This window comes from Lonchura striata, chromosome Z, assembly GCF_050655825.1.
Source record: "Lonchura striata isolate lonStrDom1 chromosome Z, ASM5065582v1, whole genome shotgun sequence".
Lineage (NCBI taxonomy): Eukaryota > Metazoa > Chordata > Aves > Passeriformes > Estrildidae > Lonchura > Lonchura striata.
In genome coordinates this window covers 29,525,779-29,658,554 of record NC_140740.1, presented here as the reverse complement: position 1 = coordinate 29,658,554, position 132,776 = coordinate 29,525,779, and the positions used below count along the sequence as shown (strand labels likewise).

At 54.8% G+C, this 132,776-nt stretch overlaps 13 protein-coding genes across 13 annotated transcripts; all 13 read right to left on the bottom strand.

Moving 5' to 3' along the window:
* Positions 1-2,038: 2,038 nt before the first annotated feature.
* On the bottom strand, positions 2,039-9,864 carry LOC144248226 (serine/threonine-protein kinase PAK 3-like). The gene is made up of 14 exons (XM_085568020.1): positions 9,819-9,864; positions 9,325-9,438; positions 8,257-8,445; positions 6,853-6,866; positions 6,744-6,761; positions 5,613-5,754; positions 5,206-5,269; positions 4,529-4,577; positions 4,251-4,363; positions 3,944-4,061; positions 3,098-3,197; positions 2,617-2,813; positions 2,383-2,520; positions 2,039-2,140 (listed from the first exon to the last, which is right to left on the bottom strand). Exons 1-14 carry the CDS (start codon positions 9,862-9,864, stop codon positions 2,039-2,041), a joined length of 1,404 nt encoding a protein of 467 aa, XP_085424146.1.
* Positions 9,865-11,280: 1,416 nt separating this feature from the next.
* LOC144248227 (serine/threonine-protein kinase PAK 3-like) lies at positions 11,281-20,139 on the bottom strand. The gene is made up of 14 exons (XM_085568019.1): positions 20,053-20,139; positions 18,567-18,621; positions 17,499-17,687; positions 16,095-16,108; positions 15,986-16,003; positions 14,855-14,996; positions 14,448-14,511; positions 13,771-13,819; positions 13,493-13,605; positions 13,186-13,303; positions 12,340-12,439; positions 11,859-12,055; positions 11,625-11,762; positions 11,281-11,382 (listed from the first exon to the last, which is right to left on the bottom strand). Exons 1-14 carry the CDS (start codon positions 20,137-20,139, stop codon positions 11,281-11,283), a joined length of 1,386 nt encoding a protein of 461 aa, XP_085424145.1.
* A 380-nt stretch (positions 20,140-20,519) lies between these two features.
* On the bottom strand, positions 20,520-28,345 carry LOC144248228 (serine/threonine-protein kinase PAK 3-like). The gene is made up of 14 exons (XM_085568018.1): positions 28,300-28,345; positions 27,806-27,919; positions 26,738-26,926; positions 25,334-25,347; positions 25,225-25,242; positions 24,094-24,235; positions 23,687-23,750; positions 23,010-23,058; positions 22,732-22,844; positions 22,425-22,542; positions 21,579-21,678; positions 21,098-21,294; positions 20,864-21,001; positions 20,520-20,621 (listed from the first exon to the last, which is right to left on the bottom strand). Exons 1-14 carry the CDS (start codon positions 28,343-28,345, stop codon positions 20,520-20,522), a joined length of 1,404 nt encoding a protein of 467 aa, XP_085424144.1.
* A 1,413-nt stretch (positions 28,346-29,758) lies between these two features.
* On the bottom strand, positions 29,759-37,584 carry LOC144248229 (serine/threonine-protein kinase PAK 3-like). The gene is made up of 14 exons (XM_085568017.1): positions 37,539-37,584; positions 37,045-37,158; positions 35,977-36,165; positions 34,573-34,586; positions 34,464-34,481; positions 33,333-33,474; positions 32,926-32,989; positions 32,249-32,297; positions 31,971-32,083; positions 31,664-31,781; positions 30,818-30,917; positions 30,337-30,533; positions 30,103-30,240; positions 29,759-29,860 (listed from the first exon to the last, which is right to left on the bottom strand). Exons 1-14 carry the CDS (start codon positions 37,582-37,584, stop codon positions 29,759-29,761), a joined length of 1,404 nt encoding a protein of 467 aa, XP_085424143.1.
* A 1,413-nt stretch (positions 37,585-38,997) lies between these two features.
* On the bottom strand, positions 38,998-46,805 carry LOC144248230 (serine/threonine-protein kinase PAK 3-like). Its single transcript, XM_085568016.1, has 14 exons — positions 46,760-46,805; positions 46,266-46,379; positions 45,198-45,386; positions 43,794-43,807; positions 43,685-43,702; positions 42,572-42,695; positions 42,165-42,228; positions 41,488-41,536; positions 41,210-41,322; positions 40,903-41,020; positions 40,057-40,156; positions 39,576-39,772; positions 39,342-39,479; positions 38,998-39,099 (listed from the first exon to the last, which is right to left on the bottom strand). Exons 1-14 carry the CDS (start codon positions 46,803-46,805, stop codon positions 38,998-39,000), a joined length of 1,386 nt encoding a protein of 461 aa, XP_085424142.1.
* A 1,413-nt stretch (positions 46,806-48,218) lies between these two features.
* LOC144248231 (serine/threonine-protein kinase PAK 3-like) lies at positions 48,219-56,044 on the bottom strand. The gene is made up of 14 exons (XM_085568015.1): positions 55,999-56,044; positions 55,505-55,618; positions 54,437-54,625; positions 53,033-53,046; positions 52,924-52,941; positions 51,793-51,934; positions 51,386-51,449; positions 50,709-50,757; positions 50,431-50,543; positions 50,124-50,241; positions 49,278-49,377; positions 48,797-48,993; positions 48,563-48,700; positions 48,219-48,320 (listed from the first exon to the last, which is right to left on the bottom strand). Exons 1-14 carry the CDS (start codon positions 56,042-56,044, stop codon positions 48,219-48,221), a joined length of 1,404 nt encoding a protein of 467 aa, XP_085424141.1.
* Positions 56,045-57,457: 1,413 nt separating this feature from the next.
* On the bottom strand, positions 57,458-65,265 carry LOC144248232 (serine/threonine-protein kinase PAK 3-like). Its single transcript, XM_085568014.1, has 14 exons — positions 65,220-65,265; positions 64,726-64,839; positions 63,658-63,846; positions 62,254-62,267; positions 62,145-62,162; positions 61,032-61,155; positions 60,625-60,688; positions 59,948-59,996; positions 59,670-59,782; positions 59,363-59,480; positions 58,517-58,616; positions 58,036-58,232; positions 57,802-57,939; positions 57,458-57,559 (listed from the first exon to the last, which is right to left on the bottom strand). Exons 1-14 carry the CDS (start codon positions 65,263-65,265, stop codon positions 57,458-57,460), a joined length of 1,386 nt encoding a protein of 461 aa, XP_085424140.1.
* Positions 65,266-66,678: 1,413 nt separating this feature from the next.
* LOC144248233 (serine/threonine-protein kinase PAK 3-like) lies at positions 66,679-74,503 on the bottom strand. The gene is made up of 14 exons (XM_085568013.1): positions 74,458-74,503; positions 73,965-74,078; positions 72,897-73,085; positions 71,493-71,506; positions 71,384-71,401; positions 70,253-70,394; positions 69,846-69,909; positions 69,169-69,217; positions 68,891-69,003; positions 68,584-68,701; positions 67,738-67,837; positions 67,257-67,453; positions 67,023-67,160; positions 66,679-66,780 (listed from the first exon to the last, which is right to left on the bottom strand). Exons 1-14 carry the CDS (start codon positions 74,501-74,503, stop codon positions 66,679-66,681), a joined length of 1,404 nt encoding a protein of 467 aa, XP_085424139.1.
* A 1,416-nt stretch (positions 74,504-75,919) lies between these two features.
* On the bottom strand, positions 75,920-83,725 carry LOC144248234 (serine/threonine-protein kinase PAK 3-like). The gene is made up of 14 exons (XM_085568012.1): positions 83,680-83,725; positions 83,187-83,300; positions 82,119-82,307; positions 81,167-81,204; positions 80,607-80,729; positions 79,494-79,617; positions 79,087-79,150; positions 78,410-78,458; positions 78,132-78,244; positions 77,825-77,942; positions 76,979-77,078; positions 76,498-76,694; positions 76,264-76,401; positions 75,920-76,021 (listed from the first exon to the last, which is right to left on the bottom strand). Exons 1-14 carry the CDS (start codon positions 83,723-83,725, stop codon positions 75,920-75,922), a joined length of 1,515 nt encoding a protein of 504 aa, XP_085424138.1.
* A 1,416-nt stretch (positions 83,726-85,141) lies between these two features.
* On the bottom strand, positions 85,142-92,967 carry LOC146763758 (serine/threonine-protein kinase PAK 3-like). Its single transcript, XM_085568011.1, has 14 exons — positions 92,922-92,967; positions 92,428-92,541; positions 91,360-91,548; positions 89,956-89,969; positions 89,847-89,864; positions 88,716-88,857; positions 88,309-88,372; positions 87,632-87,680; positions 87,354-87,466; positions 87,047-87,164; positions 86,201-86,300; positions 85,720-85,916; positions 85,486-85,623; positions 85,142-85,243 (listed from the first exon to the last, which is right to left on the bottom strand). The coding sequence occupies exons 1-14, from the start codon at positions 92,965-92,967 to the stop codon at positions 85,142-85,144; spliced, it is 1,404 nt and encodes a 467-aa protein (XP_085424137.1).
* Positions 92,968-94,383: 1,416 nt separating this feature from the next.
* On the bottom strand, positions 94,384-102,209 carry LOC146763757 (serine/threonine-protein kinase PAK 3-like). Its single transcript, XM_085568010.1, has 14 exons — positions 102,164-102,209; positions 101,670-101,783; positions 100,602-100,790; positions 99,198-99,211; positions 99,089-99,106; positions 97,958-98,099; positions 97,551-97,614; positions 96,874-96,922; positions 96,596-96,708; positions 96,289-96,406; positions 95,443-95,542; positions 94,962-95,158; positions 94,728-94,865; positions 94,384-94,485 (listed from the first exon to the last, which is right to left on the bottom strand). The coding sequence occupies exons 1-14, from the start codon at positions 102,207-102,209 to the stop codon at positions 94,384-94,386; spliced, it is 1,404 nt and encodes a 467-aa protein (XP_085424136.1).
* A 1,415-nt stretch (positions 102,210-103,624) lies between these two features.
* LOC146763756 (serine/threonine-protein kinase PAK 3-like) lies at positions 103,625-111,450 on the bottom strand. The gene is made up of 14 exons (XM_085568009.1): positions 111,405-111,450; positions 110,911-111,024; positions 109,843-110,031; positions 108,439-108,452; positions 108,330-108,347; positions 107,199-107,340; positions 106,792-106,855; positions 106,115-106,163; positions 105,837-105,949; positions 105,530-105,647; positions 104,684-104,783; positions 104,203-104,399; positions 103,969-104,106; positions 103,625-103,726 (listed from the first exon to the last, which is right to left on the bottom strand). The coding sequence occupies exons 1-14, from the start codon at positions 111,448-111,450 to the stop codon at positions 103,625-103,627; spliced, it is 1,404 nt and encodes a 467-aa protein (XP_085424135.1).
* Positions 111,451-112,865: 1,415 nt separating this feature from the next.
* Positions 112,866-120,691, bottom strand: LOC146763755 (serine/threonine-protein kinase PAK 3-like). The gene is made up of 14 exons (XM_085568008.1): positions 120,646-120,691; positions 120,152-120,265; positions 119,084-119,272; positions 117,680-117,693; positions 117,571-117,588; positions 116,440-116,581; positions 116,033-116,096; positions 115,356-115,404; positions 115,078-115,190; positions 114,771-114,888; positions 113,925-114,024; positions 113,444-113,640; positions 113,210-113,347; positions 112,866-112,967 (listed from the first exon to the last, which is right to left on the bottom strand). Exons 1-14 carry the CDS (start codon positions 120,689-120,691, stop codon positions 112,866-112,868), a joined length of 1,404 nt encoding a protein of 467 aa, XP_085424134.1.
* Between the last annotated feature and the right edge of the window lie 12,085 nt (positions 120,692-132,776).

Here is a 132,776-nt window from a genome sequence, read left to right as displayed (position 1 = left end):
CAATGAAAATGAGTTGTAGTCATTCCCCTCTCTGTTAAAATCTTCAGCTAGACCCAGGAGCCAGCTTGAAAGCGGAAAGGAATTACTGCGTGAGACGGCGGAAAAGTGCACGCAACTCCTCTGGAAATCAACTCGGTTCACCTGTAGAACAAGGATGCCAGACTTGCTTTCCTGGTGACTCCGCACCCGCAAGTCCTCTGCTGGTGGACAGCACAGTCCAGTCTTTCAAGGAGCTTTACCCTGGGCTCCTCACACTTCAGAAGCTGAGGGTGGCATTTCAAAATCAATGCAATTGATGCAAGGCCCAGCACTATCTTCAAATTCTCTTGCTGAAACACTGCAGTAGTTACCCAGAAGGATTGCCTCCATTGGAAAGCATCTCATTTTCCCCATTTCCAAGTCCGCTCACATCAACCAGCAAATTGTAGGGCTTTGGAGAAGGAGGAATGACACGGTAGCATGGAAAGCCCAGTGTAGGCCCTCAGGCCCCCTTGAGCAGGGCGCTTTGGTGCCCCAGAGGTTCAAGAGAGGGAAGCGTAAGGAAGACGTGCCCTTTCGACCCTCCTTTACTCCTCAGCACCAAGTGACCGCCAGGAAACGGGGGACAGCCAGGCCAGGTCCCTCATCCTGACCCAGCGTGAGGGGCAGCTGGCACGGAGGGACACAAGGGCACGGTGGGGAACATCTCAGCCAGGCAGGTGGGCGGTGTGGGGCAGCTGTCGGGGAAGGTGTGTGGGGCAGGCCAGGGCCACTCTGGCAAGGGGGAGAGCCTTGGGCCGCTCGGAAGCAGCGCAAAGCCGTGAACGGGAGAGCCTGTCCGCAGCGCACAGCTTGGAAGGCACTGACCAGCTTAGGCACAGCGTGACACGCAAGGGAACACTCCAGGGCTCTGGGGGGTTTAGAGGTTTTATTGCCAGTCATGCTGAAAGCAAGAGCTGGAACAGAGCATCTCCTGGTTACTTCACCATCTTCATCTTCCTCAATCTGTCCTCCAGGTGGCCTCCTCCAGGTGGCCAGTTCAGGCAGACAACTCGTGGGACATGCCTGCTCCAGATCTGCTCAATCCCACATTCTTCTTGGATAGCTCAATTCTTCTGATGACAATTCATTCATTTCTCCTTAAGGGATAATTCTGAGCTTCCCTACATCAACACTACTCTACTCTTTTCTAAACAATGCTTCATGACTGAAGCCTTCTATGGTCTCTAGTCCTAACTAAAGACAGCTAAGCTCAGAAAACCTCAAAACATTACATTTCCTATCTACAGCAGAGCTCCTCGTAAAACTCAGGGGATGGCTGAAGCTCTGCCTATGCACGATCCATCCCCGTTTCCCTCCCCTGAGCTGGCAGGGCACGAGGGCCTCCTCAGGCGCAGGCGTCTGCACGCCAGTTTTCCTGCACTTGCTTTCCCCACTTGCGGTAAGCAAAGCTGCTTACCTCAGCGTGATCTCTGGGCCTCTGCAAGGGACTGTCCAGCTTAGCTAGAGCATGGCAAGGAAGGGAGTCTTCCAACGCTCGGCCTATGTCAGAGTTTTATTGCCACTCTGGCTGAAACAAAGTGTCCCCTCACTACTTCTGCATCTTTATCATTCTGCCCGGCAGCTGGCCTGATCAGGCTGACAGCTTGTAGCGCCTGCACAGTGCACTTCTGCTGCATCACAGCTTTTCCTCTCACAGCTTAATTCTGATTATGACAATTCCTTCTTTTCTACTTAAAAGAGAGCTCAGAACTTACCTAAATTAACAAGACTATATTCTAAGCTAAACTATCCTCTACTATCTAAGCTATCTAGATTCTACAGTCCTTTGAATTCTCTGCCTGAATTTCCTTAATTTTTAAAAGTTAATCTTTTCATGAAAAAAAAACCCAACAACGGTTTAAGTTGAACCTAGCTAAACTAAGAAAATTCCGGAACCATTACATTTCCTATCTACAGCACAGCCCCTTATTAAAAAGTCAGGGGATGGCTGAATCTCTGCCCAAACACAACACATCCCCTTGCCCCTGCTCGGAGCTGGCACGGCACAAGGGCCTCCTCAGGCGCAAGCGTCTCCTCTCCAGTCTTCCAGCACTTGCTTGGCTGAGGTGACCAGAGCAGCCAGGCTGGAGGCTGGCTCGCCTGAGGTCACAAACGGATGCTGCCCGGAAGAAAAACCAAAAAGAAGGGAACCCCCGTTACTTTCCATGAGCACATCCTCACGGGCCCAAGCAGGACTCCTTGGCTGCCCAAAAGACACACCAAGAGGACCGAGGGCAGCACATTCCCCGTGGGCCTTCCTCTCCTGGAAGCTGCCTCACCCACGCAGCCCACACTCCTCTTGATCCCTGGATGCAGGTGTCCTCAGCTGGCAGGGCTTTTTGCCCCTTTGCTTTTTCTCACCTGCAGGAGTTCCTGGGCAGACCAGCGCCTGTCCTCGTCTGCCTGCAGGCAGCAGCGCAGAAAGTCGCGCAGGAGAGCCGAGTGGTGCCTGGGGTTCTGCAGTTTCGGGGGCCCGTTCGTTTCTATCAGTTCAAAAACCTACAACACATGGATGGAAGAGGGCACTCTAGCTGCTCCTTTCCTAGCCACAACAGCTCTCTCCACACAGAGCCCCCTTTCTAAGCTGCACCTTACCCTGACACGGGCCATCCTCTCATAAGGAGCTTCCCCTTCCACCATTTCCAGCCCCATGATCCCCAGGGACCAGATGTCCACTTTGGGGCCGTAGGCTTCTCCTCTCACCACTTCCGGGGCCATCCAGCTGGGAGTGCCCACTCTGGAGCTGCGCTTGCTGCGCTCAGGGCTGAGCTGAGCGCAGAGGCCAAAGTCAGCTGAGGAGAAAAACAAAGCCTGTCAAAGCCAGCCACCGCTGGCAAACCGGCCTAAAGGATGGCCCACTCCAAGCCTGCCAAGGCCATGCCCAGTCTAGCTGAAAAGGCAGCTGAGCTTGCCTTCCCTGTGGCTGGAGCCAGGGAAATAGGGCATTGGCCATTTCAGAAACACCCTCACGATTCACGCGCTGCCTGAGCAGCGCTTCTGGGGAAGTGGCAGTCACCAAAAAGCAGCCCCACAGCACACGCGGGGAAGGCTGCCCCTGAGCAGGGACGATACCCACCCAGCTTGACAGATCCGTCCATGCCCACGAGAACGTTGCCGCTTTTGATGTCCCTGTGGATGACTTGGCGGGAATGAAGGAAATGCAGTCCTTGCAGGCACTGAGAGAGAAAGGAGGGAAGGAAAGTTAACATTCAGCATCTGATTTAATCCCAGAAGAAAGAAAAGGGCTCCAAGAGGTTGACAGCTTTCTCAGGGAATTGTGAAGGAGGGAGCACTAGCACGGCGCTGTCAAGAGCAAGAGCTTGCTGCTTCAACACTCTTAGAAGTGCTTTGGATATTTCAAAGCGAAGGCATCTGAGCTTGCACGAGTCCATCCTGCCATTGGTACCAAGCACGTGACCTTTGGCTGGCAAGCAGCATGGCAACGATTTCATTGGAAGCCCTGTGGCAGCAGAGGAGGAAGCAGCACATTAGACCTGTTTCAGAATCCCTCGCCATCTGGGCTGCAATGCCGTGCTTTGAAGCTGAGGACATCTCCTTCGCCCTCGGCTTGAAATTCTGCCACCCGCATGCGGGCTTAGAATGTCAAGGAATGTCGGACAGACGGACAGGCTCCAGACAAACATTCAGAGGCAAAGCTGAGAGGAGCAAGCCAGGAAATGAAACAAGTGAGTGTGCACGAGCGCCAGAGGACGGACAGCATGGAAGAGTGCAAGAACAGAGCCTAAGGCGTGCGGGGACTCCAGCAGGCAGTTCCCTTCAGATTAATGCTCTTTCTTCTGCTCTGTGTCGTGAGAGCAGCGCCAAAAGAAAGCCGGGGCCAAGAAATCTCTGCTCTCCTTAACCACCAGCTGACAAGAACCATCCTGGGCAGGCCAGGGGAAGCACAAGCGGGACGCCTCACCTCCCGACAGACGGCGCCTATCTGTCCTTCCTCCAGGTACACTGCCCGGAGCACATCGAACAACGTGCCGCCGTCCATGAACTCCATCACCAGCCAGAGCTCCGCATCCACCAGGTAGCTGAAAGAAGGAAACCACGGCATGGAGAGAGAGGAATGGGCACGGCTCAGGCACCCGAGGGTCTGACCCAGGCTTTTGCAACTGCTCTCCAAGCTACACATGCCAGAAGAGATTACTGAAAGCCAGCTGCAAACTCCTCCCGTGCACATGCAGATGTCTAAAGCTACATAGACGTGAGAATACCCCAACCTGTCTAAGTAGCTGACAATATTGGGATTCCTGCTGTCCCTCATCACCAAGATTTCATTGACAGCCAGCTCCTCAGACATCTTCTCCTGAAGAGACATTATCTTGATGGCCACCTACAAAGACATTGGCCACCATTAACTTGAGAAGTCGCTCCCTGCACGAGACCTCAAGGAACACGGAGCGAGCGCTCGTGCCATGACACAGCGAGCTGTGCCAAACTGCCCTGTTGCCAGACAGCAGAGCTTAGGGAGAAACTGCCGCGGGTATGGACACTTTACCTGTTGTCCTGTGCTGGTGTCGAGGGCTTTATAAACAGCTCCAAAGCCCCTAGAAAGAAAAGGGCAGCAGAAAAAGCCCTTTATAGCCCTGGCAGTGAAAGCAAGCCTAGGCAGGAGATCTCCCTAGGCTGCCTGGACTCCTTAGAAAACGCCTGGCTGCGGCGTCTCTTCAGCCGGCAGCACGGCAGCCCACCAGCCCTCTGCCATGCCAGACAGGGAACACGGAGCTCCCTCATGGAGACCAAGGACCCGTGCAAATCTCCAAGGCACACGCCCACTTGGTTCCATTCCAGTGGAAGGGGGGCTCGATCTCTGTGTGGCTTTGCGCACACGTGTGCAAGTGGGCTTACATCTGGAGAAGACTAACTTGGAAAACACTGCCTTCAAGAACTGTCCTCAGACAGCTCTTGAGTGGCAAGGTGCCCTTGGAGGCCATACAGACACAGGGCCAGGAGATCTTCCAGGTCCTGCTCCTCACTGCTGCAAGCAAGGCGTCGCTTGCATCAAGTTGTCTTTGCTGATGCTTCCTGACTGCTCTGACTGAGCCGTCCTGAGAGGTGACAGGAGGCAAAGCCCGAGGCTGACCGCGTTTGGAACTGGCCTGACTTCACGCTGGATATTGCACAAGCTGAAGACCCGGCCCACGGTTTGTTCTATGGAGCAGACGTCACACTTACCCTCGTCCAAGTTCTTCAAATGCCCTGTATTTCTTCATTGGCTCGCCCAGACTCACAATGCTCCCTGAGAGAGACAAAAGCAGTGCCAGGAGCTCACTTTCAACCGGAGGCCTTGCTGCCCACACAATCCAAAATGCATGCCCACTGTCAGGAGCTTGAGAGCTCCCTGGGGCCAGTCACTCGCGACGTGCCACAAAAGGCAGCCCAGGCAGAGCCAAGCCAGGCCCAGGTGCCCCCAGAGGCAGCAGGAACACCCCGCGCGCTCCCTCGCTGCCTCAAAGCACAACAACAGCTTCTGCAGAGAGGCCTCAGCGCCTCTGAGACCGAGGAGGAACTTCTGGCGCAGCCTGCACCGAGACAGGCAGACAACGCACTGCTCTGGCAGACAAGAAACACGGCAGACGTACTCAGTGTCTTCAGGCCCTGCTCCTCTCTCATCTCGGGCTGCTGGGCTGGGCTGCTGGATGAAGTGCCGGCAGCTGGGGGACAGCTGGCCGCTGCAGGCGATGCCGGTCCAGCGGCACGTTGAATGGCAGAGCCTGTCTTGAGCTGGGACCAGAAAGGATTGCCCGTCAGAAGGGCGGCTGGCACAGACGCCCCGGAGAGCACACGGCAAAAGCAAGGCCTTCGGAAGATGCTGTCGGCCACCGCCAGGCCTCCTCAGCTGGGGGCTTTTGGACGTCCCCTTCCCAAAGGCAATGGGAAAACCACTAAGGCTACTTCGATACAGCCCCTCATGGCCACTTCCATGCTCCATCGTGCTGGCCTTTCTGCACGACGAGTGGAACTAGCCATTGATGGGCTTGCAAAGATCCACACAGAGATCAGAACAGGGCTCCAGAGCCTTGTTGCGGTTCTTCCTCCTCCTGTGTTTTCCTGGGCAATGAAATCACCCTGGAGCTGGCATGCAACTGTCTGAGCAGAAGCCCAGAGCGTGTCCCTTCTCTGATCCCTTTCACCGATTTCCCCTCTGTATTTCAGGCATTAGGGGGCGGCCCTTCGGGGCTGCATTCCAGCCCTGCTGAGCCCCACCCGCCCTTTACAATGCAGAGCCCTCTAGGATTCTCCTCACCAAACCCTGCTCTGACCATGTGCAAGTGAAGCGCAGTCTACATCATGCCTGAACCTAAGTAGTCCATGGAGTGTGGCTTGTCCCTTCCAGGGGCCAGTGTTTCCCAAATATCCTGCAAGGCTGTCAGCTGAGTCTTTGGACCGCTCTGTCCGCTGGCCACAGGCGGCCCGCATCGCCAGGGGGCACAAGGGGCTCATTTCTACGCTGGGAATAATTGAATGCTGCCTCTTGTCTGATGCCAAGAGGCATTCTCGAGCCCTCTCAGCATCCCAGCAAAGTGATGCTCAAGTGTCAAAGTTCAGGACCCATTGGCCAGGGCTCCCTGGCTTGGCTGAAGCAGCACTAGGTCATGGCAGGCACACAGCCCCCAGCATCTTCAGCCGCAAGCAACAAGGGCTGGGCTTGAAGGCCTGGCTTGAAGCTTGGCCCTGCATCCAAGGCAGTGCCAGGCTCAGATGCCACTTACTGGCTCTGCAAGTTCAGCCTGTGGAGGGACAGCAGCTGGAGGCTTGCTGCTGTTTTGCTCCTCTTCAGCCTCTCCCTCTGTAACAGTGCCAGCCAGACGAGGCGCTGACCCTGCGGCTGAGCCCTGCAGACAGACAGAAGTGAGAGAGACTGGGAACAGCCAACCCTTGCAGCAGCTCCTTTCTACTGCGCTGGGAAAGCACCCAGAATAAGGGCAAATCATAGACTTGGATACAAGTGGCATTCTGAGTCATGAAAGCCCTCGGAAGATGGCTGAATGAGGTGCTACTGCCTCTTGCTGTGCATTTGATCTTCCATGCTGGCTAGAAGCAGCAAGACACCTTGGAGCTGTCACATTTGCTTTTCACCTCTTGAAAGGCTCTTGATGGGAAAATAAGGAAGGAGCCAGTGCTCCCTTTGCTACTGCTGCTGCCACCAGGCAGCTGGCCTTTCCTTCAGCCTCCCACGCTGGCACTCTACACTCTACTGCAACAGGCCAAGCTCACAGCTTGCTGCACAGTTCTAACATGCCAGCAACGTCAGGGGTTCCTTTGCCACTCACCAAAGCACAGGCTTTTCTCCATCCACGTGTGAGGTGACCTGCAGGGAGCAAGGGAAAAGGAACCAGAGGCCCTTAGAAAAGTGCCTTTTGCTGGGGGCTCCCACAGCACAAGTCATTCCCAACGGAGAGCATTTCCCTTTCCCAACATGCCTCCAGGAGCAAGAGCCCTTTCCCACAGCAAGCGAGAGAACAAACAAGGACACTAGAGTAGGCGCTGTCTACGTTTGGGCCTCTTTTGCCAGGAAAGAAACAGAAACACGGCCAAGGAAATGCAACAGCTCAAGCAGTTTTTCCTCTTCTCTTCCCAGTATTTTATAGATCGTTTTTTTAATTGCATGCACAAGCCATTCCCATCAATTGCTGGAAGACAATACAACAGCAAAGCTTCCACAAAGGGCCCCTTTGCTGTGGCAGCTCTCCGCTGCAGCGGCCCCAGAACAGCTCCTGCCTTCAGCAGCAAACCCTAACTGGACTGGAGTTTGTGCTGCATCGCCAGGGGAATGGCTACCTTGGGGCAGCCTAGAAAGGGTCAAGGCACACAGCCAAGGCCTCTAAATGGCAGCATTTGGAGCAAAAGGGGCTTTCCTTCACTCCTGGAGAGAGCCACAGGGTTTTGAGAAGTACTTCTGAGCATCTCCCCTCAGAGTCTACAATTTCCAGGTTGTCTTGGTTGAAGCAGCAAGCTGAGGAAATGACACACTCCACTGCCACGCGCTGTCCCGGGGAGGGAAGGCAAGCGCTGCAGGCTGCAAATTACATTGCAAACGCTCTGCACCTACCACCCAGTACAGATACCCCCTTCTTAGCTGATGCTGCTGGCAGGAGATTTACCAAACTGGTGGCATCCTAACGGCAGTTTTGTTCCCTGATCAACTCGGTCACTACCGCGGCGAATGGAGCAGAGCGAAGCAAAAGCCAGGGGACGCCAGCCCCAGGATAAACCTTTACTTACGAGTCAGGTGGGTCAGGTAATATCCAGAATAAGCAACGGTAAAGATGGTGCAAACCGCGGCACAGACCTGCCCGAACATTTTGGCCGTGCTCTGCTGCTTCGCACACTGAATGCCACCCAAGGGGTAAAGCAAGACTCCTCTCGGGGTGCAGGCCGTCTGCTGAGAACTCCTTGGTCGCAGGGATCCTCCTGCAGGGAGCGAGCGGAAAAGCTGCTCTGGACAACCAGGCCTCGGGCTCACCGGGACATCGCTGTGCTGTGACGCGGCACTGTGACGTGGCACCGCTCCCTTGACCTCACAATAGCAGCTGCTCTGGGTTTGTTGTGCCCAGCAACCAAACCTTCTGTACAGATGACGCAAAAGAAAAGCCTGGGAAGTTCTGCTCAGTCGTGAAGCAGCAGAACATGTCCTTCCAGTCCATAAGCCAGAGCTCAAGGCGTCCCAGGGCAACTCGGAAGACACGGCGGCCCAGCCTGCACGCGAGAACAGAAAGCAAGTGTGCTTCTTCTCCCTGGCATCTTAGTTGGTTCTGAAAAGCCAGCTTCTTCCATGACATGTAGGGGGAAAAAGAAGCAAAGAAAATAAATTTCCAGGAGTATTGCAGCGTGCAGATGCTTCTTGAGCACACCGGTGCATGCTGATTTTTTCTCCCACTCTGTTTGCTGCACGGCCTCCCTTTTGTGGCAGGGAGATGCTGGCTTAACTCTTGACACAAAGCTCCTCTTGTCCTGCTTGCTCTTTCTCTGGCCACTGAAAGCCTCAGAACAACCACAGGAGTTCTGCAGTGGTTCCTGGGCTGCCACAGTTGTGTTGTGTTGGAGCTCTGGCAGCAGCCTGCAGCCCACTGCTCTGCAACGCCCTGCAGATGTCGAGCCCAAGGAAGGGCCCTTTGGAACAGGCCAAAGCCACAGTCTCACAGATGTTTGCCCAGGCTCCATGCTCCCTGTAAGATTCCTGGCGGACACTTGCACAGCCACATCCCAATGAAAATGAGTTGTAGTCATTCCCCTCTCTGTTAAAATCTTCAGCTAGACCCAGGAGCCAGCTTGAAAGCGGAAAGGAATTACTGCGTGAGACGGCGGAAAAGTGCACGCAACTCCTCTGGAAATCAACTCGGTTCACCTGTAGAACAAGGATGCCAGACTTGCTTTCCTGGTGACTCCGCACCCGCAAGTCCTCTGCTGGTGGACAGCACAGTCCAGTCTTTCAAGGAGCTTTACCCTGGGCTCCTCACACTTCAGAAGCTGAGGGTGGCATTTCAAAATCAATGCAATTGATGCAAGGCCCAGCACTATCTTCAAATTCTCTTGCTGAAACACTGCAGTAGTTACCCAGAAGGATTGCCTCCATTGGAAAGCATCTCATTTTCCCCATTTCCAAGTCCGCTCACATCAACCAGCAAATTGTAGGGCTTTGGAGAAGGAGGAATGACACGGTAGCATGGAAAGCCCAGTGTAGGCCCTCAGGCCCCCTTGAGCAGGGCGCTTTGGTGCCCCAGAGGTTCAAGAGAGGGAAGCGTAAGGAAGACGTGCCCTTTCGACCCTCCTTTACTCCTCAGCACCAAGTGACTGCCAGGAAACGGGGGACAGCCAGGCCAGGTCCCTCATCCTGACCCAGCGTGAGGGGCAGCTGGCACGGAGGGACACAAGGGCACGGTGGGGAACATCTCAGCCAGGCAGGTGGGGCGGTGTGGGGCAGCTGTCGGGGAAGGTGTGTGGGGCAGGCCAGGGCCACTCTGGCAAGGGGGAGAGCCTTGGGCCGCTCGGAAGCAGCGCAAAGCCGTGAACGGGAGAGCCTGTCCGCAGCGCACAGCTTGGAAGGCACTGACCAGCTTAGGCACAGCGTGACACGCAAGGGAACACTCCAGGGCTCTGGGGGGTTTAGAGGTTTTATTGCCAGTCATGCTGAAAGCAAGAGCTGGAACAGAGCATCTCCTGGTTACTTCACCATCTTCATCTTCCTCAATCTGTCCTCCAGGTGGCCTCCTCCAGGTGGCCAGTTCAGGCAGACAACTCGTGGGACATGCCTGCTCCAGATCTGCTCAATCCCACATTCTTCTTGGATAGCTCAATTCTTCTGATGACAATTCATTCATTTCTCCTTAGGGGATAATTCTGAGCTTCCCTACATCAACACTACTCTACTCTTTTCTAAACAATGCTTCATGACTGAAGCCTTCTATGGTCTCTAGTCCTAACTAAAGACAGCTAAGCTCAGAAAACCTCAAAACATTACATTTCCTATCTACAGCAGAGCTCCTCGTAAAACTCAGGGGATGGCTGAAGCTCTGCCTATGCACGATCCATCCCCGTTTCCCTCCCCTGAGCTGGCAGGGCACGAGGGCCTCCTCAGGCGCAGGCGTCTGCACGCCAGTTTTCCTGCGCTTGCTTTCCCCACTTGCGGTAAGCAAAGCTGCTTACCTCAGCGTGATCTCTGGGCCTCTGCAAGGGACTGTCCAGCTTAGCTAGAGCATGGCAAGGAAGGGAGTCTTCCAACGCTCGGCCTATGTCAGAGTTTTATTGCCACTCTGGCTGAAACAAAGTGTCCCCTCACTACTTCTGCATCTTTATCATTCTGCCCGGCAGCTGGCCTGATCAGGCTGACAGCTTGTAGCGCCTGCACAGTGCACTTCTGCTGCATCACAGCTTTTCCTCTCACAGCTTAATTCTGATTATGACAATTCCTTCTTTTCTACTTAAAAGAGAGCTCAGAACTTACCTAAATTAACAAGACTATATTCTAAGCTAAACTATCCTCTACTATCTAAGCTATCTAGATTCTACAGTCCTTTGAATTCTCTGCCTGAATTTCCTTAATTTTTAAAAGTTAATCTTTTCATGAAAAAAAAAAAACCCAACAACGGTTTAAGTTGAACCTAGCTAAACTAAGAAAATTCCGGAACCATTACATTTCCTATCTACAGCACAGCCCCTTATTAAAAAGTCAGGGGATGGCTGAATCTCTGCCCAAACACAACACATCCCCTTGCCCCTGCTCGGAGCTGGCACGGCACAAGGGCCTCCTCAGGCGCAAGCGTCTCCTCTCCAGTCTTCCAGCACTTGCTTGGCTGAGGTGACCAGAGCAGCCAGGCTGGAGGCTGGCTCGCCTGAGGTCACAAACGGATGCTGCCCGGAAGAAAAACCAAAAAGAAGGGAACCCCCGTTACTTTCCATGAGCACATCCTCACGGGCCCAAGCAGGACTCCTTGGCTGCCCAAAAGACACACCAAGAGGACCGAGGGCAGCACATTCCCCGTGGGCCTTCCTCTCCTGGAAGCTGCCTCACCCACGCAGCCCACACTCCTCTTGATCCCTGGATGCAGGTGTCCTCAGCTGGCAGGGCTTTTTGCCCCTTTGCTTTTTCTCACCTGCAGGAGTTCCTGGGCAGACCAGCGCCTGTCCTCGTCTGCCTGCAGGCAGCAGCGCAGAAAGTCGCGCAGGAGAGCCGAGTGGTGCCTGGGGTTCTGCAGTTTCGGGGGCCCGTTCGTTTCTATCAGTTCAAAAACCTACAACACATGGATGGAAGAGGGCACTCTAGCTGCTCCTTTCCTAGCCACAACAGCTCTCTCCACACAGAGCCCCCTTTCTAAGCTGCACCTTACCCTAACACGGGCCATCCTCTCATAAGGAGCTTCCCCTTCCACCATTTCCAGCCCCATGATCCCCAGGGACCAGATGTCCGCTTTGGGGCCGTAGGCTTCTCCTCTCACCACTTCCGGGGCCATCCAGCTGGGAGTGCCCACTCTGGAGCTGCGCTTGCTGCGCTCAGGGCTGAGCTGAGCGCAGAGGCCAAAGTCAGCTGAGGAGAAAAACAAAGCCTGTCAAAGCCAGCCACCGCTGGCAAACCGGCCTAAAGGATGGCCCACTCCAAGCCTGCCAAGGCCATGCCCAGTCTAGCTGAAAAGGCAGCTGAGCTTGCCTTCCCTGTGGCTGGAGCCAGGGAAATAGGGCATTGGCCATTTCAGAAACACCCTCACGATTCACGCGCGGGCTGAGCAGCGCTTCTGGGGAAGTGGCAGTCACCAAAAAGCAGCCCCACAGCACACGCGGGGAAGGCTGCCCCTGAGCAGGGACGATACCCACCCAGCTTGACAGATCCGTCCATGCCCACGAGAACGTTGCCGCTTTTGATGTCCCTGTGGATGACTTGGCGGGAATGAAGGAAATGCAGTCCTTGCAGGCACTGAGAGAGAAAGGAGGGAAGGAAAGTTAACATTCAGCATCTGATTTAATCCCAGAAGAAAGAAAAGGGCTCCAAGAGGTTGACAGCTTTCTCAGGGAATTGTGAAGGAGGGAGCACTAGCACGGCGCTGTCAAGAGCAAGAGCTTGCTGCTTCAACACTCTTAGAAGTGCTTTGGATATTTCAAAGCGAAGGCATCTGAGCTTGCACAAGTCCATCCTGCCATTGGTACCAAGCACGTGACCTTTGGCTGGCAAGCAGCATGGCAACGATTTCATTGGAAGCCCTGTGGCAGCAGAGGAGGAAGCAGCACATTAGACCTGTTTCAGAATCCCTCGCCATCTGGGCTGCAATGCCGTGCTTTGAAGCTGAGGACATCTCCTTCGCCCTCGGCTTGAAATTCTGCCACCCGCATGCGGGCTTAGAATGTCAAGGAATGTCGGACAGACGGACAGGCTCCAGACAAACATTCAGAGGCAAAGCTGAGAGGAGCAAGCCAGGAAATGAAACAAGTGAGTGTGCACGAGCGCCAGAGGACGGACAGCATGGAAGAGTGCAAGAACAGAGCCTAAGGCGTGCGGGGACTCCAGCAGGCAGTTCCCTTCAGATTAATGCTCTTTCTTCTGCTCTGTGTCGTGAGAGCAGCGCCAAAAGAAAGCCGGGGCCAAGAAATCTCTGCTCTCCTTAACCACCAGCTGACAAGAACCATCCTGGGCAGGCCAGGGGAAGCACAAGCGGGACGCCTCACCTCCCGACAGACGGCGCCTATCTGTCCTTCCTCCAGGTACACTGCCCGGAGCACATCGAACAACGTGCCGCCGTCCATGAACTCCATCACCAGCCAGAGCTCCGCATCCACCAGGTAGCTGAAAGAAGGAAACCACGGCATGGAGAGAGAGGAATGGGCACGGCTCAGGCACCCGAGGGCCTGACCCAGGCTTTTGCAACTGCTCTCCAAGCTACACATGCCAGAAGAGATTACTGAAAGCCAGCTGCAAACTCCTCCCGTGCACATGCAGATGTCTAAAGCTACATAGACGTGAGAATACCCCAACCTGTCTAAGTAGCTGACAATATTGGGATTCCTGCTGTCCCTCATCACCAGGATTTCATTGACAGCCAGCTCCTCAGACATCTTCTCCTGAAGAGACATTATCTTGATGGCCACCTACAAAGACATTGGCCACCATTAACTTGAGAAGTCGCTCCCTGCACGAGACCTCAAGGAACACGGAGCGAGCGCTCGTGCCATGACACAGCGAGCTGTGCCAAACTGCCCTGTTGCCAGACAGCAGAGCTTAGGGAGAAACTGCCGCGGGTATGGACACTTTACCTGTTGTCCTGTGCTGGTGTCGAGGGCTTTATAAACAGCTCCAAAGCCCCTAGAAAGAAAAGGGCAGCAGAAAAAGCCCTTTATAGCCCTGGCAGTGAAAGCAAGCCTAGGCAGGAGATCTCCCTAGGCTGCCTGGACTCCTTAGAAAACGCCTGGCTGCGGCGTCTCTTCAGCCGGCAGCACGGCAGCCCACCAGCCCTCTGCCATGCCAGACAGGGAACACGGAGCTCCCTCATGGAGACCAAGGACCCGTGCAAATCTCCAAGGCACACGCCCACTTGGTTCCATTCCAGTGGAAGGGGGGCTCGATCTCTGTGTGGCTTTGCGCACAGGTGTGCAAGTGGGCTTACATCTGGAGAAGACTAACTTGGAAAACACTGCCTTCAAGAACTGTCCTCAGACAGCTCTTGAGTGGCAAGGTGCCCTTGGAGGCCATACAGACACAGGGCCAGGAGATCTTCCAGGTCCTGCTCCTCACTGCTGCAAGCAAGGCGTCGCTTGCATCAAGTTGTCTTTGCTGATGCTTCCTGACTGCTCTGACTGAGCCGTCCTGAGAGGTGACAGGAGGCAAAGCCCGAGGCTGACCGCGTTTGGAACTGGCCTGACTTCACGCTGGATATTGCACAAGCTGAAGACCCGGCCCACGGTTTGTTCTATGGAGCAGACGTCACACTTACCCTCGTCCAAGTTCTTCAAATGCCCTGTATTTCTTCATTGGCTCGCCCAGACTCACAATGCTCCCTGAGAGAGACAAAAGCAGTGCCAGGAGCTCACTTTCAACCGGAGGCCTTGCTGCCCACACAATCCAAAATGCATGCCCACTGTCAGGAGCTTGAGAGCTCCCTGGGGCCAGTCACTCGCGACGTGCCACGAAAGGCAGCCCAGGCAGAGCCAAGCCAGGCCCAAGTGCCCCCAGAGGCAGCAGGAACACCCCGAGCGCTCCCTCGCTGCCTCAAAGCACAACAACAGCTTCTGCAGAGAGGCCTCAGCGCCTCTGAGACCGAGGAGGAACTTCTGGCGCAGCCTGCACCGAGACAGGCAGACAACGCACTGCTCTGGCAGACAAGAAACACGGCAGACGTACTCAGTGTCTTCAGGCCCTGCTCCTCTCTCATCTCGGGCTGCTGGGCTGGGCTGCTGGATGAAGTGCCGGCAGCTGGGGGACAGCTGGCTGCTGCAGGCGATGCCGGTCCAGCGGCACGTTGAATGGCAGAGCCTGTCTTGAGCTGGGACCAGAAAGGATTGCCCGTCAGAAGGGCGGCTGGCACAGACGCCCCGGAGAGCACACGGCAAAAGCAAGGCCTTCGGAAGATGCTGTCGGCCACCGCCAGGCCTCCTCAGCTGGGGGCTTTTGGACGTCCCCTTCCCAAAGGCAATGGGAAAACCACTAAGGCTACTTCGATACAGCCCCTCATGGCCACTTCCATGCTCCATCGTGCTGGCCTTTCTGCACGACGAGTGGAACTAGCCATTGATGGGCTTGCAAAGACCCGTACAGAGATCAGAGCAGGGCTCCAGAGCCTTGTTGCGGTTCTTCCTCCTCCTGTGTTTTCCTGGGCAATGAAATCACCCTGGAGCTGGCATGCAACTGTCTGAGCAGAAGCCCAGAGCGTGTCCCTTCTCTGATCCCTTTCACCGATTTCCCCTCTGTATTTCAGGCATTAGGGGGCGGCCCTTCGGGGCTGCATTCCAGCCCTGCTGAGCCCCACCCGCCCTTTACAATGCAGAGCCCTCTAGGATTCTCCTCACCAAACCCTGCTCTGACCATGTGCAAGTGAAGCGCAGTCTACATCATGCCTGAACCTAAGTAGTCCATGGAGTGTGGCTTGTCCCTTCCAGGGGCCAGTGTTTCCCAAATATCCTGCAAGGCTGTCAGCTGAGTCTTTGGACCGCTCTGTCCGCTGGCCACAGGCGGCCCGCATCGCCAGGGGGCACAAGGGGCTCATTTCTACGCTGGGAATAATTGAATGCTGCCTCTTGTCTGATGCCAAGAGGCATTCTCGAGCCCTCTCAGCATCCCAGCAAAGTGATGCTCAAGTGTCAAAGTTCAGGACCCATTGGCCAGGGCTCCCTGGCTTGGCTGAAGCAGCACTAGGTCATGGCAGGCACACAGCCCCCAGCATCTTCAGCCGCAAGCAACAAGGGCTGGGCTTGAAGGCCTGGCTTGAAGCTTGGCCCTGCATCCAAGGCAGTGCCAGGCTCAGATGCCACTTACTGGCTCTGCAAGTTCAGCCTGTGGAGGGACAGCAGCTGGAGGCTTGCTGCTGTTTTGCTCCTCTTCAGCCTCTCCATCTGTAACAGTGCCAGCCAGACGAGGCGCTGACCCTGCGGCTGAGCCCTGCAGACAGACAGAAGTGAGAGAGACTGGGAACAGCCAACCCTTGCAGCAGCTGCTTTCTACTGCGCTGGGAAAGCACCCAGAATAAGGGCAAATCATAGACTTGGATACAAGTGGCATTCTGAGTCATGAAAGCCCTCGGAAGATGGCTGAATGAGGTGCTACTGCCTCTTGCTGTGCATTTGATCTTCCATGCTGGCTAGAAGCAGCAAGACACCTTGGAGCTGTCACATTTGCTTTTCACCTCTTGAAAGGCTCTTGATGGGAAAATAAGGAAGGAGCCAGTGCTCCCTTTGCTACTGCTGCTGCCACCAGGCAGCTGGCCTTTCCTTCAGCCTCCCACGCTGGCACTCTACACTCTACTGCAACAGGCCAAGCTCACAGCTTGCTGCACAGTTCTAACATGCCAGCAACGTCAGGGGTTCCTTTGCCACTCACCAAAGCACAGGCTTTTCTCCATCCACGTGTGAGGTGACCTGCAGGGAGCAAGGGAAAAGGAACCAGAGGCCCTTAGAAAAGTGCCTTTTGCTGGGGGCTCCCACAGCACAAGTCATTCCCAACGGAGAGCATTTCCCTTTCCCAACATGCCTCCAGGAGCAAGAGCCCTTTCCCACAGCAAGCGAGAGAACAAACAAGGACACTAGAGTAGGCGCTGTCTACGTTTGGGCCTCTTTTGCCAGGAAAGAAACAGAAACACGGCCAAGGAAATGCAACAGCTCAAGCAGTTTTTCCTCTTCTCTTCCCAGTATTTTATAGATCGTTTTTTTAATTGCATGCACAAGCCATTCCCATCAATTGCTGGAAGACAATACAACAGCAAAGCTTCCACAAAGGGCCCCTTTGCTGTGGCAGCTCTCCGCTGCAGCGGCCCCAGAACAGCTCCTGCCTTCAGCAGCAAACTCTAACTGGACTGGAGTTTGTGCTGCATCGCCAGGGGAATGGCTACCTTGGCGCAGCCTAGAAAGGGTCAAGGCACACAGCCAAGGCCTCTAAATGGCAGCATTTGGAGCAAAAGGGGCTTTCCTTCACTCCTGGAGAGAGCCACAGGGTTTTGAGAAGTACTTCTGAGCATCTCCCCTCAGAATCTTCAATTTCCAGGTTGTCTTGGTTGAAGCAGCAAGCTGAGGAAATGACACACTCCACTGCCACGCGCTGTCCCAGGGAGGGAAGGCAAGCGCTGCAGGCTGCAAATTACATTGCAAACGCTCTGCACCTACCACCCAGTACAGATACCCCCTTCTTAGCTGATGCTGCTGGCAGGAGATTTACCAAACTGGTGGCATCCTAACGGCAGTTTTGTTCCCTGATCAACTCGGTCACTACCGCGGCGAATGGAGCAGAGCGAAGCAAAAGCCAGGGGACGCCAGCCCCAGGATAAACCTTTACTTACGAGTCAGGTGGGTCAGGTAATATCCAGAATAAGCAACGGTAAAGATGGTGCAAACCGCGGCACAGACCTGCCCGAACATTTTGGCCGTGCTCTGCTGCTTCGCACACTGAATGCCACCCAAGGGGTAAAGCAAGACTCCTCTCGGGGTGCAGGCCGTCTCCTGAGAACTCCTTGGTCGCAGGGATCCTCCTGCAGGGAGCGAGCGGAAAAGCTGCTCTGGACAACCAGGCCTCGGGCTCACCGGGACATCGCTGTGCTGTGACGCAGCACTGTGACGCGGCACCGCTCCCTTGACCTCACAATAGCAGCTGCTCTGGGTTTGTTGTGCCCAGCAACCGAACCTTCTGTACAGATGACGCAAAAGAAAAGCCTGGGAAGTTCTGCTCAGTCGTGAAGCAGCAGAACATGTCCTTCCAGTCCATAAGCCAGAGCTCAAGGCGTCCCAGGGCAACTCGGAAGACACGGCGGCCCAGCCTGCACGCGAGAACAGAAAGCAAGTGTGCTTCTTCTCCCTGGCATCTTAGTTGGTTCTGAAAAGCCAGCTTCTTCCATGACATGTAGGGGGAAAAAGAAGCAAAGAAAATAAATTTCCAGGAGTATTGCAGCGTGCAGATGCTTCTTGAGCACACCGGTGCATGCTGATTTTTTCTCCCACTCTGTTTGCTGCACGGCCTCCCTTTTGTGGCAGGGAGATGCTGGCTTAGCTCTTGACACAAAGCTCCTCTTGTCCTGCTTGCTCTTTCTCTGGCCACTGAAAGCCTCAGAACAACCACAGGAGCTCTGCAGTGGTTCCTGGGCTGCCACAGTTGTGTTGTGTTGGAGCTCTGGCAGCAGCCTGCAGCCCACTGCTCTGCAATGCCCTGCAGATGTCGAGCCCAAGGAAGGGCCCTTTGGAACAGGCCAAAGCCACAGTCTCACAGATGTTTGCCCAGGCTCCATGCTCCCTGTAAGATTCCTGGCGGACACTTGCACAGCCACATCCCAATGAAAATGAGTTGTAGTCATTCCCCTCTCTGTTAAAATCTTCAGCTAGACCCAGGAGCCAGCTTGAAAGCGGAAAGGAATTACTGCGTGAGACGGCGGAAAAGTGCACGCAACTCCTCTGGAAATCAACTCGGTTCACCTGTAGAACAAAGATGCCAGACTTGCTTTCCTGGTGACTCCGCACCCGCAAGTCCTCTGCTGGTGGACAGCACAGTCCAGTCTTTCTTGGAGCTTTACCCTGGGCTCCTCACACTTCAGAAGCTGAGGGTGGCATTTCAAAATCAATGCAATTGATGCAAGGCCCAGCACTATCTTCAAATTCTCTTGCTGAAACACTGCAGTAGTTACCCAGAAGGATTGCCTCCATTGGAAAGCATCTCATTTTCCCCATTTCCAAGTCCGCTCACATCAACCAGCAAATTGTAGGGCTTTGGAGAAGGAGGAATGACACGGTAGCATGGAAAGCCCAGTGTAGGCCCTCAGGCCCCCTTGAGCAGGGCGCTTTGGTGCCCCAGAGGTTCAAGAGAGGGAAGCGTAAGGAAGACGTGCCCTTTCGACCCTCCTTTACTCCTCAGCACCAAGTGACTGCCAGGAAACGGGGGACAGCCAGGCCAGGTCCCTCATCCTGACCCAGCGTGAGGGGCAGCTGGCACGGAGGGACACAAGGGCACGGTGGGGAACATCTCAGCCAGGCAGGTGGGGCGGTGTGGGGCAGCTGTCGGGGAAGGTGTGTGGGGCAGGCCAGGGCCACTCTGGCAAGGGGGAGAGCCTTGGGCCGCTCGGAAGCAGCGCAAAGCCGTGAACGGGAGAGCCCGTCCGCAGCGCACAGCTTGGAAGGCACTGACCAGCTTAGGCACAGCGTGACACGCAAGGGAACACTCCAGGGCTCTGGGGGGTTTAGAGGTTTTATTGCCAGTCATGCTGAAAGCAAGAGCTGGAACAGAGCATCTCCTGGTTACTTCACCATCTTCATCTTCCTCAATCTGTCCTCCAGGTGGCCTCCTCCAGGTGACCAGTTCAGGCAGACAACTCGTGGGACATGCCTGCTCCAGATCTGCTCAATCCCACATTCTTCTTGGATAGCTCAATTCTTCTGATGACAATTCATTCATTTCTCCTTAAGGGATAATTCTGAGCTTCCCTACATCAACACTACTCTACTCTTTTCTAAACAATGCTTCATGACTGAAGCCTTCTATGGTCTCTAGTCCTAACTAAAGACAGCTAAGCTCAGAAAACCTCAAAACATTACATTTCCTATCTACAGCAGAGCTCCTCGTAAAACTCAGGGGATGGCTGAAGCTCTGCCTATGCACGATCCATCCCTGTTTCCCTCCCCTGAGCTGGCAGGGCACGAGGGCCTCCTCAGGCGCAGGCGTCTGCACGCCAGTTTTCCTGCGCTTGCTTTCCCCACTTGCGGTAAGCAAAGCTGCTTACCTCAGCGTGATCTCTGGGCCTCTGCAAGGGACTGTCCAGCTTAGCTAGAGCATGGCAAGGAAGGGAGTCTTCCAACGCTCGGCCTATGTCAGAGTTTTATTGCCACTCTGGCTGAAACAAAGTGTCCCCTCACTACTTCTGCATCTTTATCATTCTGCCCGGCAGCTGGCCTGATCAGGCTGACAGCTTGTAGCGCCTGCACAGTGCACTTCTGCTGCATCACAGCTTTTCCTCTCACAGCTTAATTCTGATTATGACAATTCCTTCTTTTCTACTTAAAAGAGAGCTCAGAACTTACCTAAATTAACAAGACTATATTCTAAGCTAAACTATCCTCTACTATCTAAGCTATCTAGATTCTACAGTCCTTTGAATTCTCTGCCTGAATTTCCTTAATTTTTAAAAGTTAATCTTTTCATGAAAAAAAAAACCAACAACGGTTTAAGTTGAACCTAGCTAAACTAAGAAAATTCCGGAACCATTACATTTCCTATCTACAGCACAGCCCCTTATTAAAAAGTCAGGGGATGGCTGAATCTCTGCCCAAACACAACACATCCCCTTGCCCCTGCTCGGAGCTGGCACGGCACAAGGGCCTCCTCAGGCGCAAGCGTCTCCTCTCCAGTCTTCCAGCACTTGCTTGGCTGAGGTGACCAGAGCAGCCAGGCTGGAGGCTGGCTCGCCTGAGGTCACAAACGGATGCTGCCCGGAAGAAAAACCAAAAAGAAGGGAACCCCCGTTACTTTCCATGAGCACATCCTCACGGGCCCAAGCAGGACTCCTTGGCTGCCCAAAAGACACACCAAGAGGACCGAGGGCAGCACATTCCCCGTGGGCCTTCCTCTCCTGGAAGCTGCCTCACCCACGCAGCCCACACTCCTCTTGATCCCTGGATGCAGGTGTCCTCAGCTGGCAGGGCTTTTTGCCCCTTTGCTTTTTCTCACCTGCAGGAGTTCCTGGGCAGACCAGCGCCTGTCCTCGTCTGCCTGCAGGCAGCAGCGCAGAAAGTCGCGCAGGAGAGCCGAGTGGTGCCTGGGGTTCTGCAGTTTTGGGGGCCCGTTCATTTCTATCAGTTCAAAAACCTACAACACATGGATGGAAGAGGGCACTCTAGCTGCTCCTTTCCTAGCCACAACAGCTCTCTCCACACAGAGCCCCCTTTCTAAGCTGCACCTTACCCTGACACGGGCCATCCTCTCATAAGGAGCTTCCCCTTCCACCATTTCCAGCCCCATGATCCCCAGGGACCAGATGTCCACTTTGGGGCCGTAGGCTTCTCCTCTCACCACTTCCGGGGCCATCCAGCTGGGAGTGCCCACTCTGGAGCTGCGCTTGCTGCGCTCAGGGCTGAGCTGAGCGCAGAGGCCAAAGTCAGCTGAGGAGAAAAACAAAGCCTGTCAAAGCCAGCCACCGCTGGCAAACCAGCCTAAAGGATGGCCCACTCCAAGCCTGCCAAGGCCATGCCCAGTCTAGCTGAAAAGGCAGCTGAGCTTGCCTTCCCTGTGGCTGGAGCCAGGGAAATATGGCATTGGCCATTTCAGAAACACCCTCACGATTCACGCGCTGGCTGAGCAGCGCTTCTGGGGAAGTGGCAGTCACCAAAAAGCAGCCCCACAGCACACGCGGGGAAGGCTGCCCCTGAGCAGGGACGATACCCACCCAGCTTGACAGATCCGTCCATGCCCACGAGAACGTTGCCGCTTTTGATGTCCCTGTGGATGACTTGGCGGGAATGAAGGAAATGCAGTCCTTGCAGGCACTGAGAGAGAAAGGAGGGAAGGAAAGTTAACATTCAGCATCTGATTTAATCCCAGAAGAAAGAAAAGGACTCCAAGAGGTTGACAGCTTTCTCAGGGAATTGTGAAGGAGGGAGCACTAGCACGGCGCTGTCAAGAGCAAGAGCTTGCTGCTTCAACACTCTTAGAAGTGCTTTGGATATTTCAAAGCGAAGGCATCTGAGCTTGCACGAGTCCATCCTGCCATTGGTACCAAGCACGTGACCTTCGGCTGGCAAGCAGCAGGGCAACGATTTCATTGGAAGCCCTGTGGCAGCAGAGGAGGAAGCAGCACATTAGACCTGTTTCAGAATCCCTCGCCATCTGGGCTGCAATGCCGTGCTTTGAAGCTGAGGACATCTCCTTCGCCCTCGGCTTGAAATTCTGCCACCCGCATGCGGGCTTAGAATGTCAAGGAATGTCGGACAGACGGACAGGCTCCAGACAAACATTCAGAGGCAAAGCTGAGAGGAGCAAGCCAGGAAATGAAACAAGTGAGTGTGCACGAGCGCCAGAGGACGGACAGCATGGAAGAGTGCAAGAACAGAGCCTAAGGCGTGCGGGGACTCCAGCAGGCAGTTCCCTTCAGATTAATGCTCTTTCTTCTGCTCTGTGTCGTGAGAGCAGCGCCAAAAGAAAGCCGGGGCCAAGAAATCTCTGCTCTCCTTAACCACCAGCTGACAAGAACCATCCTGGGCAGGCCAGGGGAAGCACAAGCGGGACGCCTCACCTCCCGACAGACGGCGCCTATCTGTCCTTCCTCCAGGTACACTGCCCGGAGCACATCGAACAACGTGCCGCCGTCCATGAACTCCATCACCAGCCAGAGCTCCGCATCCACCAGGTAGCTGAAAGAAGGAAACCACGGCATGGAGAGAGAGGAATGGGCACGGCTCAGGCACTCGAGGGCCTGACCCAGGCTTTTGCAACTGCTCTCCAAGCTACACATGCCAGAAGAGATTACTGAAAGCCAGCTGCAAACTCCTCCCGTGCACATGCAGATGTCTAAAGCTACATAGACGTGAGAATACCCCAACCTGTCTAAGTAGCTGACAATATTGGGATTCCTGCTGTCCCTCATCACCAAGATTTCATTGACAGCCAGCTCCTCAGACATCTTCTCCTGAAGAGACATTATCTTGATGGCCACCTACAAAGACATTGGCCACCATTAACTTGAGAAGTCGCTCCCTGCACGAGACCTCAAGGAACACGGAGCGAGCGCTCGTGCCATGACACAGTGAGCTGTGCCAAACTGCCCTGTTGCCAGACAGCAGAGCTTAGGGAGAAACTGCCGCGGGTATGGACACTTTACCTGTTGTCCTGTGCTGGTGTCGAGGGCTTTATAAACAGCTCCAAAGCCCCTAGAAAGAAAAGGGCAGCAGAAAAAGCCCTTTATAGCCCTGGCAGTGAAAGCAAGCCTAGGCAGGAGATCTCCCTAGGCTGCCTGGACTCCTTAGAAAACGCCTGGCTGCGGCGTCTCTTCAGCCGGCAGCACGGCAGCCCACCAGCCCTCTGCCATGCCAGACAGGGAACACGGAGCTCCCTCATGGAGACCAAGGACCCGTGCAAATCTCCAAGGCACACGCCCACTTGGTTCCATTCCAGTGGAAGGGGGGCTCGATCTCTGTGTGGCTTTGCGCACAGGTGTGCAAGTGGGCTTACATCTGGAGAAGACTAACTTGGAAAACACTGCCTTCAAGAACTGTCCTCAGACAGCTCTTGAGTGGCAAGGTGCCCTTGGAGGCCATACAGACACAGGGCCAGGAGATCTTCCAGGTCCTGCTCCTCACTGCTGCAAGCAAGGCGTCGCTTGCATCAAGTTGTCTTTGCTGATGCTTCCTGACTGCTCTGACTGAGCTGTCCTGAGAGGTGACAGGAGGCAAAGCCCGAGGCTGACCACGTTTGGAACTGGCCTGACTTCACGCTGGATATTGCACAAGCTGAAGACCCGGCCCACGGTTTGTTCTATGGAGCAGACGTCACACTTACCCTCGTCCAAGTTCTTCAAATGCCCTGTATTTCTTCATTGGCTCGCCCAGACTCACAATGCTCCCTGAGAGAGACAAAAGCAGTGCCAGGAGCTCACTTTCAACCGGAGGCCTTGCTGCCCACACAATCCAAAATGCATGCCCACTGTCAGGAGCTTGAGAGCTCCCTGGGGCCAGTCACTCGCGACGTGCCACAAAAGGCAGCCCAGGCAGAGCCAAGCCAGGCCCAGGTGCCCCCAGAGGCAGCAGGAACACCCCGCGCGCTCCCTCGCTGCCTCAAAGCACAACAACAGCTTCTGCAGAGAGGCCTCAGCGCCTCTGAGACCGAGGAGGAACTTCTGGCGCAGCCTGCACCGAGACAGGCAGACAACGCACTGCTCTGGCAGACAAGAAACACGGCAGACGTACTCAGTGTCTTCAGGCCCTGCTCCTCTCTCATCTCGGGCTGCTGGGCTGGGCTGCTGGATGAAGTGCCGGCAGCTGGGGGACAGCTGGCCGCTGCAGGCGATGCCGGTCCAGCGGCACGTTGAATGGCAGAGCCTGTCTTGAGCTGGGACCAGAAAGGATTGCCCGTCAGAAGGGCGGCTGGCACAGACGCCCCGGAGAGCACACGGCAAAAGCAAGGCCTTCGGAAGATGCTATCGGCCACCGCCAGGCCTCCTCAGCTGGGGGCTTTTGGACGTCCCCTTCCCAAAGGCAATGGGAAAACCACTAAGGCTACTTCGATACAGCCCCTCATGGCCACTTCCATGCTCCATCGTGCTGGCCTTTCTGCACGACGAGTGGAACTAGCCATTGATGGGCTTGCAAAGATCCGCACAGAGATCAGAACAGGGCTCCAGAGCCTTGTTGCGGTTCTTCCTCCTCCTGTGTTTTCCTGGGCAATGAAATCACCCTGGAGCTGGCATGCAACTGTCTGAGCAGAAGCCCAGAGCGTGTCCCTTCTCTGATCCCTTTCACCAATTTCCCCTCTGTATTTCAGGCATTAGGGGGCGGCCCTACGGGGCTGCATTCCAGCCCTGCTGAGCCCCACCCGCCCTTTACAATGCAGAGCCCTCTAGGATTCTCCTCACCAAACCCTGCTCTGACCATGTGCAAGTGAAGCGCAGTCTACATCATGCCTGAACCTAAGTAGTCCATGGAGTGTGGCTTGTCCCTTCCAGGGGCCAGTGTTTCCCAAATATCCTGCAAGGCTGTCAGCTGAGTCTTTGGACCGCTCTGTCCGCTGGCCACAGGCGGCCCGCATCGCCAGGGGGCACAAGGGGCTCATTTCTACGCTGGGAATAATTGAATGCTGCCTCTTGTCTGATGCCAAGAGGCATTCTCGAGCCCTCTCAGCATCCCAGCAAAGTGATGCTCAAGTGTCAAAGTTCAGGACCCATTGGCCAGGGCTCCCTGGCTTGGCTGAAGCAGCACTAGGTCATGGCAGGCACACAGCCCCCAGCATCTTCAGCCGCAAGCAACAAGGGCTGGGCTTGAAGGCCTGGCTTGAAGCTTGGCCCTGCATCCAAGGCAGTGCCAGGCTCAGATGCCACTTACTGGCTCTGCAAGTTCAGCCTGTGGAGGGACAGCAGCTGGAGGCTTGCTGCTGTTTTGCTCCTCTTCAGCCTCTCCATCTGTAACAGTGCCAGCCAGACGAGGCGCTGACCCTGCGGCTGAGCCCTGCAGACAGACAGAAGTGAGAGAGACTGGGAACAGCCAACCCTTGCAGCAGCTGCTTTCTACTGCGCTGGGAAAGCACCCAGAATAAGGGCAAATCATAGACTTGGATACAAGTGGCATTCTGAGTCATGAAAGCCCTCGGAAGATGGCTGAATGAGGTGCTACTGCCTCTTGCTGTGCATTTGATCTTCCATGCTGGCTAGAAGCAGCAAGACACCTTGGAGCTGTCACATTTGCTTTTCACCTCTTGAAAGGCTCTTGATGGGAAAATAAGGAAGGAGCCAGTGCTCCCTTTGCTACTGCTGCTGCCACCAGGCAGCTGGCCTTTCCTTCAGCCTCCCACGCTGGCACTCTACACTCTACTGCAACAGGCCAAGCTCACAGCTTGCTGCACAGTTCTAACATGCCAGCAACGTCAGGGGTTCCTTTGCCACTCACCAAAGCACAGGCTTTTCTCCATCCACGTGTGAGGTGACCTGCAGGGAGCAAGGGAAAAGGAACCAGAGGCCCTTAGAAAAGTGCCTTTTGCTGGGGCCTCCCACAGCACAAGTCATTCCCAACGGAGAGCATTTCCCTTTCCCAACATGCCTCCAGGAGCAAGAGCCCTTTCCCACAGCAAGCGAGAGAACAAACAAGGACACTAGAGTAGGTGCTGTCTACGTTTGGGCCTCTTTTGCCAGGAAAGAAACAGAAACACGGCCAAGGAAATGCAACAGCTCAAGCAGTTTTTCCTCTTCTCTTCCCAGTATTTTATAGATCGTTTTTTTAATTGCATGCACAAGCCATTCCCATCAATTGCTGGAAGACAATACAACAGCAAAGCTTCCACAAAGGGCCCCTTTGCTGTGGCAGCTCTCCGCTGCAGCGGCCCCAGAACAGCTCCTGCCTTCAGCAGCAAACCCTAACTGGACTGGAGTTTGTGCTGCATCGCCAGGGGAATGGCTACCTTGGCGCAGCCTAGAAAGGGTCAAGGCACACAGCCAAGGCCTCTAAATGGCAGCATTTGGAGCAAAAGGGGCTTTCCTTCACTCCTGGAGAGAGCCACAGGGTTTTGAGAAGTACTTCTGAGCATCTCCCCTCAGAGTCTACAATTTCCAGGTTGTCTTGGTTGAAGCAGCAAGCTGAGGAAATGACACACTCCACTGCCACGCGCTGTCCCGGGGAGGGAAGGCAAGCGCTGCAGGCTGCAAATTACATTGCAAACGCTCTGCACCTACCACCCAGTACAGATACCCCCTTCTTAGCTGATGCTGCTGGCAGGAGATTTACCAAACTGGTGGCATCCTAACGGCAGTTTTGTTCCCTGATCAACTCGGTCACTACCGCGGCGAATGGAGCAGAGCGAAGCAAAAGCCAGGGGACGCCAGCCCCAGGATAAACCTTTACTTACGAGTCAGGTGGGTCAGGTAATATCCAGAATAAGCAACGGTAAAGATGGTGCAAACCGCGGCACAGACCTGCCCGAACATTTTGGCCGTGCTCTGCTGCTTCGCACACTGAATGCCACCCAAGGGGTAAAGCAAGACTCCTCTCGGGGTGCAGGCCGTCTGCTGAGAACTCCTTGGTCGCAGGGGTCCTCCTGCAGAGAGCGAGCGGAAAAGCTGCTCTGGACAACCAGGCCTCGGGCTCACCGGGACATCGCTGTGCTGTGACGCGGCACTGTGACGTGGCACCGCTCCCTTGACCTCACAATAGCAGCTGCTCTGGGTTTGTTGTGCCCAGCAACCAAACCTTCTGTACAGATGACGCAAAAGAAAAGCCTGGGAAGTTCTGCTCAGTCGTGAAGCAGCAGAACATGTCCTTCCAGTCCATAAGCCAGAGCTCAAGGCGTCCCAGGGCAACTCGGAAGACACGGCGGCCCAGCCTGCACGCGAGAACAGAAAGCAAGTGTGCTTCTTCTCCCTGGCATCTTAGTTGGTTCTGAAAAGCCAGCTTCTTCCATGACATGTAGGGGGAAAAAGAAGCAAAGAAAATAAATTTCCAGGAGTATTGCAGCGTGCAGATGCTTCTTGAGCACACCGGTGCATGCTGATTTTTTCTCCCACTCTGTTTGCTGCACGGCCTCCCTTTTGTGGCAGGGAGATGCTGGCTTAGCTCTTGACACAAAGCTCCTCTTGTCCTGCTTGCTCTTTCTCTGGCCACTGAAAGCCTCAGAACAACCACAGGAGCTCTGCAGTGGTTCCTGGGCTGCCACAGTTGTGTTGTGTTGGAGCTCTGGCAGCAGCCTGCAGCCCACTGCTCTGCAACGCCCTGCAGATGTCGAGCCCAAGGAAGGGCCCTTTGGAACAGGCCAAAGCCGCAGTCTCACAGATGTTTGCCCAGGCTCCATGCTCCCTGTAAGATTCCTGGCGGACACTTGCACAGCCACATCCCAATGAAAATGAGTTGTAGTCATTCCCCTCTCTGTTAAAATCTTCAGCTAGACCCAGGAGCCAGCTTGAAAGCAGAAAGGAATTACTGCGTGAGACGGCGGAAAAGTGCACGCAACTCCTCTGGAAATCAACTCGGTTCACCTGTAGAACAAAGATGCCAGACTTGCTTTCCTGGTGACTCCGCACCCGCAAGTCCTCTGCTGGTGGACAGCACAGTCCAGTCTTTCATGGAGCTTTACCCTGGGCTCCTCACACTTCAGAAGCTGAGGGTGGCATTTCAAAATCAATGCAATTGATGCAAGGCCCAGCACTATCTTCAAATTCTCTTGCTGAAACACTGCAGTAGTTACCCAGAAGGATTGCCTCCATTGGAAAGCATCTCATTTTCCCCATTTCCAAGTCCGCTCACATCAACCAGCAAATTGTAGGGCTTTGGAGAAGGAAGAATGACACGGTAGCATGGAAAGCCCAGTGTAGGCCCTCAGGCCCCCTTGAGCAGGGCGCTTTGGTGCCCCAGAGGTTCAAGAGAGGGAAGCGTAAGGAAGACGTGCCCTTTCGACCCTCCTTTACTCCTCAGCACCAAGTGACCGCCAGGAAACGGGGGACAGCCAGGCCAGGTCCCTCATCCTGACCCAGCGTGAGGGGCAGCTGGCACGGAGGGACACAAGGGCACGGTGGGGAACATCTCAGCCAGGCAGGTGGGGCGGTGTGGGGCAGCTGTCGGGGAAGGTGTGTGGGGCAGGCCAGGGCCACTCTGGCAAGGGGGAGAGCCTTGGGCCGCTCGGAAGCAGCGCAAAGCCGTGAACGGGAGAGCCCGTCCGCAGCGCACAGCTTGGAAGGCACTGACCAGCTTAGGCACAGCGTGACACGCAAGGGAACACTCCAGGGCTCTGGGGGGTTTAGAGGTTTTATTGCCAGTCATGCTGAAAGCAAGAGCTGGAACAGAGCATCTCCTGGTTACTTCACCATCTTCATCTTCCTCAATCTGTCCTCCAGGTGGCCTCCTCCAGGTGACCAGTTCAGGCAGACAACTCGTGGGACATGCCTGCTCCAGATCTGCTCAATCCCACATTCTTCTTGGATAGCTCAATTCTTCTGATGACAATTCATTCATTTCTCCTTAAGGGATAATTCTGAGCTTCCCTACATCAACACTACTCTACTCTTTTCTAAACAATGCTTCATGAATGAAGCCTTCTATGGTCTCTAGTCCTAACTAAAGACAGCTAAGCTCAGAAAACCTCAAAACATTACATTTCCTATCTACAGCAGAGCTCCTCGTAAAACTCAGGGGATGGCTGAAGCTCTGCCTATGCACGATCCATCCCCGTTTCCCTCCCCTGAGCTGGCAGGGCACGAGGGCCTCCTCAGGCGCAGGCGTCTGCACGCCAGTTTTCCTGCACTTGCTTTCCCCACTTGCAGTAAGCAAAGCTGCTTACCTCAGCGTGATCTCTGGGCCTCTGCAAGGGACTGTCCAGCTTAGCTAGAGCATGGCAAGGAAGGGAGTCTTCCAAAGCTCGGCCTATGTCAGAGTTTCATTGCCACTCTGGCTGAAACAAAGTGTCCCCTCACTACTTCTGCATCTTTATCATTCTGCCCGGCAGCTGGCCTGATCAGGCTGACAGCTTGTAGCGCCTGCACAGTGCACTTCTGCTGCATCACAGCTTTTCCTCTCACAGCTTAATTCTGATTATGACAATTCCTTCTTTTCTACTTAAAAGAGAGCTCAGAACTTACCTAAATTAACAAGACTATATTCTAAGCTAAACTATCCTCTACTATCTAAGCTATCTAGATTCTACAGTCCTTTGAATTCTCTGCCTGAATTTCCTTAATTTTTAAAAGTTAATCTTTTCGTGAAAAAAAAACCCAACAACGTTTTAAGTTGAGCCTAGCTAAACTAAGAAAATTCTGGAATCATTACATTTCCTATCTACAGCACAGCCCCTTATTAAAAAGTCAGGGGATGGCTGAATCTCTGCCCAAACACAACACATCCCCTTGCCCCTGCTCGGAGCTGGCACGGCACAAGGGCCTCCTCAGGCGCAAGCGTCTCCTCTCCAGTCTTCCAGCACTTGCTTGGCTGAGGTGACCAGAGCAGCCAGGCTGGAGGCTGGCTCGCCTGAGGTCACAAACGGATGCTGCCCGGAAGAAAAACCAAAAAGAAGGGAACCCCCGTTACTTTCCATGAGCACATCCTCACGGGCCCAAGCAGGACTCCTTGGCTGCCCAAAAGACACACCAAGAGGACTGAGGGCAGCACATTCCCCGTGGGCCTTCCTCTCCTGGAAGCTGCCTCACCCACGCAGCCCACACTCCTCTTGATCCCTGGATGCAGGTGTCCTCAGCTGGCAGGGCTTTTTGCCCCTTTGCTTTTTCTCACCTGCAGGAGTTCCTGGGCAGACCAGCGCCTGTCCTCGTCTGCCTGCAGGCAGCAGCGCAGAAAGTCGCGCAGGAGAGCCGAGTGGTGCCTGGGGTTCTGCAGTTTCGGGGGCCCGTTCGTTTCTATCAGTTCAAAAACCTACAACACATGGATGGAAGAGGGCACTCTAGCTGCTCCTTTCCTAGCCACAACAGCTCTCTCCACACAGAGCCCCCTTTCTAAGCTGCACCTTACCCTGACACGGGCCATCCTCTCATAAGGAGCTTCCCCTTCCACCATTTCCAGCCCCATGATCCCCAGGGACCAGATGTCCACTTTGGGGCCGTAGGCTTCTCCTCTCACCACTTCCGGGGCCATCCAGCTGGGAGTGCCCACTCTGGAGCTGCGCTTGCTGCGCTCAGGGCTGAGCTGAGCGCAGAGGCCAAAGTCAGCTGAGGAGAAAAACAAAGCCTGTCAAAGCCAGCCACCGCTGGCAAACCGGCCTAAAGGATGGCCCACTCCAAGCCTGCCAAGGCCATGCCCAGTCTAGCTGAAAAGGCAGCTGAGCTTGCCTTCCCTGTGGCTGGAGCCAGGGAAATAGGGCATTGGCCATTTCAGAAACACCCTCACGATTCACGCGCGGGCTGAGCAGCGCTTCTGGGGAAGTGGCAGTCACCAAAAAGCAGCCCCACAGCACACGCGGGGAAGGCTGCCCCTGAGCAGGGACGATACCCACCCAGCTTGACAGATCCGTCCATGCCCACGAGAACGTTGCCGCTTTTGATGTCCCTGTGGATGACTTGGCGGGAATGAAGGAAATGCAGTCCTTGCAGGCACTGAGAGAGAAAGGAGGGAAGGAAAGTTAACATTCAGCATCTGATTTAATCCCAGAAGAAAGAAAAGGGCTCCAAGAGGTTGACAGCTTTCTCAGGGAATTGTGAAGGAGGGAGCACTAGCACGGCGCTGTCAAGAGCAAGAGCTTGCTGCTTCAACACTCTTAGAAGTGCTTTGGATATTTCAAAGCGAAGGCATCTGAGCTTGCACGAGTCCATCCTGCCATTGGTACCAAGCACGTGACCTTTGGCTGGCAAGCAGCATGGCAACGATTTCATTGGAAGCCCTGTGGCAGCAGAGGAGGAAGCAGCACATTAGACCTGTTTCAGAATCCCTCGCCATCTGGGCTGCAATGCCGTGCTTTGAAGCTGAGGACATCTCCTTCGCCCTCGGCTTGAAATTCTGCCACCCGCATGCGGGCTTAGAATGTCAAGGAATGTCGGACAGACGGACAGGCTCCAGACAAACATTCAGAGGCAAAGCTGAGAGGAGCAAGCCAGGAAATGAAACAAGTGAGTGTGCACGAGCGCCAGAGGACGGACAGCATGGAAGAGTGCAAGAACAGAGCCTAAGGCGTGCGGGGACTCCAGCAGGCAGTTCCCTTCAGATTAATGCTCTTTCTTCTGCTCTGTGTCGTGAGAGCAGCGCCAAAAGAAAGCCGGGGCCAAGAAATCTCTGCTCTCCTTAACCACCAGCTGACAAGAACCATCCTGGGCAGGCCAGGGGAAGCACAAGCGGGACGCCTCACCTCCCGACAGACGGCGCCTATCTGTCCTTCCTCCAGGTACACTGCCCGGAGCACATCGAACAACGTGCCGCCGTCCATGAACTCCATCACCAGCCAGAGCTCCGCATCCACCAGGTAGCTGAAAGAAGGAAACCACGGCACGGAGAGAGAGGAATGGGCACGGCTCAGGCACCCGAGGGCCTGACCCAGGCTTTTGCAACTGCTCTCCAAGCTACACATGCCAGAAGAGATTACTGAAAGCCAGCTGCAAACTCCTCCCGTGCACATGCAGATGTCTAAAGCTACATAGACGTGAGAATACCCCAACCTGTCTAAGTAGCTGACAATATTGGGATTCCTGCTGTCCCTCATCACCAAGATTTCATTGACAGCCAGCTCCTCAGACATCTTCTCCTGAAGAGACATTATCTTGATGGCCACCTACAAAGACATTGGCCACCATTAACTTGAGAAGTCGCTCCCTGCACGAGACCTCAAGGAACACGGAGCGAGCGCTCGTGCCATGACACAGTGAGCTGTGCCAAACTGCCCTGTTGCCAGACAGCAGAGCTTAGGGAGAAACTGCCGCGGGTATGGACACTTTACCTGTTGTCCTGTGCTGGTGTCGAGGGCTTTATAAACAGCTCCAAAGCCCCTAGAAAGAAAAGGGCAGCAGAAAAAGCCCTTTATAGCCCTGGCAGTGAAAGCAAGCCTAGGCAGGAGATCTCCCTAGGCTGCCTGGACTCCTTAGAAAACGCCTGGCTGCGGCGTCTCTTCAGCCGGCAGCACGGCAGCCCACCAGCCCTCTGCCATGCCGGACAGGGAACACGGAGCTCCCTCATGGAGACCAAGGACCCGTGCAAATCTCCAAGGCACACGCCCACTTGGTTCCATTCCAGTGGAAGGGGGGCTCGATCTCTGTGTGGCTTTGCGCACAGGTGTGCAAGTGGGCTTACATCTGGAGAAGACTAACTTGGAAAACACTGCCTTCAAGAACTGTCCTCAGACAGCTCTTGAGTGGCAAGGTGCCCTTGGAGGCCATACAGACACAGGGCCAGGAGATCTTCCAGGTCCTGCTCCTCACTGCTGCAAGCAAGGCGTCGCTTGCATCAAGTTGTCTTTGCTGATGCTTCCTGACTGCTCTGACTGAGCCGTCCTGAGAGGTGACAGGAGGCAAAGCCCGAGGCTGACCGCGTTTGGAACTGGCCTGACTTCACGCTGGATATTGCACAAGCTGAAGACCCGGCCCACGGTTTGTTCTATGGAGCAGACGTCACACTTACCCTCGTCCAAGTTCTTCAAATGCCCTGTATTTCTTCATTGGCTCGCCCAGACTCACAATGCTCCCTGAGAGAGACAAAAGCAGTGCCAGGAGCTCACTTTCAACCGGAGGCCTTGCTGCCCACACAATCCAAAATGCATGCCCACTGTCAGGAGCTTGAGAGCTCCCTGGGGCCAGTCACTCGCGACGTGCCACGAAAGGCAGCCCAGGCAGAGCCAAGCCAGGCCCAGGTGCCCCCAGAGGCAGCAGGAACACCCCGAGAGCTCCCTCGCTGCCTCAAAGCACAACAACACCTTCTGCAGAGAGGCCTCAGCGCCTCTGAGACCGAGGAGGAACTTCTGGCGCAGCCTGCACCGAGACAGGCAGACAACGCACTGCTCTGGCAGACAAGAAACACGGCAGACGTACTCAGTGTCTTCAGGCCCTGCTCCTCTCTCATCTCGGGCTGCTGGGCTGGGCTGCTGGATGAAGTGCCGGCAGCTGGGGGACAGCTGGCTGCTGCAGGCGATGCCGGTCCAGCGGCACGTTGAATGGCAGAGCCTGTCTTGAGCTGGGACCAGAAAGGATTGCCCGTCAGAAGGGCGGCTGGCACAGACGCCCCGGAGAGCACACGGCAAAAGCAAGGCCTTCGGAAGATGCTGTCGGCCACCGCCAGGCCTCCTCAGCTGGGGGCTTTTGGACGTCCCCTTCCCAAAGGCAATGGGAAAACCACTAAGGCTACTTCGATACAGCCCCTCATGGCCACTTCCATGCTCCATCGTGCTGGCCTTTCTGCACGACGAGTGGAACTAGCCATTGATGGGCTTGCAAAGATCCACACAGAGATCAGAGCAGGGCTCCAGAGCCTTGTTGCGGTTCTTCCTCCTCCTGTGTTTTCCTGGGCAATGAAATCACCCTGGAGCTGGCATGCAACTGTCTGAGCAGAAGCCCAGAGCGTGTCCCTTCTCTGATCCCTTTCACCGATTTCCCCTCTGTATTTCAGGCATTAGGGGGCGGCCCTTCGGGGCTGCATTCCAGCCCTGCTGAGCCCCACCCGCCCTTTACAATGCAGAGCCCTCTAGGATTCTCCTCACCAAACCCTGCTCTGACCATGTGCAAGTGAAGCGCAGTCTACATCATGCCTGAACCTAAGTAGTCCATGGAGTGTGGCTTGTCCCTTCCAGGGGCCAGTGTTTCCCAAATATCCTGCAAGGCTGTCAGCTGAGTCTTTGGATCGCTCTGTCCGCTGGCCACAGGCGGCCCGCATCGCCAGGGGGCACAAGGGGCTCATTTCTACGCTGGGAATAATTGAATGCTGCCTCTTGTCTGATGCCAAGAGGCATTCTCGAGCCCTCTCAGCATCCCAGCAAAGTGATGCTCAAGTGTCAAAGTTCAGGACCCACTGGCCAGGGCTCCCTGGCTTGGCTGAAGCAGCACTAGGTCATGGCAGGCACACAGCCCCCAGCATCTTCAGCCGCAAGCAACAAGGGCTGGGCTTGAAGGCCTGGCTTGAAGCTTGGCCCTGCATCCAAGGCAGTGCCAGGCTCAGATGCCACTTACTGGCTCTGCAAGTTCAGCCTGTGGAGGGACAGCAGCTGGAGGCTTGCTGCTGTTTTGCTCCTCTTCAGCCTCTCCATCTGTAACAGTGCCAGCCAGACGAGGCGCTGACCCTGCGGCTGAGCCCTGCAGACAGACAGAAGTGAGAGAGACTGGGAACAGCCAACCCTTGCAGCAGCTGCTTTCTACTGCGCTGGGAAAGCACCCAGAATAAGGGCAAATCATAGACTTGGATACAAGTGGCATTCTGAGTCATGAAAGCCCTCGGAAGATGGCTGAATGAGGTGCTACTGCCTCTTGCTGTGCATTTGATCTTCCATGCTGGCTAGAAGCAGCAAGACACCTTGGAGCTGTCACATTTGCTTTTCACCTCTTGAAAGGCTCTTGATGGGAAAATAAGGAAGGAGCCAGTGCTCCCTTTGCTACTGCTGCTGCCACCAGGCAGCTGGCCTTTCCTTCAGCCTCCCACGCTGGCACTCTACACTCTACTGCAACAGGCCAAGCTCACAGCTTGCTGCACAGTTCTAACATGCCAGCAACGTCAGGGGTTCCTTTGCCACTCACCAAAGCACAGGCTTTTCTCCATCCACGTGTGAGGTGACCTGCAGGGAGCAAGGGAAAAGGAACCAGAGGCCCTTAGAAAAGTGCCTTTTGCTGGGGGCTCCCACAGCACAAGTCATTCCCAACGGAGAGCATTTCCCTTTCCCAACATGCCTCCAGGAGCAAGAGCCCTTTCCCACAGCAAGCGAGAGAACAAACAAGGACACTAGAGTAGGCGCTGTCTACGTTTGGGCCTCTTTTGCCAGGAAAGAAACAGAAACACGGCCAAGGAAATGCAACAGCTCAAGCAGTTTTTCCTCTTCTCTTCCCAGTATTTTATAGATTGTTTTTTTAATTGCATGCACAAGCCATTCCCATCAATTGCTGGAAGACAATACAACAGCAAAGCTTCCACAAAGGGCCCCTTTGCTGTGGCAGCTCTCCGCTGCAGCGGCCCCAGAACAGCTCCTGCCTTCAGCAGCAAACCCTAACTGGACTGGAGTTTGTGCTGCATCGCCAGGGGAATGGCTACCTTGGCGCAGCCTAGAAAGGGTCAAGGCACACAGCCAAGGCCTCTAAATGGCAGCATTTGGAGCAAAAGGGGCTTTCCTTCACTCCTGGAGAGAGCCACAGGGTTTTGAGAAGTACTTCTGAGCATCTCCCCTCAGAGTCTACAATTTCCAGGTTGTCTTGGTTGAAGCAGCAAGCTGAGGAAATGACACACTCCACTGCCACGCGCTGTCCCGGGGAGGGAAGGCAAGCGCTGCAGGCTGCAAATTACATTGCAAACGCTCTGCACCTACCACCCAGTACAGATACCCCCTTCTTAGCTGATGCTGCTGGCAGGAGATTTACCAAACTGGTGGCATCCTAACGGCAGTTTTGTTCCCTGATCAACTCGGTCACTACCGCGGCGAATGGAGCAGAGCGAAGCAAAAGCCAGGGGACGCCAGCCCCAGGATAAACCTTTACTTACGAGTCAGGTGGGTCAGGTAATATCCAGAATAAGCAACGGTAAAGATGGTGCAAACCGCGGCACAGACCTGCCCGAACATTTTGGCCGTGCTCTGCTGCTTCGCACACTGAATGCCACCCAAGGGGTAAAGCAAGACTCCTCTCGGGGTGTAGGCCGTCTGCTGAGAACTCCTTGGTCGCAGGGATCCTCCTGCAGGGAGCGAGCGGAAAAGCTGCTCTGGACAACCAGGCCTCGGGCTCACCGGGACATCGCTGTGCTGTGACGCGGCACTGTGACGTGGCACCGCTCCCTTGACCTTACAATAGCAGCTGCTCTGGGTTTGTTGTGCCCAGCAACCAAACCTTCTGTACAGATGACGCAAAAGAAAAGCCTGGGAAGTTCTGCTCAGTCGTGAAGCAGCAGAACATGTCCTTCCAGTCTATAAGCCAGAGCTCAAGGCGTCCCAGGGCAACTCGGAAGACACGGCGGCCCAGCCTGCACGCAAGAACAGAAAGCAAGTGTGCTTCTTCTCCCTGGCATCTTAGTTGGTTCTGAAAAGCCAGCTTCTTCCATGACATGTAGGGGGAAAAAGAAGCAAAGAAAATAAATTTCCAGGAGTATTGCAGTGTGCAGATGCTTCTTGAGCACACCGGTGCATGCTGATTTTTTCTCCCACTCTGTTTGCTGCACGGCCTCCCTTTTGTGGCAGGGAGATGCTGGCTTAGCTCTTGACACAAAGCTCCTCTTGTCCTGCTTGCTCTTTCTCTGGCCACTGAAAGCCTCAGAACAACCACAGGAGCTCTGCAGTGGTTCCTGGGCTGCCACAGTTGTGTTGTGTTGGAGCTCTGGCAGCAGCCTGCAGCCCACTGCTCTGCAACGCCCTGCAGATGTCGAGCCCAAGGAAGGGCCCTTTGGAACAGGCCAAAGCCACAGTCTCACAGATGTTTGCCCAGGCTCCATGCTCCCTGTAAGATTCCTGGCGGACACTTGCACAGCCACATCCCAATGAAAATGAGTTGTAGTCATTCCCCTCTCTGTTAAAATCTTCAGCTAGACCCAGGAGCCAGCTTGAAAGCAGAAAGGAATTACTGCGTGAGACGGCGGAAAAGTGCACGCAACTCCTCTGGAAATCAACTCGGTTCACCTGTAGAACAAGGATGCCAGACTTGCTTTCCTGGTGACTCCGCACCCGCAAGTCCTCTGCTGGTGGACAGCACAGTCCAGTCTTTCAAGGAGCTTTACCCTGGGCTCCTCACACTTCAGAAGCTGAGGGTGGCATTTCAAAATCAATGCAATTGATGCAAGGCCCAGCACTATCTTCAAATTCTCTTGCTGAAACACTGCAGTAGTTACCCAGAAGGATTGCCTCCATTGGAAAGCATCTCATTTTCCCCATTTCCAAGTCCGCTCACATCAACCAGCAAATTGTAGGGCTTTGGAGAAGGAGGAATGACACGGTAGCATGGAAAGCCCAGTGTAGGCCCTCAGGCCCCCTTGAGCAGGGCGCTTTGGTGCCCCAGAGGTTCAAGAGAGGGAAGCGTAAGGAAGACGTGCCCTTTCGACCCTCCTTTACTCCTCAGCACCAAGTGACCGCCAGGAAACGGGGGACAGCCAGGCCAGGTCCCTCATCCTGACCCAGCGTGAGGGGCAGCTGGCACGGAGGGACACAAGGGCACGGTGGGGAACATCTCAGCCAGGCAGGTGGGGCGGTGTGGGGCAGCTGTCGGGGAAGGTGTGTGGGGCAGGCCAGGGCCACTCTGGCAAGGGGGAGAGCCTTGGGCCTCTCGGAAGCAGCGCAAAGCCGTGAACGGGAGAGCCCGTCCGCAGCGCACAGCTTGGAAGGCACTGACCAGCTTAGGCACAGCGTGACACGCAAGGGAACACTCCAGGGCTCTGGGGGGTTTAGAGGTTTTATTGCCAGTCATGCTGAAAGCAAGAGCTGGAACAGAGCATCTCCTGGTTACTTCACCATCTTCATCTTCCTCAATCTGTCCTCCAGGTGGCCTCCTCCAGGTGGCCAGTTCAGGCAGACAACTCGTGGGACATGCCTGCTCCAGATCTGCTCAATCCCACATTCTTCTTGGATAGCTCAATTCTTCTGATGACAATTCATTCATTTCTCCTTAAGGGATAATTCTGAGCTTCCCTACATCAACACTACTCTACTCTTTTCTAAACAATGCTTCATGAATGAAGCCTTCTATGGTCTCTAGTCCTAACTAAAGACAGCTAAGCTCAGAAAACCTCAAAACATTACATTTCCTATCTACAGCAGAGCTCCTCGTAAAACTCAGGGGATGGCTGAAGCTCTGCCTATGCACGATCCATCCCCGTTTCCCTCCCCTGAGCTGGCAGGGCACGAGGGCCTCCTCAGGCGCAGGCGTCTGCACGCCAGTTTTCCTGCACTTGCTTTCCCCACTTGCGGTAAGCAAAGCTGCTTACCTCAGCGTGATCTCTGGGCCTCTGCAAGAGACTGTCCAGCTTAGCTAGAGCATGGCAAGGAAGGGAGTCTTCCAACGCTCGGCCTATGTCAGAGTTTTATTGCCACTCTGGCTGAAACAAAGTGTCCCCTCACTACTTCTGCATCTTTATCATTCTGCCCGGCAGCTGGCCTGATCAGGCTGACAGCTTGTAGCGCCTGCACAGTGCACTTCTGCTGCATCACAGCTTTTCCTCTCACAGCTTAATTCTGATTATGACAATTCCTTCTTTTCTACTTAAAAGAGAGCTCAGAACTTACCTAAATTAACAAGACTATATTCTAAGCTAAACTATCCTCTACTATCTAAGCTATCTAGATTCTACAGTCCTTTGAATTCTCTGCCTGAATTTCCTTAATTTTTAAAAGTTAATCTTTTCATGAAAAAAAAACCCAACAACGGTTTAAGTTGAACCTAGCTAAACTAAGAAAATTTCGGAACCATTACATTTCCTATCTACAGCACAGCCCCTTATTAAAAAGTCAGGGGATGGCTGAATCTCTGCCCAAACACAACACATCCCCTTGCCCCTGCTCAGAGCTGGCACGGCACAAAGGCCTCCTCAGGCGCAAGCGTCTCCTCTCCAGTCTTCCAGCACTTGCTTGGCTGAGGTGACCAGAGCAGCCAGGCTGGAGGCTGGCTCGCCTGAGGTCACAAACGGATGCTGCCCGGAAGAAAAACCAAAAAGAAGGGAACCCCCGTTACTTTCCATGAGCACATCCTCACGGGCCCAAGCAGGACTCCTTGGCTGCCCAAAAGACACACCAAGAGGACCGAGGGCAGCACATTCCCCGTGGGCCTTCCTCTCCTGGAAGCTGCCTCACCCACGCAGCCCACACTCCTCTTGATCCCTGGATGCAGGTGTCCTCAGCTGGCAGGGCTTTTTGCCCCTTTGCTTTTTCTCACCTGCAGGAGTTCCTGGGCAGACCAGCGCCTGTCCTGGTCTGCCTGCAGGCAGCAGCGCAGAAAGTCGCGCAGGAGAGCCGAGTGGTGCCTGGGGTTCTGCAGTTTCGGGGGCCCGTTCGTTTCTATCAGTTCAAAAACCTACAACACATGGATGGAAGAGGGCACTCTAGCTGCTCCTTTCCTAGCCACAACAGCTCTCTCCACACAGAGCCCCCTTTCTAAGCTGCACCTTACCCTGACACGGGCCATCCTCTCATAAGGAGCTTCCCCTTCCACCATTTCCAGCCCCATGATCCCCAGGGACCAGATGTCCACTTTGGGGCCGTAGGCTTCTCCTCTCACCACTTCCGGGGCCATCCAGCTGGGAGTGCCCACTCTGGAGCTGCGCTTGCTGCGCTCAGGGCTGAGCTGAGCGCAGAGGCCAAAGTCAGCTCAGGTGAAAAACAAAGCCTGTCAAAGCCAGCCACCGCTGGCAAACCGGCCTAAAGGATGGCCCACTCCAAGCCTGCCAAGGCCATGCCCAGTCTAGCTGAAAAGGCAGCTGAGCTTGCCTTCCCTGTGGCTGGAGCCAGGGAAATAGGGCATTGGCCATTTCAGAAACACCCTCACGATTCACGCGCTGGCTGAGCAGCGCTTCTGGGGAAGTGGCAGTCACCAAAAAGCAGCCCCACAGCACACGCGGGGAAGGCTGCCCCTGAGCAGGGACGATACCCACCCAGCTTGACAGATCCGTCCATGCCCACGAGAACGTTGCCGCTTTTGATGTCCCTGTGGATGACTTGGCGGGAATGAAGGAAATGCAGTCCTTGCAGGCACTGAGAGAGAAAGGAGGGAAGGAAAGTTAACATTCAGCATCTGATTTAATCCCAGAAGAAAGAAAAGGGCTCCAAGAGGTTGACAGCTTTCTCAGGGAATTGTGAAGGAGGGAGCACTAGCACGGCGCTGTCAAGAGCAAGAGCTTGCTGCTTCAACACTCTTAGAAGTGCTTTGGATATTTCAAAGCGAAGGCATCTGAGCTTGCACGAGTCCATCCTGCCATTGGTACCAAGCACGTGACCTTTGGCTGGCAAGCAGCATGGCAACGATTTCATTGGAAGCCCTGTGGCAGCAGAGGAGGAAGCAGCACATTAGACCTGTTTCAGAATCCCTCGCCATCTGGGCTGCAATGCCGTGCTTTGAAGCTGAGGACATCTCCTTCGCCCTCGGCTTGAAATTCTGCCACCCGCATGCGGGCTTAGAATGTCAAGGAATGTCGGACAGACGGACAGGCTCCAGACAAACATTCAGAGGCAAAGCTGAGAGGAGCAAGCCAGGAAATGAAACAAGTGAGTGTGCACGAGCGCCAGAGGACGGACAGCATGGAAGAGTGCAAGAACAGAGCCTAAGGCGTGCGGGGACTCCAGCAGGCAGTTCCCTTCAGATTAATGCTCTTTCTTCTGCTCTGTGTCGTGAGAGCAGCGCCAAAAGAAAGCCGGGGCCAAGAAATCTCTGCTCTCCTTAACCACCAGCTGACAAGAACCATCCTGGGCAGGCCAGGGGAAGCACAAGCGGGACGCCTCACCTCCCGACAGACGGCGCCAATCTGTCCTTCCTCCAGGTACACTGCCCGGAGCACATCGAACAACGTGCCGCCGTCCATGAACTCCATCACCAGCCAGAGCTCCGCATCCACCAGGTAGCTGAAAGAAGGAAACCACGGCATGGAGAGAGAGGAATGGGCACGGCTCAGGCACCCGAGGGCCTGACCCAGGCTTTTGCAACTGCTCTCCAAGCTACACATGCCAGAAGAGATTACTGAAAGCCAGCTGCAAACTCCTCCCGTGCACATGCAGATGTCTAAAGCTACATAGACGTGAGAATACCCCAACCTGTCTAAGTAGCTGACAATATTGGGATTCCTGCTGTCCCTCATCACCAAGATTTCATTGACAGCCAGCTCCTCAGACATCTTCTCCTGAAGAGACATTATCTTGATGGCCACCTACAAAGACATTGGCGACCATTAACTTGAGAAGTCGCTCCCTGCACGAGACCTCAAGGAACACAGAGCGAGCGCTCGTGCCATGACACAGTGAGCTGTGCCAAACTGCCCTGGTGCCAGACAGCAGAGCTTAGGGAGAAACTGCCGTGGGTATGGACACTTTACCTGTTGTCCTGTGCTGGTGTCGAGGGCTTTATAAACAGCTCCAAAGCCCCTAGAAAGAAAAGGGCAGCAGAAAAAGCCCTTTATAGCCCTGGCAGTGAAAGCAAGCCTAGGCAGGAGATCTCCCTAGGCTGCCTGGACTCCTTAGAAAACGCCTGGCTGCGGCGTCTCTTCAGCCGGCAGCACGGCAGCCCACCAGCCCTCTGCCATGCCGGACAGGGAACACGGAGCTCCCTCATGGAGACCAAGGACCCGTGCAAATCTCCAAGGCACACGCCCACTTGGTTCCATTCCAGTGGAAGGGGGGCTCGATCTCTGTGTGGCTTTGCGCACAGGTGTGCAAGTGGGCTTACATCTGGAGAAGACTAACTTGGAAAACACTGCCTTCAAGAACTGTCCTCAGACAGCTCTTGAGTGGCAAGGTGCCCTTGGAGGCCATACAGACACAGGGCCAGGAGATCTTCCAGGTCCTGCTCCTCACTGCTGCAAGCAAGGCGTCGCTTGCATCAAGTTGTCTTTGCTGATGCTTCCTGACTGCTCTGACTGAGCCGTCCTGAGAGGTGACAGGAGGCAAAGCCCGAGGCTGACCGCGTTTGGAACTGGCCTGACTTCACGCTGGATATTGCACAAGCTGAAGACCCGGCCCACGGTTTGTTCTATGGAGCAGACGTCACACTTACCCTCGTCCAAGTTCTTCAAATGCCCTGTATTTCTTCATTGGCTCGCCCAGACTCACAATGCTCCCTGAGAGAGACAAAAGCAGTGCCAGGAGCTCACTTTCAACCGGAGGCCTTGCTGCCCACACAATCCAAAATGCATGCCCACTGTCAGGAGCTTGAGAGCTCCCTGGGGCCAGTCACTCGCGACGTGCCACAAAAGGCAGCCCAGGCAGAGCCAAGCCAGGCTCAGCTGTCCCCAGAGGCAGCAGGAACACCCCGAGTGCTCCCTCGCTGCCTCAAAGCACAACAACAGCTTCTGCAGAGAGGCCTCAGCGCCTCTGAGACCGAGGAGGAACTTCTGGCGCAGCCTGCACCGAGACAGGCAGACAACGCACTGCTCTGGCAGACAAGAAACACGGCAGACGTACTCAGTGTCTTCAGGCCCTGCTCCTCTCTCATCTCGGGCTGCTGGGCTGGGCTGCTGGATGAAGTGCCGGCTGCTGCAGGCGATGCCGGTCCAGCGGCACGTTGAATGGCAGAGCCTGTCTTGAGCTGGGACCAGAAAGGATTGCCCGTCAGAAGGGCGGCTGGCACAGACGCCCCGGAGAGCACACGGCAAAAGCAAGGCCTTCGGAAGATGCTGTCGGCCACCGCCAGGCCTCCTCAGCTGGGGGCTTTTGGACGTCCCCTTCCCAAAGGCAATGGGAAAACCACTAAGGCTACTTCGATACAGCCCCTCATGGCCACTTCCATGCTCCATCGTGCTGGCCTTTCTGCACGACGAGTGGAACTAGCCATTGATGGGCTTGCAAAGATCCACACAGAGATCAGAGCAGGGCTCCAGAGCCTTGTTGCGGTTCTTCCTCCTCCTGTGTTTTCCTGGGCAATGAAATCACCCTGGAGCTGGCATGCAACTGTCTGAGCAGAAGCCCAGAGCGTGTCCCTTCTCTGATCCCTTTCACCGATTTCCCCTCTGTATTTCAGGCATTAGGGGGCGGCCCTTCGGGGCTGCATTCCAGCCCTGCTGAGCCCCACCCGCCCTTTACAATGCAGAGCCCTCTAGGATTCTCCTCACCAAACCCTGCTCTGACCATGTGCAAGTGAAGCACAGTCTACATCATGCCTGAACCTAAGTAGTCCATGGAGTGTGGCTTGTCCCTTCCAGGGGCCAGTGTTTCCCAAATATCCTGCAAGGCTGTCAGCTGAGTCTTTGGACCGCTCTGTCCGCTGGCCACAGGCGGCCCGCATCGCCAGGGGGCACAAGGGGCTCATTTCTACGCTGGGAATAATTGAATGCTGCCTCTTGTCTGATGCCAAGAGGCATTCTCGAGCCCTCTCAGCATCCCAGCAAAGTGATGCTCAAGTGTCAAAGTTCAGGACCCACTGGCCAGGGCTCCCTGGCTTGGCTGAAGCAGCACTAGGTCATGGCAGGCACACAGCCCCCAGCATCTTCAGCCGCAAGCAACAAGGGCTGGGCTTGAAGGCCTGGCTTGAAGCTTGGCCCTGCATCCAAGGCAGTGCCAGGCTCAGATGCCACTTACTGGCTCTGCAAGTTCAGCCTGTGGAGGGACAGCAGCTGGAGGCTTGCTGCTGTTTTGCTCCTCTTCAGCCTCTCCATCTGTAACAGTGCCAGCCAGACGAGGCGCTGACCCTGCGGCTGAGCCCTGCAGACAGACAGAAGTGAGAGAGACTGGGAACAGCCAACCCTTGCAGCAGCTGCTTTCTACTGCGCTGGGAAAGCACCCAGAATAAGGGCAAATCATAGACTTGGATACAAGTGGCATTCTGAGTCATGAAAGCCCTCGGAAGATGGCTGAATGAGGTGCTACTGCCTCTTGCTGTGCATTTGATCTTCCATGCTGGCTAGAAGCAGCAAGACACCTTGGAGCTGTCACATTTGCTTTTCACCTCTTGAAAGGCTCTTGATGGGAAAATAAGGAAGGAGCCAGTGCTCCCTTTGCTACTGCTGCTGCCACCAGGCAGCTGGCCTTTCCTTCAGCCTCCCACGCTGGCACTCTACACTCTACTGCAACAGGCCAAGCTCACAGCTTGCTGCACAGTTCTAACATGCCAGCAACGTCAGGGGTTCCTTTGCCACTCACCAAAGCACAGGCTTTTCTCCATCCACGTGTGAGGTGACCTGCAGGGAGCAAGGGAAAAGGAACCAGAGGCCCTTAGAAAAGTGCCTTTTGCTGGGGGCTCCCACAGCACAAGTCATTCCCAACGGAGAGCATTTCCCTTTCCCAACATGCCTCCAGGAGCAAGAGCCCTTTCCCACAGCAAGCGAGAGAACAAACAAGGACACTAGAGTAGGCGCTGTCTACGTTTGGGCCTCTTTTGCCAGGAAAGAAACAGAAACACGGCCAAGGAAATGCAACAGCTCAAGCAGTTTTTCCTCTTCTCTTCCCAGTATTTTATAGATCGTTTTTTTAATTGCATGCACAAGCCATTCCCATCAATTGCTGGAAGACAATACAACAGCAAAGCTTCCACAAAGGGCCCCTTTGCTGTGGCAGCTCTCCGCTGCAGCGGCCCCAGAACAGCTCCTGCCTTCAGCAGCAAACCCTAACTGGACTGGAGTTTGTGCTGCATCGCCAGGGGAATGGCTACCTTGGCGCAGCCTAGAAAGGGTCAAGGCACACAGCCAAGGCCTCTAAATGGCAGCATTTGGAGCAAAAGGGGCTTTCCTTCACTCCTGGAGAGAGCCACAGGGTTTTGAGAAGTACTTCTGAGCATCTCCCCTCAGAGTCTATAATTTCCAGGTTGTCTTGGTTGAAGCAGCAAGCTGAGGAAATGACACACTCCACTGCCACGCGCTGTCCCGGGGAGGGAAGGCAAGCGCTGCAGGCTGCAAATTACATTGCAAACGCTCTGCACCTACCACCCAGTACAGATACCCCCTTCTTAGCTGATGCTGCTGGCAGGAGATTTACCAAACTGGTGGCATCCTAACGGCAGTTTTGTTCCCTGATCAACTCGGTCACTACCGCGGCGAATGGAGCAGAGCGAAGCAAAAGCCAGGGGACGCCAGCCCCAGGATAAACCTTTACTTACGAGTCAGGTGGGTCAGGTAATATCCAGAATAAGCAACGGTAAAGATGGTGCAAACCGCGGCACAGACCTGCCCGAACATTTTGGCCGTGCTCTGCTGCTTCGCACACTGAATGCCACCCAAGGGGTAAAGCAAGACTCCTCTCGGGGTGCAGGCCGTCTGCTGAGAACTCCTTGGTCGCAGGGATCCTCCTGCAGGGAGCGAGCGGAAAAGCTGCTCTGGACAACCAGGCCTCGGGCTCACCGGGACATCGCTGTGCTGTGACGCGGCACTGTGACGTGGCACCGCTCCCTTGACCTCACAATAGCAGCTGCTCTGGGTTTGTTGTGCCCAGCAACCAAACCTTCTGTACAGATGACGCAAAAGAAAAGCCTGGGAAGTTCTGCTCAGTCGTGAAGCAGCAGAACATGTCCTTCCAGTCTATAAGCCAGAGCTCAAGGCGTCCCAGGGCAACTCGGAAGACACGGCGGCCCAGCCTGCACGCAAGAACAGAAAGCAAGTGTGCTTCTTCTCCCTGGCATCTTAGTTGGTTCTGAAAAGCCAGCTTCTTCCATGACATGTAGGGGGAAAAAGAAGCAAAGAAAATAAATTTCCAGGAGTATTGCAGTGTGCAGATGCTTCTTGAGCACACCGGTGCATGCTGATTTTTTCTCCCACTCTGTTTGCTGCACGGCCTCCCTTTTGTGGCAGGGAGATGCTGGCTTAGCTCTTGACACAAAGCTCCTCTTGTCCTGCTTGCTCTTTCTCTGGCCACTGAAAGCCTCAGAACAACCACAGGAGCTCTGCAGTGGTTCCTGGGCTGCCACAGTTGTGTTGTGTTGGAGCTCTGGCAGCAGCCTGCAGCCCACTGCTCTGCAATGCCCTGCAGATGTTGAGCCCAAGGAAGGGCCCTTTGGAACAGGCCAAAGCCACAGTCTCACAGATGTTTGCCCAGGCTCCATGCTCCCTGTAAGATTCCTGGCGGACACTTGCACAGCCACATCCCAATGAAAATGAGTTGTAGTCATTCCCCTCTCTGTTAAAATCTTCAGCTAGACCCAGGAGCCAGCTTGAAAGCAGAAAGGAATTACTGCGTGAGACGGCGGAAAAGTGCACGCAACTCCTCTGGAAATCAACTCGGTTCACCTGTAGAACAAGGATGCCAGACTTGCTTTCCTGGTGACTCCGCACCCGCAAGTCCTCTGCTGGTGGACAGCACAGTCCAGTCTTTCATGGAGCTTTACCCTGGGCTCCTCACACTTCAGAAGCTGAGGGTGGCATTTCAAAATCAATGCAATTGATGCAAGGCCCAGCACTATCTTCAAATTCTCTTGCTGAAACACTGCAGTAGTTACCCAGAAGGATTGCCTCCATTGGAAAGCATCTCATTTTCCCCATTTCCAAGTCTGCTCACATCAACCAGCAAATTGTAGGGCTTTGGAGAAGGAGGAATGACACGGTAGCATGGAAAGCCCAGTGTAGGCCCTCAGGCCCCCTTGAGCAGGGCGCTTTGGTGCCCCAGAGGTTCAAGAGAGGGAAGCGTAAGGAAGACGTGCCCTTTCGACCCTCCTTTACTCCTCAGCACCAAGTGACCGCCAGGAAACGGGGGACAGCCAGGCCAGGTCCCTCATCCTAACCCAGCGTGAGGGGCAGCTGGCACGGAGGGACACAAGGGCACGGTGGGGAACATCTCAGCCAGGCAGGTGGGGCGGTGTGGGGCAGCTGTCGGGGAAGGTGTGTGGGGCAGGCCAGGGCCACTCTGGCAAGGGGGAGAGCCTTGGGCCGCTCGGAAGCAGTGCAAAGCCGTGAACGGGAGAGCCCGTCCGCAGCGCACAGCTTGGAAGGCACTGACCAGCTTAGGCACAGCGTGACACGCAAGGGAACACTCCAGGGCTCTGGGGGGTTTAGAGGTTTTATTGCCAGTCATGCTGAAAGCAAGAGCTGGAACAGAGCATCTCCTGGTTACTTCACCATCTTCATCTTCCTCAATCTGTCCTCCAGGTGGCCTCCTCCAGGTGGCCAGTTCAGGCAGACAACTCGTGGGACATGCCTGCTCCAGATCTGCTCAATCCCACATTCTTCTTGGATAGCTCAATTCTTCTGATGACAATTCATTCATTTCTCCTTAAGGGATAATTCTGAGCTTCCCTACATCAACACTACTCTACTCTTTTCTAAACAATGCTTCATGAATGAAGCCTTCTATGGTCTCTAGTCCTAACTAAAGACAGCTAAGCTCAGAAAACCTCAAAACATTACATTTCCTATCTACAGCAGAGCTCCTCGTAAAACTCAGGGGATGGCTGAAGCTCTGCCTATGCACGATCCATCCCCGTTTCCCTCCCCTGAGCTGGCAGGGCACGAGGGCCTCCTCAGGCGCAGGCGTCTGCACGCCAGTTTTCCTGCACTTGCTTTCCCCACTTGCGGTAAGCAAAGCTGCTTACCTCAGCGTGATCTCTGGGCCTCTGCAAGGGACTGTCCAGCTTAGCTAGAGCATGGCAAGGAAGGGAGTCTTCCAACGCTCGGCCTATGTCAGAGTTTTATTGCCACTCTGGCTGAAACAAAGTGTCCCCTCACTACTTCTGCATCTTTATCATTCTGCCCGGCAGCTGGCCTGATCAGGCTGACAGCTTGTAGCGCCTGCACAGTGCACTTCTGCTGCATCACAGCTTTTCCTCTCACAGCTTAATTCTGATTATGACAATTCCTTCTTTTCTACTTAAAAGAGAGCTCAGAACTTACCTAAATTAACAAGACTATATTCTAAGCTAAACTATCCTCTACTATCTAAGCTATCTAGATTCTACAGTCCTTTGAATTCTCTGCCTGAATTTCCTTAATTTTTAAAAGTTAATCTTTTCATGAAAAAAAAACCCAACAACGGTTTAAGTTGAACCTAGCTAAACTAAGAAAATTCCGGAACCATTACATTTCCTATCTACAGCACAGCCCCTTATTAAAAAGTCAGGGGATGGCTGAATCTCTGCCCAAACACAACACATCCCCTTGCCCCTGCTCGGAGCTGGCACGGCACAAGGGCCTCCTCAGGCGCAAGCGTCTCCTCTCCAGTCTTCCAGCACTTGCTTGGCTGAGGTGACCAGAGCAGCCAGGCTGGAGGCTGGCTCGCCTGAGGTCACAAACGGATGCTGCCCGGAAGAAAAACCAAAAAGAAGGGAACCCCCGTTACTTTCCATGAGCACATCCTCACGGGCCCAAGCAGGACTCCTTGGCTGCCCAAAAGACACACCAAGAGGACCGAGGGCAGCACATTCCCCGTGGGCCTTCCTCTCCTGGAAGCTGCCTCACCCACGCAGCCCACACTCCTCTTGATCCCTGGATGCAGGTGTCCTCAGCTGGCAGGGCTTTTTGCCCCTTTGCTTTTTCTCACCTGCAGGAGTTCCTGGGCAGACCAGCGCCTGTCCTGGTCTGCCTGCAGGCAGCAGCGCAGAAAGTCGCGCAGGAGAGCCGAGTGGTGCCTGGGGTTCTGCAGTTTCGGGGGCCCGTTCGTTTCTATCAGTTCAAAAACCTACAACACATGGATGGAAGAGGGCACTCTAGCTGCTCCTTTCCTAGCCACAACAGCTCTCTCCACACAGAGCCCCCTTTCTAAGCTGCACCTTACCCTGACACGGGCCATCCTCTCATAAGGAGCTTCCCCTTCCACCATTTCCAGCCCCATGATCCCCAGGGACCAGATGTCCACTTTGGGGCCGTAGGCTTCTCCTCTCACCACTTCCGGGGCCATCCAGCTGGGAGTGCCCACTCTGGAGCTGCGCTTGCTGCGCTCAGGGCTGAGCTGAGCGCAGAGGCCAAAGTCAGCTGAGGAGAAAAACAAAGCCTGTCAAAGCCAGCCACCGCTGGCAAACCGGCCTAAAGGATGGCCCACTCCAAGCCTGCCAAGGCCATGCCCAGTCTAGCTGAAAAGGCAGCTGAGCTTGCCTTCCCTGTGGCTGGAGCCAGGGAAATAGGGCATTGGCCATTTCAGAAACACCCTCACGATTCACGCGCGGGCTGAGCAGCGCTTCTGGGGAAGTGGCAGTCACCAAAAAGCAGCCCCACAGCACACGCGGGGAAGGCTGCCCCTGAGCAGGGACGATACCCACCCAGCTTGACAGATCCGTCCATGCCCACGAGAACGTTGCCGCTTTTGATGTCCCTGTGGATGACTTGGCGGGAATGAAGGAAATGCAGTCCTTGCAGGCACTGAGAGAGAAAGGAGGGAAGGAAAGTTAACATTCAGCATCTGATTTAATCCCAGAAGAAAGAAAAGGGCTCCAAGAGGTTGACAGCTTTCTCAGGGAATTGTGAAGGAGGGAGCACTAGCACGGCGCTGTCAAGAGCAAGAGCTTGCTGCTTCAACACTCTTAGAAGTGCTTTGGATATTTCAAAGCGAAGGCATCTGAGCTTGCACGAGTCCATTCTGCCATTGGTACCAAGCACGTGACCTTTGGCTGGCAAGCAGCATGGCAACGATTTCATTGGAAGCCCTGTGGCAGCAGAGGAGGAAGCAGCACATTAGACCTGTTTCAGAATCCCTCGCCATCTGGGCTGCAATGCCGTGCTTTGAAGCTGAGGACATCTCCTTCGCCCTCGGCTTGAAATTCTGCCACCCGCATGCGGGCTTAGAATGTCAAGGAATGTCGGACAGACGGACAGGCTCCAGACAAACATTCAGAGGCAAAGCTGAGAGGAGCAAGCCAGGAAATGAAACAAGTGAGTGTGCACGAGCGCCAGAGGACGGACAGCATGGAAGAGTGCAAGAACAGAGCCTAAGGCGTGCGGGGACTCCAGCAGGCAGTTCCCTTCAGATTAATGCTCTTTCTTCTGCTCTGTGTCGTGAGAGCAGCGCCAAAAGAAAGCCGGGGCCAAGAAATCTCTGCTCTCCTTAACCACCAGCTGACAAGAACCATCCTGGGCAGGCCAGGGGAAGCACAAGCGGGACGCCTCACCTCCCGACAGACGGCGCCTATCTGTCCTTCCTCCAGGTACACTGCCCGGAGCACATCGAACAACGTGCCGCCGTCCATGAACTCCATCACCAGCCAGAGCTCCGCATCCACCAGGTAGCTGAAAGAAGGAAACCACGGCATGGAGAGAGAGGAATGGGCACGGCTCAGGCACCCGAGGGCCTGACCCAGGCTTTTGCAACTGCTCTCCAAGCTACACATGCCAGAAGAGATTACTGAAAGCCAGCTGCAAACTCCTCCCGTGCACATGCAGATGTCTAAAGCTACATAGACGTGAGAATACCCCAACCTGTCTAAGTAGCTGACAATATTGGGATTCCTGCTGTCCCTCATCACCAAGATTTCATTGACAGCCAGCTCCTCAGACATCTTCTCCTGAAGAGACATTATCTTGATGGCCACCTACAAAGACATTGGCCACCATTAACTTGAGAAGTCGCTCCCTGCACGAGACCTCAAGGAACACGGAGCGAGCGCTCGTGCCATGACACAGTGAGCTGTGCCAAACTGCCCTGTTGCCAGACAGCAGAGCTTAGGGAGAAACTGCCGCGGGTATGGACACTTTACCTGTTGTCCTGTGCTGGTGTCGAGGGCTTTATAAACAGCTCCAAAGCCCCTAGAAAGAAAAGGGCAGCAGAAAAAGCCCTTTATAGCCCTGGCAGTGAAAGCAAGCCTAGGCAGGAGATCTCCCTAGGCTGCCTGGACTCCTTAGAAAACGCCTGGCTGCGGCGTCTCTTCAGCCGGCAGCACGGCAGCCCACCAGCCCTCTGCCATGCCGGACAGGGAACACGGAGCTCCCTCATGGAGACCAAGGACCCGTGCAAATCTCCAAGGCACACGCCCACTTGGTTCCATTCCAGTGGAAGGGGGGCTCGATCTCTGTGTGGCTTTGCGCACAGGTGTGCAAGTGGGCTTACATCTGGAGAAGACTAACTTGGAAAACACTGCCTTCAAGAACTGTCCTCAGACAGCTCTTGAGTGGCAAGGTGCCCTTGGAGGCCATACAGACACAGGGCCAGGAGATCTTCCAGGTCCTGCTCCTCACTGCTGCAAGCAAGGCGTCGCTTGCATCAAGTTGTCTTTGCTGATGCTTCCTGACTGCTCTGACTGAGCCGTCCTGAGAGGTGACAGGAGGCAAAGCCCGAGGCTGACCGCGTTTGGAACTGGCCTGACTTCACGCTGGATATTGCACAAGCTGAAGACCCGGCCCACGGTTTGTTCTATGGAGCAGACGTCACACTTACCCTCGTCCAAGTTCTTCAAATGCCCTGTATTTCTTCATTGGCTCGCCCAGACTCACAATGCTCCCTGAGAGAGACAAAAGCAGTGCCAGGAGCTCACTTTCAACCGGAGGCCTTGCTGCCCACACAATCCAAAATGCATGCCCACTGTCAGGAGCTTGAGAGCTCCCTGGGGCCAGTCACTCGCGACGTGCCACGAAAGGCAGCCCAGGCAGAGCCAAGCCAGGCCCAGGTGCCCCCAGAGGCAGCAGGAACACCCCGAGAGCTCCCTCGCTGCCTCAAAGCACAACAACACCTTCTGCAGAGAGGCCTCAGCGCCTCTGAGACCGAGGAGGAACTTCTGGCGCAGCCTGCACCGAGACAGGCAGACAACGCACTGCTCTGGCAGACAAGAAACACGGCAGACGTACTCAGTGTCTTCAGGCCCTGCTCCTCTCTCATCTCGGGCTGCTGGGCTGGGCTGCTGGATGAAGTGCCGGCAGCTGGGGGACAGCTGGCTGCTGCAGGCGATGCCGGTCCAGCGGCACGTTGAATGGCAGAGCCTGTCTTGAGCTGGGACCAGAAAGGATTGCCCGTCAGAAGGGCGGCTGGCACAGACGCCCCGGAGAGCACACGGCAAAAGCAAGGCCTTCGGAAGATGCTGTCGGCCACCGCCAGGCCTCCTCAGCTGGGGGCTTTTGGACGTCCCCTTCCCAAAGGCAATGGGAAAACCACTAAGGCTACTTCGATACAGCCCCTCATGGCCACTTCCATGCTCCATCGTGCTGGCCTTTCTGCACGACGAGTGGAACTAGCCATTGATGGGCTTGCAAAGATCCACACAGAGATCAGAGCAGGGCTCCAGAGCCTTGTTGCGGTTCTTCCTCCTCCTGTGTTTTCCTGGGCAATGAAATCACCCTGGAGCTGGCATGCAACTGTCTGAGCAGAAGCCCAGAGCGTGTCCCTTCTCTGATCCCTTTCACCGATTTCCCCTCTGTATTTCAGGCATTAGGGGGCGGCCCTTCGGGGCTGCATTCCAGCCCTGCTGAGCCCCACCCGCCCTTTACAATGCAGAGCCCTCTAGGATTCTCCTCACCAAACCCTGCTCTGACCATGTGCAAGTGAAGCGCAGTCTACATCATGCCTGAACCTAAGTAGTCCATGGAGTGTGGCTTGTCCCTTCCAGGGGCCAGTGTTTCCCAAATATCCTGCAAGGCTGTCAGCTGAGTCTTTGGATCGCTCTGTCCGCTGGCCACAGGCGGCCCGCATCGCCAGGGGGCACAAGGGGCTCATTTCTACGCTGGGAATAATTGAATGCTGCCTCTTGTCTGATGCCAAGAGGCATTCTCGAGCCCTCTCAGCATCCCAGCAAAGTGATGCTCAAGTGTCAAAGTTCAGGACCCACTGGCCAGGGCTCCCTGGCTTGGCTGAAGCAGCACTAGGTCATGGCAGGCACACAGCCCCCAGCATCTTCAGCCGCAAGCAACAAGGGCTGGGCTTGAAGGCCTGGCTTGAAGCTTGGCCCTGCATCCAAGGCAGTGCCAGGCTCAGATGCCACTTACTGGCTCTGCAAGTTCAGCCTGTGGAGGGACAGCAGCTGGAGGCTTGCTGCTGTTTTGCTCCTCTTCAGCCTCTCCATCTGTAACAGTGCCAGCCAGACGAGGCGCTGACCCTGCGGCTGAGCCCTGCAGACAGACAGAAGTGAGAGAGACTGGGAACAGCCAACCCTTGCAGCAGCTGCTTTCTACTGCGCTGGGAAAGCACCCAGAATAAGGGCAAATCATAGACTTGGATACAAGTGGCATTCTGAGTCATGAAAGCCCTCGGAAGATGGCTGAATGAGGTGCTACTGCCTCTTGCTGTGCATTTGATCTTCCATGCTGGCTAGAAGCAGCAAGACACCTTGGAGCTGTCACATTTGCTTTTCACCTCTTGAAAGGCTCTTGATGGGAAAATAAGGAAGGAGCCAGTGCTCCCTTTGCTACTGCTGCTGCCACCAGGCAGCTGGCCTTTCCTTCAGCCTCCCACGCTGGCACTCTACACTCTACTGCAACAGGCCAAGCTCACAGCTTGCTGCACAGTTCTAACATGCCAGCAACGTCAGGGGTTCCTTTGCCACTCACCAAAGCACAGGCTTTTCTCCATCCACGTGTGAGGTGACCTGCAGGGAGCAAGGGAAAAGGAACCAGAGGCCCTTAGAAAAGTGCCTTTTGCTGGGGGCTCCCACAGCACAAGTCATTCCCAACGGAGAGCATTTCCCTTTCCCAACATGCCTCCAGGAGCAAGAGCCCTTTCCCACAGCAAGCGAGAGAACAAACAAGGACACTAGAGTAGGCGCTGTCTACGTTTGGGCCTCTTTTGCCAGGAAAGAAACAGAAACACGGCCAAGGAAATGCAACAGCTCAAGCAGTTTTTCCTCTTCTCTTCCCAGTATTTTATAGATTGTTTTTTTAATTGCATGCACAAGCCATTCCCATCAATTGCTGGAAGACAATACAACAGCAAAGCTTCCACAAAGGGCCCCTTTGCTGTGGCAGCTCTCCGCTGCAGCGGCCCCAGAACAGCTCCTGCCTTCAGCAGCAAACCCTAACTGGACTGGAGTTTGTGCTGCATCGCCAGGGGAATGGCTACCTTGGCGCAGCCTAGAAAGGGTCAAGGCACACAGCCAAGGCCTCTAAATGGCAGCATTTGGAGCAAAAGGGGCTTTCCTTCACTCCTGGAGAGAGCCACAGGGTTTTGAGAAGTACTTCTGAGCATCTCCCCTCAGAGTCTACAATTTCCAGGTTGTCTTGGTTGAAGCAGCAAGCTGAGGAAATGACACACTCCACTGCCACGCGCTGTCCCGGGGAGGGAAGGCAAGCGCTGCAGGCTGCAAATTACATTGCAAACGCTCTGCACCTACCACCCAGTACAGATACCCCCTTCTTAGCTGATGCTGCTGGCAGGAGATTTACCAAACTGGTGGCATCCTAACGGCAGTTTTGTTCCCTGATCAACTCGGTCACTACCGCGGCGAATGGAGCAGAGCGAAGCAAAAGCCAGGGGACGCCAGCCCCAGGATAAACCTTTACTTACGAGTCAGGTGGGTCAGGTAATATCCAGAATAAGCAACGGTAAAGATGGTGCAAACCGCGGCACAGACCTGCCCGAACATTTTGGCCGTGCTCTGCTGCTTCGCACACTGAATGCCACCCAAGGGGTAAAGCAAGACTCCTCTCGGGGTGTAGGCCGTCTGCTGAGAACTCCTTGGTCGCAGGGATCCTCCTGCAGGGAGCGAGCGGAAAAGCTGCTCTGGACAACCAGGCCTCGGGCTCACCGGGACATCGCTGTGCTGTGACGCGGCACTGTGACGTGGCACCGCTCCCTTGACCTTACAATAGCAGCTGCTCTGGGTTTGTTGTGCCCAGCAACCAAACCTTCTGTACAGATGACGCAAAAGAAAAGCCTGGGAAGTTCTGCTCAGTCGTGAAGCAGCAGAACATGTCCTTCCAGTCTATAAGCCAGAGCTCAAGGCGTCCCAGGGCAACTCGGAAGACACGGCGGCCCAGCCTGCACGCAAGAACAGAAAGCAAGTGTGCTTCTTCTCCCTGGCATCTTAGTTGGTTCTGAAAAGCCAGCTTCTTCCATGACATGTAGGGGGAAAAAGAAGCAAAGAAAATAAATTTCCAGGAGTATTGCAGTGTGCAGATGCTTCTTGAGCACACCGGTGCATGCTGATTTTTTCTCCCACTCTGTTTGCTGCACGGCCTCCCTTTTGTGGCAGGGAGATGCTGGCTTAGCTCTTGACACAAAGCTCCTCTTGTCCTGCTTGCTCTTTCTCTGGCCACTGAAAGCCTCAGAACAACCACAGGAGCTCTGCAGTGGTTCCTGGGCTGCCACAGTTGTGTTGTGTTGGAGCTCTGGCAGCAGCCTGCAGCCCACTGCTCTGCAACTCCCTGCAGATGTCGAGCCCAAGGAAGGGCCCTTTGGAACAGGCCAAAGCCACAGTCTCACAGATGTTTGCCCAGGCTCCATGCTCCCTGTAAGATTCCTGGCGGACACTTGCACAGCCACATCCCAATGAAAATGAGTTGTAGTCATTCCCCTCTCTGTTAAAATCTTCAGCTAGACCCAGGAGCCAGCTTGAAAGCAGAAAGGAATTACTGCGTGAGACGGCGGAAAAGTGCACGCAACTCCTCTGGAAATCAACTCGGTTCACCTGTAGAACAAGGATGCCAGACTTGCTTTCCTGGTGACTCCGCACCCGCAAGTCCTCTGCTGGTGGACAGCACAGTCCAGTCTTTCAAGGAGCTTTACCCTGGGCTCCTCACACTTCAGAAGCTGAGGGTGGCATTTCAAAATCAATGCAATTGATGCAAGGCCCAGCACTATCTTCAAATTCTCTTGCTGAAACACTGCAGTAGTTACCCAGAAGGATTGCCTCCATTGGAAAGCATCTCATTTTCCCCATTTCCAAGTCCGCTCACATCAACCAGCAAATTGTAGGGCTTTGGAGAAGGAGGAATGACACGGTAGCATGGAAAGCCCAGTGTAGGCCCTCAGGCCCCCTTGAGCAGGGCGCTTTGGTGCCCCAGAGGTTCAAGAGAGGGAAGCGTAAGGAAGACGTGCCCTTTCGACCCTCCTTTACTCCTCAGCACCAAGTGACCGCCAGGAAACGGGGGACAGCCAGGCCAGGTCCCTCATCCTGACCCAGCGTGAGGGGCAGCTGGCACGGAGGGACACAAGGGCACGGTGGGGAACATCTCAGCCAGGCAGGTGGGGCGGTGTGGGGCAGCTGTCGGGGAAGGTGTGTGGGGCAGGCCAGGGCCACTCTGGCAAGGGGGAGAGCCTTGGGCCTCTCGGAAGCAGCGCAAAGCCGTGAACGGGAGAGCCCGTCCGCAGCGCACAGCTTGGAAGGCACTGACCAGCTTAGGCACAGCGTGACACGCAAGGGAACACTCCAGGGCTCTGGGGGGTTTAGAGGTTTTATTGCCAGTCATGCTGAAAGCAAGAGCTGGAACAGAGCATCTCCTGGTTACTTCACCATCTTCATCTTCCTCAATCTGTCCTCCAGGTGGCCTCCTCCAGGTGGCCAGTTCAGGCAGACAACTCGTGGGACATGCCTGCTCCAGATCTGCTCAATCCCACATTCTTCTTGGATAGCTCAATTCTTCTGATGACAATTCATTCATTTCTCCTTAAGGGATAATTCTGAGCTTCCCTACATCAACACTACTCTACTCTTTTCTAAACAATGCTTCATGAATGAAGCCTTCTATGGTCTCTAGTCCTAACTAAAGACAGCTAAGCTCAGAAAACCTCAAAACATTACATTTCCTATCTACAGCAGAGCTCCTCGTAAAACTCAGGGGATGGCTGAAGCTCTGCCTATGCACGATCCATCCCCGTTTCCCTCCCCTGAGCTGGCAGGGCACGAGGGCCTCCTCAGGCGCAGGCGTCTGCACGCCAGTTTTCCTGCACTTGCTTTCCCCACTTGCGGTAAGCAAAGCTGCTTACCTCAGCGTGATCTCTGGGCCTCTGCAAGAGACTGTCCAGCTTAGCTAGAGCATGGCAAGGAAGGGAGTCTTCCAACGCTCGGCCTATGTCAGAGTTTTATTGCCACTCTGGCTGAAACAAAGTGTCCCCTCACTACTTCTGCATCTTTATCATTCTGCCCGGCAGCTGGCCTGATCAGGCTGACAGCTTGTAGCGCCTGCACAGTGCACTTCTGCTGCATCACAGCTTTTCCTCTCACAGCTTAATTCTGATTATGACAATTCCTTCTTTTCTACTTAAAAGAGAGCTCAGAACTTACCTAAATTAACAAGACTATATTCTAAGCTAAACTATCCTCTACTATCTAAGCTATCTAGATTCTACAGTCCTTTGAATTCTCTGCCTGAATTTCCTTAATTTTTAAAAGTTAATCTTTTCATGAAAAAAAAACCCAACAACGGTTTAAGTTGAACCTAGCTAAACTAAGAAAATTCCGGAACCATTACATTTCCTATCTACAGCACAGCCCCTTATTAAAAAGTCAGGGGATGGCTGAATCTCTGCCCAAACACAACACATCCCCTTGCCCCTGCTCAGAGCTGGCACGGCACAAAGGCCTCCTCAGGCGCAAGCGTCTCCTCTCCAGTCTTCCAGCACTTGCTTGGCTGAGGTGACCAGAGCAGCCAGGCTGGAGGCTGGCTCGCCTGAGGTCACAAACGGATGCTGCCCGGAAGAAAAACCAAAAAGAAGGGAACCCCCGTTACTTTCCATGAGCACATCCTCACGGGCCCAAGCAGGACTCCTTGGCTGCCCAAAAGACACACCAAGAGGACCGAGGGCAGCACATTCCCCGTGGGCCTTCCTCTCCTGGAAGCTGCCTCACCCACGCAGCCCACACTCCTCTTGATCCCTGGATGCAGGTGTCCTCAGCTGGCAGGGCTTTTTGCCCCTTTGCTTTTTCTCACCTGCAGGAGTTCCTGGGCAGACCAGCGCCTGTCCTGGTCTGCCTGCAGGCAGCAGCGCAGAAAGTCGCGCAGGAGAGCCGAGTGGTGCCTGGGGTTCTGCAGTTTCGGGGGCCCGTTCGTTTCTATCAGTTCAAAAACCTACAACACATGGATGGAAGAGGGCACTCTAGCTGCTCCTTTCCTAGCCACAACAGCTCTCTCCACACAGAGCCCCCTTTCTAAGCTGCACCTTACCCTGACACGGGCCATCCTCTCATAAGGAGCTTCCCCTTCCACCATTTCCAGCCCCATGATCCCCAGGGACCAGATGTCCACTTTGGGGCCGTAGGCTTCTCCTCTCACCACTTCCGGGGCCATCCAGCTGGGAGTGCCCACTCTGGAGCTGCGCTTGCTGCGCTCAGGGCTGAGCTGAGCGCAGAGGCCAAAGTCAGCTCAGGTGAAAAACAAAGCCTGTCAAAGCCAGCCACCGCTGGCAAACCGGCCTAAAGGATGGCCCACTCCAAGCCTGCCAAGGCCATGCCCAGTCTAGCTGAAAAGGCAGCTGAGCTTGCCTTCCCTGTGGCTGGAGCCAGGGAAATAGGGCATTGGCCATTTCAGAAACACCCTCACGATTCACGCGCTGGCTGAGCAGCGCTTCTGGGGAAGTGGCAGTCACCAAAAAGCAGCCCCACAGCACACGCGGGGAAGGCTGCCCCTGAGCAGGGACGATACCCACCCAGCTTGACAGATCCGTCCATGCCCACGAGAACGTTGCCGCTTTTGATGTCCCTGTGGATGACTTGGCGGGAATGAAGGAAATGCAGTCCTTGCAGGCACTGAGAGAGAAAGGAGGGAAGGAAAGTTAACATTCAGCATCTGATTTAATCCCAGAAGAAAGAAAAGGGCTCCAAGAGGTTGACAGCTTTCTCAGGGAATTGTGAAGGAGGGAGCACTAGCACGGCGCTGTCAAGAGCAAGAGCTTGCTGCTTCAACACTCTTAGAAGTGCTTTGGATATTTCAAAGCGAAGGCATCTGAGCTTGCACGAGTCCATCCTGCCATTGGTACCAAGCACGTGACCTTTGGCTGGCAAGCAGCATGGCAACGATTTCATTGGAAGCCCTGTGGCAGCAGAGGAGGAAGCAGCACATTAGACCTGTTTCAGAATCCCTCGCCATCTGGGCTGCAATGCCGTGCTTTGAAGCTGAGGACATCTCCTTCGCCCTCGGCTTGAAATTCTGCCACCCGCATGCGGGCTTAGAATGTCAAGGAATGTCGGACAGACGGACAGGCTCCAGACAAACATTCAGAGGCAAAGCTGAGAGGAGCAAGCCAGGAAATGAAACAAGTGAGTGTGCACGAGCGCCAGAGGACGGACAGCATGGAAGAGTGCAAGAACAGAGCCTAAGGCGTGCGGGGACTCCAGCAGGCAGTTCCCTTCAGATTAATGCTCTTTCTTCTGCTCTGTGTCGTGAGAGCAGCGCCAAAAGAAAGCCGGGGCCAAGAAATCTCTGCTCTCCTTAACCACCAGCTGACAAGAACCATCCTGGGCAGGCCAGGGGAAGCACAAGCGGGACGCCTCACCTCCCGACAGACGGCGCCAATCTGTCCTTCCTCCAGGTACACTGCCCGGAGCACATCGAACAACGTGCCGCCGTCCATGAACTCCATCACCAGCCAGAGCTCCGCATCCACCAGGTAGCTGAAAGAAGGAAACCACGGCATGGAGAGAGAGGAATGGGCACGGCTCAGGCACCCGAGGGCCTGACCCAGGCTTTTGCAACTGCTCTCCAAGCTACACATGCCAGAAGAGATTACTGAAAGCCAGCTGCAAACTCCTCCCGTGCACATGCAGATGTCTAAAGCTACATAGACGTGAGAATACCCCAACCTGTCTAAGTAGCTGACAATATTGGGATTCCTGCTGTCCCTCATCACCAAGATTTCATTGACAGCCAGCTCCTCAGACATCTTCTCCTGAAGAGACATTATCTTGATGGCCACCTACAAAGACATTGGCGACCATTAACTTGAGAAGTCGCTCCCTGCACGAGACCTCAAGGAACACAGAGCGAGCGCTCGTGCCATGACACAGTGAGCTGTGCCAAACTGCCCTGGTGCCAGACAGCAGAGCTTAGGGAGAAACTGCCGTGGGTATGGACACTTTACCTGTTGTCCTGTGCTGGTGTCGAGGGCTTTATAAACAGCTCCAAAGCCCCTAGAAAGAAAAGGGCAGCAGAAAAAGCCCTTTATAGCCCTGGCAGTGAAAGCAAGCCTAGGCAGGAGATCTCCCTAGGCTGCCTGGACTCCTTAGAAAACGCCTGGCTGCGGCGTCTCTTCAGCCGGCAGCACGGCAGCCCACCAGCCCTCTGCCATGCCGGACAGGGAACACGGAGCTCCCTCATGGAGACCAAGGACCCGTGCAAATCTCCAAGGCACACGCCCACTTGGTTCCATTCCAGTGGAAGGGGGGCTCGATCTCTGTGTGGCTTTGCGCACAGGTGTGCAAGTGGGCTTACATCTGGAGAAGACTAACTTGGAAAACACTGCCTTCAAGAACTGTCCTCAGACAGCTCTTGAGTGGCAAGGTGCCCTTGGAGGCCATACAGACACAGGGCCAGGAGATCTTCCAGGTCCTGCTCCTCACTGCTGCAAGCAAGGCGTCGCTTGCATCAAGTTGTCTTTGCTGATGCTTCCTGACTGCTCTGACTGAGCCGTCCTGAGAGGTGACAGGAGGCAAAGCCCGAGGCTGACCGCGTTTGGAACTGGCCTGACTTCACGCTGGATATTGCACAAGCTGAAGACCCGGCCCACGGTTTGTTCTATGGAGCAGACGTCACACTTACCCTCGTCCAAGTTCTTCAAATGCCCTGTATTTCTTCATTGGCTCGCCCAGACTCACAATGCTCCCTGAGAGAGACAAAAGCAGTGCCAGGAGCTCACTTTCAACCGGAGGCCTTGCTGCCCACACAATCCAAAATGCATGCCCACTGTCAGGAGCTTGAGAGCTCCCTGGGGCCAGTCACTCGCGACGTGCCACAAAAGGCAGCCCAGGCAGAGCCAAGCCAGGCTCAGCTGTCCCCAGAGGCAGCAGGAACACCCCGAGTGCTCCCTCGCTGCCTCAAAGCACAACAACAGCTTCTGCAGAGAGGCCTCAGCGCCTCTGAGACCGAGGAGGAACTTCTGGCGCAGCCTGCACCGAGACAGGCAGACAACGCACTGCTCTGGCAGACAAGAAACACGGCAGACGTACTCAGTGTCTTCAGGCCCTGCTCCTCTCTCATCTCGGGCTGCTGGGCTGGGCTGCTGGATGAAGTGCCGGCTGCTGCAGGCGATGCCGGTCCAGCGGCACGTTGAATGGCAGAGCCTGTCTTGAGCTGGGACCAGAAAGGATTGCCCGTCAGAAGGGCGGCTGGCACAGACGCCCCGGAGAGCACACGGCAAAAGCAAGGCCTTCGGAAGATGCTGTCGGCCACCGCCAGGCCTCCTCAGCTGGGGGCTTTTGGACGTCCCCTTCCCAAAGGCAATGGGAAAACCACTAAGGCTACTTCGATACAGCCCCTCATGGCCACTTCCATGCTCCATCGTGCTGGCCTTTCTGCACGACGAGTGGAACTAGCCATTGATGGGCTTGCAAAGATCCACACAGAGATCAGAGCAGGGCTCCAGAGCCTTGTTGCGGTTCTTCCTCCTCCTGTGTTTTCCTGGGCAATGAAATCACCCTGGAGCTGGCATGCAACTGTCTGAGCAGAAGCCCAGAGCGTGTCCCTTCTCTGATCCCTTTCACCGATTTCCCCTCTGTATTTCAGGCATTAGGGGGCGGCCCTTCGGGGCTGCATTCCAGCCCTGCTGAGCCCCACCCGCCCTTTACAATGCAGAGCCCTCTAGGATTCTCCTCACCAAACCCTGCTCTGACCATGTGCAAGTGAAGCACAGTCTACATCATGCCTGAACCTAAGTAGTCCATGGAGTGTGGCTTGTCCCTTCCAGGGGCCAGTGTTTCCCAAATATCCTGCAAGGCTGTCAGCTGAGTCTTTGGACCGCTCTGTCCGCTGGCCACAGGCGGCCCGCATCGCCAGGGGGCACAAGGGGCTCATTTCTACGCTGGGAATAATTGAATGCTGCCTCTTGTCTGATGCCAAGAGGCATTCTCGAGCCCTCTCAGCATCCCAGCAAAGTGATGCTCAAGTGTCAAAGTTCAGGACCCACTGGCCAGGGCTCCCTGGCTTGGCTGAAGCAGCACTAGGTCATGGCAGGCACACAGCCCCCAGCATCTTCAGCCGCAAGCAACAAGGGCTGGGCTTGAAGGCCTGGCTTGAAGCTTGGCCCTGCATCCAAGGCAGTGCCAGGCTCAGATGCCACTTACTGGCTCTGCAAGTTCAGCCTGTGGAGGGACAGCAGCTGGAGGCTTGCTGCTGTTTTGCTCCTCTTCAGCCTCTCCATCTGTAACAGTGCCAGCCAGACGAGGCGCTGACCCTGCGGCTGAGCCCTGCAGACAGACAGAAGTGAGAGAGACTGGGAACAGCCAACCCTTGCAGCAGCTGCTTTCTACTGCGCTGGGAAAGCACCCAGAATAAGGGCAAATCATAGACTTGGATACAAGTGGCATTCTGAGTCATGAAAGCCCTCGGAAGATGGCTGAATGAGGTGCTACTGCCTCTTGCTGTGCATTTGATCTTCCATGCTGGCTAGAAGCAGCAAGACACCTTGGAGCTGTCACATTTGCTTTTCACCTCTTGAAAGGCTCTTGATGGGAAAATAAGGAAGGAGCCAGTGCTCCCTTTGCTACTGCTGCTGCCACCAGGCAGCTGGCCTTTCCTTCAGCCTCCCACGCTGGCACTCTACACTCTACTGCAACAGGCCAAGCTCACAGCTTGCTGCACAGTTCTAACATGCCAGCAACGTCAGGGGTTCCTTTGCCACTCACCAAAGCACAGGCTTTTCTCCATCCACGTGTGAGGTGACCTGCAGGGAGCAAGGGAAAAGGAACCAGAGGCCCTTAGAAAAGTGCCTTTTGCTGGGGGCTCCCACAGCACAAGTCATTCCCAACGGAGAGCATTTCCCTTTCCCAACATGCCTCCAGGAGCAAGAGCCCTTTCCCACAGCAAGCGAGAGAACAAACAAGGACACTAGAGTAGGCGCTGTCTACGTTTGGGCCTCTTTTGCCAGGAAAGAAACAGAAACACGGCCAAGGAAATGCAACAGCTCAAGCAGTTTTTCCTCTTCTCTTCCCAGTATTTTATAGATCGTTTTTTTAATTGCATGCACAAGCCATTCCCATCAATTGCTGGAAGACAATACAACAGCAAAGCTTCCACAAAGGGCCCCTTTGCTGTGGCAGCTCTCCGCTGCAGCGGCCCCAGAACAGCTCCTGCCTTCAGCAGCAAACCCTAACTGGACTGGAGTTTGTGCTGCATCGCCAGGGGAATGGCTACCTTGGCGCAGCCTAGAAAGGGTCAAGGCACACAGCCAAGGCCTCTAAATGGCAGCATTTGGAGCAAAAGGGGCTTTCCTTCACTCCTGGAGAGAGCCACAGGGTTTTGAGAAGTACTTCTGAGCATCTCCCCTCAGAGTCTATAATTTCCAGGTTGTCTTGGTTGAAGCAGCAAGCTGAGGAAATGACACACTCCACTGCCACGCGCTGTCCCGGGGAGGGAAGGCAAGCGCTGCAGGCTGCAAATTACATTGCAAACGCTCTGCACCTACCACCCAGTACAGATACCCCCTTCTTAGCTGATGCTGCTGGCAGGAGATTTACCAAACTGGTGGCATCCTAACGGCAGTTTTGTTCCCTGATCAACTCGGTCACTACCGCGGCGAATGGAGCAGAGCGAAGCAAAAGCCAGGGGACGCCAGCCCCAGGATAAACCTTTACTTACGAGTCAGGTGGGTCAGGTAATATCCAGAATAAGCAACGGTAAAGATGGTGCAAACCGCGGCACAGACCTGCCCGAACATTTTGGCCGTGCTCTGCTGCTTCGCACACTGAATGCCACCCAAGGGGTAAAGCAAGACTCCTCTCGGGGTGCAGGCCGTCTGCTGAGAACTCCTTGGTCGCAGGGATCCTCCTGCAGGGAGCGAGCGGAAAAGCTGCTCTGGACAACCAGGCCTCGGGCTCACCGGGACATCGCTGTGCTGTGACGCGGCACTGTGACGTGGCACCGCTCCCTTGACCTCACAATAGCAGCTGCTCTGGGTTTGTTGTGCCCAGCAACCAAACCTTCTGTACAGATGACGCAAAAGAAAAGCCTGGGAAGTTCTGCTCAGTCGTGAAGCAGCAGAACATGTCCTTCCAGTCTATAAGCCAGAGCTCAAGGCGTCCCAGGGCAACTCGGAAGACACGGCGGCCCAGCCTGCACGCAAGAACAGAAAGCAAGTGTGCTTCTTCTCCCTGGCATCTTAGTTGGTTCTGAAAAGCCAGCTTCTTCCATGACATGTAGGGGGAAAAAGAAGCAAAGAAAATAAATTTCCAGGAGTATTGCAGTGTGCAGATGCTTCTTGAGCACACCGGTGCATGCTGATTTTTTCTCCCACTCTGTTTGCTGCACGGCCTCCCTTTTGTGGCAGGGAGATGCTGGCTTAGCTCTTGACACAAAGCTCCTCTTGTCCTGCTTGCTCTTTCTCTGGCCACTGAAAGCCTCAGAACAACCACAGGAGCTCTGCAGTGGTTCCTGGGCTGCCACAGTTGTGTTGTGTTGGAGCTCTGGCAGCAGCCTGCAGCCCACTGCTCTGCAATGCCCTGCAGATGTTGAGCCCAAGGAAGGGCCCTTTGGAACAGGCCAAAGCCACAGTCTCACAGATGTTTGCCCAGGCTCCATGCTCCCTGTAAGATTCCTGGCGGACACTTGCACAGCCACATCCCAATGAAAATGAGTTGTAGTCATTCCCCTCTCTGTTAAAATCTTCAGCTAGACCCAGGAGCCAGCTTGAAAGCAGAAAGGAATTACTGCGTGAGACGGCGGAAAAGTGCACGCAACTCCTCTGGAAATCAACTCGGTTCACCTGTAGAACAAGGATGCCAGACTTGCTTTCCTGGTGACTCCGCACCCGCAAGTCCTCTGCTGGTGGACAGCACAGTCCAGTCTTTCATGGAGCTTTACCCTGGGCTCCTCACACTTCAGAAGCTGAGGGTGGCATTTCAAAATCAATGCAATTGATGCAAGGCCCAGCACTATCTTCAAATTCTCTTGCTGAAACACTGCAGTAGTTACCCAGAAGGATTGCCTCCATTGGAAAGCATCTCATTTTCCCCATTTCCAAGTCTGCTCACATCAACCAGCAAATTGTAGGGCTTTGGAGAAGGAGGAATGACACGGTAGCATGGAAAGCCCAGTGTAGGCCCTCAGGCCCCCTTGAGCAGGGCGCTTTGGTGCCCCAGAGGTTCAAGAGAGGGAAGCGTAAGGAAGACGTGCCCTTTCGACCCTCCTTTACTCCTCAGCACCAAGTGACCGCCAGGAAACGGGGGACAGCCAGGCCAGGTCCCTCATCCTAACCCAGCGTGAGGGGCAGCTGGCACGGAGGGACACAAGGGCACGGTGGGGAACATCTCAGCCAGGCAGGTGGGGCGGTGTGGGGCAGCTGTCGGGGAAGGTGTGTGGGGCAGGCCAGGGCCACTCTGGCAAGGGGGAGAGCCTTGGGCCGCTCGGAAGCAGTGCAAAGCCGTGAACGGGAGAGCCCGTCCGCAGCGCACAGCTTGGAAGGCACTGACCAGCTTAGGCACAGCGTGACACGCAAGGGAACACTCCAGGGCTCTGGGGGGTTTAGAGGTTTTATTGCCAGTCATGCTGAAAGCAAGAGCTGGAACAGAGCATCTCCTGGTTACTTCACCATCTTCATCTTCCTCAATCTGTCCTCCAGGTGGCCTCCTCCAGGTGGCCAGTTCAGGCAGACAACTCGTGGGACATGCCTGCTCCAGATCTGCTCAATCCCACATTCTTCTTGGATAGCTCAATTCTTCTGATGACAATTCATTCATTTCTCCTTAAGGGATAATTCTGAGCTTCCCTACATCAACACTACTCTACTCTTTTCTAAACAATGCTTCATGAATGAAGCCTTCTATGGTCTCTAGTCCTAACTAAAGACAGCTAAGCTCAGAAAACCTCAAAACATTACATTTCCTATCTACAGCAGAGCTCCTCGTAAAACTCAGGGGATGGCTGAAGCTCTGCCTATGCACGATCCATCCCCGTTTCCCTCCCCTGAGCTGGCAGGGCACGAGGGCCTCCTCAGGCGCAGGCGTCTGCACGCCAGTTTTCCTGCACTTGCTTTCCCCACTTGCGGTAAGCAAAGCTGCTTACCTCAGCGTGATCTCTGGGCCTCTGCAAGGGACTGTCCAGCTTAGCTAGAGCATGGCAAGGAAGGGAGTCTTCCAACGCTCGGCCTATGTCAGAGTTTTATTGCCACTCTGGCTGAAACAAAGTGTCCCCTCACTACTTCTGCATCTTTATCATTCTGCCCGGCAGCTGGCCTGATCAGGCTGACAGCTTGTAGCGCCTGCACAGTGCACTTCTGCTGCATCACAGCTTTTCCTCTCACAGCTTAATTCTGATTATGACAATTCCTTCTTTTCTACTTAAAAGAGAGCTCAGAACTTACCTAAATTAACAAGACTATATTCTAAGCTAAACTATCCTCTACTATCTAAGCTATCTAGATTCTACAGTCCTTTGAATTCTCTGCCTGAATTTCCTTAATTTTTAAAAGTTAATCTTTTCATGAAAAAAAAACCCAACAACGGTTTAAGTTGAACCTAGCTAAACTAAGAAAATTCCGGAACCATTACATTTCCTATCTACAGCACAGCCCCTTATTAAAAAGTCAGGGGATGGCTGAATCTCTGCCCAAACACAACACATCCCCTTGCCCCTGCTCGGAGCTGGCACGGCACAAGGGCCTCCTCAGGCGCAAGCGTCTCCTCTCCAGTCTTCCAGCACTTGCTTGGCTGAGGTGACCAGAGCAGCCAGGCTGGAGGCTGGCTCGCCTGAGGTCACAAACGGATGCTGCCCGGAAGAAAAACCAAAAAGAAGGGAACCCCCGTTACTTTCCATGAGCACATCCTCACGGGCCCAAGCAGGACTCCTTGGCTGCCCAAAAGACACACCAAGAGGACCGAGGGCAGCACATTCCCCGTGGGCCTTCCTCTCCTGGAAGCTGCCTCACCCACGCAGCCCACACTCCTCTTGATCCCTGGATGCAGGTGTCCTCAGCTGGCAGGGCTTTTTGCCCCTTTGCTTTTTCTCACCTGCAGGAGTTCCTGGGCAGACCAGCGCCTGTCCTGGTCTGCCTGCAGGCAGCAGCGCAGAAAGTCGCGCAGGAGAGCCGAGTGGTGCCTGGGGTTCTGCAGTTTCGGGGGCCCGTTCGTTTCTATCAGTTCAAAAACCTACAACACATGGATGGAAGAGGGCACTCTAGCTGCTCCTTTCCTAGCCACAACAGCTCTCTCCACACAGAGCCCCCTTTCTAAGCTGCACCTTACCCTGACACGGGCCATCCTCTCATAAGGAGCTTCCCCTTCCACCATTTCCAGCCCCATGATCCCCAGGGACCAGATGTCCACTTTGGGGCCGTAGGCTTCTCCTCTCACCACTTCCGGGGCCATCCAGCTGGGAGTGCCCACTCTGGAGCTGCGCTTGCTGCGCTCAGGGCTGAGCTGAGCGCAGAGGCCAAAGTCAGCTGAGGAGAAAAACAAAGCCTGTCAAAGCCAGCCACCGCTGGCAAACCGGCCTAAAGGATGGCCCACTCCAAGCCTGCCAAGGCCATGCCCAGTCTAGCTGAAAAGGCAGCTGAGCTTGCCTTCCCTGTGGCTGGAGCCAGGGAAATAGGGCATTGGCCATTTCAGAAACACCCTCACGATTCACGCGCGGGCTGAGCAGCGCTTCTGGGGAAGTGGCAGTCACCAAAAAGCAGCCCCACAGCACACGCGGGGAAGGCTGCCCCTGAGCAGGGACGATACCCACCCAGCTTGACAGATCCGTCCATGCCCACGAGAACGTTGCCGCTTTTGATGTCCCTGTGGATGACTTGGCGGGAATGAAGGAAATGCAGTCCTTGCAGGCACTGAGAGAGAAAGGAGGGAAGGAAAGTTAACATTCAGCATCTGATTTAATCCCAGAAGAAAGAAAAGGGCTCCAAGAGGTTGACAGCTTTCTCAGGGAATTGTGAAGGAGGGAGCACTAGCACGGCGCTGTCAAGAGCAAGAGCTTGCTGCTTCAACACTCTTAGAAGTGCTTTGGATATTTCAAAGCGAAGGCATCTGAGCTTGCACGAGTCCATTCTGCCATTGGTACCAAGCACGTGACCTTTGGCTGGCAAGCAGCATGGCAACGATTTCATTGGAAGCCCTGTGGCAGCAGAGGAGGAAGCAGCACATTAGACCTGTTTCAGAATCCCTCGCCATCTGGGCTGCAATGCCGTGCTTTGAAGCTGAGGACATCTCCTTCGCCCTCGGCTTGAAATTCTGCCACCCGCATGCGGGCTTAGAATGTCAAGGAATGTCGGACAGACGGACAGGCTCCAGACAAACATTCAGAGGCAAAGCTGAGAGGAGCAAGCCAGGAAATGAAACAAGTGAGTGTGCACGAGCGCCAGAGGACGGACAGCATGGAAGAGTGCAAGAACAGAGCCTAAGGCGTGCGGGGACTCCAGCAGGCAGTTCCCTTCAGATTAATGCTCTTTCTTCTGCTCTGTGTCGTGAGAGCAGCGCCAAAAGAAAGCCGGGGCCAAGAAATCTCTGCTCTCCTTAACCACCAGCTGACAAGAACCATCCTGGGCAGGCCAGGGGAAGCACAAGCGGGACGCCTCACCTCCCGACAGACGGCGCCTATCTGTCCTTCCTCCAGGTACACTGCCCGGAGCACATCGAACAACGTGCCGCCGTCCATGAACTCCATCACCAGCCAGAGCTCCGCATCCACCAGGTAGCTGAAAGAAGGAAACCACGGCATGGAGAGAGAGGAATGGGCACGGCTCAGGCACCCGAGGGCCTGACCCAGGCTTTTGCAACTGCTCTCCAAGCTACACATGCCAGAAGAGATTACTGAAAGCCAGCTGCAAACTCCTCCCGTGCACATGCAGATGTCTAAAGCTACATAGACGTGAGAATACCCCAACCTGTCTAAGTAGCTGACAATATTGGGATTCCTGCTGTCCCTCATCACCAAGATTTCATTGACAGCCAGCTCCTCAGACATCTTCTCCTGAAGAGACATTATCTTGATGGCCACCTACAAAGACATTGGCCACCATTAACTTGAGAAGTCGCTCCCTGCACGAGACCTCAAGGAACACGGAGCGAGCGCTCGTGCCATGACACAGTGAGCTGTGCCAAACTGCCCTGTTGCCAGACAGCAGAGCTTAGGGAGAAACTGCCGCGGGTATGGACACTTTACCTGTTGTCCTGTGCTGGTGTCGAGGGCTTTATAAACAGCTCCAAAGCCCCTAGAAAGAAAAGGGCAGCAGAAAAAGCCCTTTATAGCCCTGGCAGTGAAAGCAAGCCTAGGCAGGAGATCTCCCTAGGCTGCCTGGACTCCTTAGAAAACGCCTGGCTGCGGCGTCTCTTCAGCCGGCAGCACGGCAGCCCACCAGCCCTCTGCCATGCCGGACAGGGAACACGGAGCTCCCTCATGGAGACCAAGGACCCGTGCAAATCTCCAAGGCACACGCCCACTTGGTTCCATTCCAGTGGAAGGGGGGCTCGATCTCTGTGTGGCTTTGCGCACAGGTGTGCAAGTGGGCTTACATCTGGAGAAGACTAACTTGGAAAACACTGCCTTCAAGAACTGTCCTCAGACAGCTCTTGAGTGGCAAGGTGCCCTTGGAGGCCATACAGACACAGGGCCAGGAGATCTTCCAGGTCCTGCTCCTCACTGCTGCAAGCAAGGCGTCGCTTGCATCAAGTTGTCTTTGCTGATGCTTCCTGACTGCTCTGACTGAGCCGTCCTGAGAGGTGACAGGAGGCAAAGCCCGAGGCTGACCGCGTTTGGAACTGGCCTGACTTCACGCTGGATATTGCACAAGCTGAAGACCCGGCCCACGGTTTGTTCTATGGAGCAGACGTCACACTTACCCTCGTCCAAGTTCTTCAAATGCCCTGTATTTCTTCATTGGCTCGCCCAGACTCACAATGCTCCCTGAGAGAGACAAAAGCAGTGCCAGGAGCTCACTTTCAACCGGAGGCCTTGCTGCCCACACAATCCAAAATGCATGCCCACTGTCAGGAGCTTGAGAGCTCCCTGGGGCCAGTCACTCGCGACGTGCCACGAAAGGCAGCCCAGGCAGAGCCAAGCCAGGCCCAGGTGCCCCCAGAGGCAGCAGGAACACCCCGAGAGCTCCCTCGCTGCCTCAAAGCACAACAACACCTTCTGCAGAGAGGCCTCAGCGCCTCTGAGACCGAGGAGGAACTTCTGGCGCAGCCTGCACCGAGACAGGCAGACAACGCACTGCTCTGGCAGACAAGAAACACGGCAGACGTACTCAGTGTCTTCAGGCCCTGCTCCTCTCTCATCTCGGGCTGCTGGGCTGGGCTGCTGGATGAAGTGCCGGCAGCTGGGGGACAGCTGGCTGCTGCAGGCGATGCCGGTCCAGCGGCACGTTGAATGGCAGAGCCTGTCTTGAGCTGGGACCAGAAAGGATTGCCCGTCAGAAGGGCGGCTGGCACAGACGCCCCGGAGAGCACACGGCAAAAGCAAGGCCTTCGGAAGATGCTGTCGGCCACCGCCAGGCCTCCTCAGCTGGGGGCTTTTGGACGTCCCCTTCCCAAAGGCAATGGGAAAACCACTAAGGCTACTTCGATACAGCCCCTCATGGCCACTTCCATGCTCCATCGTGCTGGCCTTTCTGCACGACGAGTGGAACTAGCCATTGATGGGCTTGCAAAGATCCACACAGAGATCAGAGCAGGGCTCCAGAGCCTTGTTGCGGTTCTTCCTCCTCCTGTGTTTTCCTGGGCAATGAAATCACCCTGGAGCTGGCATGCAACTGTCTGAGCAGAAGCCCAGAGCGTGTCCCTTCTCTGATCCCTTTCACCGATTTCCCCTCTGTATTTCAGGCATTAGGGGGCGGCCCTTCGGGGCTGCATTCCAGCCCTGCTGAGCCCCACCCGCCCTTTACAATGCAGAGCCCTCTAGGATTCTCCTCACCAAACCCTGCTCTGACCATGTGCAAGTGAAGCGCAGTCTACATCATGCCTGAACCTAAGTAGTCCATGGAGTGTGGCTTGTCCCTTCCAGGGGCCAGTGTTTCCCAAATATCCTGCAAGGCTGTCAGCTGAGTCTTTGGACCGCTCTGTCCGCTGGCCACAGGCGGCCCGCATCGCCAGGGGGCACAAGGGGCTCATTTCTACGCTGGGAATAATTGAATGCTGCCTCTTGTCTGATGCCAAGAGGCATTCTCGAGCCCTCTCAGCATCCCAGCAAAGTGATGCTCAAGTGTCAAAGTTCAGGACCCACTGGCCAGGGCTCCCTGGCTTGGCTGAAGCAGCACTAGGTCATGGCAGGCACACAGCCCCCAGCATCTTCAGCCGCAAGCAACAAGGGCTGGGCTTGAAGGCCTGGCTTGAAGCTTGGCCCTGCATCCAAGGCAGTGCCAGGCTCAGATGCCACTTACTGGCTCTGCAAGTTCAGCCTGTGGAGGGACAGCAGCTGGAGGCTTGCTGCTGTTTTGCTCCTCTTCAGCCTCTCCATCTGTAACAGTGCCAGCCAGACGAGGCGCTGACCCTGCGGCTGAGCCCTGCAGACAGACAGAAGTGAGAGAGACTGGGAACAGCCAACCCTTGCAGCAGCTGCTTTCTACTGCGCTGGGAAAGCACCCAGAATAAGGGCAAATCATAGACTTGGATACAAGTGGCATTCTGAGTCATGAAAGCCCTCGGAAGATGGCTGAATGAGGTGCTACTGCCTCTTGCTGTGCATTTGATCTTCCATGCTGGCTAGAAGCAGCAAGACACCTTGGAGCTGTCACATTTGCTTTTCACCTCTTGAAAGGCTCTTGATGGGAAAATAAGGAAGGAGCCAGTGCTCCCTTTGCTACTGCTGCTGCCACCAGGCAGCTGGCCTTTCCTTCAGCCTCCCACGCTGGCACTCTACACTCTACTGCAACAGGCCAAGCTCACAGCTTGCTGCACAGTTCTAACATGCCAGCAACGTCAGGGGTTCCTTTGCCACTCACCAAAGCACAGGCTTTTCTCCATCCACGTGTGAGGTGACCTGCAGGGAGCAAGGGAAAAGGAACCAGAGGCCCTTAGAAAAGTGCCTTTTGCTGGGGGCTCCCACAGCACAAGTCATTCCCAACGGAGAGCATTTCCCTTTCCCAACATGCCTCCAGGAGCAAGAGCCCTTTCCCACAGCAAGCGAGAGAACAAACAAGGACACTAGAGTAGGCGCTGTCTACGTTTGGGCCTCTTTTGCCAGGAAAGAAACAGAAACACGGCCAAGGAAATGCAACAGCTCAAGCAGTTTTTCCTCTTCTCTTCCCAGTATTTTATAGATCGTTTTTTTAATTGCATGCACAAGCCATTCCCATCAATTGCTGGAAGACAATACAACAGCAAAGCTTCCACAAAGGGCCCCTTTGCTGTGGCAGCTCTCCGCTGCAGCGGCCCCAGAACAGCTCCTGCCTTCAGCAGCAAACCCTAACTGGACTGGAGTTTGTGCTGCATCGCCAGGGGAATGGCTACCTTGGCGCAGCCTAGAAAGGGTCAAGGCACACAGCCAAGGCCTCTAAATGGCAGCATTTGGAGCAAAAGGGGCTTTCCTTCACTCCTGGAGAGAGCCACAGGGTTTTGAGAAGTACTTCTGAGCATCTCCCCTCAGAGTCTATAATTTCCAGGTTGTCTTGGTTGAAGCAGCAAGCTGAGGAAATGACACACTCCACTGCCACGCGCTGTCCCGGGGAGGGAAGGCAAGCGCTGCAGGCTGCAAATTACATTGCAAACGCTCTGCACCTACCACCCAGTACAGATACCCCCTTCTTAGCTGATGCTGCTGGCAGGAGATTTACCAAACTGGTGGCATCCTAACGGCAGTTTTGTTCCCTGATCAACTCGGTCACTACCGCGGCGAATGGAGCAGAGCGAAGCAAAAGCCAGGGGACGCCAGCCCCAGGATAAACCTTTACTTACGAGTCAGGTGGGTCAGGTAATATCCAGAATAAGCAACGGTAAAGATGGTGCAAACCGCGGCACAGACCTGCCCGAACATTTTGGCCGTGCTCTGCTGCTTCGCACACTGAATGCCACCCAAGGGGTAAAGCAAGACTCCTCTCGGGGTGCAGGCCGTCTGCTGAGAACTCCTTGGTCGCAGGGATCCTCCTGCAGGGAGCGAGCGGAAAAGCTGCTCTGGACAACAGGCCTCGGGCTCACCGGGACATCGCTGTGCTGTGACGCGGCACTGTGACGTGGCACCGCTCCCTTGACCTCACAATAGCAGCTGCTCTGGGTTTGTTGTGCCCAGCAACCAAACCTTCTGTACAGATGACGCAAAAGAAAAGCCTGGGAAGTTCTGCTCAGTCGTGAAGCAGCAGAACATGTCCTTCCAGTCCATAAGCCAGAGCTCAAGGCGTCCCAGGGCAACTCAGAAGACACGGCAGCCCAGCCTGCACGCGAGAACAGAAAGCAAGTGTGCTTCTTCTCCCTGGCATCTTAGTTGGTTCTGAAAAGCCAGCTTCTTCCATGACATGTAGGGGGAAAAAGAAGCAAAGAAAATAAATTTCCAGGAGTATTGCAGTGTGCAGATGCTTCTTGAGCACACCGGTGCATGCTGATTTTTTTCTCCCACTCTGTTTGCTGCACGGCCTCCCTTTTGTGGCAGGGAGATGCTGGCTTAGCTCTTGACACAAAGCTCCTCTTGTCCTGCTTGCTCTTTCTCTGGCCACTGAAAGCCTCAGAACAACCACAGGAGCTCTGCAGTGGTTCCTGGGCTGCCACAGTTGTGTTGTGTTGGAGCTCTGGCAGCAGCCTGCAGCCCACTGCTCTGCAATGCCCTGCAGATGTTGAGCCCAAGGAAGGGCCCTTTGGAACAGGCCAAAGCCACAGTCTCACAGATGTTTGCCCAGGCTCCATGCTCCCTGTAAGATTCCTGGCGGACACTTGCACAGCCACATCCCAATGAAAATGAGTTGTAGTCATTCCCCTCTCTGTTAAAATCTTCAGCTAGACCCAGGAGCCAGCTTGAAAGCAGAAAGGAATTACTGCGTGAGACGGCGGAAAAGTGCACGCAACTCCTCTGGAAATCAACTCGGTTCACCTGTAGAACAAGGATGCCAGACTTGCTTTCCTGGTGACTCCGCACCCGCAAGTCCTCTGCTGGTGGACAGCACAGTCCAGTCTTTCAAGGAGCTTTACCCTGGGCTCCTCACACTTCAGAAGCTGAGGGTGGCATTTCAAAATCAATGCAATTGATGCAAGGCCCAGCACTATCTTCAAATTCTCTTGCTGAAACACTGCAGTAGTTACCCAGAAGGATTGCCTCCATTGGAAAGCATCTCATTTTCCCCATTTCCAAGTCCGCTCACATCAACCAGCAAATTGTAGGGCTTTGGAGAAGGAGGAATGACACGGTAGCATGGAAAGCCCAGTGTAGGCCCTCAGGCCCCCTTGAGCAGGGCGCTTTGTTCCCCAGAGGTTCAAGAGAGGGAAGCGTAAGGAAGACGTGCCCTTTCGACCCTCCTTTACTCCTCAGCACCAAGTGACCGCCAGGAAACGGGGGACAGCCAGGCCAGGTCCCTCATCCTAACCCAGCGTGAGGGGCAGCTGGCACGGAGGGACACAAGGGCACGGTGGGGAACATCTCAGCCAGGCAGGTGGGGCGGTGTGGGGCAGCTGTCGGGGAAGGTGTGTGGGGCAGGCCAGGGCCACTCTGGCAAGGGGGAGAGCCTTGGGCCGCTCGGAAGCAGCGCAAAGCCGTGAACGGGAGAGCCCGTCCGCAGCGCACAGCTTGGAAGGCACTGACCAGCTTAGGCACAGCGTGACACGCAAGGGAACACTCCAGGGCTCTGGGGGGTTTAGAGGTTTTATTGCCAGTCATGCTGAAAGCAAGAGCTGGAACAGAGCATCTCCTGGTTACTTCACCATCTTCATCTTCCTCAATCTGTCCTCCAGGTGGCCTCCTCCAGGTGGCCAGTTCAGGCAGACAACTCGTGGGACATGCCTGCTCCAGATCTGCTCAATCCCACATTCTTCTTGGATAGCTCAATTCTTCTGATGACAATTCATTCATTTCTCCTTAAGGGATAATTCTGAGCTTCCCTACATCAACACTACTCTACTCTTTTCTAAACAATGCTTCATGAATGAAGCCTTCTATGGTCTCTAGTCCTAACTAAAGACAGCTAAGCTCAGAAAACCTCAAAACATTACATTTCCTATCTACAGCAGAGCTCCTCGTAAAACTCAGGGGATGGCTGAAGCTCTGCCTATGCACGATCCATCCCCGTTTCCCTCCCCTGAGCTGGCAGGGCACGAGGGCCTCCTCAGGCGCAGGCGTCTGCACGCCAGTTTTCCTGCACTTGCTTTCCCCACTTGCGGTAAGCAAAGCTGCTTACCTCAGCGTGATCTCTGGGCCTCTGCAAGGGACTGTCCAGCTTAGCTAGAGCATGGCAAGGAAGGGAGTCTTCCAACGCTCGGCCTATGTCAGAGTTTTATTGCCACTCTGGCTGAAACAAAGTGTCCCCTCACTACTTCTGCATCTTTATCATTCTGCCCGGCAGCTGGCCTGATCAGGCTGACAGCTTGTAGCGCCTGCACAGTGCACTTCTGCTGCATCACAGCTTTTCCTCTCACAGCTTAATTCTGATTATGACAATTCCTTCTTTTCTACTTAAAAGAGAGCTCAGAACTTACCTAAATTAACAAGACTATATTCTAAGCTAAACTATCCTCTACTATCTAAGCTATCTAGATTCTACAGTCCTTTGAATTCTCTGCCTGAATTTCCTTAATTTTTAAAAGTTAATCTTTTCATGAAAAAAAAAAAACCCAACAACGGTTTAAGTTGAACCTAGCTAAACTAAGAAAATTCCGGAACCATTACATTTCCTATCTACAGCACAGCCTCTTATTAAAAAGTCAGGGGATGGCTGAATCTCTGCCCAAACACAACACATCCCCTTGCCCCTGCTCGGAGCTGGCACGGCACAAGGGCCTCCTCAGGCGCAAGCGTCTCCTCTCCAGTCTTCCAGCACTTGCTTGGCTGAGGTGACCAGAGCAGCCAGGCTGGAGGCTGGCTCGCCTGAGGTCACAAACGGATGCTGCCCGGAAGAAAAACCAAAAAGAAGGGAACCCCCGTTACTTTCCATGAGCACATCCTCACGGGCCCAAGCAGGTCTCCTTGGCTGCCCAAAAGACACACCAAGAGGACCGAGGGCAGCACATTCCCCGTGGGCCTTCCTCTCCTGGAAGCTGCCTCACCCACGCAGCCCACACTCCTCTTGATCCCTGGATGCAGGTGTCCTCAGCTGGCAGGGCTTTTTGCCCCTTTGCTTTTTCTCACCTGCAGGAGTTCCTGGGCAGACCAGCGCCTGTCCTGGTCTGCCTGCAGGCAGCAGCGCAGAAAGTCGCGCAGGAGAGCCGAGTGGTGCCTGGGGTTCTGCAGTTTCGGGGGCCCGTTCGTTTCTATCAGTTCAAAAACCTACAACACATGGATGGAAGAGGGCACTCTAGCTGCTCCTTTCCTAGCCACAACAGCTCTCTCCACACAGAGCCCCCTTTCTAAGCTGCACCTTACCCTGACACGGGCCATCCTCTCATAAGGAGCTTCCCCTTCCACCATTTCCAGCCCCATGATCCCCAGGGACCAGATGTCCACTTTGGGGCCGTAGGCTTCTCCTCTCACCACTTCCGGGGCCATCCAGCTGGGAGTGCCCACTCTGGAGCTGCGCTTGCTGCGCTCAGGGCTGAGCTGAGCGCAGAGGCCAAAGTCAGCTGAGGAGAAAAACAAAGCCTGTCAAAGCCAGCCACCGCTGGCAAACCGGCCTAAAGGATGGCCCACTCCAAGCCTGCCAAGGCCATGCCCAGTCTAGCTGAAAAGGCAGCTGAGCTTGCCTTCCCTGTGGCTGGAGCCAGGGAAATAGGGCATTGGCCATTTCAGAAACACCCTCACGATTCACGCGCTGGCTGAGCAGCGCTTCTGGGGAAGTGGCAGTCACCAAAAAGCAGCCCCACAGCACACGCGGGGAAGGCTGCCCCTGAGCAGGGACGATACCCACCCAGCTTGACAGATCCGTCCATGCCCACGAGAACGTTGCCGCTTTTGATGTCCCTGTGGATGACTTGGCGGGAATGAAGGAAATGCAGTCCTTGCAGGCACTGAGAGAGAAAGGAGGGAAGGAAAGTTAACATTCAGCATCTGATTTAATCCCAGAAGAAAGAAAAGGGCTCCAAGAGGTTGACAGCTTTCTCAGGGAATTGTGAAGGAGGGAGCACTAGCACGGCGCTGTCAAGAGCAAGAGCTTGCTGCTTCAACACTCTTAGAAGTGCTTTGGATATTTCAAAGCGAAGGCATCTGAGCTTGCACGAGTCCATTCTGCCATTGGTACCAAGCACGTGACCTTTGGCTGGCAAGCAGCATGGCAACGATTTCATTGGAAGCCCTGTGGCAGCAGAGGAGGAAGCAGCACATTAGACCTGTTTCAGAATCCCTCGCCATCTGGGCTGCAATGCCGTGCTTTGAAGCTGAGGACATCTCCTTCGCCCTCGGCTTGAAATTCTGCCACCCGCATGCGGGCTTAGAATGTCAAGGAATGTCGGACAGACGGACAGGCTCCAGACAAACATTCAGAGGCAAAGCTGAGAGGAGCAAGCCAGGAAATGAAACAAGTGAGTGTGCACGAGCGCCAGAGGACGGACAGCATGGAAGAGTGCAAGAACAGAGCCTAAGGCGTGCGGGGACTCCAGCAGGCAGTTCCCTTCAGATTAATGCTCTTTCTTCTGCTCTGTGTCGTGAGAGCAGCGCCAAAAGAAAGCCGGGGCCAAGAAATCTCTGCTCTCCTTAACCACCAGCTGACAAGAACCATCCTGGGCAGGCCAGGGGAAGCACAAGCGGGACGCCTCACCTCCCGACAGACGGCGCCTATCTGTCCTTCCTCCAGGTACACTGCCCGGAGCACATCGAACAACGTGCCGCCGTCCATGAACTCCATCACCAGCCAGAGCTCCGCATCCACCAGGTAGCTGAAAGAAGGAAACCACGGCATGGAGAGAGAGGAATGGGCACGGCTCAGGCACCCGAGGGCCTGACCCAGGCTTTTGCAACTGCTCTCCAAGCTACACATGCCAGAAGAGATTACTGAAAGCCAGCTGCAAACTCCTCCCGTGCACATGCAGATGTCTAAAGCTACATAGACGTGAGAATACCCCAACCTGTCTAAGTAGCTGACAATATTGGGATTCCTGCTGTCCCTCATCACCAAGATTTCATTGACAGCCAGCTCCTCAGACATCTTCTCCTGAAGAGACATTATCTTGATGGCCACCTACAAAGACATTGGCCACCATTAACTTGAGAAGTCGCTCCCTGCACGAGACCTCAAGGAACACGGAGCGAGCGCTCGTGCCATGACACAGTGAGCTGTGCCAAACTGCCCTGTTGCCAGACAGCAGAGCTTAGGGAGAAACTGCCGTGGGTATGGACACTTTACCTGTTGTCCTGTGCTGGTGTCGAGGGCTTTATAAACAGCTCCAAAGCCCCTAGAAAGAAAAGGGCAGCAGAAAAAGCCCTTTATAGCCCTGGCAGTGAAAGCAAGCCTAGGCAGGAGATCTCCCTAGGCTGCCTGGACTCCTTAGAAAACGCCTGGCTGCGGCGTCTCTTCAGCCGGCAGCACGGCAGCCCACCAGCCCTCTGCCATGCCGGACAGGGAACACGGAGCTCCCTCATGGAGACCAAGGACCCGTGCAAATCTCCAAGGCACACGCCCACTTGGTTCCATTCCAGTGGAAGGGGGGCTCGATCTCTGTGTGGCTTTGCGCACAGGTGTGCAAGTGGGCTTACATCTGGAGAAGACTAACTTGGAAAACACTGCCTTCAAGAACTGTCCTCAGACAGCTCTTGAGTGGCAAGGTGCCCTTGGAGGCCATACAGACACAGGGCCAGGAGATCTTCCAGGTCCTGCTCCTCACTGCTGCAAGCAAGGCGTCGCTTGCATCAAGTTGTCTTTGCTGATGCTTCCTGACTGCTCTGACTGAGCCGTCCTGAGAGGTGACAGGAGGCAAAGCCCGAGGCTGACCGCGTTTGGAACTGGCCTGACTTCACGCTGGATATTGCACAAGCTGAAGACCCGGCCCACGGTTTGTTCTATGGAGCAGACGTCACACTTACCCTCGTCCAAGTTCTTCAAATGCCCTGTATTTCTTCATTGGCTCGCCCAGACTCACAATGCTCCCTGAGAGAGACAAAAGCAGTGCCAGGAGCTCACTTTCAACCGGAGGCCTTGCTGCCCACACAATCCAAAATGCATGCCCACTGTCAGGAGCTTGAGAGCTCCCTGGGGCCAGTCACTCGCGACGTGCCACAAAAGGCAGCCCAGGCAGAGCCAAGCCAGGCTCAGCTGTCCCCAGAGGCAGCAGGAACACCCCGAGCGCTCCCTCGCTGCCTCAAAGCACAACAACAGCTTCTGCAGAGAGGCCTCAGCGCCTCTGAGACCGAGGAGGAACTTCTGGCGCAGCCTGCACCGAGACAGGCAGACAACGCACTGCTCTGGCAGACAAGAAACACGGCAGACGTACTCAGTGTCTTCAGGCCCTGCTCCTCTCTCATCTCGGGCTGCTGGGCTGGGCTGCTGGATGAAGTGCCGGCTGCTGCAGGCGATGCCGGTCCAGCGGCACGTTGAATGGCAGAGCCTGTCTTGAGCTGGGACCAGAAAGGATTGCCCGTCAGAAGGGCGGCTGGCACAGACGCCCCGGAGAGCACACGGCAAAAGCAAGGCCTTCGGAAGATGCTGTCGGCCACCGCCAGGCCTCCTCAGCTGGGGGCTTTTGGACGTCCCCTTCCCAAAGGCAATGGGAAAACCACTAAGGCTACTTCGATACAGCCCCTCATGGCCACTTCCATGCTCCATCGTGCTGGCCTTTCTGCACGACGAGTGGAACTAGCCATTGATGGGCTTGCAAAGATCCACACAGAGATCAGAGCAGGGCTCCAGAGCCTTGTTGCGGTTCTTCCTCCTCCTGTGTTTTCCTGGGCAATGAAATCACCCTGGAGCTGGCATGCAACTGTCTGAGCAGAAGCCCAGAGCGTGTCCCTTCTCTGATCCCTTTCACCGATTTCCCCTCTGTATTTCAGGCATTAGGGGGCGGCCCTTCGGGGCTGCATTCCAGCCCTGCTGAGCCCCACCCGCCCTTTACAATGCAGAGCCCTCTAGGATTCTCCTCACCAAACCCTGCTCTGACCATGTGCAAGTGAAGCGCAGTCTACATCATGCCTGAACCTAAGTAGTCCATGGAGTGTGGCTTGTCCCTTCCAGGGGCCAGTGTTTCCCAAATATCCTGCAAGGCTGTCAGCTGAGTCTTTGGACCGCTCTGTCCGCTGGCCACAGGCGGCCCGCATCGCCAGAGGGCACAAGGGGCTCATTTCTACGCTGGGAATAATTGAATGCTGCCTCTTGTCTGATGCCAAGAGGCATTCTCGAGCCCTCTCAGCATCCCAGCAAAGTGATGCTCAAGTGTCAAAGTTCAGGACCCATTGGCCAGGGCTCCCTGGCTTGGCTGAAGCAGCACTAGGTCATGGCAGGCACACAGCCCCCAGCATCTTCAGCCGCAAGCAACAAGGGCTGGGCTTGAAGGCCTGGCTTGAAGCTTGGCCCTGCATCCAAGGCAGTGCCAGGCTCAGATGCCACTTACTGGCTCTGCAAGTTCAGCCTGTGGAGGGACAGCAGCTGGAGGCTTGATGCTGTTTTGCTCCTCTTCAGCCTCTCCATCTGTAACAGTGCCAGCCAGACGAGGCGCTGACCCTGCGGCTGAGCCCTGCAGACAGACAGAAGTGAGAGAGACTGGGAACAGCCAACCCTTGCAGCAGCTGCTTTCTACTGCGCTGGGAAAGCACCAGAATAAGGGCAAATCATAGACTTGGATACAAGTGGCATTCTGAGTCATGAAAGCCCTCGGAAGATGGCTGAATGAGGTGCTACTGCCTCTTGCTGTGCATTTGATCTTCCATGCTGGCTAGAAGCAGCAAGACACCTTGGAGCTGTCACATTTGCTTTTCACCTCTTGAAAGGCTCTTGATGGGAAAATAAGGAAGGAGCCAGTGCTCCCTTTGCTACTGCTGCTGCCACCAGGCAGCTGGCCTTTCCTTCAGCCTCCCACGCTGGCACTCTACACTCTACTGCAACAGGCCAAGCTCACAGCTTGCTGCACAGTTCTAACATGCCAGCAACGTCAGGGGTTCCTTTGCCACTCACCAAAGCACAGGCTTTTCTCCATCCACGTGTGAGGTGACCTGCAGGGAGCAAGGGAAAAGGAACCAGAGGCCCTTAGAAAAGTGCCTTTTGCTGGGGGCTCCCACAGCACAAGTCATTCCCAACGGAGAGCATTTCCCTTTCCCAACATGCCTCCAGGAGCAAGAGCCCTTTCCCACAGCAAGCGAGAGAACAAACAAGGACACTAGAGTAGGCGCTGTCTACGTTTGGGCCTCTTTTGCCAGGAAAGAAACAGAAACACGGCCAAGGAAATGCAACAGCTCAAGCAGTTTTTCCTCTTCTCTTCCCAGTATTTTATAGATCGTTTTTTTAATTGCATGCACAAGCCATTCCCATCAATTGCTGGAAGACAATACAACAGCAAAGCTTCCACAAAGGGCCCCTTTGCTGTGGCAGCTCTCCGCTGCAGCGGCCCCAGAACAGCTCCTGCCTTCAGCAGCAAACCCTAACTGGACTGGAGTTTGTGCTGCATCGCCAGGGGAATGGCTACCTTGGCGCAGCCTAGAAAGGGTCAAGGCACACAGCCAAGGCCTCTAAATGGCAGCATTTGGAGCAAAAGGGGCTTTCCTTCACTCCTGGAGAGAGCCACAGGGTTTTGAGAAGTACTTCTGAGCATCTCCCCTCAGAGTCTATAATTTCCAGGTTGTCTTGGTTGAAGCAGCAAGCTGAGGAAATGACACACTCCACTGCCACGCGCTGTCCCGGGGAGGGAAGGCAAGCGCTGCAGGCTGCAAATTACATTGCAAACGCTCTGCACCTACCACCCAGTACAGATACCCCCTTCTTAGCTGATGCTGCTGGCAGGAGATTTACCAAACTGGTGGCATCCTAACGGCAGTTTTGTTCCCTGATCAACTCGGTCACTACCGCGGCGAATGGAGCAGAGCGAAGCAAAAGCCAGGGGACGCCAGCCCCAGGATAAACCTTTACTTACGAGTCAGGTGGGTCAGGTAATATCCAGAATAAGCAACGGTAAAGATGGTGCAAACCGCGGCACAGACCTGCCCGAACATTTTGGCCGTGCTCTGCTGCTTCGCACATTGAATGCCACCCAAGGGGTAAAGCAAGACTCCTCTCGGGGTGCAGGCCGTCTGCTGAGAACTCCTTGGTCGCAGGGATCCTCCTGCAGGGAGCGAGCGGAAAAGCTGCTCTGGACAACAGGCCTCGGGCTCACCGGGACATCGCTGTGCTGTGACGCGGCACTGTGACGTGGCACCGCTCCCTTGACCTCACAATAGCAGCTGCTCTGGGTTTGTTGTGCCCAGCAACCAAACCTTCTGTACAGATGACGCAAAAGAAAAGCCTGGGAAGTTCTGCTCAGTCGTGAAGCAGCAGAACATGTCCTTCCAGTCCATAAGCCAGAGCTCAAGGCGTCCCAGGGCAACTCAGAAGACACGGCAGCCCAGCCTGCACGCGAGAACAGAAAGCAAGTGTGCTTCTTCTCCCTGGCATCTTAGTTGGTTCTGAAAAGCCAGCTTCTTCCATGACATGTAGGGGGAAAAAGAAGCAAAGAAAATAAATTTCCAGGAGTATTGCAGTGTGCAGATGCTTCTTGAGCACACCGGTGCATGCTGATTTTTTTCTCCCACTCTGTTTGCTGCACGGCCTCCCTTTTGTGGCAGGGAGATGCTGGCTTAGCTCTTGACACAAAGCTCCTCTTGTCCTGCTTGCTCTTTCTCTGGCCACTGAAAGCCTCAGAACAACCACAGGAGCTCTGCAGTGGTTCCTGGGCTGCCACAGTTGTGTTGTGTTGGAGCTCTGGCAGCAGCCTGCAGCCCACTGCTCTGCAATGCCCTGCAGATGTTGAGCCCAAGGAAGGGCCCTTTGGAACAGGCCAAAGCCACAGTCTCACAGATGTTTGCCCAGGCTCCATGCTCCCTGTAAGATTCCTGGCGGACACTTGCACAGCCACATCCCAATGAAAATGAGTTGTAGTCATTCCCCTCTCTGTTAAAATCTTCAGCTAGACCCAGGAGCCAGCTTGAAAGCAGAAAGGAATTACTGCGTGAGACGGCGGAAAAGTGCACGCAACTCCTCTGGAAATCAACTCGGTTCACCTGTAGAACAAGGATGCCAGACTTGCTTTCCTGGTGACTCCGCACCCGCAAGTCCTCTGCTGGTGGACAGCACAGTCCAGTCTTTCAAGGAGCTTTACCCTGGGCTCCTCACACTTCAGAAGCTGAGGGTGGCATTTCAAAATCAATGCAATTGATGCAAGGCCCAGCACTATCTTCAAATTCTCTTGCTGAAACACTGCAGTAGTTACCCAGAAGGATTGCCTCCATTGGAAAGCATCTCATTTTCCCCATTTCCAAGTCCGCTCACATCAACCAGCAAATTGTAGGGCTTTGGAGAAGGAGGAATGACACGGTAGCATGGAAAGCCCAGTGTAGGCCCTCAGGCCCCCTTGAGCAGGGCGCTTTGTTCCCCAGAGGTTCAAGAGAGGGAAGCGTAAGGAAGACGTGCCCTTTCGACCCTCCTTTACTCCTCAGCACCAAGTGACCGCCAGGAAACGGGGGACAGCCAGGCCAGGTCCCTCATCCTAACCCAGCGTGAGGGGCAGCTGGCACGGAGGGACACAAGGGCACGGTGGGGAACATCTCAGCCAGGCAGGTGGGGCGGTGTGGGGCAGCTGTCGGGGAAGGTGTGTGGGGCAGGCCAGGGCCACTCTGGCAAGGGGGAGAGCCTTGGGCCGCTCGGAAGCAGCGCAAAGCCGTGAACGGGAGAGCCCGTCCGCAGCGCACAGCTTGGAAGGCACTGACCAGCTTAGGCACAGCGTGACACGCAAGGGAACACTCCAGGGCTCTGGGGGGTTTAGAGGTTTTATTGCCAGTCATGCTGAAAGCAAGAGCTGGAACAGAGCATCTCCTGGTTACTTCACCATCTTCATCTTCCTCAATCTGTCCTCCAGGTGGCCTCCTCCAGGTGGCCAGTTCAGGCAGACAACTCGTGGGACATGCCTGCTCCAGATCTGCTCAATCCCACATTCTTCTTGGATAGCTCAATTCTTCTGATGACAATTCATTCATTTCTCCTTAAGGGATAATTCTGAGCTTCCCTACATCAACACTACTCTACTCTTTTCTAAACAATGCTTCATGAATGAAGCCTTCTATGGTCTCTAGTCCTAACTAAAGACAGCTAAGCTCAGAAAACCTCAAAACATTACATTTCCTATCTACAGCAGAGCTCCTCGTAAAACTCAGGGGATGGCTGAAGCTCTGCCTATGCACGATCCATCCCCGTTTCCCTCCCCTGAGCTGGCAGGGCACGAGGGCCTCCTCAGGCGCAGGCGTCTGCACGCCAGTTTTCCTGCACTTGCTTTCCCCACTTGCGGTAAGCAAAGCTGCTTACCTCAGCGTGATCTCTGGGCCTCTGCAAGGGACTGTCCAGCTTAGCTAGAGCATGGCAAGGAAGGGAGTCTTCCAACGCTCGGCCTATGTCAGAGTTTTATTGCCACTCTGGCTGAAACAAAGTGTCCCCTCACTACTTCTGCATCTTTATCATTCTGCCCGGCAGCTGGCCTGATCAGGCTGACAGCTTGTAGCGCCTGCACAGTGCACTTCTGCTGCATCACAGCTTTTCCTCTCACAGCTTAATTCTGATTATGACAATTCCTTCTTTTCTACTTAAAAGAGAGCTCAGAACTTACCTAAATTAACAAGACTATATTCTAAGCTAAACTATCCTCTACTATCTAAGCTATCTAGATTCTACAGTCCTTTGAATTCTCTGCCTGAATTTCCTTAATTTTTAAAAGTTAATCTTTTCATGAAAAAAAAAAAACCCAACAACGGTTTAAGTTGAACCTAGCTAAACTAAGAAAATTCCGGAACCATTACATTTCCTATCTACAGCACAGCCTCTTATTAAAAAGTCAGGGGATGGCTGAATCTCTGCCCAAACACAACACATCCCCTTGCCCCTGCTCGGAGCTGGCACGGCACAAGGGCCTCCTCAGGCGCAAGCGTCTCCTCTCCAGTCTTCCAGCACTTGCTTGGCTGAGGTGACCAGAGCAGCCAGGCTGGAGGCTGGCTCGCCTGAGGTCACAAACGGATGCTGCCCGGAAGAAAAACCAAAAAGAAGGGAACCCCCGTTACTTTCCATGAGCACATCCTCACGGGCCCAAGCAGGACTCCTTGGCTGCCCAAAAGACACACCAAGAGGACCGAGGGCAGCACATTCCCCGTGGGCCTTCCTCTCCTGGAAGCTGCCTCACCCACGCAGCCCACACTCCTCTTGATCCCTGGATGCAGGTGTCCTCAGCTGGCAGGGCTTTTTGCCCCTTTGCTTTTTCTCACCTGCAGGAGTTCCTGGGCAGACCAGCGCCTGTCCTCGTCTGCCTGCAGGCAGCAGCGCAGAAAGTCGCGCAGGAGAGCCGAGTGGTGCCTGGGGTTCTGCAGTTTCGGGGGCCCGTTCGTTTCTATCAGTTCAAAAACCTACAACACATGGATGGAAGAGGGCACTCTAGCTGCTCCTTTCCTAGCCACAACAGCTCTCTCCACACAGAGGCCCCTTTCTAAGCTGCACCTTACCCTGACATGGGCCATCCTCTCATAAGGAGCTTCCCCTTCCACCATTTCCAGCCCCATGATCCCCAGGGACCAGATGTCCGCTTTGGGGCCGTAGGCTTCTCCTCTCACCACTTCCGGGGCCATCCAGCTGGGAGTGCCCACTCTGGAGCTGCGCTTGCTGCGCTCAGGGCTGAGCTGAGCGCAGAGGCCAAAGTCAGCTGAGGAGAAAAACAAAGCCTGTCAAAGCCAGCCACCGCTGGCAAACCGGCCTAAAGGATGGCCCACTCCAAGCCTGCCAAGGCCATGCCCAGTCTAGCTGAAAAGGCAGCTGAGCTTGCCTTCCCTGTGGCTGGAGCCAGGGAAATAGGGCATTGGCCATTTCAGAAACACCCTCACGATTCACGCGCTGGCTGAGCAGCGCTTCTGGGGAAGTGGCAGTCACCAAAAAGCAGCCCCACAGCACACGCGGGGAAGGCTGCCCCTGAGCAGGGACGATACCCACCCAGCTTGACAGATCCGTCCATGCCCACGAGAACGTTGCCGCTTTTGATGTCCCTGTGGATGACTTGGCGGGAATGAAGGAAATGCAGTCCTTGCAGGCACTGAGAGAGAAAGGAGGGAAGGAAAGTTAACATTCAGCATCTGATTTAATCCCAGAAGAAAGAAAAGGGCTCCAAGAGGTTGACAGCTTTCTCAGGGAATTGTGAAGGAGGGAGCACTAGCACGGCGCTGTCAAGAGCAAGAGCTTGCTGCTTCAACACTCTTAGAAGTGCTTTGGATATTTCAAAGCGAAGGCATCTGAGCTTGCACGAGTCCATCCTGCCATTGGTACCAAGCACGTGACCTTTGGCTGGCAAGCAGCATGGCAACGATTTCATTGGAAGCCCTGTGGCAGCAGAGGAGGAAGCAGCACATTAGACCTGTTTCAGAATCCCTCGCCATCTGGGCTGCAATGCCGTGCTTTGAAGCTGAGGACATCTCCTTCGCCCTCGGCTTGAAATTCTGCCACCCGCATGCGGGCTTAGAATGTCAAGGAATGTCGGACAGACGGACAGGCTCCAGACAAACATTCAGAGGCAAAGCTGAGAGGAGCAAGCCAGGAAATGAAACAAGTGAGTGTGCACGAGCGCCAGAGGACGGACAGCATGGAAGAGTGCAAGAACAGAGCCTAAGGCGTGCGGGAACTCCAGCAGGCAGTTCCCTTCAGATTAATGCTCTTTCTTCTGCTCTGTGTCGTGAGAGCAGCGCCAAAAGAAAGCCGGGGCCAAGAAATCTCTGCTCTCCTTAACCACCAGCTGACAAGAACCATCCTGGGCAGGCCAGGGGAAGCACAAGCGGGACGCCTCACCTCCCGACAGACGGCGCCTATCTGTCCTTCCTCCAGGTACACTGCCCGGAGCACATCGAACAACGTGCCGCCGTCCATGAACTCCATCACCAGCCAGAGCTCCGCATCCACCAGGTAGCTGAAAGAAGGAAACCACGGCATGGAGAGAGAGGAATGGGCACGGCTCAGGCACCCGAGGGCCTGACCCAGGCTTTTGCAACTGCTCTCCAAGCTACACATGCCAGAAGAGATTACTGAAAGCCAGCTGCAAACTCCTCCCGTGCACATGCAGATGTCTAAAGCTACATAGACGTGAGAATACCCCAACCTGTCTAAGTAGCTGACAATATTGGGATTCCTGCTGTCCCTCATCACCAGGATTTCATTGACAGCCAGCTCCTCAGACATCTTCTCCTGAAGAGACATTATCTTGATGGCCACCTACAAAGACATTGGCCACCATTAACTTGAGAAGTCGCTCCCTGCACGAGACCTCAAGGAACACGGAGCGAGCGCTCGTGCCATGACACAGTGAGCTGTGCCAAACTGCCCTGTTGCCAGACAGCAGAGCTTAGGGAGAAACTGCCGTGGGTATGGACACTTTACCTGTTGTCCTGTGCTGGTGTCGAGGGCTTTATAAACAGCTCCAAAGCCCCTAGAAAGAAAAGGGCAGCAGAAAAAGCCCTTTATAGCCCTGGCAGTGAAAGCAAGCCTAGGCAGGAGATCTCCCTAGGCTGCCTGGACTCCTTAGAAAACGCCTGGCTGCGGCGTCTCTTCAGCCGGCAGCACGGCAGCCCACCAGCCCTCTGCCATGCCGGACAGGGAACACGGCGCTCCCTCATGGAGACCAAGGACCCGTGCAAATCTCCAAGGCACACGCCCACTTGGTTCCATTCCAGTGGAAGGGGGGCTCGATCTCTGTGTGGCTTTGCGCACAGGTGTGCAAGTGGGCTTACATCTGGAGAAGACTAACTTGGAAAACACTGCCTTCAAGAACTGTCCTCAGACAGCTCTTGAGTGGCAAGGTGCCCTTGGAGGCCATACAGACACAGGGCCAGGAGATCTTCCAGGTCCTGCTCCTCACTGCTGCAAGCAAGGCGTCGCTTGCATCAAGTTGTCTTTGCTGATGCTTCCTGACTGCTCTGACTGAGCCGTCCTGAGAGGTGACAGGAGGCAAAGCCCGAGGCTGACCGCGTTTGGAACTGGCCTGACTTCACGCTGGATATTGCACAAGCTGAAGACCCGGCCCACGGTTTGTTCTATGGAGCAGACGTCACACTTACCCTCGTCCAAGTTCTTCAAATGCCCTGTATTTCTTCATTGGCTCGCCCAGACTCACAATGCTCCCTGAGAGAGACAAAAGCAGTGCCAGGAGCTCACTTTCAACCGGAGGCCTTGCTGCCCACACAATCCAAAATGCATGCCCACTGTCAGGAGCTTGAGAGCTCCCTGGGGCCAGTCACTCGCGACGTGCCACAAAAGGCAGCCCAGGCAGAGCCAAGCCAGGCTCAGCTGTCCCCAGAGGCAGCAGGAACACCCCGAGCGCTCCCTCGCTGCCTCAAAGCACAACAACAGCTTCTGCAGAGAGGCCTCAGCGCCTCTGAGACCGAGGAGGAACTTCTGGCGCAGCCTGCACCGAGACACGCAGACAACGCACTGCTCTGGCAGACAAGAAACACGGCAGACGTACTCAGTGTCTTCAGGCCCTGCTCCTCTCTCATCTCGGGCTGCTGGGCTGGGCTGCTGGATGAAGTGCCGGCAGTTGGGGGACAGCTGGCCGCTGCAGGCGATGCCGGTCCAGCGGCACGTTGAATGGCAGAGCCTGTCTTGAGCTGGGACCAGAAAGGATTGCCCGTCAGAAGGGCGGCTGGCACAGACGCCCCGGAGAGCACACGGCAAAAGCAAGGCCTTCGGAAGATGCTGTCGGCCACCGCCAGGCCTCCTCAGCTGGGGGCTTTTGGACGTCCCCTTCCCAAAGGCAATGGGAAAACCACTAAGGCTACTTCGATACAGCCCCTCATGGCCACTTCCATGCTCCATCGTGCTGGCCTTTCTGCACGACGAGTGGAACTAGCCATTGATGGGCTTGCAAAGATCCGCACAGAGATCAGAGCAGGGCTCCAGAGCCTTGTTGCGGTTCTTCCTCCTCCTGTGTTTTCCTGGGCAATGAAATCACCCTGGAGCTGGCATGCAACTGTCTGAGCAGAAGCCCAGAGCGTGTCCCTTCTCTGATCCCTTTCACCAATTTCCCCTCTGTATTTCAGGCATTAGGGGGCGGCCCTTCGGGGCTGCATTCCAGCCCTGCTGAGCCCCACCCGCCCTTTACAATGCAGAGCCCTCTAGGATTCTCCTCACCAAACCCTGCTCTGACCATGTGCAAGTGAAGCGCAGTCTACATCATGCCTGAACCTAAGTAGTCCATGGAGTGTTGCTTGTCCCTTCCAGGGGCCAGTGTTTCCCAAATATCCTGCAAGGCTGTCAGCTGAGTCTTTGGACCGCTCTGTCTGCTGGCCACAGGCGGCCCGCATCGCCAGGGGGCACAAGGGGCTCATTTCTACGCTGGGAATAATTGAATGCTGCCTCTTGTCTGATGCCAAGAGGCATTCTCGAGCCCTCTCAGCATCCCAGCAAAGTGATGCTCAAGTGTCAAAGTTCAGGACCCACTGGCCAGGGCTCCCTGGCTTGGCTGAAGCAGCACTAGGTCATGGCAGGCACACAGCCCCCAGCATCTTCAGCTGCAAGCAACAAGGGCTGGGCTTGAAGGCCTGGCTTGAAGCTTGGCCCTGCATCCAAGGCAGTGCCAGGCTCAGATGCCACTTACTGGCTCTGCAAGTTCAGCCTGTGGAGGGACAGCAGCTGGAGGCTTGCTGCTGTTTTGCTCCTCTTCAGCCTCTCCCTCTGTAACAGTGCCAGCCAGACGAGGCGCTGACCCTGCGGCTGAGCCCTGCAGACAGACAGAAGTGAGAGAGACTGGGAACAGCCAACCCTTGCAGCAGCTGCTTTCTACTGCGCTGGGAAAGCACCCAGAATAAGGGCAAATCATAGACTTGGATACAAGTGGCATTCTGAGTCATGAAAGCCCTCGGAAGATGGCTGAATGAGGTGCTACTGCCTCTTGCTGTGCATTTGATCTTCCATGCTGGCTAGAAGCAGCAAGACACCTTGGAGCTGTCACATTTGCTTTTCACCTCTTGAAAGGCTCTTGATGGGAAAATAAGGAAGGAGCCAGCGCTCCCTTTGCTACTGCTGCTGCCACCAGGCAGCTGGCCTTTCCTTCAGCCTCCCACGCTGGCACTCTACACTCTACTGCAACAGGCCAAGCTCACAGCTTGCTGCACAGTTCTAACACACCAGCAACGTCAGGGGTTCCTTTGCCACTCACCAAAGCACAGGCTTTTCTCCATCCACGTGTGAGGTGACCTGCAGGGAGCAAGGGAAAAGGAACCAGAGGCCCTTAGAAAAGTGCCTTTTGCTGGGGGCTCCCACAGCACAAGTCATTCCCAACGGAGAGCATTTCCCTTTCCTAACATGCCTCCAGGAGCAAGAGCCCTTTCCCACAGCAAGCGAGAGAACAAACAAGGACACTAGAGTAGGCGCTGTCTACGTTTGGGCCTCTTTTGCCAGGAAAGAAACAGAAACACGGCCAAGGAAATGCAACAGCTCAAGCAGTTTTTCCTCTTCTCTTCCCAGTATTTTATAGATCGTTTTTTTAATTGCATGCACAAGCCATTCCCATCAATTGCTGGAAGACAATACAACAGCAAAGCTTCCACAAAGGGCCCCTTTGCTGTGGCAGCTCTCCGCTGCAGCGGCCCCAGAACAGCTCCTGCCTTCAGCAGCAAACCCTAACTGGACTGGAGTTTGTGCTGCATCGCCAGGGGAATGGCTACCTTGGGGCAGCCTAGAAAGGGTCAAGGCACACAGCCAAGGCCTCTAAATGGCAGCATTTGGAGCAAAAGGGGCTTTCCTTCACTCCTGGAGAGAGCCACAGGGTTTTGAGAAGTACTTCTGAGCATCTCCCCTCAGAGTCTACAATTTCCAGGTTGTCTTGGTTGAAGCAGCAAGCTGAGGAAATGACACACTCCACTGCCACGCGCTGTCCCGGGGAGGGAAGGCAAGCGCTGCAGGCTGCAAATTACATTGCAAACGCTCTGCACCTACCACCCAGTACAGATACCCCCTTCTTAGCTGATGCTGCTGGCAGGAGATTTACCAAACTGGTGGCATCCTAACGGCAGTTTTGTTCCCTGATCAACTCGGTCACTACCGCGGCGAATGGAGCAGAGCGAAGCAAAAGCCAGGGGACGCCAGCCCCAGGATAAACCTTTACTTACGAGTCAGGTGGGTCAGGTAATATCCAGAATAAGCAACGGTAAAGATGGTGCAAACCGCGGCACAGACCTGCCCGAACATTTTGGCCGTGCTCTGCTGCTTCGCACACTGAATGCCACCCAAGGGGTAAAGCAAGACTCCTCTCGGGGTGCAGGCCGTCTGCTGAGAACTCCTTGGTCGCAGGGATCCTCCTGCAGGGAGCGAGCGGAAAAGCTGCTCTGGACAACCAGGCCTCGGGCTCACCGGGACATCGCTGTGCTGTGACGCGGCACTGTGACGTGGCACCGCTCCCTTGACCTCACAATAGCAGCTGCTCTGGGTTTGTTGTGCCCAGCAACCAAACCTTCTGTACAGATGACGCAAAAGAAAAGCCTGGGAAGTTCTGCTCAGTCGTGAAGCAGCAGAACATGTCCTTCCAGTCCATAAGCCAGAGCTCAAGGCGTCCCAGGGCAACTCGGAAGACACGGCGGCCCAGCCTGCACGCGAGAACAGAAAGCAAGTGTGCTTCTTCTCCCTGGCATCTTAGTTGGTTCTGAAAAGCCAGCTTCTTCCATGACATGTAGGGGGAAAAAGAAGCAAAGAAAATAAATTTCCAGGAGTATTGCAGCGTGCAGATGCTTCTTGAGCACACCGGTGCATGCTGATTTTTTCTCCCACTCTGTTTGCTGCACGGCCTCCCTTTTGTGGCAGGGAGATGCTGGCTTAGCTCTTGACACAAAGCTCCTCTTGTCCTGCTTGCTCTTTCTCTGGCCACTGAAAGCCTCAGAACAACCACAGGAGCTCTGCAGTGGTTCCTGGGCTGCCACAGTTGTGTTGTGTTGGAGCTCTGGCAGCAGCCTGCAGCCCACTGCTCTGCAATGCCCTGCAGATGTCGAGCCCAAGGAAGGGCCCTTTGGAACAGGCCAAAGCCGCAGTCTCACAGATGTTTGCCCAGGCTCCATGCTCCCTGTAAGATTCCTGGCGGACACTTGCACAGCCACATCCCAATGAAAATGAGTTGTAGTCATTCCCCTCTCTGTTAAAATCTTCAGCTAGACCCAGGAGCCAGCTTGAAAGCAGAAAGGAATTACTGCGTGAGACGGCGGAAAAGTGCACGCAACTCCTCTGGAAATCAACTCGGTTCACCTGTAGAACAAGGATGCCAGACTTGCTTTCCTGGTGACTCCGCACCCGCAAGTCCTCTGCTGGTGGACAGCACAGTCCAGTCTTTCAAGGAGCTTTACCCTGGGCTCCTCACACTTCAGAAGCTGAGGGTGGCATTTCAAAATCAATGCAATTGATGCAAGGCCCAGCACTATCTTCAAATTCTCTTGCTGAAACACTGCAGTAGTTACCCAGAAGGATTGCCTCCATTGGAAAGCATCTCATTTTCCCCATTTCCAAGTCCGCTCACATCAACCAGCAAATTGTAGGGCTTTGGAGAAGGAGGAATGACACGGTAGCATGGAAAGCCCAGTGTAGGCCCTCAGGCCCCCTTGAGCAGGGCGCTTTGGTGCCCCAGAGGTTCAAGAGAGGGAAGCGTAAGGAAGACGTGCCCTTTCGACCCTCCTTTACTCCTCAGCACCAAGTGACCGCCAGGAAACGGGGGACAGCCAGGCCAGGTCCCTCATCCTGACCCAGCGTGAGGGGCAGCTGGCACGGAGGGACACAAGGGCACGGTGGGGAACATCTCAGCCAGGCAGGTGGGGCGGTGTGGGGCAGCTGTCGGGGAAGGTGTGTGGGGCAGGCCAGGGCCACTCTGGCAAGGGGGAGAGCCTTGGGCCGCTCGGAAGCAGCGCAAAGCCGTGAACGGGAGAGCCCGTCCGCAGCGCACAGCTTGGAAGGCACTGACCAGCTTAGGCACAGCGTGACACGCAAGGGAACACTCCAGGGCTCTGGGGGGTTTAGAGGTTTTATTGCCAGTCATGCTGAAAGCAAGAGCTGGAACAGAGCATCTCCTGGTTACTTCACCATCTTCATCTTCCTCAATCTGTCCTCCAGGTGGCCTCCTCCAGGTGGCCAGTTCAGGCAGACAACTCGTGGGACATGCCTGCTCCAGATCTGCTCAATCCCACATTCTTCTTGGATAGCTCAATTCTTCTGATGACAATTCATTCATTTCTCCTTAAGGGATAATTCTGAGCTTCCCTACATCAACACTACTCTACTCTTTTCTAAACAATGCTTCATGAATGAAGCCTTCTATGGTCTCTAGTCCTAACTAAAGACAGCTAAGCTCAGAAAACCTCAAAACATTACATTTCCTATCTACAGCAGAGCTCCTCGTAAAACTCAGGGGATGGCTGAAGCTCTGCCTATGCACGATCCATCCCCGTTTCCCTCCCCTGAGCTGGCAGGGCACGAGGGCCTCCTCAGGCGCAGGCGTCTGCACGCCAGTTTTCCTGCACTTGCTTTCCCCACTTGCGGTAAGCAAAGCTGCTTACCTCAGCGTGATCTCTGGGCCTCTGCAAGGGACTGTCCAGCTTAGCTAGAGCATGGCAAGGAAGGGAGTCTTCCAACGCTCGGCCTATGTCAGAGTTTTATTGCCACTCTGGCTGAAACAAAGTGTCCCCTCACTACTTCTGCATCTTTATCATTCTGCCCGGCAGCTGGCCTGATCAGGCTGACAGCTTGTAGCGCCTGCACAGTGCACTTCTGCTGCATCACAGCTTTTCCTCTCACAGCTTAATTCTGATTATGACAATTCCTTCTTTTCTACTTAAAAGAGAGCTCAGAACTTACCTAAATTAACAAGACTATATTCTAAGCTAAACTATCCTCTACTATCTAAGCTATCTAGATTCTACAGTCCTTTGAATTCTCTGCCTGAATTTCCTTAATTTTTAAAAGTTAATCTTTTCATGAAAAAAAAAAAACCCAACAACGGTTTAAGTTGAACCTAGCTAAACTAAGAAAATTCCGGAACCATTACATTTCCTATCTACAGCACAGCCCCTTATTAAAAAGTCAGGGGATGGCTGAATCTCTGCCCAAACACAACACATCCCCTTGCCCCTGCTCGGAGCTGGCACGGCACAAGGGCCTCCTCAGGCGCAAGCGTCTCCTCTCCAGTCTTCCAGCACTTGCTTGGCTGAGGTGACCAGAGCAGCCAGGCTGGAGGCTGGCTCGCCTGAGGTCACAAACGGATGCTGCCCGGAAGAAAAACCAAAAAGAAGGGAACCCCCGTTACTTTCCATGAGCACATCCTCACGGGCCCAAGCAGGACTCCTTGGCTGCCCAAAAGACACACCAAGAGGACCGAGGGCAGCACATTCCCCGTGGGCCTTCCTCTCCTGGAAGCTGCCTCACCCACGCAGCCCACACTCCTCTTGATCCCTGGATGCAGGTGTCCTCAGCTGGCAGGGCTTTTTGCCCCTTTGCTTTTTCTCACCTGCAGGAGTTCCTGGGCAGACCAGCGCCTGTCCTCGTCTGCCTGCAGGCAGCAGCGCAGAAAGTCGCGCAGGAGAGCCGAGTGGTGCCTGGGGTTCTGCAGTTTCGGGGGCCCGTTCATTTCTATCAGTTCAAAAACCTACAACACATGGATGGAAGAGGGCACTCTAGCTGCTCCTTTCCTAGCCACAACAGCTCTCTCCACACAGAGCCCCCTTTCTAAGCTGCACCTTACCCTGACACGGGCCATCCTCTCATAAGGAGCTTCCCCTTCCACCATTTCCAGCCCCATGATCCCCAGGGACCAGATGTCCACTTTGGGGCCGTAGGCTTCTCCTCTCACCACTTCCGGGGCCATCCAGCTGGGAGTGCCCACTCTGGAGCTGCGCTTGCTGCGCTCAGGGCTGAGCTGAGCGCAGAGGCCAAAGTCAGCTGAGGAGAAAAACAAAGCCTGTCAAAGCCAGCCACCGCTGGCAAACCGGCCTAAAGGATGGCCCACTCCAAGCCTGCCAAGGCCATGCCCAGTCTAGCTGAAAAGGCAGCTGAGCTTGCCTTCCCTGTGGCTGGAGCCAGGGAAATAGGGCATTGGCCATTTCAGAAACACCCTCACGATTCACGCGCTGCCTGAGCAGCGCTTCTGGGGAAGTGGCAGTCACCAAAAAGCAGCCCCACAGCACACGCGGGGAAGGCTGCCCCTGAGCAGGGACGATACCCACCCAGCTTGACAGATCCGTCCATGCCCACGAGAACGTTGCCGCTTTTGATGTCCCTGTGGATGACTTGGCGGGAATGAAGGAAATGCAGTCCTTGCAGGCACTGAGAGAGAAAGGAGGGAAGGAAAGTTAACATTCAGCATCTGATTTAATCCCAGAAGAAAGAAAAGGGCTCCAAGAGGTTGACAGCTTTCTCAGGGAATTGTGAAGGAGGGAGCACTAGCACGGCGCTGTCAAGAGCAAGAGCTTGCTGCTTCAACACTCTTAGAAGTGCTTTGGATATTTCAAAGCGAAGGCATCTGAGCTTGCACGAGTCCATCCTGCCATTGGTACCAAGCACGTGACCTTTGGCTGGCAAGCAGCATGGCAACGATTTCATTGGAAGCCCTGTGGCAGCAGAGGAGGAAGCAGCACATTAGACCTGTTTCAGAATCCCTCGCCATCTGGGCTGCAATGCCGTGCTTTCAAGCTGAGGACATCTCCTTCGCCCTCGGCTTGAAATTCTGCCACCCGCATGCGGGCTTAGAATGTCAAGGAATGTCGGACAGACGGACAGGCTCCAGACAAACATTCAGAGGCAAAGCTGAGAGGAGCAAGCCAGGAAATGAAACAAGTGAGTGTGCACGAGCGCCAGAGGACGGACAGCATGGAAGAGTGCAAGAACAGAGCCTAAGGCGTGCGGGAACTCCAGCAGGCAGTTCCCTTCAGATTAATGCTCTTTCTTCTGCTCTGTGTCGTGAGAGCAGCGCCAAAAGAAAGCCGGGGCCAAGAAATCTCTGCTCTCCTTAACCACCAGCTGACAAGAACCATCCTGGGCAGGCCAGGGGAAGCACAAGCGGGACGCCTCACCTCCCGACAGACGGCGCCTATCTGTCCTTCCTCCAGGTACACTGCCCGGAGCACATCGAACAACGTGCCGCCGTCCATGAACTCCATCACCAGCCAGAGCTCCGCATCCACCAGGTAGCTGAAAGAAGGAAACCACGGCATGGAGAGAGAGGAATGGGCACGGCTCAGGCACCCGAGGGCCTGACCCAGGCTTTTGCAACTGCTCTCCAAGCTACACATGCCAGAAGAGATTACTGAAAGCCAGCTGCAAACTCCTCCCGTGCACATGCAGATGTCTAAAGCTACATAGACGTGAGAATACCCCAACCTGTCTAAGTAGCTGACAATATTGGGATTCCTGCTGTCCCTCATCACCAAGATTTCATTGACAGCCAGCTCCTCAGACATCTTCTCCTGAAGAGACATTATCTTGATGGCCACCTACAAAGACATTGGCGACCATTAACTTGAGAAGTCGCTCCCTGCACGAGACCTCAAGGAACACGGAGCGAGCGCTCGTGCCATGACACAGTGAGCTGTGCCAAACTGCCCTGTTGCCAGACAGCAGAGCTTAGGGAGAAACTGCCGCGGGTATGGACACTTTACCTGTTGTCCTGTGCTGGTGTCGAGGGCTTTATAAACAGCTCCAAAGCCCCTAGAAAGAAAAGGGCAGCAGAAAAAGCCCTTTATAGCCCTGGCAGTGAAAGCAAGCCTAGGCAGGAGATCTCCCTAGGCTGCCTGGACTCCTTAGAAAACGCCTGGCTGCGGCGTCTCTTCAGCCGGCAGCACGGCAGCCCACCAGCCCTCTGCCATGCCGGACAGGGAACACGGAGCTCCCTCATGGAGACCAAGGACCCGTGCAAATCTCCAAGGCACACGCCCACTTGGTTCCATTCCAGTGGAAGGGGGGCTCGATCTCTGTGTGGCTTTGCGCACACGTGTGCAAGTGGGCTTACATCTGGAGAAGACTAACTTGGAAAACACTGCCTTCAAGAACTGTCCTCAGACAGCTCTTGAGTGGCAAGGTGCCCTTGGAGGCCATACAGACACAGGGCCAGGAGATCTTCCAGGTCCTGCTCCTCACTGCTGCAAGCAAGGCGTCGCTTGCATCAAGTTGTCTTTGCTGATGCTTCCTGACTGCTCTGACTGAGCCGTCCTGAGAGGTGACAGGAGGCAAAGCCCGAGGCTGACCGCGTTTGGAACTGGCCTGACTTCACGCTGGATATTGCACAAGCTGAAGACCCGGCCCACGGTTTGTTCTATGGAGCAGACGTCACACTTACCCTCGTCCAAGTTCTTCAAATGCCCTGTATTTCTTCATTGGCTCGCCCAGACTCACAATGCTCCCTGAGAGAGACAAAAGCAGTGCCAGGAGCTCACTTTCAACCGGAGGCCTTGCTGCCCACACAATCCAAAATGCATGCCCACTGTCAGGAGCTTGAGAGCTCCCTGGGGCCAGTCACTCGCGACGTGCCACAAAAGGCAGCCCAGGCAGAGCCAAGCCAGGCTCAGCTGTCCCCAGAGGCAGCAGGAACACCCCGAGCGCTCCCTCGCTGCCTCAAAGCACAACAACAGCTTCTGCAGAGAGGCCTCAGCGCCTCTGAGACCGAGGAGGAACTTCTGGCGCAGCCTGCACCGAGACAGGCAGACAACGCACTGCTCTGGCAGACAAGAAACACAGCAGACGTACTCAGTGTCTTCAGGCCCTGCTCCTCTCTCATCTCGGGCTGCTGGGCTGGGCTGCTGGATGAAGTGCCGGCAGCTGGGGGACAGCTGGCCGCTGCAGGCGATGCCGGTCCAGCGGCACGTTGAATGGCAGAGCCTGTCTTGAGCTGGGACCAGAAAGGATTGCCCGTCAGAAGGGCGGCTGGCACAGACGCCCCGGAGAGCACACGGCAAAAGCAAGGCCTTCGGAAGATGCTGTCGGCCACCGCCAGGCCTCCTCAGCTGGGGGCTTTTGGACGTCCCCTTCCCAAAGGCAATGGGAAAACCACTAAGGCTACTTCGATACAGCCCCTCATGGCCACTTCCATGCTCCATCGTGCTGGCCTTTCTGCACGACGAGTGGAACTAGCCATTGATGGGCTTGCAAAGATCCGCACAGAGATCAGAACAGGGCTCCAGAGCCTTGTTGCGGTTCTTCCTCCTCCTGTGTTTTCCTGGGCAATGAAATCACCCTGGAGCTGGCATGCAACTGTCTGAGCAGAAGCCCAGAGCGTGTCCCTTCTCTGATCCCTTTCACCGATTTCCCCTCTGTATTTCAGGCATTAGGGGGCGGCCCTTCGGGGCTGCATTCCAGCCCTGCTGAGCCCCACCCGCCCTTTACAATGCAGAGCCCTCTAGGATTCTCCTCACCAAACCCTGCTCTGACCATGTGTAAGTGAAGCGCAGTCTACATCATGCCTGAACCTAAGTAGTCCATGGAGTGTGGCTTGTCCCTTCCAGGGGCCAGTGTTTCCCAAATATCCTGCAAGGCTGTCAGCTGAGTCTTTGGACCACTCTGTCCGCTGGCCACAGGCGGCCCGCATCGCCAGGGGGCACAAGGGGCTCATTTCTACGCTGGGAATAATTGAATGCTGCCTCTTGTCTGATGCCAAGAGGCATTCTCGAGCCCTCTCAGCATCCCAGCAAAGTGATGCTCAAGTGTCAAAGTTCAGGACCCATTGGCCAGGGCTCCCTGGCTTGGCTGAAGCAGCACTAGGTCATGGCAGGCACACAGCCCCCAGCATCTTCAGCTGCAAGCAACAAGGGCTGGGCTTGAAGGCCTGGCTTGAAGCTTGGCCCTGCATCCAAGGCAGTGCCAGGCTCAGATGCCACTTACTGGCTCTGCAAGTTCAGCCTGTGGAGGGACAGCAGCTGGAGGCTTGCTGCTGTTTTGCTCCTCTTCAGCCTCTCCATCTGTAACAGTGCCAGCCAGACGAGGCGCTGACCCTGCGGCTGAGCCCTGCAGACAGACAGAAGTGAGAGAGACTGGGAACAGCCAACCCTTGCAGCAGCTGCTTTCTACTGCGCTGGGAAAGCACCCAGAATAAGGGCAAATCATAGACTTGGATACAAGTGGCATTCTGAGTCATGAAAGCCCTCGGAAGATGGCTGAATGAGGTGCTACTGCCTCTTGCTGTGCATTTGATCTTCCATGCTGGCTAGAAGCAGCAAGACACCTTGGAGCTGTCACATTTGCTTTTCACCTCTTGAAAGGCTCTTGATGGGAAAATAAGGAAGGAGCCAGTGCTCCCTTTGCTACTGCTGCTGCCACCAGGCAGCTGGCCTTTCCTTCAGCCTCCCACGCTGGCACTCTACACTCTACTGCAACAGGCCAAGCTCACAGCTTGCTGCACAGTTCTAACATGCCAGCAACGTCAGGGGTTCCTTTGCCACTCACCAAAGCACAGGCTTTTCTCCATCCACGTGTGAGGTGACCTGCAGGGAGCAAGGGAAAAGGAACCAGAGGCCCTTAGAAAAGTGCCTTTTGCTGGGGGCTCCCACAGCACAAGTCATTCCCAACGGAGAGCATTTCCCTTTCCCAACATGCCTCCAGGAGCAAGAGCCCTTTCCCACAGCAAGCGAGAGAACAAACAAGGACACTAGAGTAGGCGCTGTCTACGTTTGGGCCTCTTTTGCCAGGAAAGAAACAGAAACACGGCCAAGGAAATGCAACAGCTCAAGCAGTTTTTCCTCTTCTCTTCCCAGTATTTTATAGATCGTTTTTTTAATTGCATGCACAAGCCATTCCCATCAATTGCTGGAAGACAATACAACAGCAAAGCTTCCACAAAGGGCCCCTTTGCTGTGGCAGCTCTCCGCTGCAGCGGCCCCAGAACAGCTCCTGCCTTCAGCAGCAAACCCTAACTGGACTGGAGTTTGTGCTGCATCGCCAGGGGAATGGCTACCTTGGGGCAGCCTAGAAAGGGTCAAGGCACACAGCCAAGGCCTCTAAATGGCAGCATTTGGAGCAAAAGGGGCTTTCCTTCACTCCTGGAGAGAGCCACAGGGTTTTGAGAAGTACTTCTGAGCATCTCCCCTCAGAGTCTACAATTTCCAGGTTGTCTTGGTTGAAGCAGCAAGCTGAGGAAATGACACACTCCACTGCCACGCGCTGTCCCGGGGAGGGAAGGCAAGCGCTGCAGGCTGCAAATTACATTGCAAACGCTCTGCACCTACCACCCAGTACAGATACCCCCTTCTTAGCTGATGCTGCTGGCAGGAGATTTACCAAACTGGTGGCATCCTAACGGCAGTTTTGTTCCCTGATCAACTCGGTCACTACCGCGGCGAATGGAGCAGAGCGAAGCAAAAGCCAGGGGACGCCAGCCCCAGGATAAACCTTTACTTACGAGTCAGGTGGGTCAGGTAATATCCAGAATAAGCAACGGTAAAGATGGTGCAAACCGCGGCACAGACCTGCCCGAACATTTTGGCCGTGCTCTGCTGCTTCGCACACTGAATGCCACCCAAGGGGTAAAGCAAGACTCCTCTCGGGGTGCAGGCCGTCTGCTGAGAACTCCTTGGTCGCAGGGATCCTCCTGCAGGGAGCGAGCGGAAAAGCTGCTCTGGACAACCAGGCCTCGGGCTCACCGGGACATCGCTGTGCTGTGACGCGGCACTGTGACGTGGCACCGCTCCCTTGACCTCACAATAGCAGCTGCTCTGGGTTTGTTGTGCCCAGCAACCAAACCTTCTGTACAGATGACGCAAAAGAAAAGCCTGGGAAGTTCTGCTCAGTCGTGAAGCAGCAGAACATGTCCTTCCAGTCCATAAGCCAGAGCTCAAGGCGTCCCAGGGCAACTCGGAAGACACGGCAGCCCAGCCTGCACGCGAGAACAGAAAGCAAGTGTGCTTCTTCTCCCTGGCATCTTAGTTGGTTCTGAAAAGCCAGCTTCTTCCATGACATGTAGGGGGAAAAAGAAGCAAAGAAAATAAATTTCCAGGAGTATTGCAGCGTGCAGATGCTTCTTGAGCACACCAGTGCATGCTGATTTTTTCTCCCACTCTGTTTGCTGCACGGCCTCCCTTTTGTGGCAGGGAGATGCTGGCTTAGCTCTTGACACAAAGCTCCTCTTGTCCTGCTTGCTCTTTCTCTGGCCACTGAAAGCCTCAGAACAACCACAGGAGCTCTGCAGTGGTTCCTGGGCTGCCACAGTTGTGTTGTGTTGGAGCTCTGGCAGCAGCCTGCAGCCCACTGCTCTGCAATGCCCTGCAGATGTCGAGCCCAAGGAAGGGCCCTTTGGAACAGGCCAAAGCCACAGTCTCACAGATGTTTGCCCAGGCTCCATGCTCCCTGTAAGATTCCTGGCGGACACTTGCACAGCCACATCCCAATGAAAATGAGTTGTAGTCATTCCCCTCTCTGTTAAAATCTTCAGCTAGACCCAGGAGCCAGCTTGAAAGCAGAAAGGAATTACTGCGTGAGACGGCGGAAAAGTGCACGCAACTCCTCTGGAAATCAACTCGGTTCACCTGTAGAACAAGGATGCCAGACTTGCTTTCCTGGTGACTCCGCACCCGCAAGTCCTCTGCTGGTGGACAGCACAGTCCAGTCTTTCAAGGAGCTTTACCCTGGGCTCCTCACACTTCAGAAGCTGAGGGTGGCATTTCAAAATCAATGCAATTGATGCAAGGCCCAGCACTATCTTCAAATTCTCTTGCTGAAACACTGCAGTAGTTACCCAGAAGGATTGCCTCCATTGGAAAGCATCTCATTTTCCCCATTTCCAAGTCCGCTCACATCAACCAGCAAATTGTAGGGCTTTGGAGAAGGAGGAATGACACGGTAGCATGGAAAGCCCAGTGTAGGCCCTCAGGCCCCCTTGAGCAGGGCGCTTTGGTGCCCCAGAGGTTCAAGAGAGGGAAGCGTAAGGAAGACGTGCCCTTTCGACCCTCCTTTACTCCTCAGCACCAAGTGACCGCCAGGAAACGGGGGACAGCCAGGCCAGGTCCCTCATCCTGACCCAGCGTGAGGGGCAGCTGGCACGGAGGGACACAAGGGCACGGTGGGGAACATCTCAGCCAGGCAGGTGGGCGGTGTGGGGCAGCTGTCGGGGAAGGTGTCTGGGGCAGGCCAGGGCCACTCTGGCAAGGGGGAGAGCCTTGGGCCGCTCGGAAGCAGCGCAAAGCCGTGAACGGGAGAGCCCGTCCGCAGCGCACAGCTTGGAAGGCACTGACCAGCTTAGGCACAGCGTGACACGCAAGGGAACACTCCAGGGCTCTGGGGGGTTTAGAGGTTTTATTGCCAGTCATGCTGAAAGCAAGAGCTGGAACAGAGCATCTCCTGGTTACTTCACCATCTTCATCTTCCTCAATCTGTCCTCCAGGTGGCCTCCTCCAGGTGGCCAGTTCAGGCAGACAACTCGTGGGACATGCCTGCTCCAGATCTGCTCAATCCCACATTCTTCTTGGATAGCTCAATTCTTCTGATGACAATTCATTCATTTCTCCTTAAGGGATAATTCTGAGCTTCCCTACATCAACACTACTCTACTCTTTTCTAAACAATGCTTCATGAATGAAGCCTTCTATGGTCTCTAGTCCTAACTAAAGACAGCTAAGCTCAGAAAACCTCAAAACATTACATTTCCTATCTACAGCAGAGCTCCTCGTAAAACTCAGGGGATGGCTGAAGCTCTGCCTATGCACGATCCATCCCCGTTTCCCTCCCCTGAGCTGGCAGGGCACGAGGGCCTCCTCAGGCGCAGGCGTCTGCACGCCAGTTTTCCTGCACTTGCTTTCCCCACTTGCGGTAAGCAAAGCTGCTTACCTCAGCGTGATCTCTGGGCCTCTGCAAGGGACTGTCCAGCTTAGCTAGAGCATGGCAAGGAAGGGAGTCTTCCAACGCTCGGCCTATGTCAGAGTTTTATTGCCACTCTGGCTGAAACAAAGTGTCCCCTCACTACTTCTGCATCTTTATCATTCTGCCCGGCAGCTGGCCTGATCAGGCTGACAGCTTGTAGCGCCTGCACAGTGCACTTCTGCTGCATCACAGCTTTTCCTCTCACAGCTTAATTCTGATTATGACAATTCCTTCTTTTCTACTTAAAAGAGAGCTCAGAACTTACCTAAATTAACAAGACTATATTCTAAGCTAAACTATCCTCTACTATCTAAGCTATCTAGATTCTACAGTCCTTTGAATTCTCTGCCTGAATTTCCTTAATTTTTAAAAGTTAATCTTTTCATGAAAAAAAAAAAACCCAACAACGGTTTAAGTTGAACCTAGCTAAACTAAGAAAATTCCGGAACCATTACATTTCCTATCTACAGCACAGCCTCTTATTAAAAAGTCAGGGGATGGCTGAATCTCTGCCCAAACACAACACATCCCCTTGCCCCTGCTCGGAGCTGGCACGGCACAAGGGCCTCCTCAGGCGCAAGCGTCTCCTCTCCAGTCTTCCAGCACTTGCTTGGCTGAGGTGACCAGAGCAGCCAGGCTGGAGGCTGGCTCGCCTGAGGTCACAAACGGATGCTGCCCGGAAGAAAAACCAAAAAGAAGGGAACCCCCGTTACTTTCCATGAGCACATCCTCACGGGCCCAAGCAGGACTCCTTGGCTGCCCAAAAGACACACCAAGAGGACCGAGGGCAGCACATTCCCCGTGGGCCTTCCTCTCCTGGAAGCTGCCTCACCCACGCAGCCCACACTCCTCTTGATCCCTGGATGCAGGTGTCCTCAGCTGGCAGGGCTTTTTGCCCCTTTGCTTTTTCTCACCTGCAGGAGTTCCTGGGCAGACCAGCGCCTGTCCTCGTCTGCCTGCAGGCAGCAGCGCAGAAAGTCGCGCAGGAGAGCCGAGTGGTGCCTGGGGTTCTGCAGTTTCGGGGGCCCGTTCATTTCTATCAGTTCAAAAACCTACAACACATGGATGGAAGAGGGCACTCTAGCTGCTCCTTTCCTAGCCACAACAGCTCTCTCCACACAGAGCCCCCTTTCTAAGCTGCACCTTACCCTGACACGGGCCATCCTCTCATAAGGAGCTTCCCCTTCCACCATTTCCAGCCCCATGATCCCCAGGGACCAGATGTCCACTTTGGGGCCGTAGGCTTCTCCTCTCACCACTTCCGGGGCCATCCAGCTGGGAGTGCCCACTCTGGAACTGCGCTTGCTGCGCTCAGGGCTGAGCTGAGCGCAGAGGCCAAAGTCAGCTGAGGAGAAAAACAAAGCCTGTCAAAGCCAGCCACCGCTGGCAAACCGGCCTAAAGGATGGCCCACTCCAAGCCTGCCAAGGCCATGCCCAGTCTAGCTGAAAAGGCAGCTGAGCTTGCCTTCCCTGTGGCTGGAGCCAGGGAAATAGGGCATTGGCCATTTCAGAAACACCCTCACGATTCACGCGCTGCCTGAGCAGCGCTTCTGGGGAAGTGGCAGTCACCAAAAAGCAGCCCCACAGCACACGCGGGGAAGGCTGCCCCTGAGCAGGGACGATACCCACCCAGCTTGACAGATCCGTCCATGCCCACGAGAACGTTGCCGCTTTTGATGTCCCTGTGGATGACTTGGCGGGAATGAAGGAAATGCAGTCCTTGCAGGCACTGAGAGAGAAAGGAGGGAAGGAAAGTTAACATTCAGCATCTGATTTAATCCCAGAAGAAAGAAAAGGACTCCAAGAGGTTGACAGCTTTCTCAGGGAATTGTGAAGGAGGGAGCACTAGCACGGCGCTGTCAAGAGCAAGAGCTTGCTGCTTCAACACTCTTAGAAGTGCTTTGGATATTTCAAAGCGAAGGCATCTGAGCTTGCACGAGTCCATCCTGCCATTGGTACCAAGCACGTGACCTTTGGCTGGCAAGCAGCATGGCAACGATTTCATTGGAAGCCCTGTGGCAGCAGAGGAGGAAGCAGCACATTAGACCTGTTTCAGAATCCCTCGCCATCTGGGCTGCAATGCCGTGCTTTGAAGCTGAGGACATCTCCTTCGCCCTCGGCTTGAAATTCTGCCACCCGCATGCGGGCTTAGAATGTCAAGGAATGTCGGACAGACGGACAGGCTCCAGACAAACATTCAGAGGCAAAGCTGAGAGGAGCAAGCCAGGAAATGAAACAAGTGAGTGTGCACGAGCGCCAGAGGACGGACAGCATGGAAGAGTGCAAGAACAGAGCCTAAGGCGTGCGGGGACTCCAGCAGGCAGTTCCCTTCAGATTAATGCTCTTTCTTCTGCTCTGTGTCGTGAGAGCAGCGCCAAAAGAAAGCCGGGGCCAAGAAATCTCTGCTCTCCTTAACCACCAGCTGACAAGAACCATCCTGGGCAGGCCAGGGGAAGCACAAGCGGGACGCCTCACCTCCCGACAGACGGCGCCTATCTGTCCTTCCTCCAGGTACACTGCCCGGAGCACATCGAACAACGTGCCGCCGTCCATGAACTCCATCACCAGCCAGAGCTCCGCATCCACCAGGTAGCTGAAAGAAGGAAACCACGGCATGGAGAGAGAGGAATGGGCACGGCTCAGGCACCCGAGGGCCTGACCCAGGCTTTTGCAACTGCTCTCCAAGCTACACATGCCAGAAGAGATTACTGAAAGCCAGCTGCAAACTCCTCCCGTGCACATGCAGATGTCTAAAGCTACATAGACGTGAGAATACCCCAACCTGTCTAAGTAGCTGACAATATTGGGATTCCTGCTGTCCCTCATCACCAAGATTTCATTGACAGCCAGCTCCTCAGACATCTTCTCCTGAAGAGACATTATCTTGATGGCCACCTACAAAGACATTGGCCACCATTAACTTGAGAAGTCGCTCCCTGCACGAGACCTCAAGGAACACGGAGCGAGCGCTCGTGCCATGACACAGTGAGCTGTGCCAAACTGCCCTGTTGCCAGACAGCAGAGCTTAGGGAGAAACTGCCGCGGGTATGGACACTTTACCTGTTGTCCTGTGCTGGTGTCGAGGGCTTTATAAACAGCTCCAAAGCCCCTAGAAAGAAAAGGGCAGCAGAAAAAGCCCTTTATAGCCCTGGCAGTGAAAGCAAGCCTAGGCAGGAGATCTCCCTAGGCTGCCTGGACTCCTTAGAAAACGCCTGGCTGCGGCGTCTCTTCAGCCGGCAGCACGGCAGCCCACCAGCCCTCTGCCATGCCGGACAGGGAACACGGAGCTCCCTCATGGAGACCAAGGACCCGTGCAAATCTCCAAGGCACACGCCCACTTGGTTCCATTCCAGTGGAAGGGGGGCTCGATCTCTGTGTGGCTTTGCGCACACGTGTGCAAGTGGGCTTACATCTGGAGAAGACTAACTTGGAAAACACTGCCTTCAAGAACTGTCCTCAGACAGCTCTTGAGTGGCAAGGTGCCCTTGGAGGCCATACAGACACAGGGCCAGGAGATCTTCCAGGTCCTGCTCCTCACTGCTGCAAGCAAGGCGTCGCTTGCATCAAGTTGTCTTTGCTGATGCTTCCTGACTGCTCTGACTGAGCCGTCCTGAGAGGTGACAGGAGGCAAAGCCCGAGGCTGACCGCGTTTGGAACTGGCCTGACTTCACGCTGGATATTGCACAAGCTGAAGACCCGGCCCACGGTTTGTTCTATGGAGCAGACGTCACACTTACCCTCGTCCAAGTTCTTCAAATGCCCTGTATTTCTTCATTGGCTCGCCCAGACTCACAATGCTCCCTGAGAGAGACAAAAGCAGTGCCAGGAGCTCACTTTCAACCGGAGGCCTTGCTGCCCACACAATCCAAAATGCATGCCCACTGTCAGGAGCTTGAGAGCTCCCTGGGGCCAGTCACTCGCGACGTGCCACAAAAGGCAGCCCAGGCAGAGCCAAGCCAGGCTCAGCTGTCCCCAGAGGCAGCAGGAACACCCCGAGCGCTCCCTCGCTGCCTCAAAGCACAACAACAGCTTCTGCAGAGAGGCCTCAGCGCCTCTGAGACCGAGGAGGAACTTCTGGCGCAGCCTGCACCGAGACAGGCAGACAACGCACTGCTCTGGCAGACAAGAAACACAGCAGACGTACTCAGTGTCTTCAGGCCCTGCTCCTCTCTCATCTCGGGCTGCTGGGCTGGGCTGCTGGATGAAGTGCCGGCAGCTGGGGGACAGCTGGCCGCTGCAGGCGATGCCGGTCCAGCGGCACGTTGAATGGCAGAGCCTGTCTTGAGCTGGGACCAGAAAGGATTGCCCGTCAGAAGGGCGGCTGGCACAGACGCCCCGGAGAGCACACGGCAAAAGCAAGGCCTTCGGAAGATGCTATCGGCCACCGCCAGGCCTCCTCAGCTGGGGGCTTTTGGACGTCCCCTTCCCAAAGGCAATGGGAAAACCACTAAGGCTACTTCGATACAGCCCCTCATGGCCACTTCCATGCTCCATCGTGCTGGCCTTTCTGCACGACGAGTGGAACTAGCCATTGATGGGCTTGCAAAGATCCGCACAGAGATCAGAACAGGGCTCCAGAGCCTTGTTGCGGTTCTTCCTCCTCCTGTGTTTTCCTGGGCAATGAAATCACCCTGGAGCTGGCATGCAACTGTCTGAGCAGAAGCCCAGAGCGTGTCCCTTCTCTGATCCCTTTCACCGATTTCCCCTCTGTATTTCAGGCATTAGGGGGCGGCCCTTCGGGGCTGCATTCCAGCCCTGCTGAGCCCCACCCGCCCTTTACAATGCAGAGCCCTCTAGGATTCTCCTCACCAAACCCTGCTCTGACCATGTGTAAGTGAAGCGCAGTCTACATCATGCCTGAACCTAAGTAGTCCATGGAGTGTGGCTTGTCCCTTCCAGGGGCCAGTGTTTCCCAAATATCCTGCAAGGCTGTCAGCTGAGTCTTTGGACCGCTCTGTCCGCTGGCCACAGGCGGCCCGCATCGCCAGGGGGCACAAGGGGCTCATTTCTACGCTGGGAATAATTGAATGCTGCCTCTTGTCTGATGCCAAGAGGCATTCTCGAGCCCTCTCAGCATCCCAGCAAAGTGATGCTCAAGTGTCAAAGTTCAGGACCCATTGGCCAGGGCTCCCTGGCTTGGCTGAAGCAGCACTAGGTCATGGCAGGCACACAGCCCCCAGCATCTTCAGCTGCAAGCAACAAGGGCTGGGCTTGAAGGCCTGGCTTGAAGCTTGGCCCTGCATCCAAGGCAGTGCCAGGCTCAGATGCCACTTACTGGCTCTGCAAGTTCAGCCTGTGGAGGGACAGCAGCTGGAGGCTTGCTGCTGTTTTGCTCCTCTTCAGCCTCTCCATCTGTAACAGTGCCAGCCAGACGAGGCGCTGACCCTGCGGCTGAGCCCTGCAGACAGACAGAAGTGAGAGAGACTGGGAACAGCCAACCCTTGCAGCAGCTGCTTTCTACTGCGCTGGGAAAGCACCCAGAATAAGGGCAAATCATAGACTTGGATACAAGTGGCATTCTGAGTCATGAAAGCCCTCGGAAGATGGCTGAATGAGGTGCTACTGCCTCTTGCTGTGCATTTGATCTTCCATGCTGGCTAGAAGCAGCAAGACACCTTGGAGCTGTCACATTTGCTTTTCACCTCTTGAAAGGCTCTTGATGGGAAAATAAGGAAGGAGCCAGTGCTCCCTTTGCTACTGCTGCTGCCACCAGGCAGCTGGCCTTTCCTTCAGCCTCCCACGCTGGCACTCTACACTCTACTGCAACAGGCCAAGCTCACAGCTTGCTGCACAGTTCTAACATGCCAGCAACGTCAGGGGTTCCTTTGCCACTCACCAAAGCACAGGCTTTTCTCCATCCACGTGTGAGGTGACCTGCAGGGAGCAAGGGAAAAGGAACCAGAGGCCCTTAGAAAAGTGCCTTTTGCTGGGGGCTCCCACAGCACAAGTCATTCCCAACGGAGAGCATTTCCCTTTCCCAACATGCCTCCAGGAGCAAGAGCCCTTTCCCACAGCAAGCGAGAGAACAAACAAGGACACTAGAGTAGGCGCTGTCTACGTTTGGGCCTCTTTTGCCAGGAAAGAAACAGAAACACGGCCAAGGAAATGCAACAGCTCAAGCAGTTTTTCCTCTTCTCTTCCCAGTATTTTATAGATCGTTTTTTTAATTGCATGCACAAGCCATTCCCATCAATTGCTGGAAGACAATACAACAGCAAAGCTTCCACAAAGGGCCCCTTTGCTGTGGCAGCTCTCCGCTGCAGCGGCCCCAGAACAGCTCCTGCCTTCAGCAGCAAACCCTAACTGGACTGGAGTTTGTGCTGCATCGCCAGGGGAATGGCTACCTTGGGGCAGCCTAGAAAGGGTCAAGGCACACAGCCAAGGCCTCTAAATGGCAGCATTTGGAGCAAAAGGGGCTTTCCTTCACTCCTGGAGAGAGCCACAGGGTTTTGAGAAGTACTTCTGAGCATCTCCCCTCAGAATCTACAATTTCCAGGTTGTCTTGGTTGAAGCAGCAAGCTGAGGAAATGACACACTCCACTGCCACGCGCTGTCCCGGGGAGGGAAGGCAAGCGCTGCAGGCTGCAAATTACATTGCAAACGCTCTGCACCTACCACCCAGTACAGATACCCCCTTCTTAGCTGATGCTGCTGGCAGGAGATTTACCAAACTGGTGGCATCCTAACGGCAGTTTTGTTCCCTGATCAACTCGGTCACTACCGCGGCGAATGGAGCAGAGCGAAGCAAAAGCCAGGGGATGCCAGCCCCAGGATAAACCTTTACTTACGAGTCAGGTGGGTCAGGTAATATCCAGAATAAGCAACGGTAAAGATGGTGCAAACCGCGGCACAGACCTGCCCGAACATTTTGGCCGTGCTCTGCTGCTTCGCACACTGAATGCCACCCAAGGGGTAAAGCAAGACTCCTCTCGGGGTGCAGGCCGTCTGCTGAGAACTCCTTGGTCGCAGGGATCCTCCTGCAGGGAGCGAGCGGAAAAGCTGCTCTGGACAACCAGGCCTCGGGCTCACCGGGACATCGCTGTGCTGTGACGCGGCACTGTGACGTGGCACCGCTCCCTTGACCTCACAATAGCAGCTGCTCTGGGTTTGTTGTGCCCAGCAACCAAACCTTCTGTACAGATGACGCAAAAGAAAAGCCTGGGAAGTTCTGCTCAGTCGTGAAGCAGCAGAACATGTCCTTCCAGTCCATAAGCCAGAGCTCAAGGCGTCCCAGGGCAACTCGGAAGACACGGCAGCCCAGCCTGCACGCGAGAACAGAAAGCAAGTGTGCTTCTTCTCCCTGGCATCTTAGTTGGTTCTGAAAAGCCAGCTTCTTCCATGACATGTAGGGGGAAAAAGAAGCAAAGAAAATAAATTTCCAGGAGTATTGCAGCGTGCAGATGCTTCTTGAGCACACCAGTGCATGCTGATTTTTTCTCCCACTCTGTTTGCTGCACGGCCTCCCTTTTGTGGCAGGGAGATGCTGGCTTAGCTCTTGACACAAAGCTCCTCTTGTCCTGCTTGCTCTTTCTCTGGCCACTGAAAGCCTCAGAACAACCACAGGAGCTCTGCAGTGGTTCCTGGGCTGCCACAGTTGTGTTGTGTTGGAGCTCTGGCAGCAGCCTGCAGCCCACTGCTCTGCAATGCCCTGCAGATGTCGAGCCCAAGGAAGGGCCCTTTGGAACAGGCCAAAGCCACAGTCTCACAGATGTTTGCCCAGGCTCCATGCTCCCTGTAAGATTCCTGGCGGACACTTGCACAGCCACATCCCAATGAAAATGAGTTGTAGTCATTCCCCTCTCTGTTAAAATCTTCAGCTAGACCCAGGAGCCAGCTTGAAAGCAGAAAGGAATTACTGCGTGAGACGGCGGAAAAGTGCACGCAACTCCTCTGGAAATCAACTCGGTTCACCTGTAGAACAAGGATGCCAGACTTGCTTTCCTGGTGACTCCGCACCCGCAAGTCCTCTGCTGGTGGACAGCACAGTCCAGTCTTTCAAGGAGCTTTACCCTGGGCTCCTCACACTTCAGAAGCTGAGGGTGGCATTTCAAAATCAATGCAATTGATGCAAGGCCCAGCACTATCTTCAAATTCTCTTGCTGAAACACTGCAGTAGTTACCCAGAAGGATTGCCTCCATTGGAAAGCATCTCATTTTCCCCATTTCCAAGTCCGCTCACATCAACCAGCAAATTGTAGGGCTTTGGAGAAGGAGGAATGACACGGTAGCATGGAAAGCCCAGTGTAGGCCCTCAGGCCCCCTTGAGCAGGGCGCTTTGGTGCCCCAGAGGTTCAAGAGAGGGAAGCGTAAGGAAGACGTGCCCTTTCGACCCTCCTTTACTCCTCAGCACCAAGTGACCGCCAGGAAACGGGGGACAGCCAGGCCAGGTCCCTCATCCTGACCCAGCGTGAGGGGCAGCTGGCACGGAGGGACACAAGGGCACGGTGGGGAACATCTCAGCCAGGCAGGTGGGCGGTGTGGGGCAGCTGTCGGGGAAGGTGTCTGGGGCAGGCCAGGGCCACTCTGGCAAGGGGGAGAGCCTTGGGCCGCTCGGAAGCAGCGCAAAGCCGTGAACGGGAGAGCCCGTCCGCAGCGCACAGCTTGGAAGGCACTGACCAGCTTAGGCACAGCGTGACACGCAAGGGAACACTCCAGGGCTCTGGGGGGTTTAGAGGTTTTATTGCCAGTCATGCTGAAAGCAAGAGCTGGAACAGAGCATCTCCTGGTTACTTCACCATCTTCATCTTCCTCAATCTGTCCTCCAGGTGGCCTCCTCCAGGTGGCCAGTTCAGGCAGACAACTCGTGGGACATGCCTGCTCCAGATCTGCTCAATCCCACATTCTTCTTGGATAGCTCAATTCTTCTGATGACAATTCATTCATTTCTCCTTAAGGGATAATTCTGAGCTTCCCTACATCAACACTACTCTACTCTTTTCTAAACAATGCTTCATGAATGAAGCCTTCTATGGTCTCTAGTCCTAACTAAAGACAGCTAAGCTCAGAAAACCTCAAAACATTACATTTCCTATCTACAGCAGAGCTCCTCGTAAAACTCAGGGGATGGCTGAAGCTCTGCCTATGCACGATCCATCCCCGTTTCCCTCCCCTGAGCTGGCAGGGCACGAGGGCCTCCTCAGGCGCAGGCGTCTGCACGCCAGTTTTCCTGCACTTGCTTTCCCCACTTGCGGTAAGCAAAGCTGCTTACCTCAGCGTGATCTCTGGGCCTCTGCAAGGGACTGTCCAGCTTAGCTAGAGCATGGCAAGGAAGGGAGTCTTCCAACGCTCGGCCTATGTCAGAGTTTTATTGCCACTCTGGCTGAAACAAAGTGTCCCCTCACTACTTCTGCATCTTTATCATTCTGCCCGGCAGCTGGCCTGATCAGGCTGACAGCTTGTAGCGCCTGCACAGTGCACTTCTGCTGCATCACAGCTTTTCCTCTCACAGCTTAATTCTGATTATGACAATTCCTTCTTTTCTACTTAAAAGAGAGCTCAGAACTTACCTAAATTAACAAGACTATATTCTAAGCTAAACTATCCTCTACTATCTAAGCTATCTAGATTCTACAGTCCTTTGAATTCTCTGCCTGAATTTCCTTAATTTTTAAAAGTTAATCTTTTCATGAAAAAAAAAAAACCCAACAACGGTTTAAGTTGAACCTAGCTAAACTAAGAAAATTCCGGAACCATTACATTTCCTATCTACAGCACAGCCTCTTATTAAAAAGTCAGGGGATGGCTGAATCTCTGCCCAAACACAACACATCCCCTTGCCCCTGCTCGGAGCTGGCACGGCACAAGGGCCTCCTCAGGCGCAAGCGTCTCCTCTCCAGTCTTCCAGCACTTGCTTGGCTGAGGTGACCAGAGCAGCCAGGCTGGAGGCTGGCTCGCCTGAGGTCACAAACGGATGCTGCCCGGAAGAAAAACCAAAAAGAAGGGAACCCCCGTTACTTTCCATGAGCACATCCTCACGGGCCCAAGCAGGACTCCTTGGCTGCCCAAAAGACACACCAAGAGGACCGAGGGCAGCACATTCCCCGTGGGCCTTCCTCTCCTGGAAGCTGCCTCACCCACGCAGCCCACACTCCTCTTGATCCCTGGATGCAGGTGTCCTCAGCTGGCAGGGCTTTTTGCCCCTTTGCTTTTTCTCACCTGCAGGAGTTCCTGGGCAGACCAGCGCCTGTCCTCGTCTGCCTGCAGGCAGCAGCGCAGAAAGTCGCGCAGGAGAGCCGAGTGGTGCCTGGGGTTCTGCAGTTTCGGGGGCCCGTTCATTTCTATCAGTTCAAAAACCTACAACACATGGATGGAAGAGGGCACTCTAGCTGCTCCTTTCCTAGCCACAACAGCTCTCTCCACACAGAGCCCCCTTTCTAAGCTGCACCTTACCCTGACACGGGCCATCCTCTCATAAGGAGCTTCCCCTTCCACCATTTCCAGCCCCATGATCCCCAGGGACCAGATGTCCACTTTGGGGCCGTAGGCTTCTCCTCTCACCACTTCCGGGGCCATCCAGCTGGGAGTGCCCACTCTGGAACTGCGCTTGCTGCGCTCAGGGCTGAGCTGAGCGCAGAGGCCAAAGTCAGCTGAGGAGAAAAACAAAGCCTGTCAAAGCCAGCCACCGCTGGCAAACCGGCCTAAAGGATGGCCCACTCCAAGCCTGCCAAGGCCATGCCCAGTCTAGCTGAAAAGGCAGCTGAGCTTGCCTTCCCTGTGGCTGGAGCCAGGGAAATAGGGCATTGGCCATTTCAGAAACACCCTCACGATTCACGCGCTGGCTGAGCAGCGCTTCTGGGGAAGTGGCAGTCACCAAAAAGCAGCCCCACAGCACACGCGGGGAAGGCTGCCCCTGAGCAGGGACGATACCCACCCAGCTTGACAGATCCGTCCATGCCCACGAGAACGTTGCCGCTTTTGATGTCCCTGTGGATGACTTGGCGGGAATGAAGGAAATGCAGTCCTTGCAGGCACTGAGAGAGAAAGGAGGGAAGGAAAGTTAACATTCAGCATCTGATTTAATCCCAGAAGAAAGAAAAGGACTCCAAGAGGTTGACAGCTTTCTCAGGGAATTGTGAAGGAGGGAGCACTAGCACGGCGCTGTCAAGAGCAAGAGCTTGCTGCTTCAACACTCTTAGAAGTGCTTTGGATATTTCAAAGCGAAGGCATCTGAGCTTGCACGAGTCCATCCTGCCATTGGTACCAAGCACGTGACCTTTGGCTGGCAAGCAGCATGGCAACGATTTCATTGGAAGCCCTGTGGCAGCAGAGGAGGAAGCAGCACATTAGACCTGTTTCAGAATCCCTCGCCATCTGGGCTGCAATGCCGTGCTTTGAAGCTGAGGACATCTCCTTCGCCCTCGGCTTGAAATTCTGCCACCCGCATGCGGGCTTAGAATGTCAAGGAATGTCGGACAGACGGACAGGCTCCAGACAAACATTCAGAGGCAAAGCTGAGAGGAGCAAGCCAGGAAATGAAACAAGTGAGTGTGCACGAGCGCCAGAGGACGGACAGCATGGAAGAGTGCAAGAACAGAGCCTAAGGCGTGCGGGGACTCCAGCAGGCAGTTCCCTTCAGATTAATGCTCTTTCTTCTGCTCTGTGTCGTGAGAGCAGCGCCAAAAGAAAGCCGGGGCCAAGAAATCTCTGCTCTCCTTAACCACCAGCTGACAAGAACCATCCTGGGCAGGCCAGGGGAAGCACAAGCGGGACGCCTCACCTCCCGACAGACGGCGCCTATCTGTCCTTCCTCCAGGTACACTGCCCGGAGCACATCGAACAACGTGCCGCCGTCCATGAACTCCATCACCAGCCAGAGCTCCGCATCCACCAGGTAGCTGAAAGAAGGAAACCACGGCATGGAGAGAGAGGAATGGGCACGGCTCAGGCACCCGAGGGCCTGACCCAGGCTTTTGCAACTGCTCTCCAAGCTACACATGCCAGAAGAGATTACTGAAAGCCAGCTGCAAACTCCTCCCGTGCACATGCAGATGTCTAAAGCTACATAGACGTGAGAATACCCCAACCTGTCTAAGTAGCTGACAATATTGGGATTCCTGCTGTCCCTCATCACCAAGATTTCATTGACAGCCAGCTCCTCAGACATCTTCTCCTGAAGAGACATTATCTTGATGGCCACCTACAAAGACATTGGCCACCATTAACTTGAGAAGTCGCTCCCTGCACGAGACCTCAAGGAACACGGAGCGAGCGCTCGTGCCATGACACAGTGAGCTGTGCCAAACTGCCCTGTTGCCAGACAGCAGAGCTTAGGGAGAAACTGCCGCGGGTATGGACACTTTACCTGTTGTCCTGTGCTGGTGTCGAGGGCTTTATAAACAGCTCCAAAGCCCCTAGAAAGAAAAGGGCAGCAGAAAAAGCCCTTTATAGCCCTGGCAGTGAAAGCAAGCCTAGGCAGGAGATCTCCCTAGGCTGCCTGGACTCCTTAGAAAACGCCTGGCTGCGGCGTCTCTTCAGCCGGCAGCACGGCAGCCCACCAGCCCTCTGCCATGCCGGACAGGGAACACGGAGCTCCCTCATGGAGACCAAGGACCCGTGCAAATCTCCAAGGCACACGCCCACTTGGTTCCATTCCAGTGGAAGGGGGGCTCGATCTCTGTGTGGCTTTGCGCACACGTGTGCAAGTGGGCTTACATCTGGAGAAGACTAACTTGGAAAACACTGCCTTCAAGAACTGTCCTCAGACAGCTCTTGAGTGGCAAGGTGCCCTTGGAGGCCATACAGACACAGGGCCAGGAGATCTTCCAGGTCCTGCTCCTCACTGCTGCAAGCAAGGCGTCGCTTGCATCAAGTTGTCTTTGCTGATGCTTCCTGACTGCTCTGACTGAGCCGTCCTGAGAGGTGACAGGAGGCAAAGCCCGAGGCTGACCGCGTTTGGAACTGGCCTGACTTCACGCTGGATATTGCACAAGCTGAAGACCCGGCCCACGGTTTGTTCTATGGAGCAGACGTCACACTTACCCTCGTCCAAGTTCTTCAAATGCCCTGTATTTCTTCATTGGCTCGCCCAGACTCACAATGCTCCCTGAGAGAGACAAAAGCAGTGCCAGGAGCTCACTTTCAACCGGAGGCCTTGCTGCCCACACAATCCAAAATGCATGCCCACTGTCAGGAGCTTGAGAGCTCCCTGGGGCCAGTCACTCGCGACGTGCCACAAAAGGCAGCCCAGGCAGAGCCAAGCCAGGCTCAGCTGTCCCCAGAGGCAGCAGGAACACCCCGAGCGCTCCCTCGCTGCCTCAAAGCACAACAACAGCTTCTGCAGAGAGGCCTCAGCGCCTCTGAGACCGAGGAGGAACTTCTGGCGCAGCCTGCACCGAGACAGGCAGACAACGCACTGCTCTGGCAGACAAGAAACACAGCAGACGTACTCAGTGTCTTCAGGCCCTGCTCCTCTCTCATCTCGGGCTGCTGGGCTGGGCTGCTGGATGAAGTGCCGGCAGCTGGGGGACAGCTGGCCGCTGCAGGCGATGCCGGTCCAGCGGCACGTTGAATGGCAGAGCCTGTCTTGAGCTGGGACCAGAAAGGATTGCCCGTCAGAAGGGCGGCTGGCACAGACGCCCCGGAGAGCACACGGCAAAAGCAAGGCCTTCGGAAGATGCTATCGGCCACCGCCAGGCCTCCTCAGCTGGGGGCTTTTGGACGTCCCCTTCCCAAAGGCAATGGGAAAACCACTAAGGCTACTTCGATACAGCCCCTCATGGCCACTTCCATGCTCCATCGTGCTGGCCTTTCTGCACGACGAGTGGAACTAGCCATTGATGGGCTTGCAAAGATCCGCACAGAGATCAGAACAGGGCTCCAGAGCCTTGTTGCGGTTCTTCCTCCTCCTGTGTTTTCCTGGGCAATGAAATCACCCTGGAGCTGGCATGCAACTGTCTGAGCAGAAGCCCAGAGCGTGTCCCTTCTCTGATCCCTTTCACCGATTTCCCCTCTGTATTTCAGGCATTAGGGGGCGGCCCTTCGGGGCTGCATTCCAGCCCTGCTGAGCCCCACCCGCCCTTTACAATGCAGAGCCCTCTAGGATTCTCCTCACCAAACCCTGCTCTGACCATGTGTAAGTGAAGCGCAGTCTACATCATGCCTGAACCTAAGTAGTCCATGGAGTGTGGCTTGTCCCTTCCAGGGGCCAGTGTTTCCCAAATATCCTGCAAGGCTGTCAGCTGAGTCTTTGGACCGCTCTGTCCGCTGGCCACAGGCGGCCCACATCGCCAGGGGGCACAAGGGGCTCATTTCTACGCTGGGAATAATTGAATGCTGCCTCTTGTCTGATGCCAAGAGGCATTCTCGAGCCCTCTCAGCATCCCAGCAAAGTGATGCTCAAGTGTCAAAGTTCAGGACCCATTGGCCAGGGCTCCCTGGCTTGGCTGAAGCAGCACTAGGTCATGGCAGGCACACAGCCCCCAGCATCTTCAGCTGCAAGCAACAAGGGCTGGGCTTGAAGGCCTGGCTTGAAGCTTGGCCCTGCATCCAAGGCAGTGCCAGGCTCAGATGCCACTTACTGGCTCTGCAAGTTCAGCCTGTGGAGGGACAGCAGCTGGAGGCTTGCTGCTGTTTTGCTCCTCTTCAGCCTCTCCATCTGTAACAGTGCCAGCCAGACGAGGCGCTGACCCTGCGGCTGAGCCCTGCAGACAGACAGAAGTGAGAGAGACTGGGAACAGCCAACCCTTGCAGCAGCTGCTTTCTACTGCGCTGGGAAAGCACCCAGAATAAGGGCAAATCATAGACTTGGATACAAGTGGCATTCTGAGTCATGAAAGCCCTCGGAAGATGGCTGAATGAGGTGCTACTGCCTCTTGCTGTGCATTTGATCTTCCATGCTGGCTAGAAGCAGCAAGACACCTTGGAGCTGTCACATTTGCTTTTCACCTCTTGAAAGGCTCTTGATGGGAAAATAAGGAAGGAGCCAGTGCTCCCTTTGCTACTGCTGCTGCCACCAGGCAGCTGGCCTTTCCTTCAGCCTCCCACGCTGGCACTCTACACTCTACTGCAACAGGCCAAGCTCACAGCTTGCTGCACAGTTCTAACATGCCAGCAACGTCAGGGGTTCCTTTGCCACTCACCAAAGCACAGGCTTTTCTCCATCCACGTGTGAGGTGACCTGCAGGGAGCAAGGGAAAAGGAACCAGAGGCCCTTAGAAAAGTGCCTTTTGCTGGGGGCTCCCACAGCACAAGTCATTCCCAACGGAGAGCATTTCCCTTTCCTAACATGCCTCCAGGAGCAAGAGCCCTTTCCCACAGCAAGCGAGAGAACAAACAAGGACACTAGAGTAGGCGCTGTCTACGTTTGGGCCTCTTTTGCCAGGAAAGAAACAGAAACACGGCCAAGGAAATGCAACAGCTCAAGCAGTTTTTCCTCTTCTCTTCCCAGTATTTTATAGATCGTTTTTTTAATTGCATGCACAAGCCATTCCCATCAATTGCTGGAAGACAATACAACAGCAAAGCTTCCACAAAGGGCCCCTTTGCTGTGGCAGCTCTCCGCTGCAGCGGCCCCAGAACAGCTCCTGCCTTCAGCAGCAAACCCTAACTGGACTGGAGTTTGTGCTGCATCGCCAGGGGAATGGCTACCTTGGGGCAGCCTAGAAAGGGTCAAGGCACACAGCCAAGGCCTCTAAATGGCAGCATTTGGAGCAAAAGGGGCTTTCCTTCACTCCTGGAGAGAGCCACAGGGTTTTGAGAAGTACTTCTGAGCATCTCCCCTCAGAATCTACAATTTCCAGGTTGTCTTGGTTGAAGCAGCAAGCTGAGGAAATGACACACTCCACTGCCACGCGCTGTCCCGGGGAGGGAAGGCAAGCGCTGCAGGCTGCAAATTACATTGCAAACGCTCTGCACCTACCACCCAGTACAGATACCCCCTTCTTAGCTGATGCTGCTGGCAGGAGATTTACCAAACTGGTGGCATCCTAACGGCAGTTTTGTTCCCTGATCAACTCGGTCACTACCGCGGCGAATGGAGCAGAGCGAAGCAAAAGCCAGGGGATGCCAGCCCCAGGATAAACCTTTACTTACGAGTCAGGTGGGTCAGGTAATATCCAGAATAAGCAACGGTAAAGATGGTGCAAACCGCGGCACAGACCTGCCCGAACATTTTGGCCGTGCTCTGCTGCTTCGCACACTGAATGCCACCCAAGGGGTAAAGCAAGACTCCTCTCGGGGTGCAGGCCGTCTGCTGAGAACTCCTTGGTCGCAGGGATCCTCCTGCAGGGAGCGAGCGGAAAAGCTGCTCTGGACAACCAGGCCTCGGGCTCACCGGGACATCGCTGTGCTGTGACGCAGCACTGTGACGTGGCACCGCTCCCTTGACCTCACAATAGCAGCTGCTCTGGGTTTGTTGTGCCCAGCAACCAAACCTTCTGTACAGATGACGCAAAAGAAAAGCCTGGGAAGTTCTGCTCAGTCGTGAAGCAGCAGAACATGTCCTTCCAGTCCATAAGCCAGAGCTCAAGGCGTCCCAGGGCAACTCGGAAGACACGGCGGCCCAGCCTGCACGCGAGAACAGAAAGCAAGTGTGCTTCTTCTCCCTGGCATCTTAGTTGGTTCTGAAAAGCCAGCTTCTTCCATGACATGTAGGGGGAAAAAGAAGCAAAGAAAATAAATTTCCAGGAGTATTGCAGCGTGCAGATGGTTCTTGAGCACACCGGTGCATGCTGATTTTTTCTCCCACTCTGTTTGCTGCACGGCCTCCCTTTTGTGGCAGGGAGATGCTGGCTTAGCTCTTGACACAAAGCTCCTCTTGTCCTGCTTGCTCTTTCTCTGGCCACTGAAAGCCTCAGAACAACCACAGGAGTTCTGCAGTGGTTCCTGGGCTGCCACAGTTGTGTTGTGTTGGAGCTCTGGCAGCAGCCTGCAGCCCACTGCTCTGCAACGCCCTGCAGATGTCGAGCCCAAGGAAGGGCCCTTTGGAACAGGCCAAAGCCGCAGTCTCACAGATGTTTGCCCAGGCTCCATGCTCCCTGTAAGATTCCTGGCGGACACTTGCACAGCCACATCCCAATGAAAATGAGTTGTAGTCATTCCCCTCTCTGTTAAAATCTTCAGCTAGACCCAGGAGCCAGCTTGAAAGCAGAAAGGAATTACTGCGTGAGACGGCGGAAAAGTGCACGCAACTCCTCTGGAAATCAACTCGGTTCACCTGTAGAACAAAGATGCCAGACTTGCTTTCCTGGTGACTCCGCACCCGCAAGTCCTCTGCTGGTGGACAGCACAGTCCAGTCTTTCAAGGAGCTTTACCCTGGGCTCCTCACACTTCAGAAGCTGAGGGTGGCATTTCAAAATCAATGCAATTGATGCAAGGCCCAGCACTATCTTCAAATTCTCTTGCTGAAACACTGCAGTAGTTACCCAGAAGGATTGCCTCCATTGGAAAGCATCTCATTTTCCCCATTTCCAAGTCCGCTCACATCAACCAGCAAATTGTAGGGCTTTGGAGAAGGAGGAATGACACGGTAGCATGGAAAGCCCAGTGTAGGCCCTCAGGCCCCCTTGAGCAGGGCGCTTTGGTGCCCCAGAGGTTCAAGAGAGGGAAGCGTAAGGAAGACGTGCCCTTTCGACCCTCCTTTACTCCTCAGCACCAAGTGACCGCCAGGAAACGGGGGACAGCCAGGCCAGGTCCCTCATCCTGACCCAGCGTGAGGGGCAGCTGGCACGGAGGGACACAAGGGCACGGTGGGGAACATCTCAGCCAGGCAGGTGGGGCGGTGTGGGGCAGCTGTCGGGGAAGGTGTGTGGGGCAGGCCAGGGCCACTCTGGCAAGGGGGAGAGCCTTGGGCCGCTCGGAAGCAGCGCAAAGCCGTGAACGGGAGAGCCCGTCCGCAGCGCACAGCTTGGAAGGCACTGACCAGCTTAGGCACAGCGTGACACGCAAGGGAACACTCCAGGGCTCTGGGGGGTTTAGAGGTTTTATTGCCAGTCATGCTGAAAGCAAGAGCTGGAACAGAGCATCTCCTGGTTACTTCACCATCTTCATCTTCCTCAATCTGTCCTCCAGGTGGCCTCCTCCAGGTGGCCAGTTCAGGCAGACAACTCGTGGGACATGCCTGCTCCAGATCTGCTCAATCCCACATTCTTCTTGGATAGCTCAATTCTTCTGATGACAATTCATTCATTTCTCCTTAAGGGATAATTCTGAGCTTCCCTACATCAACACTACTCTACTCTTTTCTAAACAATGCTTCATGAATGAAGCCTTCTATGGTCTCTAGTCCTAACTAAAGACAGCTAAGCTCAGAAAACCTCAAAACATTACATTTCCTATCTACAGCAGAGCTCCTCGTAAAACTCAGGGGATGGCTGAAGCTCTGCCTATGCACGATCCATCCCCGTTTCCCTCCCCTGAGCTGGCAGGGCACGAGGGCCTCCTCAGGCGCAGGCGTCTGCACGCCAGTTTTCCTGCGCTTGCTTTCCCCACTTGCGGTAAGCAAAGCTGCTTACCTCAGCGTGATCTCTGGGCCTCTGCAAGGGACTGTCCAGCTTAGCTAGAGCATGGCAAGGAAGGGAGTCTTCCAACGCTCGGCCTATGTCAGAGTTTTATTGCCACTCTGGCTGAAACAAAGTGTCCCCTCACTACTTCTGCATCTTTATCATTCTGCCCGGCAGCTGGCCTGATCAGGCTGACAGCTTGTAGCGCCTGCACAGTGCACTTCTGCTGCATCACAGCTTTTCCTCTCACAGCTTAATTCTGATTATGACAATTCCTTCTTTTCTACTTAAAAGAGAGCTCAGAACTTACCTAAATTAACAAGACTATATTCTAAGCTAAACTATCCTCTACTATCTAAGCTATCTAGATTCTACAGTCCTTTGAATTCTCTGCCTGAATTTCCTTAATTTTTAAAAGTTAATCTTTTCATGAAAAAAAAACCCAACAACGGTTTAAGTTGAACCTAGCTAAACTAAGAAAATTCCGGAACCATTACATTTCCTATCTACAGCACAGCCCCTTATTAAAAAGTCAGGGGATGGCTGAATCTCTGCCCAAACACAACACATCCCCTTGCCCCTGCTCGGAGCTGGCACGGCACAAGGGCCTCCTCAGGCGCAAGCGTCTCCTCTCCAGTCTTCCAGCACTTGCTTGGCTGAGGTGACCAGAGCAGCCAGGCTGGAGGCTGGCTCGCCTGAGGTCACAAACGGATGCTGCCCGGAAGAAAAACCAAAAAGAAGGGAACCCCCGTTACTTTCCATGAGCACATCCTCACGGGCCCAAGCAGGACTCCTTGGCTGCCCAAAAGACACACCAAGAGGACCGAGGGCAGCACATTCCCTGTGGGCCTTCCTCTCCTGGAAGCTGCCTCACCCACGCAGCCCACACTCCTCTTGATCCCTGGATGCAGGTGTCCTCAGCTGGCAGGGCTTTTTGCCCCTTTGCTTTTTCTCACCTGCAGGAGTTCCTGGGCAGACCAGCGCCTGTCCTGGTCTGCCTGCAGGCAGCAGCGCAGAAAGTCGCGCAGGAGAGCCGAGTGGTGCCTGGGGTTCTGCAGTTTCGGGGGCCCGTTCGTTTCTATCAGTTCAAAAACCTACAACACATGGATGGAAGAGGGCACTCTAGCTGCTCCTTTCCTAGCCACAACAGCTCTCTCCACACAGAGCCCCCTTTCTAAGCTGCACCTTACCCTGACACGGGCCATCCTCTCATAAGGAGCTTCCCCTTCCACCATTTCCAGCCCCATGATCCCCAGGGACCAGATGTCCACTTTGGGGCCGTAGGCTTCTCCTCTCACCACTTCCGGGGCCATCCAGCTGGGAGTGCCCACTCTGGAGCTGCGCTTGCTGCGCTCAGGGCTGAGCTGAGCGCAGAGGCCAAAGTCAGCTGAGGAGAAAAACAAAGCCTGTCAAAGCCAGCCACCGCTGGCAAACCGGCCTAAAGGATGGCCCACTCCAAGCCTGCCAAGGCCATGCCCAGTCTAGCTGAAAAGGCAGCTGAGCTTGCCTTCCCTGTGGCTGGAGCCAGGGAAATAGGGCATTGGCCATTTCAGAAACACCCTCACGATTCACGCGCTGCCTGAGCAGCGCTTCTGGGGAAGTGGCAGTCACCAAAAAGCAGCCCCACAGCACACGCGGGGAAGGCTGCCCCTGAGCAGGGACGATACCCACCCAGCTTGACAGATCCGTCCATGCCCACGAGAACGTTGCCGCTTTTGATGTCCCTGTGGATGACTTGGCGGGAATGAAGGAAATGCAGTCCTTGCAGGCACTGAGAGAGAAAGGAGGGAAGGAAAGTTAACATTCAGCATCTGATTTAATCCCAGAAGAAAGAAAAGGGCTCCAAGAGGTTGACAGCTTTCTCAGGGAATTGTGAAGGAGGGAGCACTAGCACGGCGCTGTCAAGAGCAAGAGCTTGCTGCTTCAACACTCTTAGAAGTGCTTTGGATATTTCAAAGCGAAGGCATCTGAGCTTGCACGAGTCCATCCTGCCATTGGTACCAAGCACGTGACCTTTGGCTGGCAAGCAGCATGGCAACGATTTCATTGGAAGCCCTGTGGCAGCAGAGGAGGAAGCAGCACATTAGACCTGTTTCAGAATCCCTCGCCATCTGGGCTGCAATGCCGTGCTTTGAAGCTGAGGACATCTCCTTCGCCCTCGGCTTGAAATTCTGCCACCCGCATGCGGGCTTAGAATGTCAAGGAATGTCGGACAGACGGACAGGCTCCAGACAAACATTCAGAGGCAAAGCTGAGAGGAGCAAGCCAGGAAATGAAACAAGTGAGTGTGCACGAGCGCCAGAGGACGGACAGCATGGAAGAGTGCAAGAACAGAGCCTAAGGCGTGCGGGGACTCCAGCAGGCAGTTCCCTTCAGATTAATGCTCTTTCTTCTGCTCTGTGTCGTGAGAGCAGCGCCAAAAGAAAGCCGGGGCCAAGAAATCTCTGCTCTCCTTAACCACCAGCTGACAAGAACCATCCTGGGCAGGCCAGGGGAAGCACAAGCGGGACGCCTCACCTCCCGACAGACGGCGCCTATCTGTCCTTCCTCCAGGTACACTGCCCGGAGCACATCGAACAACGTGCCGCCGTCCATGAACTCCATCACCAGCCAGAGCTCCGCATCCACCAGGTAGCTGAAAGAAGGAAACCACGGCATGGAGAGAGAGGAATGGGCACGGCTCAGGCACCCGAGGGCCTGACCCAGGCTTTTGCAACTGCTCTCCAAGCTACACATGCCAGAAGAGATTACTGAAAGCCAGCTGCAAACTCCTCCCGTGCACATGCAGATGTCTAAAGCTACATAGACGTGAGAATACCCCAACCTGTCTAAGTAGCTGACAATATTGGGATTCCTGCTGTCCCTCATCACCAAGATTTCATTGACAGCCAGCTCCTCAGACATCTTCTCCTGAAGAGACATTATCTTGATGGCCACCTACAAAGACATTGGCGACCATTAACTTGAGAAGTCGCTCCCTGCACGAGACCTCAAGGAACACGGAGCGAGCGCTCGTGCCATGACACAGTGAGCTGTGCCAAACTGCCCTGTTGCCAGACAGCAGAGCTTAGGGAGAAACTGCCGCGGGTATGGACACTTTACCTGTTGTCCTGTGCTGGTGTCGAGGGCTTTATAAACAGCTCCAAAGCCCCTAGAAAGAAAAGGGCAGCAGAAAAAGCCCTTTATAGCCCTGGCAGTGAAAGCAAGCCTAGGCAGGAGATCTCCCTAGGCTGCCTGGACTCCTTAGAAAACGCCTGGCTGCGGCGTCTCTTCAGCCGGCAGCACGGCAGCCCACCAGCCCTCTGCCATGCCGGACAGGGAACACGGAGCTCCCTCATGGAGACCAAGGACCCGTGCAAATCTCCAAGGCACACGCCCACTTGGTTCCATTCCAGTGGAAGGGGGGCTCGATCTCTGTGTGGCTTTGCGCACAGGTGTGCAAGTGGGCTTACATCTGGAGAAGACTAACTTGGAAAACACTGCCTTCAAGAACTGTCCTCAGACAGCTCTTGAGTGGCAAGGTGCCCTTGGAGGCCATACAGACACAGGGCCAGGAGATCTTCCAGGTCCTGCTCCTCACTGCTGCAAGCAAGGCGTCGCTTGCATCAAGTTGTCTTTGCTGATGCTTCCTGACTGCTCTGACTGAGCCGTCCTGAGAGGTGACAGGAGGCAAAGCCCGAGGCTGACCGTGTTTGGAACTGGCCTGACTTCACGCTGGATATTGCACAAGCTGAAGACCCGGCCCACGGTTTGTTCTATGGACCAGACGTCACACTTACCCTCGTCCAAGTTCTTCAAATGCCCTGTATTTCTTCATTGGCTCACCCAGACTCACAATGCTCCCTGAGAGAGACAAAAGCAGTGCCAGGAGCTCACTTTCAACCGGAGGCCTTGCTGCCCACACAATCCAAAATGCATGCCCACTGTCAGGAGCTTGAGAGCTCCCTGGGGCCAGTCACTCGCGACGTGCCACGAAAGGCAGCCCAGGCAGAGCCAAGCCAGGCCCAAGTGCCCCCAGAGGCAGCAGGAACACCCCGAGAGCTCCCTCGCTGCCTCAAAGCACAACAACAGCTTCTGCAGAGAGGCCTCAGCGCCTCTGAGACCGAGGAGGAACTTCTGGCGCAGCCTGCACCGAGACAGGCAGACAACGCACTGCTCTGGCAGACAAGAAACACGGCAGACGTACTCAGTGTCTTCAGGCCCTGCTCCTCTCTCATCTCAGGCTGCTGGGCTGGGCTGCTGGATGAAGTGCCGGCAGCTGGGGGACAGCTGGCCGCTGCAGGCGATGCCGGTTCAGCGGCACGTTGAATGGCAGAGCCTGTCTTGAGCTGGGACCAGAAAGGATTGCCCGTCAGAAGGGCGGCTGGCACAGACGCCCCGGAGAGCACACGGCAAAAGCAAGGCCTTCGGAAGATGCTGTCGGCCACCGCCAGGCCTCCTCAGCTGGGGGCTTTTGGACGTCCCCTTCCCAAAGGCAATGGGAAAACCACTAAGGCTACTTCGATACAGCCCCTCATGGCCACTTCCATGCTCCATCGTGCTGGCCTTTCTGCACGACGAGTGGAACTAGCCATTGATGGGCTTGCAAAGATCCGCACAGAGATCAGAACAGGGCTCCAGAGCCTTGTTGCGGTTCTTCCTCCTCCTGTGTTTTCCTGGGCAATGAAATCACCCTGGAGCTGGCATGCAACTGTCTGAGCAGAAGCCCAGAGCGTGTCCCTTCTCTGATCCCTTTCACCAATTTCCCCTCTGTATTTCAGGCATTAGGGGGCGGCCCTTCGGGGCTGCATTCCAGCCCTGCTGAGCCCCACCCGCCCTTTACAATGCAGAGCCCTCTAGGATTCTCCTCACCAAACCCTGCTCTGACCATGTGCAAGTGAAGCGCAGTCTACATCATGCCTGAACCTAAGTAGTCCATGGAGTGTGGCTTGTCCCTTCCAGGGGCCAGTGTTTCCCAAATATCCTGCAAGGCTGTCAGCTGAGTCTTTGGACCACTCTGTCCGCTGGCCACAGGCGGCCCGCATCGCCAGGGGGCACAAGGGGCTCATTTCTACGCTGGGAATAATTGAATGCTGCCTCTTGTCTGATGCCAAGAGGCATTCTCGAGCCCTCTCAGCATCCCAGCAAAGTGATGCTCAAGTGTCAAAGTTCAGGACCCATTGGCCAGGGCTCCCTGGCTTGGCTGAAGCAGCACTAGGTCATGGCAGGCACACAGCCCCCAGCATCTTCAGCTGCAAGCAACAAGGGCTGGGCTTGAAGGCCTGGCTTGAAGCTTGGCCCTGCATCCAAGGCAGTGCCAGGCTCAGATGCCACTTACTGGCTCTGCAAGTTCAGCCTGTGGAGGGACAGCAGCTGGAGGCTTGCTGCTGTTTTGCTCCTCTTCAGCCTCTCCATCTGTAACAGTGCCAGCCAGACGAGGCGCTGACCCTGCGGCTGAGCCCTGCAGACAGACAGAAGTGAGAGAGACTGGGAACAGCCAACCCTTGCAGCAGCTGCTTTCTACTGCGCTGGGAAAGCACCCAGAATAAGGGCAAATCATAGACTTGGATACAAGTGGCATTCTGAGTCATGAAAGCCCTCGGAAGATGGCTGAATGAGGTGCTACTGCCTCTTGCTGTGCATTTGATCTTCCATGCTGGCTAGAAGCAGCAAGACACCTTGGAGCTGTCACATTTGCTTTTCACCTCTTGAAAGGCTCTTGATGGGAAAATAAGGAAGGAGCCAGTGCTCCCTTTGCTACTGCTGCTGCCACCAGGCAGCTGGCCTTTCCTTCAGCCTCCCACGCTGGCACTCTACACTCTACTGCAACAGGCCAAGCTCACAGCTTGCTGCACAGTTCTAACATGCCAGCAACGTCAGGGGTTCCTTTGCCACTCACCAAAGCACAGGCTTTTCTCCATCCACGTGTGAGGTGACCTGCAGGGAGCAAGGGAAAAGGAACCAGAGGCCCTTAGAAAAGTGCCTTTTGCTGGGGGCTCCCACAGCACAAGTCATTCCCAACGGAGAGCATTTCCCTTTCCCAACATGCCTCCAGGAGCAAGAGCCCTTTCCCACAGCAAGCGAGAGAACAAACAAGGACACTAGAGTAGGCGCTGTCTACGTTTGGGCCTCTTTTGCCAGGAAAGAAACAGAAACACGGCCAAGGAAATGCAACAGCTCAAGCAGTTTTTCCTCTTCTCTTCCCAGTATTTTATAGATCGTTTTTTTAATTGCATGCACAAGCCATTCCCATCAATTGCTGGAAGACAATACAACAGCAAAGCTTCCACAAAGGGCCCCTTTGCTGTGGCAGCTCTCCGCTGCAGCGGCCCCAGAACAGCTCCTGCCTTCAGCAGCAAACCCTAACTGGACTGGAGTTTGTGCTGCATCGCCAGGGGAATGGCTACCTTGGGGCAGCCTAGAAAGGGTCAAGGCACACAGCCAAGGCCTCTAAATGGCAGCATTTGGAGCAAAAGGGGCTTTCCTTCACTCCTGGAGAGAGCCACAGGGTTTTGAGAAGTACTTCTGAGCATCTCCCCTCAGAATCTACAATTTCCAGGTTGTCTTGGTTGAAGCAGCAAGCTGAGGAAATGACACACTCCACTGCCACGCGCTGTCCCGGGGAGGGAAGGCAAGCGCTGCAGGCTGCAAATTACATTGCAAACGCTCTGCACCTACCACCCAGTACAGATACCCCCTTCTTAGCTGATGCTGCTGGCAGGAGATTTACCAAACTGGTGGCATCCTAACGGCAGTTTTGTTCCCTGATCAACTCGGTCACTACCGCGGCGAATGGAGCAGAGCGAAGCAAAAGCCAGGGGATGCCAGCCCCAGGATAAACCTTTACTTACGAGTCAGGTGGGTCAGGTAATATCCAGAATAAGCAACGGTAAAGATGGTGCAAACCGCGGCACAGACCTGCCCGAACATTTTGGCCGTGCTCTGCTGCTTCGCACACTGAATGCCACCCAAGGGGTAAAGCAAGACTCCTCTCGGGGTGCAGGCTGTCTGCTGAGAACTCCTTGGTCGCAGGGATCCTCCTGCAGGGAGCGAGCGGAAAAGCTGCTCTGGACAACCAGGCCTCGGGCTCACCGGGACATCGCTGTGCTGTGACGCGGCACTGTGACGCAGCACCGCTCCCTTGACCTCACAATAGCAGCTGCTCTGGGTTTGTTGTGCCCAGCAACCGAACCTTCTGTACAGATGACGCAAAAGAAAAGCCTGGGAAGTTCTGCTCAGTCGTGAAGCAGCAGAACATGTCCTTCCAGTCTATAAGCCAGAGCTCAAGGCGTCCCAGGGCAACTCGGAAGACACGGCGGCCCAGCCTGCACGCGAGAACAGAAAGCAAGTGTGCTTCTTCTCCCTGGCATCTTAGTTGGTTCTGAAAAGCCAGCTTCTTCCATGACATGTAGGGGGAAAAAGAAGCAAAGAAAATAAATTTCCAGGAGTATTGCAGCGTGCAGATGGTTCTTGAGCACACCGGTGCATGCTGATTTTTTCTCCCACTCTGTTTGCTGCACGGCCTCCCTTTTGTGGCAGGGAGATGCTGGCTTAGCTCTTGACACAAAGCTCCTCTTGTCCTGCTTGCTCTTTCTCTGGCCACTGAAAGCCTCAGAACAACCACAGGAGTTCTGCAGTGGTTCCTGGGCTGCCACAGTTGTGTTGTGTTGGAGCTCTGGCAGCAGCCTGCAGCCCACTGCTCTGCAACGCCCTGCAGATGTCGAGCCCAAGGAAGGGCCCTTTGGAACAGGCCAAAGCCGCAGTCTCACAGATGTTTGCCCAGGCTCCATGCTCCCTGTAAGATTCCTGGCGGACACTTGCACAGCCACATCCCAATGAAAATGAGTTGTAGTCATTCCCCTCTCTGTTAAAATCTTCAGCTAGACCCAGGAGCCAGCTTGAAAGCAGAAAGGAATTACTGCGTGAGACGGCGGAAAAGTGCACGCAACTCCTCTGGAAATCAACTCGGTTCACCTGTAGAACAAAGATGCCAGACTTGCTTTCCTGGTGACTCCGCACCCGCAAGTCCTCTGCTGGTGGACAGCACAGTCCAGTCTTTCAAGGAGCTTTACCCTGGGCTCCTCACACTTCAGAAGCTGAGGGTGGCATTTCAAAATCAATGCAATTGATGCAAGGCCCAGCACTATCTTCAAATTCTCTTGCTGAAACACTGCAGTAGTTACCCAGAAGGATTGCCTCCATTGGAAAGCATCTCATTTTCCCCATTTCCAAGTCCGCTCAGATCAACCAGCAAATTGTAGGGCTTTGGAGAAGGAGGAATGACACGGTAGCATGGAAAGCCCAGTGTAGGCCCTCAGGCCCCCTTGAGCAGGGCGCTTTGGTGCCCCAGAGGTTCAAGAGAGGGAAGCGTAAGGAAGACGTGCCCTTTCGACCCTCCTTTACTCCTCAGCACCAAGTGACCGCCAGGAAACGGGGGACAGCCAGGCCAGGTCCCTCATCCTGACCCAGCGTGAGGGGCAGCTGGCACGGAGGGACACAAGGGCACGGTGGGGAACATCTCAGCCAGGCAGGTGGGGCGGTGTGGGGCAGCTGTCGGGGAAGGTGTGTGGGGCAGGCCAGGGCCACTCTGGCAAGGGGGAGAGCCTTGGGCCGCTCGGAAGCAGCGCAAAGCCGTGAACGGGAGAGCCTGTCCGCAGCGCACAGCTTGGAAGGCACTGACCAGCTTAGGCACAGCGTGACACGCAAGGGAACACTCCAGGGCTCTGGGGGGTTTAGAGGTTTTATTGCCAGTCATGCTGAAAGCAAGAGCTGGAACAGAGCATCTCCTGGTTACTTCACCATCTTCATCTTCCTCAATCTGTCCTCCAGGTGGCCTCCTCCAGGTGGCCAGTTCAGGCAGACAACTCGTGGGACATGCCTGCTCCAGATCTGCTCAATCCCACATTCTTCTTGGATAGCTCAATTCTTCTGATGACAATTCATTCATTTCTCCTTAAGGGATAATTCTGAGCTTCCCTACATCAACACTACTCTACTCTTTTCTAAACAATGCTTCATGAATGAAGCCTTCTATGGTCTCTAGTCCTAACTAAAGACAGCTAAGCTCAGAAAACCTCAAAACATTACATTTCCTATCTACAGCAGAGCTCCTCGTAAAACTCAGGGGATGGCTGAAGCTCTGCCTATGCACGATCCATCCCCGTTTCCCTCCCCTGAGCTGGCAGGGCACGAGGGCCTCCTCAGGCGCAGGCGTCTGCACGCCAGTTTTCCTGCACTTGCTTTCCCCACTTGCGGTAAGCAAAGCTGCTTACCTCAGCGTGATCTCTGGGCCTCTGCAAGGGACTGTCCAGCTTAGCTAGAGCATGGCAAGGAAGGGAGTCTTCCAACGCTCGGCCTATGTCAGAGTTTTATTGCCACTCTGGCTGAAACAAAGTGTCCCCTCACTACTTCTGCATCTTTATCATTCTGCCCGGCAGCTGGCCTGATCAGGCTGACAGCTTGTAGCGCCTGCACAGTGCACTTCTGCTGCATCACAGCTTTTCCTCTCACAGCTTAATTCTGATTATGACAATTCCTTCTTTTCTACTTAAAAGAGAGCTCAGAACTTACCTAAATTAACAAGACTATATTCTAAGCTAAACTATCCTCTACTATCTAAGCTATCTAGATTCTACAGTCCTTTGAATTCTCTGCCTGAATTTCCTTAATTTTTAAAAGTTAATCTTTTCATGAAAAAAAAAAAACCCAACAACGGTTTAAGTTGAACCTAGCTAAACTAAGAAAATTCCGGAACCATTACATTTCCTATCTACAGCACAGCCCCTTATTAAAAAGTCAGGGGAGGCTGAATCTCTGCCCAAACACAACACATCCCCTTGCCCCTGCTCGGAGCTGGCACGGCACAAGGGCCTCCTCAGGCGCAAGCGTCTCCTCTCCAGTCTTCCAGCACTTGCTTGGCTGAGGTGACCAGAGCAGCCAGGCTGGAGGCTGGCTCGCCTGAGGTCACAAACGGATGCTGCCCGGAAGAAAAACCAAAAAGAAGGGAACCCCCGTTACTTTCCATGAGCACATCCTCACGGGCCCAAGCAGGACTCCTTGGCTGCCCAAAAGACACACCAAGAGGACCGAGGGCAGCACATTCCCCGTGGGCCTTCCTCTCCTGGAAGCTGCCTCACCCACGCAGCCCACACTCCTCTTGATCCCTGGATGCAGGTGTCCTCAGCTGGCAGGGCTTTTTGCCCCTTTGCTTTTTCTCACCTGCAGGAGTTCCTGGGCAGACCAGCGCCTGTCCTCGTCTGCCTGCAGGCAGCAGCGCAGAAAGTCGCGCAGGAGAGCCGAGTGGTGCCTGGGGTTCTGCAGTTTCGGGGGCCCGTTCATTTCTATCAGTTCAAAAACCTACAACACATGGATGGAAGAGGGCACTCTAGCTGCTCCTTTCCTAGCCACAACAGCTCTCTCCACACAGAGCCCCCTTTCTAAGCTGCACCTTACCCTGACACGGGCCATCCTCTCATAAGGAGCTTCCCCTTCCACCATTTCCAGCCCCATGATCCCCAGGGACCAGATGTCCACTTTGGGGCCGTAGGCTTCTCCTCTCACCACTTCCGGGGCCATCCAGCTGGGAGTGCCCACTCTGGAGCTGCGCTTGCTGCGCTCAGGGCTGAGCTGAGCGCAGAGGCCAAAGTCAGCTGAGGAGAAAAACAAAGCCTGTCAAAGCCAGCCACCGCTGGCAAACCGGCCTAAAGGATGGCCCACTCCAAGCCTGCCAAGGCCATGCCCAGTCTAGCTGAAAAGGCAGCTGAGCTTGCCTTCCCTGTGGCTGGAGCCAGGGAAATAGGGCATTGGCCATTTCAGAAACACCCTCACGATTCACGCGCTGCCTGAGCAGCGCTTCTGGGGAAGTGGCAGTCACCAAAAAGCAGCCCCACAGCACACGCGGGGAAGGCTGCCCCTGAGCAGGGACGATACCCACCCAGCTTGACAGATCCGTCCATGCCCACGAGAACGTTGCCGCTTTTGATGTCCCTGTGGATGACTTGGCGGGAATGAAGGAAATGCAGTCCTTGCAGGCACTGAGAGAGAAAGGAGGGAAGGAAAGTTAACATTCAGCATCTGATTTAATCCCAGAAGAAAGAAAAGGGCTCCAAGAGGTTGACAGCTTTCTCAGGGAATTGTGAAGGAGGGAGCACTAGCACGGCGCTGTCAAGAGCAAGAGCTTGCTGCTTCAACACTCTTAGAAGTGCTTTGGATATTTCAAAGCGAAGGCATCTGAGCTTGCACGAGTCCATCCTGCCATTGGTACCAAGCACGTGACCTTTGGCTGGCAAGCAGCATGGCAACGATT

Coding starts and splice junctions, on each gene's coding strand:
- LOC146763757 (XM_085568010.1), bottom strand. CDS start 102,209: ATGAGGGACCTGGCCTGGCTGTCCCCCGTTTCCTGGCGGTCACTTG. Junction 96,709..96,873: donor ACACCAGCACAGGACAACAG/GTAAAGTGTCCA, acceptor ATGTCTTTGTAG/GTGGCCATCAAGATAATGTC. Junction 94,486..94,727: donor CTGCCCAGGAACTCCTGCAG/GTGAGAAAAAGC, acceptor TCTTCCGGGCAG/CATCCGTTTGTGACCTCAGG.
- LOC144248230 (XM_085568016.1), bottom strand. CDS start 46,805: ATGAGGGACCTGGCCTGGCTGTCCCCCGTTTCCTGGCGGTCACTTG. Junction 41,537..42,164: donor TTTGAAGAACTTGGACGAGG/GTAAGTGTGACG, acceptor TTTTCTTTCTAG/GGGCTTTGGAGCTGTTTATA. Junction 39,100..39,341: donor CTGCCCAGGAACTCCTGCAG/GTGAGAAAAAGC, acceptor TCTTCCGGGCAG/CATCCGTTTGTGACCTCAGG.
- LOC144248231 (XM_085568015.1), bottom strand. CDS start 56,044: ATGAGGGACCTGGCCTGGCTGTCCCCCGTTTCCTGGCGGTCACTTG. Junction 55,619..55,998: donor CGTTTCCTGGCGGTCACTTG/GTGCTGAGGAGT, acceptor GCTGTCCACCAG/CAGAGGACTTGCGGGTGCGG. Junction 48,321..48,562: donor CTGCCCAGGAACTCCTGCAG/GTGAGAAAAAGC, acceptor TCTTCCGGGCAG/CATCCGTTTGTGACCTCAGG.
- LOC144248233 (XM_085568013.1), bottom strand. CDS start 74,503: ATGAGGGACCTGGCCTGGCTGTCCCCCGTTTCCTGGCGGTCACTTG. Junction 69,910..70,252: donor GCAGGGCCTGAAGACACTGA/GTACGTCTGCCG, acceptor TGTCTCTCTCAG/GGAGCATTGTGAGTCTGGGC. Junction 68,702..68,890: donor ATTGTCAGCTACTTAGACAG/GTTGGGGTATTC, acceptor TCCTTCTTTCAG/CTACCTGGTGGATGCGGAGC.
- LOC144248234 (XM_085568012.1), bottom strand. CDS start 83,725: ATGAGGGACCTGGCCTGGCTGTCCCCCGTTTCCTGGCGGTCACTTG. Junction 78,459..79,086: donor TTTGAAGAACTTGGACGAGG/GTAAGTGTGACG, acceptor TTTTCTTTCTAG/GGGCTTTGGAGCTGTTTATA. Junction 77,943..78,131: donor ATTGTCAGCTACTTAGACAG/GTTGGGGTATTC, acceptor TCCTTCTTTCAG/CTACCTGGTGGATGCGGAGC.
- LOC146763755 (XM_085568008.1), bottom strand. CDS start 120,691: ATGAGGGACCTGGCCTGGCTGTCCCCCGTTTCCTGGCGGTCACTTG. Junction 115,405..116,032: donor TTTGAAGAACTTGGACGAGG/GTAAGTGTGACG, acceptor TTTTCTTTCTAG/GGGCTTTGGAGCTGTTTATA. Junction 112,968..113,209: donor CTGCCCAGGAACTCCTGCAG/GTGAGAAAAAGC, acceptor TCTTCCGGGCAG/CATCCGTTTGTGACCTCAGG.
- LOC144248228 (XM_085568018.1), bottom strand. CDS start 28,345: ATGAGGGACCTGGCCTGGCTGTCCCCCGTTTCCTGGCGGTCACTTG. Junction 26,927..27,805: donor CTTTTCCGCCGTCTCACGCA/GTAATTCCTTTC, acceptor CGCTCTCTGCAG/GAGGACCCCTGCGACCAAGG. Junction 21,295..21,578: donor GGACGGATCTGTCAAGCTGG/GTGGGTATCGTC, acceptor TTTTCTCCTCAG/CTGACTTTGGCCTCTGCGCT.
- LOC144248229 (XM_085568017.1), bottom strand. CDS start 37,584: ATGAGGGACCTGGCCTGGCTGTCCCCCGTTTCCTGGCGGTCACTTG. Junction 37,159..37,538: donor CGTTTCCTGGCGGTCACTTG/GTGCTGAGGAGT, acceptor GCTGTCCACCAG/CAGAGGACTTGCGGGTGCGG. Junction 32,084..32,248: donor ACACCAGCACAGGACAACAG/GTAAAGTGTCCA, acceptor ATGTCTTTGTAG/GTGGCCATCAAGATAATGTC.
- LOC144248227 (XM_085568019.1), bottom strand. CDS start 20,139: ATGCAGCAGAAGTGCACTGTGCAGGCGCTACAAGCTGTCAGCCTGATC. Junction 17,688..18,566: donor CTTTTCCGCCGTCTCACGCA/GTAATTCCTTTC, acceptor CGCTCCCTGCAG/GAGGATCCCTGCGACCAAGG. Junction 13,304..13,492: donor ATTGTCAGCTACTTAGACAG/GTTGGGGTATTC, acceptor TCCTTCTTTCAG/CTACCTGGTGGATGCGGAGC.
- LOC146763756 (XM_085568009.1), bottom strand. CDS start 111,450: ATGAGGGACCTGGCCTGGCTGTCCCCCGTTTCCTGGCGGTCACTTG. Junction 105,648..105,836: donor ATTGTCAGCTACTTAGACAG/GTTGGGGTATTC, acceptor TCCTTCTTTCAG/CTACCTGGTGGATGCGGAGC. Junction 103,727..103,968: donor CTGCCCAGGAACTCCTGCAG/GTGAGAAAAAGC, acceptor TCTTCCGGGCAG/CATCCGTTTGTGACCTCAGG.
- LOC144248232 (XM_085568014.1), bottom strand. CDS start 65,265: ATGAGGGACCTGGCCTGGCTGTCCCCCGTTTCCTGGCGGTCACTTG. Junction 63,847..64,725: donor CTTTTCCGCCGTCTCACGCA/GTAATTCCTTTC, acceptor CGCTCCCTGCAG/GAGGATCCCTGCGACCAAGG. Junction 60,689..61,031: donor GCAGGGCCTGAAGACACTGA/GTACGTCTGCCG, acceptor TGTCTCTCTCAG/GGAGCATTGTGAGTCTGGGC.
- LOC146763758 (XM_085568011.1), bottom strand. CDS start 92,967: ATGAGGGACCTGGCCTGGCTGTCCCCCGTTTCCTGGCGGTCACTTG. Junction 85,624..85,719: donor AGAGGATGGCCCATGTCAGG/GTAAGGTGCAGC, acceptor CATGTGTTGTAG/GTTTTTGAACTGATAGAAAC. Junction 85,244..85,485: donor CTGCCCAGGAACTCCTGCAG/GTGAGAAAAAGC, acceptor TCTTCCGGGCAG/CATCCGTTTGTGACCTCAGG.
- LOC144248226 (XM_085568020.1), bottom strand. CDS start 9,864: ATGAGGGACCTGGCCTGGCTGTCCCCCGTTTCCTGGCAGTCACTTG. Junction 3,198..3,943: donor TAGGCGCCGTCTGTCGGGAG/GTGAGGCGTCCC, acceptor TTTCTCTCTCAG/TGCCTGCAAGGACTGCATTT. Junction 2,141..2,382: donor CTGCCCAGGAACTCCTGCAG/GTGAGAAAAAGC, acceptor TCTTCCGGGCAG/CATCCGTTTGTGACCTCAGG.